Below are 144,179 nucleotides of genomic sequence, written 5' to 3' on the forward strand. Positions count from 1 at the left end.
AGGCGAAAAAATAGCGACGGGGGACCCAGGAAGAAAAAAATTCTCCTGCGCCTGACATAGGAATCCCTTGAGCACCCAGCCTACCTGCTGCAGCCTTTTAGTGCACCACTTGTGCTCTTCTGCCTTGCTGTTTTGTTTTTTTTAAAATAAACTTTACCGGAGGAAACAGGCTGCAGGCTCACAAGTCCCTCTCAGGGTGAGTGATCCGGGATTCCCGGTATCAAACCTGACTTGCTGATAGGGGTAGAGCAGGTGAAGGTCCCCAACCCTCTGCTCAAATGCCTCGAATACCAGAGGGGATGGCCCCACCTAACAACCCCCTCTTCTTCTTTCCTGCAATTTGGTAATCTTTTTTCCTTAAGTCAGACTGCAGGTTTTGCACCTCCACCATCTGCTGGAGACAGAGAAATACTGATGGACTGCAGGTGGCACCTCATGGTATAGGATAGTGTCAGTCAAAACTTCTGTCTCCATCTGCCAGACAGGAGGCAAAACCCAGGAGTCTGGACTGATCAGAGTTCATACAGGGAAACGGCAATACCCTGAGACACAGACCTTATAGGAGTATAAATACAGCATGGACTGCTGGAGAGAGATTTCAGGGGAAAGACAGCAGCAACTTGACTGAGGGTATGAATATAGCATGAGCAGCTCAAAAGAAGGGAAAGAGGAGAGGGACAGTAGATTTAATAAAAATGCATCTAAAATGGAAAGGTAAAACAACTTGGCAGGAAGAAGAGCAAGAGAGACGACTGCTGGCATTAACAAGAGCCAAGCTCAGAATCATAGAGTGTTCGGCAGCACGGTTCCTCTCTAGGAAACGGTGGCTGTATAGGCAGTCCCAGTTCTATTCATATGCACACACTGATCTCTGTTCGCGTGGGTGCTGATGGCTCAGTGGTTTTTTTTTTTCCCCCACTGTCTTCTCCAGCTCTCTCAGGACGAGTTTAGTTGTCCATCGCCCAAGGGCACTGTATATTTGTGCACATGCCACATAGGGTCCAAAGCCTCTGCTTACTGGTGGCTGTGGGAGTCCAAGGAAGTGGCCAGCTTAAGCCCAAGGGCCATGGTCACTTGCTTGCTGCCATTATCTTCAGGTACTGAAGGGCATTGTGAGCAGCATTGGCACGAGCAGCGTCTCTGGTGGTGGCAGATCCGTGGCACACTGTGGTGGGCTGCGTGGACAGTTCCACCAGACACTGGTACAACCCGCTGAGGCTCCGCTCGTCTGCAATGGAAAATGGGTTAAGGGGGGAAGTGGTTTATAGGCAACTTCACATGTGTTCCCCGCCTTCAAGGTTCCTAGATCCTACTGCTGCAGCCATCACCAGCATCCTACAATCCTAAGCTGAAGCAAGACCCACCTCGGGAGGGAGCAGATTCTGCCCACCTTAAACACACCCCAGCAGCTATACTGGAACACTGCTCATGACTCCCATCCTCCCCACATGCTCACCCCTTTCTTTTTTTGTTCCTCCTCTTCAGCTTTGCTCTTCCCCATTTTTGTGCTTTCCAACATACGGAAAGTTGAGAAAAATTATGTAAAAGGAATCAAATGTTCCTATGATGGATGGACAGAGGCACAATAGCTCTCCAAAAAAAATGGATGAAAATTTAACACAATTTCTTCCTGCATCCCCAATTTGAATAACTCTGACAAGTTCAAAAACCAGAAATATCAGATCAGAGAACAGAGCCTCCAAAAATAAATCTCCATTGCTTTCTTTCTATGGGAAACTGTTTGAACAACTTCTAACAGTTCTAATGCTGAACATAGAATAGAGCGTGTTCCCTTACTGGATGCCATGGTGATCTTGTATGGGCAGAAATTGTAGAATTACAGATCACCAAGGCATCCCCCATAAGGGAACACATTCTATGCGCAGGATCCAACACTGTGGAAGACACTACTGCTATGCATTAAAGAAAAATGTTTTGCTAAGATTCAGGAAGATGTTAAAGGCATTTCTATTTCAACAAAGTTTTTAATTTATGATTATATGCTTACCTAGTGAATGTGAGCAGGTTTTGAACTGCTTTCTCAGTTTAGTTTTTACTCTGGTTAGGATGTTATTTTGGATTTTATTTTTTATTGATTTTTTAGTTGGGGGGGGGGGGGGATTACTGTTTTTAGGTAAATGTTTTATGTAATTTATGTATTAGTACAGTCTCTTATTTTATTCCTTGTTATTTAATTTATGTATGGAACTATGTTAATTGCCTAGGAATGTTAATAGGTAGTCTATAAATTTTAAAAATAAATGTTTCTCCCTTCACCAAATTCACCTCAAGATCTTTTAAATAGCTAAACTCGTCACATCTCCAAAGGGTAACTTGTTCCACAAGTTGGATGCTGCCACAGAAATGGCTCTAACTTTAATTTGCAACCCCCACACCATTTTAAACGATGGAATTTTAAGACATCAATTCTACCTGGAATGCAGATTTCTACAAAGTTGATACCACTCCACTTTATAACAAAACTAACCTAGGCCCGCACCTCTCAATACAGCATAAGCATTTTAAACTGAGCCCGAGCACCCACTGGAAGCCAATGCAAAGTTCTCACCATCCCCTTTACTGAATTTCTCTTGCAACCACATTTTGGGCTGTTTGCAACCCTATGAATAAAACATTTTGGCAGTCCTAGCAGTAACCCACTGCAATAGTCTAAATGAGACACTTCAAACCAATGAATTACCAATTGAATTAATTCATTCCTATAAAAAGGCATCAATGTTCTAAACTGGATTATGTTAGACAGCTGAGCTTCTCCTTCTGTGAATCTAGCATTACTCCCAAATTTCTCACCTTCTCTACAACATATCTTCACAGATTCTACTTCAATATCCAAAACCGAGGCCTATAAATATTTGGCTTGCTTATTCTATTTTAAAGAGTTCAAAACTCATTCTTTTCAGCCAATCCACTATCGCCACCAATTTCCCCATGAACTTCTAGGGACAATCTCTGTATATAATCTGGTAAATATCATATTATATCCAAGGCTCTAATAATACCCCTGGACAGGCTGCAAAAAGACACTGAATAATAAAGGTGAAAGGGACAACCCCATGCAGGCTTTTAGCTGGGTTAAGGGCGGTAGTTAGCCAGGCCAGTTTATCTGGGGAAATCATTATGAAGTTGTGAATCCTGGATCAGATCACCCAGTATCGTGGGATATATTTCATCTCTGAAATGGTTATGTTGTGTGATGGGCTCCCCAAATGGCCCTTTGTCACTAGTGGTGGCTGAGAAGGGTGATTTGTTCTGGGAAGTATAAACAAGTCAATGGTTTGAAAAAGGAAAGGTTAGTCAAGTGTGTAATTATAGTGAGCTACCATTAGATGGCAGAGTGCATGAACAAGAGGGCACGATTACAATCATCCCCTGAAGTTTATTGGAGATGTTTCTAAAAAAGGTTAATACTGGGTTCTAATTTGGTTGAGCCTTTTAAGAGAACTGGGAAGAGATCCTCTTTGAGGGAGGGGTTGTGAGATTATACATTCTGGGTTAATGTTTGCCAGAAGGGAGAATCCACCATGGTGTAGGGGTGAACAGGAACAGCCAACTTGGCTGGTGGAGCCCAGGGACTCCTCCACAAGGAGAGGGCCCTGCAGGGGCTTTCCACCTCGATGAAAAGACCTCAGGAAGAGGGGACATTTTCCTTAGGTTTCCCAGGAATTACCAAGGGATCAGCTAGAGTTACCTGAAGGCAAAATATACCTGGGACACTGGGGAGGTGCAGGAATACCAGAGGAGATTGAGGTGTCAGGAGCCACAGAAGGAAGTGAGCTGATGGTCCACGTGTGAGTTCTTGAAGCTTGGAAGAGCTAAGCTTGGAATTTGGGGGAAAGAGGGAGTTCCCTTATCCTATGGGGGGAGATGGAAAAATGTTCAACATGTGGTAAGGATATGGCCAGAAGTGTGGTAAGGTAGTATAATTCAGGTCCCTGGCCTATGGGCTTATATTGGTGAGGGGACTGAGCAGTGCATGGACAATGATTACTATTGGAATGCTACACTGAGCCTCATGAGGAATGCACTCACAATCTGCTGGCAGTCCCCTGCTATAAGCAAAAGGACACAGTAAACACAAAAAATGTGTTACTACCACAACTAGTATCTCTTCAGCACCACGAATTACAGGATTAAACTTGAGAAAGATTCCTTCCTCCCTCTTCAATCAGGCTGACATTGTTAAGCAGACACCAGAGGTCACAACTTGATACAGCAAATCAGAACTCTGACTAATTCAGGAAGCAAGATTTTGAAGTTCAGCCAATGTGCAGCCAGAAAGAGGTGCAATTTGTCTTCCTCCCTGGGTGGGTGGAATTTTGTGAACCATTGGGAGACAGATCTGACTGAGGAGAAAGGGGCTGGCAGATTTGTTAAGTCCTGTGAGAGAACTGAAGGGAAGAGAGAGAGGCCAGAGCTATGGAAGAACAGGAGAGAGACTATAGCTAGCAAACCCTAGCCCCCAAGCTGGCTGGCGTGATCTGCAGGCTATATAACTAAAGCTAAGCACATCCTCAGTTTCACATCAAAGCTAAATCCAGGAACAAATGACCCTTCATTACAAGGGAGAGAGGAGTTTTTCTCTCTCATTCCCCTGTATCTTCATGGCTGAGATGACCCAGGCTTAGACTTGTATCCATTTACAAGACTGCCCTTCTGTGAAGAACAAGCAGTATGGATGCTGGCTTTCTGGGACAGGATGACTTGGGCTACTACCCACCTCAGAGGAAAAGAGGAAAACTTGAGCCAGCACAGGGAGTGTGCCATCTCTCACATTGTAAAAACCACCAGATTGTGTGTGTGTGTGTGTGGGGGGGGGGGGGGGGGGGGGGGGGGTTATCTTGCACTTCCTGGTCTCCTGCTAATCTTCCCTTCCTCTCCTTCAACCCAGCGAGATGCACACAATTTGACAAACACTGCTGTTCTTCCTGCAAGGGCCATTAGCACATTCGAGCCCAGAGAAGAATGGCAGCAGTGTTCGTGGAAGCCGGCAACAGCACCATGGCCTTTTCTTCTTCTTCCCTCCCCAGCGGTTCGGAAAAGGAAGTGATGTTCAGCAGGGCACACGGGAAGAAGAGAGGGCCATGCTGCTGCAGAGATCGAGTGCCCCAAGGCTCCCTCCACCTCCTGCAATCACAGGAGAAATTCCTGCTCCGCCACAGACTGGGGCAGCTGATCGCCAGATTTCCCCGACAGCCGTGAGGCAAGAAATCCCTGCGGCTGCATTCTCAGCTGACTACCCCTCTGCTCTACACCAAGATGATCACAGCACAGGAAAACAGCAGAGTGCTACCTTCTTAGCACTGGAGGGCAAAGTGAGTCACTCTTGCTGCCCTTCTCAGTCGCCCAGTGCAGATCTGTGATGCCTGGTGCTGCAGCTGCCATGTGCGGGGGGGGGGGGTTACATGAGCTAGCATGTGTATAAGTAAGAGGGAGAAGGCTTGTGTGACAGAGAGAGAAGTTGGTCAGGGATATCGAGAGAGATCGATGACTGGTGAGAGCGAGACAAGAGACTTGTGAGCCTTAAGGAAGCGAAATGTAAGGACAGAGCTTCAGCAGCCATTAACTGCTTCTTGATTTACTGGAGAAATTTTATAGGTATTTAATGATTGGATGTTATTTTATTTAGCAGTTTTGAAACATGTATTCTATTAGTATGGCTTTAGAATTATTTTATATTGCTTAAGGAATGTATAAATATAAGTGTGCAGACAAAAACTGAACAGAAAACAGCAAGAAGCCATACTCCGTATGCAGTGCAACAATATAAAAACAAAAAACATTAACGGACATACATTTTATTCTGTATTTGGTGAGGGTCTGTGTTTTGCATTTGTGTAGTGATCCATAGCAGCTTGGCTTGTTCTGTTTTCCTAACAGGAGGTGTATTGGAAAAATTCTGATAATTTGGTTTTCCTAGCATGTAGCCAGGACCAATAGGTTATGCTCCCCTGCCAGCAGATGGAGTCAGATTTCAAAGCTGACGTCACCCTAGATACACCCCTGCAGTGACTTCAGCCCTTCAGTATTCTCTTCAAAAGCCACTGGACATACTATTTAAAAAAAAAAACAAAAAAAAAACCCACCAAAACAAGACTTTTATTTAAAAGATTAAAAACGGATAACCATAACAGTACTCAACCAATCATAAAACACTGAACCCAAGTAAGATTACAGATACCCTGATCTAGGAACTGGATGACTGCTTTCCCGTAATCTCTTGGAATAGATATCCACTCCACGGGTGAATCCTTGACTCCATTCTTGGGCAGATGTAGCGGGATGCTAAGTCCATCTGTCTACCTTAGGCAAAATGAAAATCTGAGTCTACCTTAGGCAAGAAGGATGGAATGGTACAAAGCTGTAACGCTCCTGGAGTCATCTGGAGGAACAGTTCCTGATATGACAAAGCCTGTTCAGAGATGTGACGTGCCAAGCATTCAGCCACCAGAACACTATTTTCAAGGTTAATAAAACACAAGGAAATACTGCGCAGCAGCTGAAATGAGGGCCCTGCCAAAAATTCTAATACTAGATTAAGATTCCACAAGGGAACCAGCCACAGTAGGAGAGAGCCGCTATTTTGACCTTCAAGGAGTTAAGGGTCAAACCTTTATTTAAGCCATTCTACAAAAATTCCACAATTAGTGGGATTTTGACCGCACGGAAGACACTATGCCTCATACCAGACCTCAAATACTCTTCAGACCCACATATACGCTAGGGACGTAGAGAAATTCCGTGCGCAGAGTAAGGTGGCAAGAACTGACGCAGGATATCCTCACTTCATCAGGCGTGCCCTCACAAGGGCCAGACAGAATAGAGTTGGAGCCTCATAAAGGACTGGTCCCTACTGTAGCAGGTCCCTGCGTGGTGGGAGGCATGGAGGCTCCTCCAGGAGTCTCCAAATGTCTTCATGCCACAGACGCCTGGGCCAATCTGGAGCTACTAGTACAACTAATCCCCTGTGATGCTAGATTCTGCAAATGACCCTGCGCAGTAGGGGGCCACAGAGGGAAGACATATAGCAACTCCTCTTCCGGCTAGGTCTGAACGAGAGCAGCGATCCCCAGGGACCATTGAAGAATCAGGGAACCTTTGCATTGTGAGACACAGCCAGCAGGTTGATGGATGGGAGACCCCAGCGGTCTATCTGCTGAAAGGCTTTGGCTGACAACGCCCACTCTCCTGGATCCAAAATCTTTCCCTGCTTTGAAAATATGCTCTGATGTTGACTTTTCCTGCAATGTGGGAGGTTGGGATCATCTTCAGATGGATTTCTGCCCATTCCATAATATCTATCTATCTCCTGTGACACTTGCTGGCTCTTGGTTCCACCCTGGTGGTTTATGTACACTACCATCGTTGAGTTATGCAACATTACACGGACCGCTTGACCCTGGAGTCTGTGGCTGAATTGTAGACATGCCAATTTGACTGCCCAGGCTTCCAGACTGTTGAGTTCCAGAGGGCCTCTTCCTCGGTCCAACGTCCCTGGGCCATCAGTTCCTGACAGGGAGCTCCCCAGCCCTGGAGGCTTGCATCTGTTGTGAGAACTAGCCTGTTCCAAGAGGACAGGGGTACACCCCTGCTCAGATGAGCTTCCCATAGCCACCACTAGAACAGAGTGAGCATACACCCATTGGTAAGTAGAGGCAAATCAAATAGTCTTGAGACTGCGGGTTCCAACGTGACAGTAGTGAGCGCTGTGGTCGCATGTGTGCCCTCACCCATGGCACTACCTCCAGAGAGTTGCCGCCCTCAAAACTAAGAACTTGGAGATGAGCACAATACATTTGACGGTGTAGCACTATCAGCTGACTGACTTGGGACATCAACTTCCTTATCCACGTGGTCGGAAGGAAGACCTTGCTTTGCTTGGTGTCAAACCGGACTCCCAGATATTCCAAGGACTGGGAGGGCTTAAGACTGCTTTTGCCCAGGCTTACGACCCCACCAAGATCCTGAAGCAAGGAGGTCATCCTGTTGGTCACCTGAAGACTCTCTTCCATGGACTTGGCCCGGATCAACCAGTTGATCAAGATATGGGATACAAGAGTACCCTATGTTCAGTTTTGTACCTGCTGGGATTATTTCTTTAATATTGGATCCCTTATTGAGGAATTATGGAAATGAAGAATAATATGTATTTCCTTTTGTGTTTGTTTATACTGTGATATTTATTTTCTTTCTTCCTTTTTTTCATTTTCAAGATTTTCTTGAATGTACTAGAAAATGCATAAATAAAAATTAACACAAAACAAAACAAAAAAGTTGTCCCAAGTTCGGGTGCACCAGGATTCCCTCTTTTCTCATTGTTGCCACTACAACTACTATAACCTTGGAAAATGTTCTGGGAGTGGTGGCTAGGCCAAAGGGCAATGCCCACAACTGATAATGGCAACACAGTACTGCAAAGCATAGGAAATGTTGGTGTTCTTGACGATTTGGAATATGTAGGTAGGCCTTGGATAGGTCCAGGGAGGTTAAGAACTCTCCCGATTGTACAGCCATTATCACGGCGTGTAGGGTTTCCATGCGGAAATGATTCACTTGCAGATGTCTGTAGATGCTCTTGAGGTCCAAGATGGGGCGAAAGGAACCTTTCTTCTTGGGTACAATGAAATAGATGGAATAACACCCCGTATTTTCCTGGGGCGGAGGTACTGGGATTATAGCATCCTCAGGAGCCTTAAAAGAGTAGTCTCCACTGTCTGCTTGTTGTGCTGGGAGTGGCAAGGAGACATCATGAATACGTCCCGAGGAATGGTGAGAAATTCTAGTGCACATTCTTCTCGTATGACCTCCAGTACCTATTCATCCGAAGTGATCTCAACACACCTCTGGTAGAAGAGAGCCAGTCTACCCGCCTCTCTCCTCATTCCGAGGGTGGGTCAGGACGCACCTGAACCAGAGCCTACCCCTCTCTTGGACTGTAAACTACAAGAGGACTGAGACTTCCCAAAGGGCAGAGACCTCTGACATGTCGAGTTTCTGTAGAGGTGAAAGTGTGGGAGCCTCCGGATCAACTCCTCATAGGTGAGGGGCGCTTTAACTGCTTTCTCTTATCTTCGGGTAGCCGGCGAACTGGAGACTCCCCCCATTAACTGGCCAGCTTTTCCAATTTGCTTCTGAAAAGGAGTGATCCTTTAAAAGGGCATCTTTGTAAGATTTGCCTTGGAGGTTGCATCTGCTGACCAGTTTCGCAGCATAGGCTGAAGTACAGACTAGACATGAGCCAACGCCAGCTAAGGTGGCAGCGGATTCCATAACTGCTCTGGATACTTCCAGTTAAGGTTGTGACTAACACATCCTCTGAATGTGAGAAGCTGAGCTTAGCCAAGTCTGGGGAGGCCAACTCTCCTTAGGCTTCCTCACAGTGCTGACATAAGTTGGAATCCAGGTCAGACTGAGAAGCCCTAATATGACAAGCAGTACAGAGAGAAAGGTGCGTATGTTTCTTGGCTGCCGGAGCCACTGGTGGCAGTAACTGTGTTCCGTCGGCACACGCTTAAGATTTTATATGCACAGATTTCGGGTGCGTAGACAGGACATGGCAAGGTGCATGCACAGCCCATGTATCTGGGTTTACCTGTATTCTGCACTTAGTATGTTGTGCGTGTATGTACACATGCGACATTATGTGCACAGCGTGTGCTCACAGCAGACACACTGTGTGTACCGACGCTCTATGGAGGGTAATATGGCACGCACAAAGATGTGCGCAAGATGGTGCCGCCGCTGCGGCCTGCCATGTGATGTGCCAACCAAGCATAAAGCAGGGCCTAGCCCACTGAGGGGCTGCTCAGAAGCCCACTTCCCCTTACCCCAAAGAGATCGGGAAAGACATTGGTACAGCGTGCCAAACAAGGAGACCAGAGGAAGTCTTGGCAAAACCCCTCCAAATGTCTGATTTGGAAGGTACATTTTTTTTTTTTCCACACTTAGCCGGTAAGCACTGAGCCCAGGTGAGCACAACCTTGTCTCTGGCTGCAGGGGTGGGGGGAGAAGAGGGCTTTGGCAGTCACTGCCGTACTCTGCTTCCTGCATCCACTGCCTTTCAGCTGTTAAAGCAGTGAAGTCCACACTGGGAACCGGCTACTGGACCAAGGGATCTCTGAAATCGCCTCAGGAATTCTTAACTGGAGGAGGGACCCTTAGGCATCACTGCAGGAGATCAGGACTCAATTTTTTTCTCCTATTTAAATGTAGAATTTCTCCTTCCAAAAAATACAGAAATCCAAGGTATGTCCACCATCTGCCGGAGATGGAGAATTACTGAAGGGCTGAGGTCACTGCATGGGTGTATCTAGGGTGATGTCAGCTTTGAAATCGGACCGACTCCATCTGCTGTCAGGGGAGCCTAACCCACTGGTCCTCAGTCCATCTGGCTACACACTAGGAAATGTTTAGGGCCTGGTTAAATATCTGTAGTGTTGCGTTTTCATAGGTAGGGCTGTTACTGTTTGAGTGTGTTCCATAATGCAGGTGTAACTTTGTGCGCATTATTGCAGATCCTGGAAGTATGTTAGGTGCTATATTTCTCTTTCCATTTCTCCAGGTTCGCTTTTTTGGATTTCCATTCCAGTTTCTGTCTCCATATTTGTAGTCTCTGTTCTTGAAGATCAGTTCTGTGTGTATTACCGAGGTGAGGTACTTTACTAGCATGTATGCATTTGTATCAGTCTTATTTATTATGTTCTCATTAGAACGTGCAATGGTGGTAAACTGCTGTTTTATTTTTGTTTTTTTTAAGTAGGGCTATTGCGCCTGGTAGTAGGGAGAGTTTAAGTAGCTGTTACTGAGATGATACCAGAAATACTGTTTTTGTATGGTGGATTGTACAGGTAATGTCCTAATTCTAAGTTGGGGGCAGGGGGGTGGTGGGAGATGCAGAGCGTATGTTTACATTTAGCCCTGTGATAGACATATGTTCAGTGTGTCACACGTGTGAAAACCATCTGTCAGGTGTGTCCCCAACCGAAAAAAAGATTGAGAACCACTGTTCTAGAGTATTGACAGATCTGCGTAATAGATCATCATCTCGTTATATGGATATTTACCATATTTGTGCCCTTTTGGATGTCATGCATGCATTCTGTCATATGGTTTAACTACATTATATTTTCACTAACGTATGTTTAATATTTATTCACTACCAAATAACAGTTCACAGTTTTTCCTGTGTGTGGTGATTCTTGCCAGTAGTGATCTACTATACAGAACAGGGGATGTGAAGAGGACAGCGTACATAGGAGGCACAGGACTTTTCTTCTAGATGCTATATAGTATTCCTGCAAGCCCCCCACCCTGTCCGCTCACACTCACGAGCCTAAGTGTGTGTGCGGGGGTCTTCTGTGCAGCTATCTCCCCCTTGGCAGCCATGTACACTTATACCCTAAAAGAGAAGTGCTACATAGAAGCAAGCCATTACAGAGCCTTTTTCTGGATACCATAGCTTTACATCAAAGCACCATACTCCCCAACCCCTATACACACTCTTCCCACCCACACCCTCCAACTAGACACTGCCACATACACGATGCTACCTAACACACATGTCCCACCTATACCCCCCCCTTCAACACACCAACTTTCTCCATTTCCCCACAAACATGCCCCCATCACAGCCACACCCCGTTCTACGCTGGAAAGCCTTTCTGAAGCTCTGCCTCCATTCCCAGCTTGTTTTCCTGTGCTTCACCTTCATGCCCTTCAACCCTCTTCTCTTATTCTCTCTCCTTGTCACTTTCAACCCGCTCCCCAACCCCCTCCCCCCCACCTTTTCTCCTCACCATCCCTGCCTACCACCCATTTCCCCATCATTCTCCCTCTCCTCACCTATATCCATGTAGCTGATGTGAAAGCACTGCTCCTCTGACAGCTCTTGCAAAAGGCTGCAAAAACTGGAATTCAGGATCCCCAGTGGGTGGTTCCGGAGGTGCAAGATCTTCTCTCCCACAGAGTTCCTCAGGGTGTCCCAGGTGCAGCTGAAGTTTTTTCCTTTCATGCCATCCAGTCGGTTAGTGAGGGCCTGTTAAGCGTGAGGGAAAAGAATCAACAGACCTTGCAAAAATGGGAGGGTATTTCCATAACAGGGAAAGAGCTCTGCACAAGGCCACCGTCATGGCACAGGGGCACTGAGAATTAAAAAAAAAAAAAAAAAAGTCTGCGGCTTTCACTACTCTGAAAGGAAAATCTGTAGACCTCCAACTTTTCTGAATGAGACACAAGAATTTTACTTGGTCCTCATTTAAATTATATTCCAGAACATACTGGGATTTGTGGTTCTGATTTTCCTTACCAAGAGCAGGCAGAGTCTGTGCCAAGATTCTTGTCTATCCCCCCCCCCCACCAAGCAGTCCACGTTAACCAATATATGTCTCAACTACTGGGGGAAGGGGGCACTTTTACTGCACTCCATGGTGTTATAAAAAAGGCAAATATATATATATATATATATGAAATTAAATTCATAGTTAAGTTCCTCCCCTGTATTACACTTTGCAACAGATGAGATGGGAGGCAGTGTCCTGTTGTGGGGACTGGGAACTGGATAAAAGGCCAGAAACCAAGGGTAGGATGGTCAGTTTTCCAAATGGAGAAAGGCTATTAGCAGAGTAACACAAGGATCTGTACTGGGACCTGTGCTGTTTAACATATTCATAAATGCTCTGGAAAAAAGGAACAACCAGTGAGGTGATCTAGTCTGCAGATGACAAAATTATCAAAAGTTGTTAAAACAGCAACATATTGTGGGGAAGTGCAGGAGGACCTTGTGAGACTAGGAGACTGGGCAACTGAATTGCAGATTAAATTTAAGGTGGAAAACTAAAAAAGGATGCACACAAGGAAAAATAATCTCAACTATTAGGTACAAAGCTAGGTTCTGTATTAGGAGTCACCATCCAGGAAAAGGGACCTTAGAGTCTGTGTGAACTATACATTGAAATCCTCACTACATGACAACAGCAGTCATGGAGAAGTCCATTACCTGCTATTAAGTTGACTTAGAAAATAGCCACTGCCAACATGGAATAGACTTAGTTTTTGGGTACTTGCCAGGTTCTTATGGCCTGGATTGGCCACTGTTGGAAACAGGATGCTGGGCTTGATGGACCCTTGGTCTGACCCAGTATGGCATTTTCTTATGTTCTTAAAGTAGAAATTTGGTTTTTACCTGTTAATTTCGTTTCCTCAAGTTCTGCTACAATGTCCAGATGCGGGGGTTATCACCCTCCACTAATAGATAGACAAAGGACACACCTTTTTCAGTTCACATCACTTGATATACAGGCTGGTGCAGCACCAGCAAAGCCAGTATCCTTATGATAAAGCATTGGGGAGGGAATATCAATTGCCCCATCATTAGAAACAGTAAATCTTATAAAACGGAAGGAATCCCCAAAGCTAGCATTACCTCTCCAAACTCCTGCCAGGATAAAAGAGGCACAGTATGTTTGCCCTGTCAAGAAGGTGAACTCCATTGAGCATTTATTGCCATACAGCAAGGTGCACGCCAAACAGCACCACAGGAGGGATTATCAGTTTGGATGAATGAGAAATAAAGGCAGCCTCTATCAAAGTGAGATCAAAATTTCTGCTAAACAAAAGGTCTATTGTGTAAGAAAACAAATGCAGGATCTGACTTTTTGGGTGGCCCTGGACTGGTACAGCAAGACTCAAGGAACGGAAGTTACAGATAAGCCAAATTCCTCCCTTATCCTGCTACACTAGTCTAGATGTATAGGATGAACCCAAGCTTATATAACCAAGGGTGGGGAAAAAGCCAGGGCCTGTTTGAGGTCGCTGCCCTGAAAACTGCACTTTTTCTTGAGCTGTAGATATACGCTGCAGTGTTTTATGAAGGAATGCAAGAAAGACCCTGTGGTTGCCCTACTAACTTCTCTGGAGTGAAAAGCCATAGCCTCTGCCAAGAGGAAGCCCAAGCACAAGACTTGGAAGCTATCGCACCCCAAGGAGGCATTCCAAATAAGTCTGACGATCTAACAGACTCGTGGAATTAAATAGTCCATTACCCTGACTTTTTCTATATGAAAGGCCAGGAGATAAATCTTATTTCAATGAAACAAAAACAATCTTAGGCAAAAATCGATAGATACATCTGATGGACCCAAGGACCCCCAGAAAATATATACTTTAAGGATGATGCCTTCAAGGAGGCCAGCTTTGATTCAAAAGGAGAGCCACCAGCACAACTAAATCAAGAACCGTCTTGTGGAACCAGTGTCTTAAAAGGCAGTAAGATATACTGAGGTGTGAAGTCTCAACATACTCCTTGGATCTCAGACTGCAACCAGATACAGGTTCAGTCAGACCTTCACAGATTTTAAAGCTAATCCCTTATCCAAACAAGTTAAATGGAGAGCATATCCTTTTACCAGGGCAAAGACACTTCCTTCCTGCGGTAATCCTCAAATAAAGCTCATACACAAATGTGAGCCCATAAAATAGAAGGTAGCTTTTCCTGCATAATTGCATCTTTTCCAAAAGCCAGGATGCAGGAAATAATTACGTTAGATTTTCCATGAATATTGGACCTTGCTAAAATAGGCTTTAAGCGCCATTAAAAGTAATGGAGAAATTACTTACCTGATACTTTTGTTTTCCTTAGTGTAGACAGATGGACTCAGGACCAATGGATATTGTGCTCTGATAGCAGATGGGAGACAAGAGTCAGATTTCAAAGCCGCCGTCACCCTACATATACCCGTGCAGTAAGCTCAGCTCTTCAGTATTCTCTTTGAAAAGCCAGTGTGGATATATGTTGCTTAATACTTGATTAACCTTGAACTGATTCAACTGACTTTTTTTTTTTTTTTTTTTTTTTTAACTGGAGACCGCCAGTGTACTCAACCAATTAACGCTGACTGACAATAACCATGTCAGATTTTCCATGAATATTGGACAGAGCCTGCAATTCAAAATTCAACGCGCCGAGCAAATGGCCACCAAGAACAGTCTTCAAGGTTAGATCTTTCAGGGAAGCGGTGCATAGAGGTTCGAAAAGAGCGCCACAGAGCACACGCAATACAAGATTTAAACTCCAATCTGGATACACCGCACGGACGGAAGGTCGTACATGTTTGACCCCCTTGAGAAATCGAACAATGTCAGGGTGTGCTGCAAGTGAACTACCGGCAAACTTTCCCCGCAAGGCTCCCAAGGCCGCTACCTGGACCCGAAGAGAATTGAACGCCAAACCCTTCTTGAGCCCCTGTTGCAGAAAATCCAGTACCAGAGAGACAGACCGTTAAAGGATCGCAAGAGCGCTGATGACACCAGGTCTCAAAGAGCCTCACATAGGCCAGGGAAATGGACGGACGTTTTGCCTGCAATAGAGTGGAAATAACTTGTTCAGAATAACCACTCATTTGTAAACGTCGCCTCTCAAAAGCCAAGCCGTGAGAGAGAAGCGATCCTCCCGATCCGAAAAGATGGGACCTTGACGAAGTAGATTCGGTAGATGAGCCAGCTGCAAAGGACCTTCTAGGGTCAAGCGAATCAGATCCGTGAACCATGGGCCGCGTGGCCACTTTGGAGCCACCAGCACCACCCTTCCGGGGTGGAGTTCTATGCAACGGAGAAGCCGACCGATGAGAGGCCAGGGGGGAAAGGTATACAACAGAATCCCCGTTGGCCAGGGGCACACCAGAGCGTCGAGACCGACTGAGCCTTGTTCTTTGACGGCTGAAGAAGCGTTCTGTCTTCGCATTCTCCCGCGTTGCCATCAGATCCAACTGTGGGACCCCCTATCTGGAACAAATGCGGTTCCATGCTTCGGAAGACAGTTCCCACTCTCCCGGTTAGAGTTGTCGCCTACTGAGAAAATCCGCCTGCACGTTTGTCCACGCCTGCAACATGCGACACGGCAATTCACCCGAGATGACGCTCCGCCCAAGCGAACAGAAGACTTGCTTCGAGCACCACTGCGGGACTTCTTGTCCCGCCCTATCGGTTGATGTAGGCCACAGTCATCGCATTTTCGGAGAACACTTGAACCATGCGTCCCTGAATCCAGGGTAGAAACGCTTGTAGGGCAAGATGTACCGCTCTTGTCGCGAGACGATTGATGGACTACAAGCTCTGTTGGAGATCAAAGCCCTTGTGCGGATCTGGTGTCGCACTCAGCTCCCCAACCTGACAGACTCGCATCGGTGGAGACTGTATCAGCCAATTCGGTGGGTTCAAATCCACCCCCTTCTCAAGAATGCCGCTCAAAAGCCACCATGACAGACTGGCTTTGGATTCTGGAAGCAGAGACAAAAGGTAGGTGGAACTGCTCCGACACCGGACTCCACTGTGACAACAGCGCACGCTGTAGCGGACGCAAGTGGGCGAACGCCCACGGAATCAAGTCTAAGGTGGACGCCATGGATCCCAGCACTTGCAGATGATGCCACACAGTGGGTTTGTCTGAGAAGAAGCGCCTGTATCTGGCTCTGCAACCTGGCTACCCGGTCCGACGCCAGAAAGACTCTGCCTCGCAAGGTATCGAAACGGGCTCCCAAATAGGTCAGCTGTTGGGTGGGTTCCAGGTGACTCTTCTGAAGACTGATGACCCATCCGAGCGATCTCAAGGTGAACATCACCATGCGAACCAATCTTTCGCAGTCCTCCCTGGTCTTGGCGCGAATCAGCCAGTCGTCCAGGTAGGGATGGACCAGGATCCCCTGCTTGCGAAGGAAGGCTGCTACCACCACCATGACTTTGGTGAAAGTTCGAGGAGCCGTCACCAGACCAAATGGAAGGGTCTGAAACTTGAAGTGTTGTCCTAAGACCTTGAAGCGTAGAAACTTCTGGTGAAATAGCCGTATCGGAATATGCAGATAAGCCTCCATAAGATCAAGGGATGCAAGGAACTCCCCTGTCCAAACAGCAGCCAGTACCATCTGCAGAGTTTCCATGCGAAAACGAGAGATTCGGAGACAACGGTTCGCCTTCTGTAGGTCTAGGATGGGACGAAACGTGCCCTCCTTTTTGGGAATCATAAAGTAAACCGAGTAACGTCCCCGACCCTCTTCTGCCTCCGGAACAATGGCCTGTAGCTGGATCAGGCGCTGCAGGGTCTCCCGTACCGCTTCCTGCGCCAGGCCCCATGGGACTCCACGAACACCTCCTGCACGGGACGTGAAAACTCTAGAGCATAGTCTTCTTTGATCACCTCCAGGACCCAACAGTCTGAGGTGATCCTTGCCCTTTCCGTGTAAAAGCTGGACAATCTGCCCCCGACAGCTTCAACGACGGAATGGGGACTCGTGGCTTCATTGGGAGGGTTTACTACCTCCTGTCCCGAGGTGTCCAGAATCCCGGCCGGGGGGGACGACCTCCTCGAAATGACTGTTGCCGTCCTGAGGTCTGCTTACACATGGAAGGCAAGGAATACCTGCCGGAACGAAATCGGCGTGAATCCCGAAAACGCGGCCGCGAAGGAAACACCTTTCTGGTCAGCCTTTCATCTTAAGAACATAAGAATATGCCATACTGGGTCAGACCAAGGGTCCATCAAGCCCAGCATACTGTTTCCAAAAGTGGCCAATCCAGGCCATAAGAACCTGGCAAGTACCCCAAAACTAAGTCTATTCCATGTTACTGTTGCTAATGGCAGTGGCTATTCTCTAGGTGAACTTAATAGCAGGTAATGGACTTCTCCTCCAAGAACTTATCCAATCCTTTTTTAAACACAGCTATACTAACTGCACTAACCACATTCGCTGGCAACAAATTCCAGAGTTTAATTGTTCGTTGAGTAAAAAAGAACTTTGTCCGATTAGTTTTAAATGTGCCCCATGCTAACTTCATGGAGTGCCCCCTAGTCTTTCTACTATCCGAAAGAGTAAATAACCGATTCACATCTACCCGTTCTGGACCTCTCATGATTTTAAACACCTCTATCATATCCCCCCTCAGCCGTCTCTTCTCCAAGCTGAAAAGTCCTAACCTCTTTAGTCTTTCCTCATAGGGGAGCTGTTCCATTCCCCTTATTTTGTACCTTCTCTGTACCTTCTCCATCGCAACTATATCTTTTTTGAGATGCAGTGACCAGAATTGTACACAGTATTCAAGTTGCGATCTCATCATGGAAAGATACAGAGGCATTATGACATTTTCCGTTTTGTTCACCATTCCCTTTCTAATAATTCCCAACTTTGTTTGCTTTTTTGACTGCCGCAGCACACTGAACCGACGATTTCAATGTGTTATCCACTATGACACCTAGATCTCTTTCTTGGGTTGTAGCACCTAATATGGAACCCAACATTGTGTAATTATAGCATGGGTTATTTTTCCCTATATGCATCACCTTGCACTTATCCACATTAAATTTCATCTGCCATTTGGATGCCCGATTTTCCAGTCTCACAAGGTCTTCCTACAATTTATCACAATCTGCTTGTGATTTAACTACTCTGAACAATTTTGTGTCATCTGCAAATTTGATTATCTCACTCGTATTTCTTTCCAGATCATTTATAAATATATTAAAAAGTAAGGGTCCCAATACAGATCCCTGAAGCACTCCACTGACCACTCCCTTCAACTGAGAAAATTGTCCATTTAATCCTACTCTCTCTGTTTCCTGTCTTTTAGCCAGGCAACTTATGCCCCTTAGATTCTCCGAGTAGCTTTACCAACTACTACAGTTCCTCACCGAACAGGTTACACAGCTGAGATTTTGAAGACAATCCGCTGCGCAGCCACAGCAGTTGGTGCACAGCCATTACAGAAGCCATGCTGCGAGCTGACGTTCGCACTAGGTCGTAAAGCGCATCTGCTACATATGCGATGCCCGCCTCCAAACGAGTGCCCTCCAAGGTGGCACCACTGCCAGCTCCAGTAGTGATGTTTGAGGCCTGACCCCAGCACAAACATGCACTCTGCATGAGGCTGGAGCAGATTGTGGCCTGAAGACTCAATGCAGCCACTTCAAAGACTCAACTGGATCTCCAGCTTACGGTCCTGCATATCTTTTAAAGCGGCAGCACCCGCTACCGGAATAATGGTCTTCTTTGTCACAGCCGAAACCACTGCATCCACCTTTGGAATTTTCAGAAGATCCAAGACATCTGTTGAAAGAGGATAGAGCTTGGCCATAGCTCTGCCCACCTTGAGCCCGCGTCTGGTGCATCCCACTCGCAGGTCACCAGCTTGCAAACCTTTTTAAGTAGTGGAAAGGACAAAGTGGGCCCCCGTATATTAACCACATCATATCTGATTCTTCCTGAGAGATCTTAAGCCCCAGAACTTCCAACACCTAGGGAATATGGGGTCGTAGTTCCTCCTGCTTAAAAAGGAGGACCACGCTGGGATCATCCCCTACTGTGGGTGGCAAATCATCATCTGCAGCATCTTGATCAGGGTCCCCAAGATCAGGAACCAAATACAGAACCTGAGCCGAACCCGGAACTCCGGAGGGTGGGGGAGGGGTCTGCGGCCCCTGGGGACCATCACTTCCCCCGCGGGCCTGCTGTTCCTCGAGTCGACCCTTCTTGAACGGCGGCTCAGAAAGACCCCTGACTGAATTTGCCTCCTGAAGCCTGCCTGCTTTCTGGCCAGGAAAGCCTGGTGCATTAACAAGACAAACTCCGGCGAAAACCCCTCCGGGTCTCCATCTGCCGGAATGGGATCCTGAGGAGCTGGTTCACCCAGTCCCCCAGCACTGTCCTCCACCACAAGGGCTAAGACTGGAGGGGATCCCTCCTCCCTTGAGCTTCAGCATGAAGTTCCCCCCATCCAGGGGGGAAGGGCTCAGGGCCCGACGAACTCTCCATCCCTAGGAAGGATAAGGGAGGGAAAAAAAACCTAAATTCTGCCTTCGCGCCCACATGCCTGACAGAACGCGGAGCGAAAGCAAGGGCCCCTTGAAAAAAACCACACAGCCATGCAGCCCAGGAGCTGAGGGGAGGAATAGAAAAAAAAAGAAAAAAAAAATGCCGACAAGCCCGTTGCAATGGGTTGCACTGCAGAGCGCAGTGAGCCGCACCAAAAACTGGCCGGCGAAGAAAACACTTACCCCGTCCCTTCAGAGCAACCCGGAGCCCTGAGAGTAGAGGGAAAGGGGGCCGAAGGGCTGCCAAGCACCCCGGAGTGCCTGCAAGGCTGGCTGTCCCAACCCAACTCGAAACCACAGAGGAAGTCTCACTCAGTTACTTTTTTTTGTTTTTAAAGACTTTACTGAGTCCTCTAGAGCAGAGAGGGTCAAAGGAGCAGCCACAGAAGTGAGTAACCAGGAGGCCTTGGTCTTCACACTCTGAGTGGTGATGGACGAAACCCAGACGGAGGTAACCAACCCCCCCCCCCAAAGACGTCCGGCTTAGACTGAAGGATGGCCCACGAAGGTGCCTAACACCTCAGGAAGCAATCCTGAAGAAAAAAAACTTGGAGAAAAAAAAAATCTAACTAAACTGAAAAATTAACTAAGACTGCAGGTGCCTGTCTTCCAGCTGCTGGAGTCAGAGAAATACTGAGTGACTGCAGGTGGCACTCTCGTTATGTAGCAGTGCCCAAAGTTCTAATTGTTCTGACTCCACCTGCTGGTAGGGATACACAACCCACTTCTCTAGACTGATCCTTGTATGTATAGGGAACTTTAGATACCTCAGTAATGCATGTCTGCCATCTAAGAGCCTAAGCTTCTGTGTGTGAGATGTAGAGGAATCCAAATCCAGAAAAGCTGGAAGCTCCACTGTCTAAGATGTAATATCGAGACTCCCTCAAGCAGAAAAGAAGACACCATGCAACAAGATACCCTCAAATCAGACATCTGTAGGAAGGATCTCAACATGACAGCACCTGCAGCTCTGAAATTCTCTTGGCTGAACAAAGCCACCAAGAAAACCACTTTGCTAAGCAAAGTCCGCCTGCACCTTCAGTGCGTTTAGACCTGGATCCGTTCAACAACCAGCATCAAAGATCACCAAAGGCCTGAAGAGCTTCTCAACAGCTCAGGCCTCTTGACTGGCCAAGAATCCATGGAGACTGGGGCAGAGAGCCAGCATCCCCCGCAGCTTGTTCAACTAAACAAGCTTTGAGCATAAGCACATTAAAACCAGCAGACCACCTCTTATCGTAAGCAGAGACGACTCCGGAGGTGCAAGTGCCTCTGCAGGACAGAGAACTGCTGGCAATAGTTGAGGAGGGGATTCCCCTGCTGCTCTCACCAAGACTGCTAGGGAATTGAAAATGGCTGCAGTTTCTGCAATGATTGGGAAAGCCTCAGTGCTAGACCCCGTCACCTGCGAGGCTTGTTCTACCATTGCGGCCATGCTAGACGCAGAATGCGAACGCCACTTTTGCGGCATGGACACTGTTCCTCCCTGCACCTGCGACACCACCAGCACCTCAATGGCAAGCAGGGGACCACAGAGCCAAGACCTGGTCTCCTCTGCAGCCAGAGAAGCTACTGAAGAACTCCATTGCTGAGCTCCCCGAGCTACTAAGGTAGCTTCCCCCCCTGGAACCCTGCTGTTCTTCTAACTAGTTCCTTGTTCTTGTTTTTTTTTTTGTTTTAACTGAGAACAAATAAAGATAAAGACCAATACTTTCCTTTGGTGCAGATGTTCAAGTTCCAGGAGCACAGGCTACATGGCAGATCAGACAAAAGAGCCAGACTACTGGCTATATCAGTTTCCTTTTGCCAAAACTTTAGCGACCCAGCCCAAGACAAACCATATAAATGGGACACTTCCCTGCTCTCCACTGGGCTTTGCAGTGCAAAACTGCCAGTAGATTCCACTGCTGTCTCATGGGGGGGGGGGGAAGAGAATTAGGATTTGGACCACCAGATGTTCACCCCATGGACCTCTGGTCAGAGGCAACAGAAGGGTCACCAACCCCTGCTCATCTGCCTCAAACGAGGGGGGAGTGGCCCCACCAGGACCTCACAACCCCTTACAAAGATTCAGAAATTGTCTTTTAATCTTTTTTTCTCTCCCTAGACTGCAGGTTTTACACCATCTACCATCTGCTGGAGACAGAAATACTGAGGGACTGCAAGTGGCACACTGGGCTATGCAGAGTGTCAGTGAAACTATGTCTCCATCTGTTGGCAGGGAGGTAAAACCCAGAAGTCTGGACTGATCTGGGTACGTACTGGGAATAGAAGTTTATAAAATCATGAGTGGGGTGGAATGGGTAAAGGACTGGTATTTACTCTTTCGAATAATACCAAAACAAGGGGACATTCCATGAAGCTCACCATCAGATTTAAACAAATCATAGAAAGTACTTTTTCTCTCAGTGCACTATCAAGCTGTGGAATCTGTTGTTGGAAGATGTGGTTAAAGCAACTGGCATCACAAGGTTTGGTTGGATGAGCTCCTGGAGGAAAGTCCATAACACATTAGCCAGGAAGACTAAAGAAAGCTATTGCTATGCCTAGTGGCAGGGAACAAGAAACAGATCTACCTTTTTGAGATCTGCCTGGTTCGTATGACCTGGTCCGGCCACTGCTACAGATAAGATTCTGAACTAGATAGGCTTTGGTCAGACCAGTTTGGCATATTCTTAAAGCCTCTGAAACATTCTCCAACTATTACAGACTTAAATTAAGGGAGGGGCACTGCTGTGCTGATAATCAGCACAGCATGCAGGTATTACACAGATAAGAAAATTGGTTCTTACCTGCTAATTTTCGTTCCTGTGGTACCACAGATCAGTCCAGACTGTAGGTTATGCCTCCCTTCCAGCAGATGGAGACAGAAAAACTTGAAGGGCACCCTCTTAACCTGGTGTGCCACCTGCATCCCTTCAGTATATAGATTATCAAAGCAGAATAACTTAACCAGAACGAGGCAAGCAATAACAGAACTTTAACTATAGAAGTAAAAAATTGAAAACAGCCTGTAGCATTTCTGAGTTGTTTGCCTTAAAAACAGAATATGAGCGTGGACTCTTAAAATACCTACTCCCCGGGCGGGTGTCTGGACTGATCCGTGGTACTACAAGAATGAAAATTAGCAGGTAAGAACCAGTTTTCTTTTCCCTGTACGTACCTGGATCAGTCCAGACTGTGGGATGTACCAAAGCTTCCCTATACTGGGTGGGTGGGTGCAGCAACAGCACTTCTCCACCCCTCACTCATGGTATTTCTAGGTCTCTGGGCAGAATCTCAGACAGATTGCTCACCATTGGGAAATGCTCCTCCTCAGTTTCTCCACTCTCTCGCTGATCCATCGGCACATTCTGAATCTGCACCAGCATCTTGGCTGCCGCATTGCGCTTCGCCAGTTTCTTTGATGTACCATTTCCTGTAAAGGAAGGGAAAAGGGAGGAGAAGAATGTAATACCCGGAAGTGACAGTGAATTGGGAACAATAGGAAATACGATGGAGAAAAAAATAAAGAGTATCCCACCTATGACCTTAAGAGAAATTTGTGCTTCTGCCCTCAGTTTATGGTCACACACAACCAAGATGAGAGGCAGAGAGATGCTCAGAGTAGGTTTGGTCTATCCCTAACCAAAGATTCAGAGGATCAGGAGGCACCTGCCAGGGATATCCGAGACTGGCACTGACCCTGCTCAGCACGAGTGAGGAGAGCCAGGCTAGGGATGCTGAGGCTGGCATCATTGCTTCGATACAGTCTTACTGAACTAAGGAGGTCTGACACCATCCTGCATACTCTCAGATATAAAGACGCCACTATGTAACATAGAAAGAAAAGTATACCAATCTCCATAAATCTCTCCACACGGCAGGTCATTGTGAACTCCTTCCTGTGGGCAGGGCCAGATTCCTGGGTCACCGTGTATTCTGGGAGACGCCATCCTTTCTGTACCACCAGCTCCTGCAACAGAGTGAAAAGGCAGGTGAGGGGGGGGGGGAATATAAGTAAGGCAGACAACACCAGGGATAAAAGAAGAAAAAAAAAAAAAAAAAAAAAAAGTATAAGCGTGACAGAGGGTGAATGCACTACAGAAGGTCTAATCCTTGGACTAGAAGAGAACAGTTCAGTTAAGTATTTACCTGCTAATCATCTTTCCTTGAGTTTTGTTAGACCAGTCCAGACAAAGGAAAATTGAATTCTTACCTGCTAATTTTCATACCTGCTAATTTTCATACCTGCAGTACCACAGATCAGTCCAGACTCCTGCGTTTTGTCTCCCCTCCAGGAGATGGAGACAAAAAAGTTTTGACTGAGCTGCCCTATATCCTGAGGTGCCACCTGCAATCCGTCAGTATTGAACTGTTCCCAAGCCAGATGAACACCTTAGCCAAAAACAGTAACTGTAAATAATTTGGTCCCCCACACGAGCAGAGGGAAGAAAAACCATGCAAACTCAACAACTCTGTCCACCCTAGGTGGGACTGGAGCTGCACTGCTTCTTCAGAGAATATAAAAGTATTTAGTCGAGCGTTCCGAAACTGGGTGGGACTCTGGACTGACCCATGGTACTACAGGAACGAAAATTTGGTTATTACCTCCTATTTTCTTTTCCCTGTACGTACCTGGATCGGTCCAGACTCCTGGGATGAACCAAAGCTCCCCTACACTGGGTGGGACTCAGAATGCCACTCATAGCACCCTCGCGCCAAAGCCCCCTGGTTTCTGGACATCCAGGCAGTAGTGCCTGGCAAACGTGCGCAAAGACTTGCAAGTAGCCATCCTACAGATCTTTGTGGCGAAACCTGCTGACACTCAGCCCAAGAGGCCGCGTTGAGCACCAAGCCCAACTGGCACCGGTCGATCTTTAGCAATGTATGCAGCGTCGATGGCCTCCTTCAACCACAGAGCAATAGTGGCCCTAGAAGCCTTACGACTTCTCCGTGGGCCGCTCCATAGCATAAAAAAGGTCTGACAAACTGTTGGCAACCTCCAAGGAACATAATAGGGCCCACCTCACATCGAATCTGTGCAAATCCCTGGAAAGAAGGTATCTCCACAGACTGATTCAAATGAAAGGATACCACCTTGGGCAGAAAGGAGGGAACTGTTCAAGGACACTCCTGTCTGTGATCCTCAAGAAAGGTTCCCTACAGGATAAGGCCTGAAGCTCTGACACCCAAGCTGAGGCTATCGCCACTAGAAAAATTGCTTTCAAAGTAAGATCCTTTAGTGTTGCGTGCTTCAAAGGCCCAAACAGTAACGCATGCATGGCCTTCAAAACCAGGTTGAGTCTCCAGGAAGGGCAAGGATTCTGTATGGGAGGAGAAGACCGAAGCATAAAACTACTACAGACTGCCACCTGAATGCCAATACAGACACCTCTTAAATCCGTTTAAGATGCAACTCCAGCTTATCTTGCACATACGTCAGGGCCGTGGCCCCCACCACTAGGATGGTCGTCCTCTTTGTGACTGAAGCATCCACCTTCAGAACCCGAAGCTACTCCAAAGTGTCCACGGACAGCCGGTATAACTTGTCCATAGCTCTGCTCACCTTCAGGCCCGTCACTGGAGTATCCCACTCCTGGACCACCAACTGCTGCACTGACTTGTGGAAAGGAAAAAAAAAAAATGTCTTGGCCCCGAAACGACTGGGTCCACATCTACATGGGGAGCCGCTATGCCCCATTCCGCCAGGACCTGCAGGACTCCGCTCAGGATCAGTGTCTGAGGTGCCAACTTTCGGCAGCACTTCCCGTCAGATACATCGGAGGAAGCCCCCTCCAAATTTCCAGGTTTTGGAGACCCCTGGCCCTAACAAATCCTCGGGGCATCCGCACCCAGGGTCCTCAACAGCTTAGACCTCTTCACCTTCAGAGGATCGGTAGTCTGGCGCTCACAACAGGGCCGCCCCACAGCCTCATGGGCAGTGAAAGCTTCGTGCCTTAAGAGCACAAACTCTGGCGAAAAGGGGGGGGGGGGGGGAAGTAATAGGAAAATTTGGTTCTTACCTGATAATTTTCATTCCTGTGGTACCATGGATCAGCCCAGACTCCTGGGTTTATTCATCTGTGACTGAGGTAATCTGCTTGCACATTTTTGACTCCTGCGATATGAGACGCCGTTATTTGAACTAAGTGCTGCTCCGCCCAAAGGATCAGCTCCTGAACTTCCAGAGACACTGCATAGCTTTGTGCCTCCTTGTCTGTTGATGTACTCTACTGCTGTCTAACTGTCTGAAAGAACTCGCACCGAACGCCCCTGAACTAAAGGCTGAAAGGCAAGCAGAGCCAGACACACCGCCCTGGCTTCCAAGTGATTGATAGACCAAAGGTTTTGGCCACCTCTGCAGGGCGCAAAGCCCTCCTGTTGTGCCAAAAATGCTTTGTGCATAAGCAGCACAAATTCTGGTGAAAACGGAGCCAGGGCCCATACACTGTCCGCATCCACAGAAAGAGAGCCCTCCTGTCCCCCAATAGGGCCTGGATGAACTGGGGAAAGGACTGGAGGTAAATCCCCCTCAGACCCCAAAAGCATGGGCCCGACCACTGGGGGATCCAAAATGGCTGCCGTTCCCACACCGGGCAGCTGCAAACGGACTGAACCGCTCAGAGCTGCAGAAGGAGGAAAGGATGCAACCTTCCTCAGTTTGGCAAGCACTGGGAGCTCAGTTATCAAAGCAGAACGACAGAACCCCCCCCCCCACTAAACTAGCTAACCAACTTCATTGGGACCACAGTCCCCCTGCGAGGAGAATTTCAAAATTACAAGCTCTGTCATGTTGAGATCCTTTTCTTAAAATATCTGACGTGGGGGTATCTTTGCGAACAATGCCATCCTTTTTCCCGAAAATGGTGTCCACCTACCATGTTAATCAGTCTATTGAGTTATCAGCCTTTCCGGATTTGGTAGCCTCTAGTCTAATGCTCGTCAGCTTAGGCTATTGGACATCCATAGAGCATTACTTCACTGTCCTAAAGTCACATGGTTTTAGACAGTCTGATCATCTTTGTTCTGTGGAGTGGTCCGAAGGGATCTCAAGTTTCCAAAACTACCATTGCCAGATGGCTTAAGGAGGCTATTAGCTCCGCAGTACAACCCTTTAACCAAGCTGGCTTGTAGGAAAGACAAAATATTGGAGACTGAAGCCTGCATAGGATCTAACTGGTGTTCCACATACCAAGACTCAAAAACACTCCACACCCTGACATACGCCAGGGATGTGGAAGGCTTATGGGAATGCAAAAAAAGAGTAGCCACTACCATGTCTGAATAACCCTTGTTCTTTAGCCCGCGCCTCTCAAAAGCCATGCCACTAGACAAAAGCGCTCCACCTCTTCTAAACAAATGGGACCCTGACAGAGAAGGTATGACAGATCCTGAAACCGTAAGGGGCCATCCACCACCAGACTGACCAGATCTGCAAGCCACGGACGATGTGACCACTCCGGTGCCACTAGAATGACCTCTGCCTGGTGAGCCTCTATGTGTCACAATACTTTGCTTTTTTTTTTTTTTTTTTTAAACACAAAACTACCAGACTGCAGGATTTTGCACCTCCACCATCTGCAGAAGACAGAGAAATACTGCCCTATATCCTGCAGGTGGCACCTCAGGATATAGGGCAGAGTCAGTCAAAGCTTTCTCTGTCTCCATCTGCTGGAGGGGAGGCAAAACCCAGGAGCCTGGACTGATCCTGGTACATATATTTAAACTTTATAAGAAAAAAAAAAAAAAAAAAAGACAGCTTAGCTGAAGAATGGCAGAGGGATCCTCCTCTGGCTCCTGGAGGTCAGGGAACTGGACCACCAGTTTTCACCTCCACTAGGTCACCAAGAGCAGATTAGGGTGCCCAACCCCTGCTTGTTCGGCCCTACGACCAGGAGGAATGGTCCCACCAGGACCTGACAACTTCCTGGGAGGGGATCTGCTGTCAGTACCTAAGTCGCAGACTTTGTCCACCTTTTTTGAGCATCTGGCTCTGATGACTTCAGAAGTGCCCTCCCCACAGGGGAAGCACCTGGAACAGAGGCCGGCGCTTGAATGATGTGTGTGCGTGTCACTGCACATGCCACATCACGCGGCATTGGAGAAGCAGGGAAAATGCAAGAAACTGTGGGGAGAATAAAGAGAAAAGCGGGGGAGCAGGGAGAGTCGAAATCCTCGCCTACCTGAAAGATGGGCCGCTCCCTGTGTGCTTTTTGGGGTGTTTTTTTTGGTTTTGTTTTTTTAAACAAAACTTTGTTGTCTATCACCAAATGAAAACCTGGTTCTGAAGGGTCTCTGGTCCCCCCCCCCCCCACCCCAGGGAGAGTGAGCCAGGACCCTCTGTATCACCATGGGTGCAGAACGTACAGGGTCCCTGACCCTCTGCTCGGCTGCCGCAAATACCAGGGGTGATGGTCCCACCAGGACCTGACAACCCCCTGGGAGGCTAGAAGTCTAATTTAGTAACTTGCTCATCTCTTTTGTAACTAAGACTGCAGAATTTTGCACCTCCACCATCTGCTAGAGACAGAAATTCTGAGGCACTGCAGGTGGCACCTCAGGATAGAGGGCAGCTCAGTCAAAACTTGTCTCCACCTGCTGCAGGGGAGGCAAACCCAGGTGATCCGAGTACATACAGGGAAGTAGGATTTGTCCTCCCCTACTAGCAGATGGAGGCATTGAGCAAGCTGATCCGACTTCCCTTTCTATATATATCCTGGTACAGCAGGGAAGGTGTCAATAGTCTCTTGCCCAAGCTGAATAGTTAGGCTCCTCAAACTAAAAAAAAAAAAAAAAAAAGAAGAAGATTACCAAATAGGGATGGGAAGAAATTAAGTCTCAATAACAAAAAGGAGACCAACAAAAAATAGCAAGGGATTGTGCATCAACCCTGCTCTCTTTTCCCTGTGTTGCATTTCTTGGGAAAAGGTTCTACGTATCCACATGTCCCTTTTTTTATTTTGAGTGCTTCACCTATTGCCATTATTTAGGAATCATACTTGAGTTAAATATGAAAAAAACCTCAATACAAAAATTAAAGACTATAACAAACTACATATATTAAAGACTGTTAAAACCCCTGCTCCATCAGGAGCACTTTAAAACAGTCCTCCAAACCATTGTTTTCTAGCCTTTATTATGGTAATGCACTGCTACTAGGCTTCCCAATAGGTACTCTAAGGGCCCTACAACTATTAGAAGACGCAACCACTAGATTAACAGGAACAAGCAAATTTGACCATATAATGCCAATATTGTGCTCATTACACTGGTTACCCATCAAAGCAAGGATAGAATTTAAGATCCTATGTTTACTGCAAAAGTCTTTGAAGAAAGAAAAAGACAGTGACTGAATGCTATTATTCACTCCACAGAGAAGCTTAAGATCAGCTAATCAGGGTTTGCTTGTAATTCCATTAATATGCACAGCACACCCAACAGAGGTCAGAGAGAGCGATATCAGTAGCTGGACCAAAATTGTGGAACAATTCCTACAGAATTAAGAGCACCAATGGACTATCTAGTTTTTTGAAAACAATTAAAAACATGGTTATTTGAGAAGGCATTTAAAGATGTTATTTTAAATTGACATTTTATGTCAGCGGCTGAAAGATTACTCTAGGAAGTTTTGAAGGCATTTAACTTAAAAGAAAAGTAAAATGAGTTTTTGATTAGTGATTCTGTTTTTAATATTCAATTATATTAATTTTTAGAGTTAACTTGTGTAATTATCTTAGAGTTCTTATTATTTATGTTTATGAATTGGAATGTTAAGTTATTATTTCAATTCTACTTTAATCATGTAAACAATTATGACTGACTGTTAGAATAACTGAATATAACAGTTTCTACATAAATTACTGGATATATAGTTTTACTGTAATTTACCTTGAAGTCTTATGTCAGTAAGGTGAGGAATCAAGTATGAGAACTCAAACATGGCAGAAGAGATCAGATTCAGGGAAGGGGGATGGAAGAGAACAGGACAGAACATCAGAACAGAAAAAAGTGAGATGCAGAGACACTTCCTACCTGTAAAGCTCCAACAGGATTACACTCCGATTGCTGCACTGTGATAGGAGGCTTCATTTCCACTTGGCAACTTCTAAAGGGAGAGAAACTGATCAAATCTACACCAGGGAGAGTGGCTCCACCTCTCTCAGACATCTCTCTCTTCCTAGGTCTCCGCATTCCTCTCCTTCTCCCAGGAGATGCTGGGTTGTTTCTAAGGATTTTCTGTGTAAATGATGCGTAGTGATCAGACTGAATTAAAGGAAAATTGGTTCTTACCTACTAATTTTCATTCCTGTTGTAATCCAGATCAGTCCAGACTCCTGGGTTTTGCATACCTTCCAGCACAGAGAGAGAAAGTTTCACAGGCACCGTACCTCTTAACCCGGTGGGCCACCTACAGCTCCCTCAGTATTACCAAGTACCCAAACATATATAATGAAAAGTTTCTAAAACTCAACTCTTTAATATTCGATGGAACGAGTAGAGGAAAGAGGAAAAATATTTGCAATCCAATTTGAAAACTGTACTGAAAGGATTGAGAAAACTTGTGCCATTCTTCCAGAAGTATCCCTGGGAGGGACTCTGGCCTGATCTGTGGTACTACAGAAATGAAACTTAGCAGGTAAGAACCAAATTTTCCTTTCCCTGTACGTACCCAGATCTGTCCAGACTCCTGGGATGTACCAAAGCTTTCCTAACCAGGGTGGGACTGAGTCCCACTCAAAGAACACTTTCACCAAACCATGCCAGCTTCCAAGCAGCTGCCCTGTAAATCTCCTGTGGTGACACCAGTTGGCACTCCGCCCAGAAGGCCACCTGGAATGGGCAGAATGAGCCCTTAACCCCTCCAGGATAGGACTGTGACAGATATATGCAGACCCAATAGCCTCCTTCAACCACCATACAATCGTGGCTTTTGAATGCTTTCTGTTCCTTTTCTGCACCACTCCAAAAGTACAAAAAGGTGATCTGACAACCAGAAACTTAGTGACATCTAGATATTGCAACAAAGCCCTCCTGACATCCAAATTTGGAAAGGCCGGAAGCTCCACTGATTAACTAAAGTGGAATGTTGAAACTACCTTCGGCAGAAAAAGAGAACTGTCCTCAGAGAGACCCCCAGACTCAGAAATCCGTAAAAGGGGTTCTCTACATAAGAACATGCCATACTGGGTCAGACCAAGGGTAATCAAGCCCAGCATCCTGTTTCCAACAGTGGCCAATCCAGGCCATAAGAACCTGGCAAGTACCCAAAAACTAAGTCTATTCCATGTTACCATTGCTAGTAATAGCGGTGGTTATTATCTAAGTCAACTTAATTAATAGCAGGTAATGGACTTCTCCAAGAACTTATCCAATCCCTTTTTAAATACAGCTATACTAACTGCACTAACCACATCTTCTGGCAACAAATGCCAGCATTTAATTGTGCGTTGAGTGAAAAAGAACTTTCTCCGATTAGTTTTAAATGTGCCACATGCTAACTTCATGGCATGCCCCCTAGTCTATTATCCGAAAGAGTAAAAAACCAATTCACATCTACCTGTTCTAGACCTCTCATGATTTTAAACACCTCTAACATATCCCCCCTCAGCCGTCTCTTCTCCAAGCTGAAGAGTCCTAACCTCTTTAGTCTTTCCTCATAGGGGAGCTGTTCCATTCCCCTTATCATTTTGGTAGCCCTTCTCTGTACCTTCTCCATCGCAATTATATCTTTTTTGGGATGCGGCGACCAGAATTGTACACAGTATTCAAGGTGTGGTCTTCACCATGGAGCGATATAGAGGCATTATGACATTTTCCGTTTTATTCACCATTCCCTTCCTAATAATTCCTAACATTGTTTGCTTTTTTGACTGCCACAGCACACTGAACCGACAATTTCAATGTGTTATCCACTATGATGCCTAGATCTCTTTCTTGGGTAGTAGAGGGCTCGAAGATCAGACACCCTCCTGGCTGACCAAATTGCCACCAAAAAACTTTGAGTCAGATCTTTTATGGTGGCCCTCTTTAGAGGCTCAAATGACACTTCACACATGCCCTTGAGGATCGAATTAAGGCTCCAAAGGCACACCTGATGAACAGGGGGGGGGGGGGGGGGTGCGCAGATGTTTCACCCCTCAGAGGAAACTAACCACATCCAGATGTGTAGCAAGGGTTGTTCCATGAAGCTTGCCCTGCAAGCAGCACCTGCACACTCAGGGAACCAAAAAACAAAACCTTTGACAGACCCTTCTGCAAAAAGGCCAGAATCTGTGCCAAAGCTTGCTGAATGTCAACCCCCTGCTCTGTTCACCAAGCCTCAAAACCTTTCCAAAACTCTGACATACACCAAGGAAGTAGGTGGTGTTCTAGCCTGCAACAGAATAGAAACATCCTCAGGATTTACTTTTTCCTTAATTGCCTCCTTTCAAAAGCCAAGCTGCTAGACAAAAGTGATCAATTTGATTTGAAAATATAGGGCCCTGACAAAAGAGATCTGGCAGATAGCCCAGCCTCAAGGGGCCATTCACTGCCAGATTGACCAGATCTGCAAACCAAGGCCTTTATGGCCACTCTGGAGCCACGAGAATCACCTTTCCTGGGTGGACCTCTATTCTTCTTACAACCATTCCTACCAGGGGCCACGATGGAAACATGAAGATCAGGTCATGTGGCCAAGGAAGCACCAGGACATTGGCCCCTTCCGCTCCATGCTCTCTTCTCCAACTGAAGAAGCACGGAGCCTTGGTATTCCTCTGAGTTGCCATGAGACATGCCCCATCTGCGAGAAATTAGTGACATTGCCTTCTCCGAGAGTTCCCATGCTCCTGGGTCAGAAAAACTGTCTTCTGAGAAAATCCACTTGCACATTGTTGGATCTCACTATGTACAAGGCCAGATGCTTCTCTGCTTCCAGAGCAACTGCTCACTCCTGGTACCCCCTCTGGTGGTTGATGTAGGCACTGCAGCCACATTGTTAGGACTGACTGCATGGTTGTGCAGAAAAGGAAGAAACTCCTGCAGAGCCAACCGTACCATTCTAGTCTAGTGATTGATGGATCAAGCTGCTTCCTCATCTGACCATTGGCCTTGCACTGACTGGGACTGACACACAGCTCCCCAACCAGGAAGACTAGAGTCTAGTCATTACCATCCACTGGACAAAAAGAGTTCCTTCCTTTTTTGGCACCACAAAATAAATGGAATAATGCCCCATCCCGGGGGATGGGAACAATGGCCCCCAGCTTCCACAGGCATTGATTAGTCTGCAGGACAATCAGCTTCTTCTCTTCTGAAGCACAGGAAGACACCGTAAACAGGCTTCTGAGCAGCCGAGCAAATTCTAAAGTGTAGCCTTGATCTATTATGCTTAGAACCCAATGGTCCGATGTGATTTTGACCCACTCCACTGAGCAGTGCGCTGGCCTTGCCTCATTGTGCAGGATTTGCTTCACTACTGCCTTGGCCAGAGCGGTCTTGGCCCAGGACAGTGACTTCCGCGGCCTGTCTTTGACCAGCTCCCGGAGTCCGGAAATGCTTGTGCACCTTATCTCCCAGCTGTTCCAAGTCTTCCCTGAACAGAAGCTTGCCCTTAAAATGTAATGCTTCCAGCTGAGCCTCTGTCGAAATGTCTGCTGACCAGTTTCTTAACTAAAGCAACCTCCTGGCCAATACTGCAGACATCATGGTCCTGGAAGACATGCGAATGAGGTCATACAAAGCATCTGTCCTATAAGCCACCACAGCCTTTGTTTGGACTCCTGGGAGCGATATCTCTCTGGCACTCTGTAACTGCTGCATCCATCTCAAAATAGCCTGGAGCATAAAGCTGCTGCACATAGCAGTGCAGATGACCAGGGCAGACACCTCGAAAATCTTCTTAAGATGCACTTGAGCTATCTTTCGCACCAGATTCTGGAATGGTGGTCCTCTTTGTAACAACTGAGACCGAAGCATCCACCTTTGGCATCCTCAAGAGCTCCAAAGTGTCTTCAGGCAAAGGATAAAGCCTATCCACAGCCCTACTAACCTTAAGGCCAGTCTCTGGAGTATCCCCACTCCCTGGCCACCAGCTCCTTAACAGACCTGTGAAATGGGAAAGTATTGGCTGTAGCCCTCAAGCCAGCCATAACCGGATCCACTTCCTCCAGGTCTGCCTGCTAATTCTGCCAGGACTGGTGGGATGAGGAGAGCATGCGCCACCCCCCCCCCCCCCCCCCCGAGTTCCTCCCTCTGAAACAGGTGAACCACCTTCGGATCATCGCCTTCCATTGTTGGGATCTTCGGTGTCCCCTTCCAGATCTTGAGGTATGCAAGACAGATCAAGATCAGGAGAACCATCCCCAGATGGCAACCCCCATTCAGACTCCTCTGAGGAACCTTCCTCAGTGGCCCCAGATCCAGAAGGACCCAGGACCCTCCAAACCCTGGTGGCCTCCTGAAGCCACCGACTGCTCCCTGTGGGCCCCCCTAGGCCTCCTTGGAGCTGAACTCAGCCAGAGAAAGTTCAGGCAGGAGATCCCCTCGCTGCAGCCTTCTCCTCAGTAGCTAATATATTCAAAATGGCTGCTGTTCCCACACTCAGAGGGAACGGATCGCCGGTCCCTCATGATACAGCTTTCAGCTCCCCGGAGTCACGCTGCCTCAAAGTCGCCGCCCCCCCCCCTCCTGATGAGCCCTCTCTGCCAGAGAGGCAAACGGGAACAGCAGCTGGAACGAGAAAGGCATGTGGAGAGATGTTCCCACACGCAGCACCCCCTCGGAATGGCTTAGACCGCATGGCAGATGCCAGCAGGGAGAGCTGCCAAGAAGTTAAGCCAGAGCTGAGCTGACCCCACCACCACCGGCGACGGGGAAACTGAAGCAAAGGAAATGTACACGCTGCTTTTGAAAATCTAGCAGCCTAGTCTTTCCTTTTTAAACTTTAATAGAAAAACACACAGAACAGTCTTATCTGGAAAGTGGCAGGACTTCTCCCAATCCTTCTGGAGAGGAGGGAACTAGACCATCAAGAGAGCAGTCTCTTGCTCATCTGCTCCTATAACTAGGAGGGATGGTCCCACCAGGACCTGAAAACCTCCTGGGAGGGAAACGCTGCTCTTAGCCAATTTTTTTTTTAGGTACAGAACTGCAGTTTTTGCACCACCTCCCATCTTCTGGAGACAGAGAAATACTGAGGAGCTGCAGGTGGTACACCGGGTTAAGAGGCGGTGCCTATGAAACTGTCTCCTTCTGCTGGAAGGGAGGCAAAACCCAGGAGTCTGGACTGATCTGGGTCCGAACAGGGAATGGTAGCTTTGCATTCCTCAGAATTACTGCCACCCTTCACCTCTCCCTCACTTCTCATGGCCAGATCCTTAAATATTTAGCCAGTAGGGGCAAAAAGTTATACACCACATTTTTTTTTTTCCCAAAAAAAAAAAAAAAAAAAGTGTTTTTCCTGCCCAAAGACAGGAAATTAAAAAACTGTGCTCATACTGAATTTTCAAGTTTTGTCTCCTCTTGACCAAAACTTAAACCTAGCTGAAGTGATTTGTTCAGTCATACATCAACAGGCTGATGCAATAAAGTGCCCTCACCATAGCACACAGGTTTACGTGCATTTTGTATGCACTAGACTGGCACTCTATGCAATAAGGAGATTAGCGTGTCCAAAACGTGCACCCAAACACATAGCTAATAGCTCTCATCACATGTAAATTCCATGTAGATGAGGCTATCTATTACCTCAGATGTAAGGAAAAAAAGTCACTGTGTGCCCGATGCGCACTTTTTAAAGCAGCAAATTAAACTTCAGCCCCGAAACTGGCATTAAATCAGAGTCAAGGGCTCAGGAGAAAGAATAGGGTCCTGTGTGGTTCCTACCTTTATTCTTAACACTGCAAGCAGTAGGTGTTTAAGAATAAAAATATAATGTAACAGCTTGACCAAAAAAAAAAATAAATTCTGTATGCATAATATATATGCACAATACATGCTCCAGGCCGATTTCGCCCCTTGCTATTGTGCATGTACATTGGGTGTCCAGAAACAGACCTGAAGCAGGATAAAACAAACACTCTAATTGACAACCCATTACAATGGTGGGCGCACAGTCACATCTCCTGGATGCCCAATGCATTTGAGCACTAGGGCTGCATAATTCTTCCCCAACATGTACTTTTTAATGTAGCAGCTCATTAAAATATAGCATCAGGCGCCCAGGGGACATGACTGCGTGTGCATTAGGAGAATGGGAACTCAATATGAGCGCCTGTATTAAAACATGTATCTTATTGCATTGGCCCCCAAATGAGGGGTTTTCAGGTCACGGTTGTGGATTCTAATTCCACTACACCAGTTCAATGAATTTTATATGAAAGGCTGAAATACAGCAGAACTACTCCTGGCAGCCTCTCTCTTGATAATCTATGAATGACTTTCCAAACTGTCACTTCTGGCTCTATTTAGCACACGGTATCTAGTGATGACAAACACACACTTCCACTTTTTTGCTCAGTTGACTGTCCAGTTTTGCACAACCTCCAGACACTGGGAAACACCTCTAGCCCTGCAACTCTCTGCAGCAAGAAGTCATGATCAAACAAACAAAGCTTATATAGGGGTTCCAGTTTCTAATTGATGCTGCAGGAGATATTTGTGCTTAAAGTTTATGAAAGCTCCTCCTGCTTGGCTGGTCACAATACTATGAATGTAGCTAACAGGGTGCTACTTTACTGATCAGAACACCTCCTCCAGGCAGGCACCACACTGATACATGTAAAGCATGACTACAGTACAAAGAATAACAGGTTTACCTGATGAATATATATATATATATTCATTCTATCAGCACACCTTAAATTTTTTAACTGAACACAGCATCAGATCTTTTATGGGGTGCTTTTAGTACAATCTCAGGCTCTTGCCACACACAATGGGCTCCAGTGTCAGAAGACAGCACCAGTACTTAGTGATGTGAGAGGATTTTAAATAAATAGTGACATTTTCTACCAGTGGATGGTAAGAACATGCCATACTGGGTCAGACCAAAGGTCCATCAAGCCCAGCATCCTGTTTCCAACAGTGGCCAATCCAGGCCATAAGAACCTGGCAAGTACCCAAAAACTAAGTCTATTCCATGCTATTGTTGCTAGTAATAGCAGTGGCTATTTTCTAAGTCAACTTAATTAATAGCAGGTAATGGACTTCTCCAAGAACTTATCCAATCCTTTTTTAAACACAGCTATACTAACTGCACTAACCACATCCTCTGGCAACAAATTCCAGAGTTTAATTGTGCGTTGAGTAAAAGAACTTTCTCAGATTAGTTTTAAATGTCCCACATGCTAACTTCATGGAGTGCCCCCTAGTCTATTATCTGAAAGAGTAAATAACCGATTCAGCTAGCCACAATGTTTTGAAGTCTGCTGTGAAGCTGTTTGTGAGATGCGATATAAATGTGATACAAGTATGCATTAAAGGCAGCCATACATACTTAGATTGCACCTCACAAACAGCTTCACAGCAGACTATATATGTATATATACAAACTTATTGGTGTACCGTGTGTTTAAATTACATTGTATTTATTCAAGGTTAATTGAATCCTTGAGACAGGCATTTTCATGCTGAAACATGGGCCTAGGTTGGGCATCTGTATCAAGCACAATGTTTTTGAATCATTTTTCTGTAAGTGGACAGATTTCTTGAGCTAAGTGGTTTATATGTGCGTAACTTTGGCTTAATAATAGACTCAGAACTAAATCTTAAACACATCACTGAAAGTTAAAGAAGGATATGCTAAACTAATGGTACTAAGGAAGCTAAAACATTTACTGACACTACTGAACTTTTGCACAGTTCTACAAGCACAAATATTTGCTAGCACTGATTACTGCAATGCACTGCTACTAGGGTTACCTTATGCAACTACCGGTATAAGACCACTTCAAATATTACAGAACTCCACAGCAAGAATTCTCACAGGTAAAAGGAAAAGAGATCACATTACTGATACACTAGCAGAGCTATACTGGCTACCAATAGATTAAAGAGTACAATTTAAAGCACTATGCACAATACATAAACTGATTCATGATGAAAAAAAGTGGAATGGCTTAATACAGCACTAAGGGTACATGTACCACATAGAAATCTAAGATCAGCAAATAAAGCACTCAACTGTTCGTTGGTTAAAACAGCACGGCTAACCCAGGTCAGGGAGCGAGCATTGTCACTAGCTGGACCCATCTTATGGAATACAATGCCTCTTGAAATAAGATTACAGAGAAATTTCAAACTGTTCAAAGTAAGTCTGAAAACCTGGCTTTTCAAACAGGCTTTTTATAAAGAAAACAGAGAAAGTAAGTTAGGAAAAGCATGCATAATTAAATCCACACCCAGCATTTAGTTTTCCATGTGCTCACCTGTTAATTATTTTACTCCCACTGATAATCGCAGATAAAACTTGGAGTTGCAAGAATGAATTACATGTAATCCAACCATGAGACATGTATTAAAAGGACAATATGACATTCATCAAATAGTCTTTATATTTGGAATTATATGTTACTGGATATTTATTGGCACTTCTGTTAAGTATTAATGATTTTTTACTATATGTGCCTTTTTGTAAACTGTTATGATGGTAAATAACTTTATAACAGTATAGAAAAGATTTTAAATACAATTAAATATCAGTGGGAAGTGTTAAATACAGGATAGTACTGGAAAAATCTTTTGAACTAGCAAACAAGTGAGTATATGATGCTGTCTTCCGACACTATTTGCAGTTCATTGACTGGCAAGAGGCATTAGATTGTACTAAAAGCATCCCCATAAAAGATCTGATGCTGTGTTCCATTGTGTGAAAAATTTAAGGTTTGCTGATGGAATATATATATTCAATCTACAAATTCTATTAGGGGAACCTCCTATTTTTGTATTGTGGGATATTGAGGTTCTCACTCTTAAGCATGAATACAGCACAGAAATATAAAGTTACCTTGGGGAAGGAGAGCTTTATAAGCTAGGGATCTGGCCATAAAATAACAAAAAAAAAAAAGTTGTTTAAGACGACAGACAAAATATAAAATGTCAGGAGAACTAGGAAAAGGAACAAAAAAAAAAAAAAAGAAGAGGTACTAATAAAAGCCTAGCAAGAAGCAGCTTTTGAAAGACAGAATTTGGTGGGGCAGGTTAAGGTTAGTGCAAGTAACCTCTTAACACTCATTAGAAAACTTGTGATTTGTGTAATACCAGGTGATTTTATGGATGTTTATTTGTACCCCACCCTGAGCTCTGGAGGAAGGCAAGATAGAAGTTTCTTAAATTTGATCCCACTGCTTTCCATCCAATCCCTGGTGTGACTGTTCTTCCCTTGCAGCAACTGAGGTAAATTACTCTGGCACTAGAATAATTTCTAGAAAAAAGTTACCTTGGAGATGTGGGAGGTGACAGGGAAACAGCTGTGTGGGAAGGAGACTCCGGACAAACAGAGCTTCAGGAGACAAAAAGAAGAAACATAAGAGGTTATTTCATGTCTGCTGTCAGTCTATGGGGTGAACCTCCGTATGTCAGACAGCAACATCATTCAAGCATGCAATTGAACGGGAGGTGTCAGATGTGAGAGCTGCACCCCCATCTGTGTACAGCACAGGACAGATACACACAAGAGGTATCTGAGGAAGAAGCTGCATCCCATGAACTGTACAAGGCTCAGACGCACACAGGAGGTTTCAGAATTAACATACCAGCTCCCTTGTGTATTATGTGGCTTTGTGTACCCCGAGTGTATGATTCTGTGCTTCTTTTCATTAAATCTTAGTTGCCCAACTCTTAACCACTCAATCTTTTCACTGTTTCACATGGTGTTTTTGTCCTCTTTTCAGTACTCTGTGCATGTGTCATACCTCACCTTCTCCCACTGACCTATAGCTCACTGGCAGCCCCCTCCCTCCATCAGCCTGAAGAGCCCTGGCAGCCCCCCTCATCTTCCCCCCTGGCAGCCCCCTCCTCACCAGTCTGGGTCAGACTTGGGCTCCAGCATGTTCCCCTGTCTCAGCAAGTTTAGGGCTTCCTCAGCTGCCTTGTGCTTAGCTGCTTTCTTGCTGGGACCCTGACCTGGAAAGAGGGGGAAGGGACAAACAGTGTTACTATACAAGTCAGTACAAACCTGCTCCCAGTAATGGTACCTTCACAATCCACAGGACAACAACCAAGCCAGCAAAAAATAAAAAAAATTAATAAATTAAAAAAAAAATCACTTCAGCTAATAAGAAAGGACATATGGCTTGTTCCTTTACCCTCCAACTCCCCTCTTATTCCCCAGTTCTTTTCTTTTGGTTGCCCGATGCAGAGGTGAGGAGCTTGGAGCATATCTAACTTGTACTTGATCTGCAGACTTATGAAAGACTTCAGCCTCCAACTCTCCCGATCTTTTGTCCCTGCACTAAAATTGTTTAGAATAACGTTCCAGTTCATAAAGATCTAGAGAGCCAGACTGCTGGCACAGTCTGATACTGACCTGTACAGCTGGTGTCACCCACTGTGACTTGGAAAGTAAAGTTGGGCTGGTGAGCTTGTCCCTCAGCCTTCAGTAAATCGTACACTGGTGTCTTCCCTAGTCTTGTGCCATACTCTTGTAGAAGGCTGATGGGAGTCTTCCCAGGGTTGGAGGGCAGCATTTGCTCTACACTGTGTGGCAAAAAGGTAGTTTATAAATAGACAAACCATAAATAGGCACTGGACTTGGCCCTAAAGAGTTTACTGCTCCCATTTCAAAACAATGTACTTCCTTGCAACAGACTGTCTTGCATTTCAAAAAAATCTTAACAGTAAATGGACACAAGGCACAGCCATCCTCTAAGACTGGATGGCGCCAGGGATACAGAACCTCTCCCCTCTAGGACTGGACGGTCGACTCTAGGGAATGGTTTGGAATAGCACTAGAGAGCGGTTTGCTACTGCATCAGCTGACACTGCCCTTCTTATACGTTCTGCACTTACCTGGGGAACCCGCAGCACTTCTTCGTGCCACAGGCCGTCTCCTCACTCATTCCCTCCTTCCCCAAGAAAGGCAACTTAATAACAGCCCTCCTCCTCCTCTCCGGCGTGCACCTTACCAGCAACAATGGCTGAGGTAGTACATGCGGTCTGGGACAGGGTCGCTCACCTTCTACAGCCTGCAGGGACTTGTAGTTCTGGATCTTACCCCAGCCTAGCCAACAACAACCAAGACGGACTACACCACCTACAAGCCACCGCGATACTAAACAACACATGACTGTATCCTTTACCAATCAGCCCGAGGAGGCTTACTTTAAGTGCCCAAAACTGTATCCAATAGAAAGCAAAGAACCTTCATACTGCAACATAATTGGTTGGCTGAATATTAACGTTTCAGGGTAGTTCTAGATACCGCTCCTAATCTGCCCCGCCCCAATCTCTTATTTTGATACTGATTGGCTAGGAGCGCTGTCGCTCCGAGGAACCACGTGATTGGATACTAAGAGGCGTGGCCACCTTCTGACCGCTCTGATTGGGCCAGGGCGTTCTGCTAGCCGGTGCTTGCGATGGAGGGAGCGCTGCTGAAGTGGACAAATTACCTCTCAGGTATCGGAAAAGGGAAATGATTGAGTGATCGATGCTTGGGGAGGGGGTGTCATTTGTACCTGGTGGCGGGGTAAGAGTTAAAATGTCTTCAGGTGAACGCTTTTCAAGGGAAGAGGACCTCACCGTCTGGGCGCTTAAGGGCAATTGTAAAAGTACTCAAGAATGCAAAATATTTACCTTTAAGATAATCAAACACTTCATAAGAACATGCCATACTGGGTCAGACCAAGGGTCCATCAAGCCCAGCATCCTGTTTCCAACAGTGGCCAATCCAGTCCATAAGAATCTGGCAAGTACCCCAAAACTAAGTCTATCCCCTGTTGCTAGTAATTTATTTATTTAATATTTTTATAGACCGACGTTCTTTGGGAACATCATATCGGTTTACATTGAACGAGAATGTAGTGTAACAAGGGCTTTACAGGGAACTGAGTTTAAACCATATAATAGCTTGGAAAAGTAATATTAGATAACATTGCATAGGAATTTTTAAAGTAACAGGGTAACAGTAATATTAGATCACAATAATATTATGAACATTGCCTATGCAATAGCAGTGGCTATTTTCAAAGTCAACTTAATTAATAGCAGGTAATGGACTTCTCCTCCAAGAACTTATCCAATCCTTTTTTAAACACAGCTACACTAACTGCACTAACCACATCCTCTGGCAACAAATTCCAGAGTTTAATTGTGCGTTGAGTGAAAAAGAACTTTCTCCGATTAGTTTTAAATGTACCATATGCTAACTTCATGGAGTGCCCCCTAGTCTTTCTATTATCCAAAAGAGTAAATAACCGATTCACATTTACTTGTTCTAGACCTTTCATGATTTTAAATACCTCTATCATGTCCCCCCTCACCTGTCTCTTCTCCAAGCTGAAAAGTCCTAACCTCTTTAGTCTTTCCTCATAGGGGAGCTGTTCCATTCCCTTTATCATTTTAGTTGCCCTTCTCTGTACCTTCTCCATTGCAACTATATCTTTTTTGAGATGCGGCGACCAGAATTGTACACATTATTCAAGGTGCGGTCTCGCCATGGAGCCATACAGAAACATTATGACATTTTCTGTTTTTTTCACCATTCCCTTTCTAATAATTCCCAACATTGTTTGCTTTTTTGACTGCTGCAGCACACTGAACCGTCAATTTCAATGTGTTATCCCACTATGACGCCTAGATCTCTTTCTTGGGTGGTAGCTCCTAATATGGAACCCAACATTGTGTAACTATAGCATGGGTTATTTTTCCCTTTATGCATCACCTTGCACTTATCCACATTAAATTTCATCTGACATTTTGATGCCCAATTTTCCAGTCTCACAAGGTCTTCCTGCAATTTATCACAATCTGCTTGTGATTTAACTACTCTGAACAATTTTGTATCATCTACAAATTTGATTATCTCACTCGTTGTATTTCTTTCCAGATCATTTATAAATATATTGAAAAGTATGGGTCCCAATACAGTTCCCTGAGGCACTCCACTGCCCACTCCCTCCACTGAGAAAATTGTCCATTTAATCCTGCTCTCTGTTTCCTGTCTTTTAGCCAGTTTGTAATCCACGAAAGGACATCGCCACCTATCCCATGACTTTTTACTTTTCCTAGAAGTCTCCCGTGAGTAACTTTGTCAAACGCCTTCTGAAAATTCAAATACACTACATCTACTGGTTCACTTTTATCTACATGTTTATTAACGCCTTCAAAAAAGTAAAGCAGATTTGTGAGGCAAGACTTGCCTTGGGTAAAGCCATGCTGACTTTGTTCCATTAAACCATGTCTTTATATATGTTCTGTGATTTTGATACTTTCCATTATTTTTCCTGGTACTGAAGTCAGGCTAACCGGTCTGTAGTGTCCGGGATTGCCCCTGGAGCCCTTTTTAAATATTGGGATTACATTAGCCACCCTCCAGTCTTCAGGTACAATGGATGATTTTAATGATAGTTTACACATTTTTAATAATTTCATTTTTGAGTTCCTTCTGAACCCTGGGGTGTATATGATCCGGTCCAGGTGATTTACTACTCTTCAGTTTGTCAATCAGGCCTACCACATCTTCTAGGTTCACCGTGATTTGGTTCAGTCCATCAAAACAAGCACAAAAAGACGTAATAAGACCATTGGCTTTCTTACCCATTATAAGACGTAAGCCACCGTAGAACTATAAAGTGCTACTGTTCCCATATCCCATGTCAAAGCCCCACCTACTCCCATTTTTACTAAACTGTAATTGCACTAAAGCAGTCTGGTTGCCGTGGTAATCCTCTTGTATGCACAGAAATAAACACTCATCTACAGTGCATTTAGAAAGTATTCATATACCTTCACTTTTTCCACATTTTGTTATGTTAGAGCCTTATTCTAAAATGGATAATGCAATTTTCCCTCCTCAATCTACACACAATACCCTATAATGACAAAACAAAATCAGGTTTGTAGAAATTTGTGCAAATTAATTTAAAAAATGAAATATCACAGCCTATGTTGAAATTGACCAGGTGAAACAGCAAGCTTACTTACTTTTAATTTCCTTTAATGTATTTTTAGACTGTTAATGTATTAACCTAATATTTCTTTTATTATTGATCTTATTTGTATATTTATTTGGATCTATGTAAACAGTTGTGATGGAACCCTCCAAACGACGGTATATAAAATTTTATAAATAAAATAAATAAATAAACGTAAGTATTCAAACCCTTTTGTTATGCTTTGTGGGTTTGTTTATCCTTGGCCTGAGGTGCGAGTTGTTACAGCTTGTGGGGAGGAGCCCCACAGGTCCGCGCCGTCAGGAGGCGGGTTATCGGCACAGCGGTGAGCTCTAGGCAGAGCAATGGAGAGGTCCCAGGAACCAGTAACTAACACCTGCAGGATGGTAGACTGAAGGAGATTCTCCACTCACAGGTGGAGAGTCCAGTCTTAGCCTTAGCTGCTTGATGCAGGTAGAAGCCTGGAGGGCGGAGGTGATGCCAGAGACGAAGCTGTAGCTGACCGAGGAGTGGGGCAGTTGCCAGGCAAGGACAAGCTGGATTCCAACCTAGAGGAGCGGGGTAGGACAGGGTAGATCTCCGAAGTAATGGCATAGCCCGTGGAGCGGGCAGCGCTGTCGGTCAGACGAAGGTACAGGCACAGCCTCAGGGAGCGAGGAGGCCGAGCATAGAACACACTGATACTGCGATGATCCAGAGGAGACACTTGTAGCTGAAGCCAAGACAGGGTTGGACCCAAGAGGTGCAGAGCCAGTCCAAGGAGCGGGGTAGGCCAGGGGAGTACGTCCCCAACGAGCGCACACTTGCCCCCGAGGACTCTCTTCGGCGGGTCCCTGAGGCTGTACCTGTACCTGAGGCTGACTGACAGCGCTGCCCGCTCCGAGGGCCGCGCCGTTACTTCGGAGATCTACCCTGTCCTATCCCGCTCCGAGGGGTTGGAATCCAGCTTGTCCTTGCCTGGCAACTGCCCCGCTCCTCGGGTCAGCTACAGCTTCGTCTCTGGCATCACCTCCTCCCTCCAGACTTCTAGGTGCCAGACAGGATCCAAGGAACGGCAGCAGGTGACGTCTCAGGGATCCGCAGGAGCTCAGTGCAGGATGGAACTTGTTGCCAAGTTGGTTTTCTGGTGGCGCCATTGCGCTTATAAATGGAAGGCCAATGATGTCATCAGATTGGGATGCCCTCGAGGTTCCCGCCGAAGAAGCTTCATAGGTGGGGCCTGTGACGCGCGTGCCTAGGAGGGCCCATCATCAGAGCAGGGAGCAGCGGCGTCCATGCCGCCGAAGAGAGTCCCACGGAACACGGCATTGCAGGCAAGCCCATGCAGTGAGCAGCCCCAGGGAGGGCAGGAGAGCCGTGTAGGAAGTGAGCACTTGCAGTCGCAGCCGTCTGCGACTGGGCGTAGCACCTTTACTCAGTAGTTTGAGGAGGCACCTTTTGCAGTGATTACTGCCTCGTGTTCTTGGGTATGTCACTACAATCTTGGCACACCTGGATGTGGGGATTTTCTTCCATTCTTCTCTGCAGATCCTCTCAAGCTCTGTCAGGTTGGATGGGGAGAGTCAATGAACAGCTATTTTCAAGTTTCTCCAGAGATGTTTGATCGGATTCAAGTCCAGGCTCTGGCTGGGCCACTCAAGGACATTCACAGACTTGTCCCGTAACCACTCCTGTGTTGTCTTGGCTGTGTGCTTAGGATCGTTGTCCTGTTGGAAGGTGAATAGTCACCCTGGAATGAGGTTCAGAGCACTCTGAAGCAGATTTTCATCAAGGATCTCTCTGTACTGTGCTCCATTCATCTTTCCCTCGATCCTGACTAGCCTCCCAGTTCCTGCAGCTGAAAAACTTCCCTCGAGCATGATGCTTCCACCACCATGCTTCACCATAGGGATAGTATTTGCCAGGTGATGAGTAGTGCCTGGTTTCCTCCAGACATGACGCTTGGCATTCAGGCCAAAGAGTTCAATCTTTATTTAATCAGACCAGAGAATCCTGTTTCTCATGCTCTGAAAGTTCTTTAATTGCCTTTTGGCAAACTTCAAGCAGGCTGTCATGTGCCTTTTACTGAGGAGTGGCTTCCAACTGGCCACTCTACCATAAAGGCCTGATTGATGGAGTGCTGCAGAGATGGTCCTTCTGGAGGGATCTCCCATCTCCACAGTGAAATTCTGGAGCTCTGTTAGAATGACCATTGAGTTTTTGGTCACCTCCCTGACCAAAGGCCTTCTCCCTCGATTGCTCAGTTTGGTTGGGTGGCTAGCTCTAGGAAGAGTCCTTATCTTTCCAAATTTCTTCTACTTAAGAATGACTAGCCGTTAAGCCCGTAACAACCGGCTACATTTAAAAAAAAAGTTTCGGTCCATTTCCTTCCCCCCTCCCCTCCCCTCCCCTCACTCTCTCCTCCCTCCCCCCCCTCTCCTCAGTCACTCCCCCTCTCTCAATCCCCTCCCCTTTCAGCTCATCCACAACCCGCAGACAGAAGATCTCCGGGGGGGGGGGGGCCCTCCCTCCCTCCCTCGCGTGCGCCGCCGCCGCTACTGCTCCTCCCAGTGCCATTTTTTTTCAGGCACGCTTCGCTCTGACTGACGTGCTAGCCCGCGCATGCGCGATAGAGCTGCTCTCTACTGCACATTTGTGGGCCGTCGGTCAGAACCCATTTATAAGGTAGATGGAGGCAACTGTGTTTTTTGGGACCTTCAATGCTGCAGCAATTTTTTGTACCTTTCCTCAGATCATAAGAACATGCCATACTGGGTCAGACCAAGGGTCCGTCAAGCCCAGCATCCTGCTTCCAACAGTGGCCAATCCAGGCCATAAGAACCTGGCACGTTCCCAAAAACTAAGTCTATTCCATGCTACTGTTGCTAGTAATAGCAGTGCCTCAACACAATCCTGTCCCAGAGATCTACAGATAATTCCTTTGACTTCATGGCTATGATTTTGCTCTGACATGCACTCTCAACTGTGGGACCTTATATAGACAGGTGTGTGCCTTTCCAAATCACGTCCAATCAATTGAGTTTACCACAGGTGGACTCCTTGGAGAAACATCTCAAGGATGAACAATGGAAACAGGATGCACCTGAGCTCAACTTTGAGTGCAATAGCAAAGGGTCTGAATACTTACGTAAATGTGATATTTCAGTTTTGATTTGGGGTTTTTTTTTTAAATTAATTTGCACAAATTTATACAAACCTGATTTCGCTTAGTCATTATGGGGTATTGTGTGTAGATTGAGGAGGGAAAAATACATCTTATCCATTTTAGAATAAGGATGTAATGTAAAAAAAAATGTGGTCTGAATACTTTCTGAATCCACTGTATAAGGTGATACCTTTTTATTGTCCTAAAAAGACATTTCTTGACTAGCTTTCAGGAGTTAATATTCTCTTCCTCAGATCGGAATAGAATGAGCAAAGGATGACAATCATAAAATATGTGAATCAGAAAAGTATTCTAGTGATAGTGAGAGAGAGGGATTTGAGAATGTTCAGCAGATAATATATAATTGTATGACTCAAAATCAAATAAAAAAACCTAGTTGTCTGAGTTCTTGTTGGTTCCGAAGTGTGTTATCATTTTAACATTAAGAGTCTTACATTCCTGGATTGTTTTAAAATTTTCTTTAATTATTCTGCTCATTTTTTGAAAAGTGCTCTCCCATAGAAATGTCTCCTCTGTCCTCCCTGTGTGTTTGATCTTGAGTCTGTGTGAGTTAACTCTTTTTAATGTCTTGCCTCTCTCCCCAATGTAGCATGCTTCGTCATGTTTTCTGCATTGAATATCTAGTTCATTAGAGGAGCATTCTACTCATGTTCCATCCCCATTTAATATAGTGTAGAAAATATGAAGAAGCACGCTGTATTGGTGAGACAGCCTCTGCTGCTTTAACATTTTTGTTGCCTTTTTCTGCACCTGTTCTAGTTCTGCGTTATCTTTTTTGAGATGGGGTGACCAGAACTGCACATGTTACCTGAAGAGGAAGTCACACCAAGATTTATCATTTAACACCCTTTTTTTATAAGTATTCCCAGTTTTTTGTTTTCTATTCCTTTTTTTAATAGTTCCTAACATTCTGTTTGCTTTTTGACTGCTGTTGTCCACTTTGCTGAACATTTCAAAGTATTGTCCACAATGACTCCAAGATCCTTTTCCTGAGTGGTTACTTCTAATATGGAACCCAGTGCTATGAAGACCACATAGGTCCCTTTTTCAGATGTGAATAGCGTCTCTTAATTGAGCTGAAGAAAGGAACTCTGTGATTTCAAAAGCTCATGTACTGTATTTTTAGATAAATTTAAAATGCTGATCCAGTAAAAGGTTTCAGAATCTACCAATAATCCCATGACTAGAATGTAATTTTCAGTGTTGTATGTTCTATGTAAAATATCATTTTTATTACATAGCAAAAAGTGGTGAAAGTCTAAATTTTGTGAAAAATGAGTGCCTCATCAAATGGAGCAGAAATGGTGAGATCTCCTTGATAAGAAACTGGCAGAACATCACCGATGGTGTAAGAATCAGTCAGTGCAGGGTATCCATGTCATGTAATGAATGCCTCAGTGCTGCTCCTATCACCCACGCAGGGTTAACCCTGTGGCCACTCAGCTGGTCTGGCCAAGCACTACCCAAGCCCACCTGCACCTACACGTGTGCTCCTACACTGGCAACCTCCCAGCTACCAGCTGGGTCCCTGCTTGCCTCTGGATAAGTTCCCTGCCCACAACCTATCCTTTGGTGGTTTCTAGGGACACTGGGACCCCATGCAACTAAGAACATGCCATGCTGGGTCAGACCAAGGGTCCATCAAGCCCAGCATCCTTCCCCCCCCCCCCCCCCCAAACAGTGGCCAATCCAGGCCATAAGAACCTGGCAAGTACCCAAAAACTAAGTCTATTCCATGTTGCTGTTGCTAATAATAGTAGTGGCTATTTTCTAAGTCAACTTAATAGCAGGTAATGGACTTCTCCTCCAAGAACCAAGGATCACACAATTCCTAGAAATATACCCACAGACACAAAATGCTCAATACCAGGATCGTTAATCAGTCCACGACAGGCAGAGCTAACAAACTAATACGTTTTTATTAAACTGTAAGAACAGTAAACATAAAAAAGATGTAATCTTCAAACAGGAACAGATAAAACAAGGATAAACAGCAAAGGTTAGTGCTTTTCACTACTTAATTAGTGCTTGGGGAGGTCAAGAAAAAGGCTATTCACATAAGCTGAAAAGGTCGTAGCATAGAGATCTGCTCCCTCTGTACTCCCAGCTGAGACCAGAGAGTTCCAGCACCTTCAGGGCTAGTTCTCTATCTGATCAGTATACAAAGTGCTAACCATCACTCCCTGACCAATGGGCTTCTGGTTAGTAATAATATTCCAGCCAATGGCACTGCAGGATGTTTTGGTTTTATATTTCTTTAGGGGTGCTAGGATGTTATGCTGTCCAAGCCTCCTGAGTCAAGGCAGCATCCAAAGCCTCTGCTTGAACTACATTGCAGAGGTCAAATGCCACCTGCAGGCCAGCACAGAGGAAATGAGCTCTCTAAGGGAAAGTGTCACAGGACAGAACAACAAACCACAGAGCATGAAAAGCGTTGTTTTGCCATAATCCCCCTTGGTTCTTCCAGTGTGGCTTTATTTGAAAATATTTAATTTTTGCTTATATTAACTATGTCATGGTTGGTACTGATTGCTTAAATTGTCCTCATAAGGTCAGCAGGATCTCAGTAATACTAATGTCCTGTGTTTTTACAGGATTGTTCTGTGGGTGGGAGTGAAGCTGATTGTAATTGTCGAATTTAATTATCAAAATTTCAGGCGGAGACCATATGGGCTCACGTCCCATGAGCCTGTGCCCCGAGTCTAAGTACCTAGCAATGCTCTGGTCCGTAAGTGAAAAGTACCTGCAGACCTTGCAACTGAGCTGGCAGGATAAAAATTGCCTCTTTAAATACCTGAAAAGCAGTAAAAGAAGCAGTTGCAAAGGTTAAAAGTTTACATGAGGCATGGACATTGTTTAAAAATACCATCTTGGAAGCCTAGATAAAATGTATCTCATGCATTAAAAAAGGTCGAATGGAGACTAAATGATTGCCAGCATGATTTAATGGTGAAGTGAAAGAGGCAGTTAAAGCCAAAAGGGTCTCGTTCAAAAAATGGAACGCAGACCCAAGTGAAGAAAATAGGCAAGAGCATAAGAACTAACAAATTAGACATAAAATAGTAGAACGGTAGGCCAAGAGAACATTTGAGAAGCTTGCTACTGAGGCAAAATCTAATAATACAAACTTTTTCAAGTATATTCAAAGCAAAAAGCCTGTGAGGGAATCAGTTGTCCATTAGATGACCCAGGGGTAAAAGGGGTGCTCAGGTAGGACAAGGAAATAGCAGAAAAACCGAATTCTTTTCCTCAGTCTTTACTGAGGATATTGGGAACATAACAATGCCCGAAATATTCTTTAATATGGTGATTTTGAGCAACTAAAACACATTTCTGTACTATCAGAAGATGTAATAGATCAACATGATTGACTATAGAGTAACAAATAACCAGGACTGGATGGTATCCATGCCAGAGTCTTGAAAGAACTCAAACAAATTTTAAATCTATTACTATTTATTTATTTGGAGATTTTTATATACCGCGGTACGTAAAGGTCTACATCACCTCGGTTTACATTAAACAATAACTTAGCACAAGGCTTTACAAGTAACAGGTTATACAGTAAGTAAACAATAAATAGCAACAGGTTTTACATAAAACAGTTAATAGGAAAGTAAACAATTAACTTCAACAGAAGGTGACAACTTTATACAGCAAAACTGATTATTACTAGATTATTACTAGTAATCTATAGTCAATCATATAAACAGCCACAATACCTAAAGACTGGAGGTGATCCAAGAAACTATAGACCAGTGATCCAGACATTAGTGATGGACAAAATGATAGAAATTATTCTTAAAAACAAAATTACTGGCTGTATAGATAAACATTGCTTAATGGGGAAGAGTCAACATGGTTTTAGCAGCGGGAAGTTTTGCCTTACAGATCTATTAAGTATTTTTGAAAGTGTAGATAAACATGTAGATAAAGATGAGCTGGTTGATATAGTTTATTTGGATTTTCAGAAGGCATTTGACAGTCCCTCATGAGAAACTTCACTGAAAATTGAAAATTCATGGGATAAGAGGCAGATTGGTAACTGGTTAAAAGACAGGAGAGCAAAGTTAGGACTAAATGGTAAGTTTTCCAAATAGAGAAAGATTAATTGAGGATAACCACAGGCATCTGTACTGGGACCTGTGCTGTTTAACTTATTTATAAGTTATCTGGAAAAGGGATCAAGTGAGGTGATCAAATTTGCGGATGAGACAATCATTCAAAGTTGTTAAAACAGCAGCACAATGTGAGGAGCGGCAGAAGAACCTTATAAGACATATGGGGGGGGGGGGGGTGTCACTTTCAAAGGATTTATGCTCCTACCTTTTGGAGTTAGGCTCCTAAACAGGCCCCTTTTGGGTTCCTAAATTTAGGATCCTTGTTCCATTAGGAATACTAAATTCAGAATCCTGAAAAGTGGGGGGCAGAGTTAGGGTAAGTAAACAAAGTGAAGGGCTTAGCACTGATTTTCAGCACTAAACACCTAATTTAGGGACCTAAATCTAGGCAAATGAATGGCAAGCCTAAAATTAGGAGCGCAAATTTTAGAACTCTTAAATTTATGTGAATTTTCCATTGAAAACTTAGGGACCTAAGTTTGGCTGAAAATCGGCACCTAACATGCATATAATCTAGGAGCCAAAATTTAGAAGCTCGCCTCGTTCTAATATTGGTCTCTGGCAGGCCAGTCATCTGAATGCAGATGAAATTTAATATGGAAAAGGTCAAAATGATGCACGTGGAGGAAAAATAATCCCAACTGCAGGTACATGATGCTGGGTTCCACATTAGGAGCGGACACCCAGGGAAAGGAGCTTGGAGTCTACGGGGACAATGCATTGAAATCCTCAGCTCGGGGCATGGCAGCAGTCAAACAACGAAATAGAATGATCTAAAAATGAAGGGAGAATCAAACAGAAAATAATATTGATCCTTGGTGTGACAGCCCCTTGAGTCTTGTGTGCAGTTCTGGTCGCCTTCATTTCAAGAAAGACATAGAAAAGGTGCAGAGGAGGGTGACAAAAATGATAAAAGGGAATGGAACGATTCCCTCTGACGAGAGGCTGCGCAGGTTAGGGCTCTTCAGCTTGGAAAAGAGATGGCTGAGAAGGGGACACGATAGAAGTTTATAAAATCATGAGGGAGTCGGAACGGGTAAATAAAGGACAGTTATTTACCCTTTCAGATAATACTAAAACAAGGGCGCACAGTCCATGAAACTAGCAGTCAGCAGATTGAAAACAGATCACAGTAAGTACTTTTTCACTCAGTGCACCGTCAAGCTGTGGAGTCCGTTGCCGGAGGCGAGTAACATAGCGGGGTTTAGCAGAGGTTTAGACAAGTTCCTGGCACTGTTTCCGTTAAGCCATGCGTATGAGCGCACACCAAGGTCACGAACCCCGCATACATGGCAAAACGTTGGGTGCACAAGAATATTTTTGAGCTCGTAGCCTTTCAGAAATGAGCAGGAACCTTGGTTCTTGGAGGAAAAGTCCATAACCCATTATTAGCCAGGTAGACTAAAGAAAGCTATTGCTATCCCTGGGAATGAGTAACAGGAATTAGATCTACTTTATGGGATCTGCCAGGTACTTTTGACCCAGACTGACCATGGTTGGAGGCAGGATGCTGGCCTCGATGGACCTTTGTCTGACCCAGCGTGGCATTTCTTATGTTCTTAAGGAGGGCACGATGGGCAGTAACTGACCTTCTCTAAGTTACTATAAGTCAGTCATTCCCAGCCCTGTCCTGGAGGACCCCCCAGCCAATCAAGTTTTCAGGATATCCACAATGAATATGCATGAGATAAATTTGCATGCAGTGCTTCCATAGCATGCAAATTTTAATTGATAAATATTCATTGTGGATTTCCTGAAAACCTGATTGGCTGGGGATCCTCCAGGACAGAGTTGAAAATCTCTTCTATAGGTCAGTTTTGTAAAGCAGTTTCCGTGGGTCCCGAAAGTAGGCACCTTTAATTCTGATTTGAACTTCTTATTTTAACATGAAGCTCAAAAGATGGCTTAAATTCCAGAAATAGTGCTGAACACTGGAGAAAATCTAAAATGGTGAAACTTGTCAGAAGTTTGCATCTGGGGCCATGCCAGCTTCAGGTTCTATGAAGTGAGAGAGTGGGGGACACAGCTGACGTGAAGATATGAAGGATTTATGACCGTTGCCTTTTGTTTCTGCCCAGGTTGGCAACTTCGTTACTTTGTGCTCGAGAGTGGCATCTTGTCCTACTACGATTCTCGGCAGGATGTGGGTAAAGGCAGTAAGGGGAGCATGAAGATGGCAGTCTGTGAGATCAAAGGTCAGTGTCTGAAAGTTAGGCCCGGTTGCATCTAGTTTGTGAAGGGTCAGCACTCTTCTTTCGCCAATACTACAGCTTCATGGGTCCAACGCTCACAGAACCCTCTCCAGTACTTTACGCTCACTGGTCTCAGCCTTAGCCTTCCCGGGTACTACAGCCTCATGGCTCCAACACTCTCTGTCCCCAGTACTACAGTCTCATGAGGTCTCATGCTCACTGTCCCCTCAATCTGAGCGCTCCCCGGTACTACAGATGTCTACACTAGAGTTGTGACTTACTCCTATTTTGTCAGTGCTGCTGGCAGCCCTGCTCTGGGTGATTGCTGTCTGATTCTGTGTTTGGTGCACCTGCATGGATGGAAGTCCCCTTCGTGGCCGTACCTCTGGGTTCCACAGGAATGCTGCTGAACCAGTGTTGTGACTTGTATTAAGTGGAAATGAAAGTCCTCATACACAGCGGCTGCTTGTATTGGCTCCAAGTTCTGTGTGTTGTTAAATCTTTGCAGATCACAAAGATTGATCATTTTTTTCCCCTTTGCCAGGTTAATTTTGTTAAAGTATTCAGAATCTGAATAAAGTAAATTAATAACTCTCAAGTCAATTTAGTTTAGAAACTGGTTCCCAAAATACTTTAATCATAGTAGGACTGGAACATTCCCAGGCTGAATTGCACTTTTCTGCTTTCCCCTTACTTTTTTCACACCCGGGGGATCCTCTCTTTTTGTCTCAGGCTCTCTCTGTTACTGTTTTGTCTCTACCACCTCTGCTAATACAGGGCCGGCGCAAGAGTATTAGGCACTCTCTAGGCAAACCTTCTATGTTGCACCCACCTCGGTTGTGCTCGGCCCCGACTCCTACCTCATTCACGCACGCCGAGTGTGTGCTTCTCTGGGCCATGAACAGTTTGGGCACTGCTTGTGGCCCGCCGAATCTCTACTCCTCTTTGTCACGAGCGGGATAGGCTCCACTTGCGGCCCCCCTAATGGTTGGCACCATAGGTGACCGCCTAGCTTGCCTAATGGGACGCACCGGCCCTGGCTAGGAGGCCATTCCACGTATCCACCACCCCTTCTGTGAAGAAATATTTTCTGATGTTGCTTTGAGTCGAACCCTTGGAGACTCCCACTGTGTTCTCTTGTTCTAGAGCATTCTTTGCTATGGAAGAGGTTTGCTTCTTGTTCATTATTGATACCTTTTGAGGTATCTGAATGTCTCTATCCCATCCTCCTGTAGGGTATACATATGGAGGTCCTTCAGCCTCATCTGAGAGGGCTTTTGGTGTAGATCCTGCACTATTTGGCTATCCCTTCTCTGGATCCTGTGCACGATGTCCTTTCAGAAGTATGGCCTCCAGAACTGGCCAGGTCTCACCAATGACCTGAACAGAAGCACTGTTGCCTCCTTATTTCTGCATCATGTGTCTCCCTGTGCACCGCGGCAGCCCTTTTTTGGCTTTTTTTGCTGTTTCGCTACCTTGAATTCTCTTTGTTTTGCCCCCAGGTCTCTATCCTGGTTGACGAACATTTAGTATCTCACTTCCCATTGTGTTTTGTGCCCTCAAATTTCTACACTCCAAATGCATAATTCTGCATTTTTTGTGCATTAAATTTTAACTGCTAAGTACTCAAACCACTCCTTGAGCTTTCTTTTTTTTTTAATTTAATGTTTATTAACCATAACACATAACTTAGTGCTGTAGTTTAACATACAATTCTGTGACAGCAGATAATGCTGCATCACATTGTCATTAACATGTTACCTTGAAATAAACTTTCATACCACTGCTTCTGAGTGTTTTTATAATTATACCCCCACCCATGAGCCACCCTCCTTATCTAAAACTCAGAGGTGACTGAGTAAAGTCTCATAGTCTAAAGATAAGTATTGATACTAATATATGTGCTAGCAAACACATATGGCTCAAAAGAAGAGAAAAAAGAGAGGCTAAGCCAGTACCTTCATACATACCCCAAAAGAGGACAACAGGTTAAAACAGAGGCATCCAAGGAGACAATATCATACCACCCCCATATACCCTGACTTAAAGAAAATACCACCATAAATGTACACAATCATGTGGACCCCTTAGACATCCATTGTATATAGGGGCGCCAAACCTTCTCAAATCTGGTCACCCTATCATTGTGTATAGCAGTTAACTTTTCCATATAGAACACCCTATCTAACCTAACGCACATGTCACGCAGTGAAGGGACGGACGGCTTGCACCACCGATACGCAATTTCACATCTAGCTGCCGTGTCCACTTGCTGGACCCAATTCTGAAAAAGCTCTGGACCGACACAAGTTGGTAAATATAATAAACACGCTTTAAGGTCCTTAATTAAGGAACCTGGACACCACCCAACGAAATCAAACACGGCATCCCATAAGTTCCCTATGGCCGGGCATTCCCACCACAGGGTGCAAAAAAGGTGCCTCTGTCACCACAACCCTTCCAACACCTGTCGTCAGTCGAACAGGGCTAAGATACCACCTGTAGAGTACCTTCTACCCATTCCCCTGATTTCCTACTGCCTGCTAAAAAGCATTGATCCCAATCTTTATCCTCCAACCTACCTCCACGTCTCATTTCCAAGCAATTTGAAAAAACATTTTCTTTTGGGGGATCATGATTTAGTAATGCATATATATTAGAGATAGGATTGGTAAGTTTATCAGCTAGAGCACAATAATTTTCAAAGACAGACCTGCCCTTCTTAAGCTCCCAACCCACCTTCGTGGAAGTGAAAAAATGAGTAATCTGGTTATAAGCAAAAAGGTCCCATTTTGTAACCGGGTAAGACTGTTGCCAATCTGTGAGCAACAGCAACTTTTGACCATCCCATAATTTCTCCCATTTAAACAAAGCCTTTCCTCTCCAGCATTCTATTCCTCTCTGTTCATTCCCTGGAGGAAAGGATCTGTCGAAAAGAAAAGAGGTTAAGTGATTATGCCTGTTTGTCACCCACTAACATAGGTTTCCACTTGCCCCAAAGCTTATAAATTAAACTAGAGAAGGGGGAAAGACCAGAAAGATTAAACCGTCCCTTATGCTAAGCGCTAATGTGTAGCAGTGGGTCCCCAGCTCCCTGGGACACTATGCGGGCCCATGGTTTCAGCTCAACATCCTATGCCAGTGCAGGAACGCACTCAATTGAGATGCAGCAAAGTACCATTCCAGATGCGGTACTTGCAACCCCCTCTCAATTTGTCCAAAAACAAAACAGGTTTGGCAACTCTGGGAGGCCTACGCCTCCAGATGAAGTGGAGAAACTTACATTGCCATTGCTTCAACAGAGAAGCAGGTACAGGGATGGGAAGGGTTGGAAAGAAATAACAAAAACGTGGTAGCACATTCATTTTAATGATAGCTACCCTCCCCAACCAAGAGAAGGCCTTCCTATCACATCTGTCTAAATCATTTTGAATATTGGATAATAGAGGAGTATAGTTAAGTTCAAATAGCCCCTTTATATGCAGTCCAATTTTAATCCCTAGATATTTCACCCACCCTTTAACCACTCAAAAGGGGAGGTGAGATGCAATTCGAGAAAGCAATCGCTAGGTACTGAGATGTTTAACTCTAAAGCCTGAAACTCTACCAAAGGCACCGTAAATAAAAGGGATGGACCCAGAAAGCAGTGAGGAAGGCGATCGATAAAAGCCGTGAGGATTGAACAAAATGAAATAGATGCCAGATGTCCTTAGAAATGCTTTATTTTGATGGAGACTTATTAAAATGCCCGACTCTAGCTGAGTTTCGCCACCTTATAAGTGGCTGCCTCAGGGGCTACAATAAATAAACAATTAATTTTAAACCTAAAACGGTCATATAAACAATCATATACAACATTAAAAATGTTACTTACAAAAATTATATAAATTTAAGACTAAACTGACATCACAACACTCATTTTGATGATTCCTCATGTTTGGTACTCTATGGTTCAATATCCACATTTAAATGTTACCACTTTATATGTTATGATGTCAATTTAGTCTTAATTTATATAATTTTTGTAAGTAACATTTTTAATGTAGTATATGATGGTTTTAGAGACAAAGTGAATAACAGCGAGCGGGGACAACCTTGTCTAGTACCTCTTTTGACCTCAGAAGGCGAGGAATAAGCCCCATTGATTTTTAAACAGGCCCTGGGGCTCGCATAAAGACATTTAAGCCACCTAATAAAGTTGGGACCTAAATTCATTTTCTCGAAGACTATAAATAGAAATGGCCAATGTACCCTATTAGCATCCATAGCTAATAGTACCAAGGGAGTATGGTTATGCTCTGCTCACCAAATCAGTTTCAAGACCCTACGCACATTGTCTGAGGCTAGTCGCCCAGGTGCAAACCCTGACTGGTCTTCATGAATAAGAGAAGGAGCTATCAAACCCAACCATGTATCATAAATTTTGGCAAGGATTTTTAAATCAATTTTAATCAGGGATATTGGTCTATAGGACCTGCAGAGTATAGAATCCCTACCGCTTTTAGCTCAAAGAGTTATCCCAGCCAGATTAGAGTCCAGCGAGATCAAACCTCCACACCTAAGGGCATTAAACATATCCAACAAAGGTGGGATCACCACAGGGTGAAATGTTTTATAAAACTTGGCCGTGAAACCATTTAACCCTGGTGATTTCCCTAATTTTAGACTCTGAATAGTGTGGAAAACTTCAGCATGGGTAATTTCTTTATTCAATACCTCATGAGCCCTATCCGGCAAGGAGGGCAGCTCCACTCCCTGTAGATATGATTCAATGTCCTGTTCTCCCACTGTATCATCAGAAGCATAAAGCTCCTTGTAGAAAGCCATAAATTGCTTGCTTATATCCCCCGATTCATAAAGAAATGAATGAATGATAAATCCGTTATTTTAGTGATAAGAGATTGCGCAGCTCGCTCCTTTAATTTCTGGGCAAGCAACCGCTCCGCTTTATTGCTAAACTCGAAGTGCCTCTGTTTAAGCATGTCTAATGAACGCCATCTTGCCAGATCTAGTGCCTGTACTTCCCTCCTTGTGGCCTCCATTTCCACGTACTTCTACGTACAAAGTGCGCTTTCCGACAATGCCAATTTAGCAATATGCTGCATAAGGCGCATCCTATGGATGGCCCTTTCGTTCTTAAGGTAGGTGAGCTTACCCCTAACTACAGCTTTCAAACAGTCCCAAATCATACTAAGGGAAACATTCCTGGTCTGATTAAGATCTAAGTAGGCTTGTATATCATCAGAAAAGGAATCTGTACAAGATTTATCATCCAACAAGCTGTCATTCAGACGCCAGAAACGTTGTCCAGATGTGACATCATCCGGAGAGAATGGGCGCCTGAGCCTCCTTCTCCGCTCCCCTTCCCTGGCAAACTTGATATTTTTCCCCTCAAGAGTGATGTATTTAGATAGGTAGCACCAGAATTAGATACCTGAAAGCGGGGCAACATGACAAGCAAGAAAAAGCAGGTTGATTTAACTCATGTTTCGTTTGATGCGGGTGGATCAAGATTTTAGGCCTTGTCCAGTATGGTCGACGCTGCAGAGGCTGATGGCACAGCCTCAGCGAAAGAGCGTGCGTGCCTGGACTGCGCAGAGCGCCTGGGCACACTGACAAAGCAGGACTTTAATAATTGGTTCCAAGATATAAGACAAGATATTCGGACTTTAAGGGACGATTTTTGTGCGTCTATTGTGGATCTCCGGACAGATCTGAGAGATTTGGGCAAGAAAGTAGAGAACGCCGAGGCCTTGGTGGAAGAGCAGGGGAAAAGGCTCTTGGCGCTGGCAACTAGTATGGATGAATATCATCAGAAACAGGAGGAGATATCTCTAAAACTGGAAGATCTAGATAATAGATTGCGGCGATCAAACTTCAGGATAAGGGGTTTGCCTGAAACCCCGGAGCATACTAACGTCATGGAGGTGGCTCATCTGATTTGCTCTGCATTGCTGGCTGCCGTGGAAGAATCGGGAGCCGACCCAAGTCATTTGAGAGTTGTGATCGAGAGGGCGTATAGAGCGCTGGATAAGGCCCCGCGCAATGTCCCTAGAGACATAATAGTGTGTATGCACAACTTCCTGGTAAAGGAACGGATCATGAAAGGAGCTCGAAAAATTTAAGTGTGAAGAGCATGAACTCACTATATTCAATGATATCGCTCCAGCAATGCTAAAAAGACGGAGAGAGCTACACCCTTTAACAGCCACTCTGCAGAAAGAACGCATCTGGTATCTGTGGCTATATCCATGGGGCCTGTCATTTACTATTCAAGGGATAACATCTATAGTTAAAACCAACGAAGATGCCTTTACTATTTTGACGGCGGCTGGGATACAGACCCCGCCCATCGAGACTCCTCGGATCGGAGAGCCCATGCAGGTGGCTCCTAAGTGGAAGAGAGCCGGGTCTGGAGGGAGGTGCCTCACCAGGCATTCCGGAGGGCAGATCATACAGACCCGGGAGATACCGCCATGAGCGTAGAGACTCTCCTCCCTTGAACCGAGTAGGGGAGCAGAGCTTATTCAGAGGAAGCTGCAATGCTGGAAATGGTGACTTAATTACGGGTCACTTCAGACTGCGATTATAAATTTTCCTACTTTGGAAGTCTGGGACCGCAAGAGACATTATGGTGAAGCAATCGGGGGGGGGGGGGGGAGTTTCATTATGTTATGATTGGTTATCATGTCGGGGAGGGGAGCATCCGGATGGCTCCTTCCTTCTTGTAGGGGTCTACAGGTTTAGTGGACGTGGATTGTTTGGGGTTAGTGGAGGGGATGGAAGGGGGGAAGGGGAAGGCTCAGGTTGTAAGTTGGTGTCTCCTAGGGGTCTTTGGGCACTTTTTCACTAAAGGTAGGGTGGTCGGCTATATGGGGAAGAAGTAGGTGACCTGCTGACGGGAAGAGAGTGGAAAGGGAAGGCGAAGGGAGGGCAGCGAGATTTTGATCATGGGTAGTATAACATATGTGTCAATTAATGTTAAGGGCTTGAACTCCCCTTTCAAACACCAGATGCTGTTTAGGGAATTGATTCGCATGCATGCAACGGTGGCATTTATCCAGGAGACTCACTTGCATCGTAGAGATGAAATATTGTTGGCCTCCAGTAGATTTCCAGAGCAGTTAAGAACATAAGAACATGCCATACTGGGTCAGACCAAGGGTCCATCAAGCCCAGCATCCTGTTTCCAACAGTGGCCAATCCAGGCCAATCCAGGCCACAAGAACCTGGTAAGTACCCAAAAACTAAGTCTATTCCATGTTACTGTTGCTAGTAAAAGAAGTGGCTGTTTTCTTAGTCAACTTAATTATAGCAGGAAATGGACTTCTCCTCCAAGAACTTATCCAATCCTTTTGTAAACACAGCTATACTAACTGCACTAACCACATCCTCTGGCAACAAATACCAGAGTTTAATTGTGCGTTGAGTGAAAAAGAACTTTCTCCGATTAGTTTTAAATGTGTCACATGCTAACTTCATGGAGTGCCCCCTAGTTCTTCTATTATCCGAAAGAGTAAATAACTGATTTACATTAATCCATTCTAGACCTCACATGATTTTAAACACCTCTATCATATCCCCCCTCAGCCATCTCTTCTCCATGCTGAAAAGTCCTAACCTCTTTAGTCTTTCCTCATAGAGAAGCTGTTCCATTCCCCTTATCATTTTGGTCGCCCTTCTTTGTACCTTCTCCATCGCAATTATATCTTTTTTGAGATGCGGCGACCAGAATTGTACACAGTATTCAAGGTGCGGTCTCACCATGGAGCGATACAGAGGCATTATGACATTTTCTGTTTTATTCACCATTCCCTTTCTGTTTGCTTTTTTGACACCATTCCCTTTCTGTTTGCTTTTTTGACTGCCGCAGCACACTAAACCGATGATTTCAATGTGTTTATCCACTAGGACGCCTAGATCTTTCTTGGGTGGTAGCTCCTAATATGGAACCTAACATTGTGTAACTATAGCATGGGTTATTTTTCCTATATGCATCACCTTGCACTTATCCATATTAAATTTCATCTGCCATTTGGATGCCCAATTTTCCAGTCTCACAAGGTCTTCCTGCAATTTTTCATAATCTGCTTGTGATTTAACTACTCTGAACAATTTTGTATCATCTGCAAATTTGATTACCTCTTTTGTCGTATTTCTTGCCAGATCATTTATAAATATATTGAAAAGTACGGGTCCCAATACAGATCCCTGAGGCATTACACTGCCCACTCCCTTCCACTGAGAAAATTGTCCTTTTAATCCTTCTCTCTGTTTCCTGTCTTTTAGCCAGTTTGTAATCCACGAAATGACATCTCCATCTATCCCATGACTTTTGACTTTTCCTAGAAGCCTCTCATGAGGAACTTTGTCAAACACCTTCTGAAAATCCAAATATACTACATCTACCGGTTCACCTTTATCTACATGTTTGTTAACTCCTTCAAAAAAAGTGAAGCAGATTTGTGAGGCAAGACTTGCCTTGGGTAAAGCCAGGCTGACTTTGTTCCATTTAACCATGTCTTTCTAAATGTTCTATGATTTTGATATTTAGAACACTTTCCACTATTTTTCCTGGCACTGAAGGCAGGCAGTCTGTAGTGTCCCGGATCGCTCCGGAGCCCTTTTTAAATATTGGGATTACATTAGCCACCCTCCAGTCTTCAGGTACAATGGATGATTTTAATGATAGGTTACAAATTTTTACTAATAGGTCTGAAATTTCATTTTTGAGCTCCTGGAGTGTATACCATCCGGTCCAGGTGATTTACTACTCTTCAGTGTGTCAGTTAGGCCTACCACATCTTCTAGGTTCACCATGATTTGGTTCAGTCCATCTGAATCCTTACTTATGAAAACCTTCTCCGATACGGGTATCTCCCCAACATAGTCTTCAGTAAACACTGAAGCAAAAAAAATAATTTAATCTTTCCGCGATGGCCTTATCTTCTCTAATTGCTCCTTTAACCCCCTCGATCATCTAATGGTCCAACTGACTCCCTCACAGGCTTTCTGCTTCGGACATATTTTAAAATGTGTTTACTGTGAGGTTTTGCCTCCAGAGCCAACTTCTTTTCAAATTCTCTCTTAGCCTGTCTTGTCAATGTCTTACATTTAACTTGCCAATGCTTGTGCATTATCCTATTTTCTTCTGTTGGATCCTTCTTCCAATTTTTTAATGAAGATCTTTTGGCTAAAATAGCTTCTTTCACCTCCCCTTTTAACCATGCCGGTTATCGTTTTACCTTCTTTCCACCTTTCCTAATGTGTGGAATACATCTGGACTGTGCTTCTAGGATGGTATTTTTTAATAATGACCACGCCTCTTGCACACTTTTTACCTTTGTAGCTGCTCCTTTCAATTTTTTTCTAACTATTTTTCTCATTTTATCAAAGTTTCCCTTTTGAAAGTTTAGCACGAGAGCCATGGATTTGCTTACTGTCCCCCTTCCAGTCATTAATTCAAATTTGATCATATTATGATCACTATTGCCAAGCGGCCCCACCACCGTTACCTCTCTCACCAAATCCTGTGCTCCACTGAGAATTAGATCTAAAATTGCTCCCTCTCTTGTCGGTTCTTGAACCAATTGCTCCATAAAGCTGTCATTTATTCCATCCAGGAACTTTATCTCTCCAGCATGTCCCGATGATACGTTTACCCAGCCAATATTGGGGTAATTGAAATCTCCTGTTATTACCACACTACCAATTTTGGTTAGCTTCCCTAATTTCTCTTAGTATTTCACTGTCCGTCTCATCATCTTGACCAGGTGGACGGTAATATACTCTCCATCCAGCATCACTTTAAGATGCAATGCATCACTTTAAGAGCAATGTATCTGGCCTTGGCATCGCGTTTAATATCCATACCCTCTGCTACTAATGTTCTCACAAATAAAATACCCACTCCACAGTATTTCTTCTTTTTTTTTTTTAAGTTTTATTATGGACAGAGATAACAATAACAACCTGTACTCACCGATACAGCAAACCAATGTTTGTCAATAACATTTATAATGTGTTCCGTATTTTTACAATCATAGAATCCCAACTCCTTCTCCCTGTCCCTAGGTCATCCATCATCATTGTATAGTTTTACATCTCATCTCATCACTTTATATGTGGAAATCATACAAACCAAAATGAACAATAAAATATGGACATATCTATGCTTCTTTGTCTCTTGCGTCAAATTATCATTTAAAGAGAATTCAATACCCAATTGGATGAATAATCCTCAATTTCACCCCATAGTTTCACGCATTATTATTGTTTGCTGATAACCATTGTTCATACGGCATCCATGATTTATGAAATTTCTCCAACATATCGTGACGCGTGGCTGTCAGTTTATTGAGGTAGTGAACGTGAGCAATTTTCTGTAAAACATCTGCAAAACTCGGACACTCCACTTGTTTCCATGCTGTGGCGATAACCAATCGGGTGGTAATGATCACTTGAGTTATTAAAGTCTGTTGGTCTCTGTCAAAGTTCTGGTGCGGAAGCATGAGCAAGCAACATTTGATGTATTTAGAAACTGTGTGCCCCAGTTGGTCAGAAAGATACTGAAAAACAGAGTCTCAAAGTCTGACAACAGCGGGGTATGACCACCACATATGATGGAATGATCCATCTTGCCCACATTTTCTCCAGCATTTACTGCACACATTGGAGTTCATTTTATTTAATTTATAAGGTGTTAAATACCATCTATAGCGCAGCTTATATCCATTCTCCATGAGCATGGAAGACACTGAACTTTGCTTAATACTATAGCAAGAGACATCTCATTCTACGTCTTCTAATGGTTCCCCCAAATCCCTTTCCCATGCCCGGATGTGTTTAGGTTTCTTTTTCAAATTCCCCATCAGAAATCAATTTCTTAGGTTTCCCAACCATAAAGCATAGGCCTTCAAATAATGACCTTTCCAATGTCAGTTGAACCTTGACATTAGAAGAAAGGATATAATGTACTAATTGTAAATACATAAATTTGTCTGTGGGGGTAAATGGTATTTGTCCCAAAGTTGATCATAACTCATATGTCCCTGCTCCCATAAGTGTCCCAGAGTCCGTATACCTAATTGATACCAACGTTGAAACCTTTCTGGTGCTAATCCCAGTGGGAAGTTGTTATTGTCGCAAATGGGGATACCTTGAAATATTGACTGAACACCAATCAAGCAACCCTTCCATTTATCCCACAAATTGAAAGTAAATATGGAGTAGGGGGAAATAGTTTTCTCGATTATCATGCTATCTCTTGGAAGCCAAATTTTACCCGCTAATTTTATTCCGCCAGCTAGGTTTTGTTCTATAGCGACCCATTGTTTTATGGACTCCCCCAGATGCCACCCAACAATTGCTTTACTTGAGCTGCTAGAAAATATTTTTTGATGTCTGGTACACCCATCCCTCCTTGAACTTTTGGTTGATAGAGTACTCGTCTGGCTATTCGCGAAGGTCTTCTCCTCAATATAAAATAAAAAATAAGTTTCTGCAATGATTTCAGTAAACTGTTGGGAACCTCTATGGGAAGTGTTTGGAATAAGTATAACAGCCTAGGGAGTATATTCATTTTTGTCGTGGCAATTCTCCCTAACCAGGATAAACTCAAGCTGTGCCAAACTTCCAAATCATGCAGAATGTTTTGCACCAATGGCACAGTATTTCTTTTTAACCGTAGCAGAGGCCAAAAACTGCTGAGGGAAAAGCCTACCCCATAACAACCGTTCTGTGCGTTTAAGCAGATGGGTTTCCTGGCAGAAGATAACATTGACTTGTAAATCTCTAGTCTCCTGGAATAATAGTTTCCTCTTTAATGGGGTATTTAAACCCTTAGTGTTAATAGAAATTATGCATAGCCCTGCCATTTTGTAAAGAACTTATGACTATTGAACAACACCAACCCATACCCTGTACGTAACATCTCGGCCCACCCCGCCTAAAGATTTACCCAACTCCCTCAAAGAAATAGCTATTCAAATACCCAAACCTAATCCTCCAATACCTCCCTTTCCCCAGCCCCCCCAACACCCCTCCAATACAAATCTACCTCCCACTCTGGTAGAACACCTCCATGAGGAACGAAGACATTGTGCAACTAGCCACTCCACCCCCTCCCCTGACACAGCTATGGATAAAGGAGCATAGATTATTAAAGAATCCACCCTTTTAACTCAACTAAATTCTAAACAAATCCATTGGTATAACATCTGGAAAAATGCGGAAAATCAGAAACACTTAAGTCTCCATATGACTCAGTCAGCCTATGACTCAAAAGAACCAAACAATTCAAGTTGGAGGCTCCTTGGAAGGAAGTGAACCGCCAGAATGCCTCCAAGACATCTCCCTCCCCTGTACACTTGCTGGTATCTTGGAGTTTCATTACACAGTCGTCCACCTCCTGGTACGGGTGCGATGGTAGCCGAGGAAGTAACTTCCAGACCCACAGCTTGCAAGTTATCCACTGCCTCAGACACTGTGGTAACATGGGAGGCCACTCCAGCCAAACAAAAGCTCAAATCAAATGGGAACAGCCACCGGTACTTGACATTGTTCCTTTGAAGCATAGAGACAACCTCTCTGAAATATCTGTGCTTTTGTATGGTTGAAATCGCTAAGTCCTGATATATTTCCACCTTGTGGCTCTTCCATATTATGAACCTAGACTTCCGGGCCACTGCAGCAATGTCCTTTTTTAAGGAGAAACTATGAAAGCAGGCTATTATGTCGTGTGGTCGATTATTGCGTATAGCCCTAAAACACGATGTGCTGTCTCCAATTTCACTGCAGGTGTCTCTGATGTTTCCACACACGATTCTAGAACTTGCTCGTATATGCCAACAACTACTTTCTTGCAGTCAGCAAATTCAGGGCTCTCCTGTATCCCATGAAACTTTAGATTAATTCTTCTGACCTATTTTTCTGGTCCTCAGTACAATTCAGCAATTCCAGGTTAGTTTGCAAAAGTTTATCTTGGGCTGTCTTACATCCAGCCAACTCTGAGGCCTGATCTTCCAAGCGGACCTCAGTATCTTCCACCCACCTCTCAGCTTGTATTTCAGTTTTCAGGCTCGCCATAACCGATCTCAGGGCCTCGAACCAGCTCAGGTCGGCGCACTATCTCCCATCTCACCCTTGAGTGCTCCGCTGTCCTCTGATGCCACATGGTCGGCCAACTCACTCCCATCGGGGCCTGCATCCATCAGCACTGCAGCAGCATTCATAAAAGAGAACTTTTGTAAGTCCACTTCTTTTTATGCATAAGAACACGCCATACTGGGTAAGACCAAGGGTCCATCAAGCCCAGCATCCTGTTTCCAACAGTAGCTAATCCAGGCCATAAGAACCTGGCAAATACACAAAAACTAAGCCTATCCCACGCTACTGATGCTAGTAATAGCAGTGGCTATTTTCTAAGTCAATTTAATTAATAGGTAATGGACTTCTCCTCCAAGAACTTATCCAATCCTTTTTTATACCCAGCTATATTAACTGCACTAACCATATCCTTTGGAAACAAATTCCAGAGTTTAATTGTGCGTTGAGTAAAAAAGAACATTCTCTGATTAGTTTTAAATGTGCCCCATGCTAACTTCATGGAGTGCCCCCTAGTCTTTCTATTATCCAAAAGAGTAAATAACTGATTCACATTTACTTGTTCTAGACCTCTCATGATCTTAAAGACCTCTATCATATCCCCCCTCATCCGTCTTTTCTCCAAGCTGAAAAGTCCTAACCTCTTTAGACTTTCCTCATTTTATCTCCTTCTGGACTTGATATCCATTTGCTAATACTGTTCAATGGTTCAAATGTCTCTATACTACTACACATTTGTTAAGAATCTGTTTACTGTTCTTACTAATGCTCAGTTTCAAGATATGTATACTTTTGTAAACCGTTATGATGGCTCAACCGAATAACAGTATATAAAACTCATCAAATAAATAAATAAAATAAATAAATAAATAGGGGAGCTGTTCCATTCCCTTTATCATTTTGGTCGCCCTTCTCTGTACCTTCTCTATCGCAACTATATCTTTTTTGAGATGCGGTGACCAGAATTGTACACACTATTCAAGGTGGGGTCTTACCATGGAGCGATAGAGAGGCATTATGACGTCCTCTGTTTTATTCACCATTTCCTTCCTAATAATTCCTAACATTCAGTTTGCTTTTTTGACTTCAGCACACTGAGCCGATGATTGCAAAGTATTATCCACTATGATGCCTAGATCTTTTTCCTGGATGATAGCTCCTAATATGGAACCTAACATCATGTAACTATAGCATAGGTTATTTTTCCCTATATGCATCACTTTTGACTTATCCACATTAAATTTCATCTGCCATTTGGATGCCCAATTTTCCAGTCTCACAAGGTCTTCCTGCAATTTATCACAATCCGCTTGTGATTTAACTACTCTGAACAATTTTGTGTCATCTACAAATTTGATTAACTCGCTCATCGTATTCCTTTCCAGATCATTTATAAATATATTGAAAAGCACGGGTCCCAGTACAGATCCCTGAGGCACGACACTGCCCACTCTCCTCTACTGAGAAAATTGTCCATTTAATCCTACTCTCTGTTTCCTGTCTTTTAGCCAGTTTGTAATCCACGAAAGGACATCGCCACCTATCCCATGATTTTTTTACTTTTCTTAGAAGCCTCTCATTAGGAACTTTGTCAAATGTCTTCTGAAAATCCAAATTCACTACATCTACCGGTTCACCTTTATCCACATGTTTATTAACTCCTTCAAAAAAATGAAGCAGATTTGTGAGGCAAGACTTGGCTTGGGTAAAGCCATGCTGACTTTGTTCCATTAAATGCAATGTCATTCTACCACCGGAGAGGGTTGCAGGGGTGCTCGAAAAACGCAATCATGCCCCGTAGGAAGTCAATGCAGGAGGATTCAGTTAGAGTTGGGTCACGAGCTCCAGGCTTATGCAGCCGTTTTGGGGGTTGATGTCACTGCCTGCCCTCCTTGAGCTTTCTTAGATCACAAGTGTCACCTGCAAAAAGGCAAACTTTCTGATTCCTCCCTCTGCAATATTGCATACAAAGATATTGAGCAGAGCTGTCCCCAGGACCGATCCCTAAGGCAGTCCACCAGTTGCCTTTTTTTCCTTGGAGTGAATTCTCTTCACCACCACTCTCTATTATCTCACTCAAGCAGGGGTCCGTTCCTGGCTGATCAGCTTATATATGAAGTTTCTGGGAGAGACAGTATCAAAACCTTTGAGGGAATGCATGTACGCTATACCCAGTGCACGTCCCTGATCTAGTTCTTAGGCCCCTGGATCAAAGCAATCTATCAGATTTATCTGAAATTATCTCTCGTTTGTAAACACCTGCTGGCTCAGATCCTGCAGGCCACTAGAGTCAAGATATCGCTACCCTTTCCTTCAGAAGAGTTTCCCTTAATTTTCCCATCACCCATGTTGCACTAACTGGTCTGTAATATCCCAGCTCCTCCCTATTCCCATTCTTCTGAAGAGGGAAAACTTCCTTCCTGCTGGAGTCCCACAGAATCACTTCCATCTCCAAAGATCTATTGAACAGTCTTCCCACCAGAACCTCTCTGAGCTCCCTTAATATCCGAGGATGTGTCCCATCAGGACTTTTAGGTTTGTCCGTGTTATGTTTTGCTAGTTCCCTGCAGATGCTCTGTGTTTATAAATGGTGTGGCATCAACACCTCAACTATATGTGCCCCTTCCTACCAGAGGTGGCCCATCTCCAACCCCTTCTTTGAAGGCTGAACAAAAGGGTTGGTGTTGCATTTCTGCCCGAGGAGAAAGGGAGTATTCGCTCCCAAAAGCGAATCCACTAAAAAGGGTATCGCCTTGTATTTCTCTTTGTCAGCCTTTGATTTCCTTTTATTCAGGTGGACTAACACCTGCTTTTCCTTGCTCACCTTTCCCGTATCCCTCATGTTCTTCCCTGTCATACACGTCACTTCCCTGCCTCCCTCCACTTTTTCAGATAATTTTGGAGATCCCTTCTACCTTTTTGGATGCTCATCTTTCTTGCCCCTGCCTTTGAACACCATATCTGCCTCTCCTTTTCTTCTTTCTTGGTACTTTGGCTCACTTGTTGCATTACTGCTTCTGAAGAAGGGGGGAAGGCGTGATGACCAGTTTCACGCTGCAGCTTGCTCATGCCCGACCATCTCCCTTTACAGAGAATCTGGCCACTGTGTGAAAAGACAATAGGCCTTGTGTCATGAAGGGCCCCATTGTCTCTTGTTGGTTCACTTCTTGGCAGTTTCAGCACAAGAGCCAAAACCAAATGCACAGGAAGGCTAAATGACTTCCTTAATATTGCAGCACTTTAAGACAGAGATGAGACCCACTTCGGGAGTCATTTCAAAGAGACCTCTATAGGTAAAAACAGTCTTTTACTTGCAAAAGTGGCTTCCTTTAAAATTGCCTGCGCGGGTAAAATTGCATGCATATGTCATGTTCGCTTGTAAGTTTACAGGGACTGAATGGAGGCATTCCTGAGAGTGGAGATGGGAAGAGTTTTGGAATTGCAATCATACTTTGTAAAATCTTTGTCCATATGCTTGTAAACTTTGTGTGCATGAAATAGTAGATGTAACTGTGTGGGGTAGATTTGGGTGTGTGTGTGTGTTGCATTACTGCTACCTATGCTGTACCTGTTCTGTGGTGATGCAGAATGTGTATGAGGGAAGCTTGCACTGCTGCTACCTGTACTCTACCGTGTGTGTGTGAAACTTGTCCTGTTGATACCTATGGTGGGGCAGAGTGTGTGTGTGTGTGTGTGTGTGTGTGTGCTGTACCTTTTTGGTGGGTCAGTGGATATAAGGGAAGCTTGCATTACTGTTCTTTTGATTTGTGAATTGTTTGGTTTTCTAGCTCTCTGGGATTGGCACATATCTTTTAAAGAAATGTTAAATAGCCTGGTTTTCAGGTTATCCACACTGAATATGCATGAAATAAATTTGCATGTGGTGGAGGCAGCAAATGGAAATCTAGCTTGTGCATATTCACTTTGTACATTCTGAAAACCCAACTGCTGCCAGGAATGGGTTGAAACCCATGGAATCTGGATGTTTAGGCATCCCACTCGCTCTGGTGATACTCTGCACTTTGTCCATGTTATAAGGGGCTCCAAGCTACAGGCTGTGCTCAGAGTGGGGGCAATTTTCCGTAAGCTTACTGTATCTGTGGCTGGAGTCATGCAGGGAAAAGGGACACATGTACGGTTGAAAACTCTGCAAATGCAGCACGTTAACCGCCGCGAGCCAAAATGCCCACTAAAATCCTAAGGGTTTTGTGTAGGAGATTTTTAACATGTTAGTTATTGTTGCCACCTCATCCTAGATCAACTGAACAGGCTGATCCATGCAGCTGCCGTTCTGATTTCTTTAAGAAAAAGTGAGACTGCATCACCAGGCACGCCCTGGGGAGGGAGGGAGCCAGGCTCAATTCAACCTTGTTGAATGGCCCGGGTCGAGGTGAAAACCTGAGGTTTTCTAATACTTTACATAAATGGCTATTCAAACAGTACACATGAAATTGGGAGAGGAAAGGATTCTAGGCCACATGACAGTACTTGGCTGGATCAGCTCTCCTCTCACATAGCACTGTGCTGAAGAGGTGCCAAACCTCCACCCATTCCCCTGGCCCTTTTTGCCTATTGCATTCTGACTCATCTCTCTCTCTCTCTCCCGCAGTGCATCCATCAGATGACACCCGGATGGAGCTGGTTATTCCCGGGGAGCAATTGTACCTAAGGACCAGGGATGCAGCCGAGAGACAGAAGTGGCTGGTGGCACTGGGCAGCGCCAAGGCTTGCTTGGGGGACAGCCAGGCACAGAAGGAGAAAGGTGGGCATGGGAACCACAGAAGGACTGCTGCCTCTTCTGCATAGACAGTAACCCAGCACCCCCTCTCCCCAGGGCAGCCTACCCTTGCTTCCTGTTGTTTTACCCCTCTGGTCTCCTATTTTTCTCTCGGTGATACTAAGTCTTTCCTCCTTCCCTCATTACTCGAAGTTGGGGGAGGTTGCCCCATCCCAGCATCTAGTTCTAGCCCTCGCAGCCTGGATGATGAGAGGGCAGTTCTGCAACCTCTGAACCTGAGGATGAGTCTCGTATTTTTCTGGCTTCCAGAACGGGTTCCACAGGGAAATCCTATAGTTTGAAGTGGAGGAGGTTTGCCTTTTGGTGTGACGGAAAGGCCCTAGAACCTTTCTCCTGCTCTACCCAAAAACTGTTTGAGTACCATCTCCATCTCTTTCTTGTCTGAGGACTAACTTATGGGCCGATACAGTAAAGTGCACTCTGGTGGAGCGCACAGTTAGCCCGCGTTTGGCCGTGCGTTTTCAACGCGCTATTTTAACCCCTTATACAGTAAGGGGTAGTAGTGTGTCGAAAACGTGCGGCCAACCCCCCCGAAACTAATAGCGCCCGCAACATGCAAATGCATGTTGATGGCCCTATTAGGTATTCCCGCGCGACACAGAAAGTAACGCCTGCCCAAAGGCAGGCGCCAATTTCAGCCAGCACCAGGGAAGTGCACAGAAAAGCAGAAAAAACTGCTGTTCTGTACACCCGCCAACTTAAAATCTTGGCGATATTAAGTCTGAGGCCCAAAAAATTAAAAATTAAAAAAAATTAAATTAAAATGTGCCCGTGGATCGGAAGACTGACGCTCAGTTATGCTGGCGTCCGTTTTCCGAACCTGTGGCTCTCAGCGGGCTCGAGAACCAACACCGGAAAAATTGAGTGTCGGCTGTCAAACCCGCTGTCAAAAAGGAGGCGCTAGGGACGCGCTAGTGTCCCTAGCGCCTCCTTTTACCGCGGGCCCTCATTTGAATATTTTTTTTTTTTTTACTAAATCGTGTGCTCAGAAGAGTGGCCTGTGCGCGCGTCGGGAGAGCGGGTGCTCGCCCACTCTCCCGCACTTCTTTCTGTATCGGCCTGTTAGTGAGGGCTCCTCTAAGTGCATATATTAGGTAAACCCATCTCTCTGCAGGCTCTAGCTGTCCTTTGCAATTGCAGCCTCCCATCAAGCTTCCTGCTGTGCCATAAGCCCTTAATGTGATAGTAACATAGCTGATGAAAGCCCCACTTATGCCTCTGGGCTCCTGTAAGCTGAAGTACCTGACCTGGAAGGTCACATTTTTGGTGGCGGTCACTTTGGCATGCAGGGACAGTGAACGCCAGGCCCTAGTGACTTATTCACCTTTTACCAAGTTTTTTTTCCACAATAGGGTGGTTCTGTGCTCGCATCCTAAGTTTGTGCTTGAGGTAGTATCGAACTTCGAAAAAGAGCCTTTGCCTTCTGTCTGGAGCAGACTGAGGCCCTTAAAGTCCACGCAGTCTCTTGTTTCATTTGATCCTCAACAAACCTGGAATTGCTGTTGCCAAGTGCCCCCTTTCCAACTGACTAGTGGATTGTACCTCCTCCTGTTTTATGCCCAGGTAGGCCTGAATCTAGTTGGGCATGTCAAGGTTTACAGTGCCCGGAGTCGTGGCAGTGTCATTAGCCTCTCTAAAGCTGGCCTCCATGGAGCTCTGCAAGGCTGTGACGTAGAGTTCTCACCACACGTTCGCATCACATTTATTGCTTGGATAGGGATGCGACGCGACAGTAAGTTTGGTCAGTCTGTCCTGTAGAGCCTAACCCTTTCCCTCTTGGAGCCCAATATTTTGGTCCCAGGCTTTCCCCCGCAAAAAAAAGTATAGACGATAAATGGTCCATTGGCAGCAAAAGTCAAGTTTTACCTATTGCCACTGTCTCTGGTTATTGTCCCCTTTTTTGTTTAGGGTAAAATACTATAACTAAGTATTCCCCCCCATGCGAGGACTTCCATCTTGCTAGTCCTCTGAGAAAGCAGATTTGCTTACCTGTAACAAGTGTTCTCCAAGGACAGCGGGATGTCAGTCCTGGCAAAACCTGTCCATGTCCCTGCACAGTCTGTTCTCCAGTTCCTTAGCTATAGTCTGGACTGAAGGGGCTCTGCATGGGCCCGGTGACACGGATCGTGCTGCACATGCCCAGCTGGGCGTGCTCAGAGCTTCTGTGTAGGGCTCTACCTGATGATGTCACCCACGGCTGAGACTGACATCCTTTTGTCCTCTGAGATTGCCTGTTACAGGTAAGCAACTCTGCTTTCTCTGTATCTCTCTAGTAATTGGTTTGCTTTCTATTTTTTTTTGTTGGAACAGCTTGCAATTTGCTCTTATTCTGGGTGTAATTGTGAGGGAAGGGGGCTCTTTTCTCTTTCTCTTCTGCATTGCCCTTTTTCAGTTGCCTTCATCCCTGTTTGTGGATCTCCGAGGTTATTATGTATTTAGCTTTAGTCAGGCCTCTTCACTGGTAATTCCAGGCGAGTTACATTCAGGTACAGTATGTATGTATGTGATTTAAAAAAAAAATTGTGTTGATCAGCTTATTATTAATGTGTGGAACTCCTTGTAATATGTTTGTGTGAGCCTTATTATATAGCTTTAAAAATGTAATAAATAGAGAGTAAACAAATGTACTGCATGGCAGGCACTCAGTGAGAAGCTAAGACTGGGGTGCATTGGCTGAGCCGTCTCTCTGGGTCTCCGTAGCAGGAGGTTCTGCAGGGTGAGACTGAGGAGCACTGGAAGCCCTGTGTATTAGAAACCCGCTCTGCTCTGGCTGGTCTCCAGGGTTATTGTGGTGACTGTGTGCATTTAGGGATTGGGAGATAAGAGGTTGAATAGTCACTTAACTGCTCACACTGCTGGATAACTTTTCCCTTGCTCCTCTCAGTAAATGTTGGTGCATGTAGGTGTCCTCTTGGAGATCAGTGCAAGTGATGGAGACCCTGTGTGTCGTCGTCCCCCAGTGAAACTGTTTGCACTCTCCTCTCTGCTGCATGGCATCACATTGCCCTACCGTGGCATGCACTCTGTTCTCCAGCTGGAATAAGAAAGCCAGCTACCCTCCCACTTAGCAAACCTGCCTGTTCACACCCTGAACGGGATTAGTCACAGCAGAAGGTGCGGTCCCAGGAGTTCTTGCTGCCTTTCATGTGGGAGTCTGTGCAGGAATATTCAAACCTGCTCTTCCATGACAAGCTTAAAATATTCCTTTTAAATATCAATGGGAAATGTAATGTACCATAGTACAACATTTCTGTAGGACTCTGTTTTAGCAAGGGAGAGGCAGCTGTATCTGTTGGCAGTAACCAGCGCACAGGAGAGGCTGAGAGTTAAATTGCAGCACATGAAGCAGAAAGGGCAACAGGTGTGCAGAAAATAAATCCAGGCATTAGTACCGGCTCCCTGCCTTTACTCAGTTTTCCTTCCCCTGCTCCCCCCCAACAATTGCAGATCCTGTTTCTTCATACAACTGTCCCCCCTCCTTTCTTTGTCTCCTTTTGTCTTTATGGGTTTTTAAAATCTGCTTTCCCAACAAAGCAATGAATAAAGGTTTGTTATCTCCCTCATACAGTTTACAGTGTGTGAGGGAAGCTTGCACTGCTGCTGTCTGTGCTGTTCCTGTTCTGTGGTGGGGCTGTGTGTGTGTGTGTGTGAGGGAAGCTTGCACTGCTGCTGTCTGTGCTGTTCCTGTTCTGTGGTGGGGCTGTGTGTGTGTGTGTGAGGGAAGCTTGCACTGCTGCTGTCTGTGCTGTTCCTGTTCTGTGGTGGGGCTCTGTGTGTGTGTGTGTGTCTGTGTGTCTGTGTCTGAGGGAAGCTTGCACTGCTGCTGTCTGTGCTGTACCTGTTCTGTGGTGGGGCAGTGTGTGGGTGAGGGAAGCTTGCACTGTTGCTGTCTGTGCTATACTTGTTCTGTGGTGGGGCAGTGTGTTAGTGTGTGTGTGTGTATGAGGGAAGCTTGCACTGCTGCTGTCTGTGCTGTACCTGTTCTGTGGTGGGGCAGTGTGTGTGTGTGAGTGAGGGAAGCTTGCACGGCTGCTGTCTGTGCTGAACCTGTTCTGTGGTGGGGCTGTGTGTGTATGTGTGTGAGGGAAGCTTGCACTGCTGCTGTCTGTGCTGTACCTGTTCTGTGGTGGGGCAGTGTGTGTGTGTGAGGGAAGCTTGCACTGCTGCTGTCTGTGCTGAACCTGTTCTGTGGTGGGGCTGTGTGTGTGTGTGAGTGAGGGAAGCTTGCACGGCTGCTGTCTGTGCTGAACCTGTTCTGTGGTGGGGCTGTGTGTGTGTGTGTGTGTGTGTGAGGGAAGCTTGCACTGCTGCTGTCTGTGCTGTACCTGTTCTGTGATGGGGCAGTGTGTGTGTGTGTGTGTGTGTATGTGTGTGAGGGAAGCTTGCACGGCTGCTGTCTGTGCTGAACCTGTTCTGTGGTGGGGCTGTGTGTGTGTGTGAGTGAGGGAAGCTTGCACGGCTGCTGTCTGTGCTGAACCTGTTCTGTGGTGGGGCTGTGTGTGTGTGTGTGTGAGGGAAGCTTGCACGGCTGCTGTCTGTGCTGAACCTGTTCTGTGGTGGGGCTGTGTGTGTGTGTGAGTGAGGGAAGCTTGCACGGCTGCTGTCTGTGCTGAACCTGTTCTGTGGTGGGGCTGTGTGTGTGTGTGTGTGAGGGAAGCTTGCACTGCTGCTGTCTGTGCTGTACCTGTTCTGTGATGGGGCAGTGTGTGTGTGTGTGTGTGTGTATGTGTGTGAGGGAAGCTTGCACGGCTGCTGTCTGTGCTGAACCTGTTCTGTGGTGGGGCTGTGTGTGTATGTGTGTGAGGGAAGCTTGCACTACTGCTGTCTGTGCTGTCCCTGTTCTGTGATGGGGAAGTGTGTGTGAGGGAAGCTTGCACTGCTGCTGTCTGTGCTGTACCTGCTCTGTGGTGGGGGCAGTATGTGTGTGTGTGTGTGTGTGTGTGTGTGGGAAGTTTGCACTGCTGCTGCTGTCTGTGCTGAACCTGTTCTCTGGTGGGGCTGTGTGTGTGTGTGTGTGTGTGTGGGAAGCTTGCACTGCTGCTGTCTGTGCTGTACCTGTTCTGTGGTGGGGCAGTGTGTGTGTGTGTGTGTGGGAAGCTTGCACTGCTGCTGTCTATGCTGTACCTGTTCTGTGGTGGAACAGTGTGTAGGTGTGTGAGGGAATCTTGTACTGCCGCTGTCCATGCTATATCTGTCCTGTGGTGGGGCAGTGTATGAAACTTGTATTGCTGCTGTAAATTTTCTATTGATTTCCAGGGCTTTTACTTTGACACCTTTTTCTGTCTTTGAATCCTTCATGAAATTACAGTCTTTTATGTTTGCAGCTCTTCCTTTCCACAGAGATCGTCCTGGGTAGGGAATCCGTGAGCAGAAAGATCTCGGAGCTTCGGCTGTACTGTGATCTGCTGACTCGGCAAGTTTTTGATGTACAGGAAGCTGCCTGCCCCCGGGAGGATGGCAGCCTATCTGACATAGAGGTATGCTACAAACCTGCAGTTATCAGCCTGAATGGCTCAGGTGAGGGGTAAGGTGTAAGGTTGCTGTTGGAGGCCAACATGCGAGTTGGGCAGGGATCAGAGCTGCCTCTTAAGGGTTCAGGTGTCCAGTTTCAAGCTGAGTTCATTTTATAGCACAGAAATAGCAAGTAACAGGAAGATATACTAGTCCTTTCACCACTGCAATACACAGTGCATGGAGCCAAGGTAATTCTTAGTCTCTCTAGTATAGAATCGGCCAGTATCAGTCTGGACTGAGCAGGGGTTAAACAAGTAACAAGTCCATGTCACAGTTCCAGTAGTGCAGATCACATTATTCAGGTTCAGCTGCATGACTAGGCAGCCCACAAGTTGTTTGGGAACACTTCCTTCTTCTCAGTGATTCCTGTTCAAGATCCATTTCCTCTGGGGCATGATTACTGGTTCTCGAATCAAGCTCTATTGGGATGGTCCTTGCTTTGCCACAGTACCCACCTGCTCAGGTGGCAGGGCCCTTACTCCTCAGCCAAGCAGGTCCCTGGTTCAAGACCAGCCCTGCCATCAGGCAGGTGGGGTGGCAGGGGCCAGGCTGCCTATGAGAGGACAGGGGTGCCGGGGCTTATAGTGAGCCTGGTGGCAAAGAATCTTTCATAGCTTCTTTTTGTTCTTGTGTGTTGTGAACATAGATTTTTAGTTCATCTTTTATTTTCTCACGATTTAATTAATGTTCTTTGAAGACCAGCAATTCACCTTAGTCACAAATATGGATGATGTCATTCTGATGGTGCCAGCACCATACGTTTTCCAGAGCTTTCTCGGAAATTCTTAGAGATCCTAATGGACATGCGCAGCGGTTCCACGATCACATAGTGGGCCTTAGAGATCTATTTACCAAGGTGTAGTATTTTCCCCGCAGGTTTATGAATCCCATGTTCCAGGACGTACCCAGATCAGTCCAGACTCCTGGGTTTTGCCTCCCTGCCAGCAGATGGAGACGGAGAAAGTTTTACTGACACTGCTACATAATCGAGTGTGCCACCTGCAGTCCCTCAGTATTTCTCTGTCACCAGGGGATGGTATATGGTGCAAAACCTTGCCGTCTGGGAAGAGAAATTAAAGAAAAAGAAGACAGGAATTTTGAGATTTATATCCTCCCAGGGGTTGTCAGGTCCTGGTGGGGCCATCCTCCCTGTTTTGAGGCAGACGAGCAGGGGGTTGGTGACCCTTCTCTGAGCTCAGTCTGGAGGCCATGGGGTGGACATCTGGTGGTCCAGATCCCTCATCCCCCTTGAGGCAGTGTTGGAATCCTGCTGACAACTCTGCAAGTGGAGCCTGGAGAGCCAGGGAAGTATATATCTTTCTTCTGGGCCAGGGCTGCTTGAGTAAAGTTAAAAAAAAAAAAAAAAAAAAAAAAAGAGTGGTCTCTTTATTTATTTTTGTTTGCAGTGGTTGGATGCTCTACCGATCGGGTGTGCGGGGCTATTGTTCACAGGTCTCTCCTGTATCAGGCAGGTCTCCCAAGGCGAGTAGCAGCCAATGGCTCAGGAGCTCATGCGCAGTTGGGAAGGAATGGCGTGCGACGGTGCATGCTGTGCTCGAGGGGGCTTGCGGTGCAGGAGAAATCAGCAGGGTTTATGTCCCGTTTGTGTCTCGGGAGGAGAAGGCTCGTCCGGCATGTTAGAATTTGTTTGTCCCTTTCCAGATGCTTACATCATGCCCCCTTCTGCCCCTCTTACCAAGCATGCAGCTGTTCAGGGGATGGTATACCACTTAAGGCAACTGGGAGCTATAGTGCCAGTCCCGCGAGAGGAGCAGTGAATGGGATGGTATTCCATCTATTTCGTGATTCCAAAGAAAGAAGGCTCACTTTGCCCAATTCTAGACTTGGAAAAGGTAAATGCAGCCCTCAAGGTTCCGCATTTTCGTATGGAGATTCTGAGGACAGTTATCATGGCAGTGCGCAAAGACGTTTCTGGCATTGTTAGATCTAAGAGAAGCCTATCTGCATATCGCCATCAGACAGGAGCAGCAGCGTTTTCTGAGGTTCAAGGTTCTAGGAGAACATTTTCAGTTTCAGGCCCTTCTGTTTGGTTTAGCATCAGCTCTGCGCACATTCACCAAGGTGATGGTGGTAGTAGTGATGGCAGCCCTACGACGGGAGGGTGTGCTGGTGCATCTGTACCTTTACAACTGGCTCATCCAGGTGAAGTTGAAGGATCTGTGTAGGCAATTGGTGCAGAAAGTGATGCAACATTTTCAGTCTTTAGGCTGGGTGGTGAATCTTGTGAAGAGCCATCTTATTCCCTACCAGCATTTGGATTATCTGAGGGCTTTATTTGATATGCAGAAGGGGAGAGAATTCCTCACAGAAGAGAGGATGTTGAGGTTAGAGGGTCAGGTGCGTCACCTGTTGGAGCTTTCAGTGCCCAGGGTGTGGAACTGTTTACAAGTCCTGGGTTCCATGGCTTCAGCTTTGGTCTTGGTGCCTTGGACATTTGCTCATATGTGCCCTCTTCAGAGGGTTTCTTCTCTCCTGGTGGAATCTGTTGTGGGAGGAGTTTCATCTTCCCCTTCCACTTGAGGGGGAAGGCAGAAACAGTCTTTCGTGGTGGCTTCTTAGAGCCAGTCAGGAATATGATGTGTAATTGGAGGCTCCAGATTGGGTGATAATTACCACCAATGCCAGCCTTTTGGGCTGGGGAGCAGTGTGTCAGGATCAGTCAGTGCAGAGCCAGTGGTCGAAAAAAGAGGCTTCTTGGTCTATCAGTCGGTTAGAGACGAGAGTGGTGCAGTACACTTTGCTTGCTTTTCTGCCACGGTTGTATGGTCTTCCGTGAGAGTCCTATCAGAAAATGCGACAACGGTGGCCTATGTCAACCGACAGAGTGGTACCAAGAGTCGTGCGGAGGCTCAAGCATTGATTCTTTGGGCAGAGCAGCACTTGGAGAGAATAGCAGCATCTCACATCGCCAGGGTAGACAATGTTCAGGCAGACTTTCTGAGTTGAAGGACATTGGACCTAGGAGAGTGATAGCTGTTGGAAATGGTGATGTCTTATTCGCAAGAGATGGGACTCTCCACATATGGATATAATGGTGACCAGATAAAACACCAAAGTGTCTCGTTTTTACAGCTGTTGAAAAGAGCACGGAGCAGGGGGGCATCAATGCACTGGTTCTACCATGGTCTCCTGGGTGTTCTGCTGTATGTCTTTCCTCCATGGACACTGGTGGGAAAGGAGTTACGGAGGATAGAGAAGCATCCAGGTGATGTGATCCTGGTGGCTCCGGAGTGGCCATGCAGATCTTGTCAACATGGCTGTAGAAGACCACTGAGGTTCAGCAATCTGTCATATCTTTCCACCAAGGTCCAATATTTTTAGACCAGGCAGCTTGCTTTTGTCTCACAACCTGGCTTTTGAGAAGAGATGGCTGAGACAGAGGGGATATCCCGAAGATGTTATTACCACCTTGTTGCAGGCCAGGCGAACTTCCACATCTTTAGCATATGTGTGAGTGTAGAAGGTCTTCGAGTCCTGGTATATCACTAATGGGGTGTAGGCTCTTCAGGAGGGTTTAGTCAAGGATCTGGCCTTTAACTCTCTCAGGGTACAGGTAGCAGCTTTGAGCTTTCTTCAAGGTAAGGTGCAAGGTTATTCTCTGTCTGCGCACCTGGATGTCCTACGTTTTCTTTGGAGAGCAAAGAATTTGCGTTTTCTGGTGAGGAAGGCTTGTCTGTCTTGGAATCTTAATTTGGTGCTTAAAGGATTGGGTGAGGCTGTGTTCGAACCTCTGAGGAGGGTAACCTTAAAGGACTTGACTCTTAAGGTTGTTTTCCTAGTGGCTATTTGTTCAGCCAGGAGGATTTCGGAGCTCCATGCTTTGTTGTGCTGAGGCCCATTTTTGTAGATTTCTGAGTAGGGGGTGTCGTTAAGCACGTGCCCTTTTTTTTTTTGCCTGAGGTGGTTTCAGCATTCCATGTTAATCAGATTGTGGAACTTCCGGCCTTTCCAGATTTGGATTCCTCCATGCCCCAATCAAGAGAACTTAGGCTCTTGGAAGTGGGTTTTACAGTTCTGACGTTACAAGGAATTAACAACCAGCAGAGTTGGTGGCAGCAAAAGTAGGTAAGAAGTGCTGCTTTCATTCTTCCTGCCAGCCAGAAGTGATCTGGGGCGGGGAGCAGTGGCAATAATTATGTTGGATGGGCGCATAAAGTGGAAGATTGGCCTAGGACATCTGATGCCCTTGCAGCAGCCCTGACTAGAACACCAATACACCTCCTATTGGGAGGTGCATATTAGAAAACAGGACAAGCTGGACTACTGAAGTGGCTATACCTGGAGGAGGGCTCTACTTCCCTTCCTGGGCACTCGATTTATCAATCTCCTGAGGTCCAGCTTTTGGCATCCCTCAAGACTCTTTGAAGAGGATCAGTGCTCCTGTGGACCTCATTGACTCATCAGGGTAGTTGCTCAGCACATGAAGAGTTCCAAGCAGCTGGAGTTGACTGCACTTGAAACATGGAGTGATCCACCTACTACTCTTTCTTCTATGGAGCCAAGCATTTTAGCACTAACATTGAGCTTCAGGTATTAAGGATCAGTGTCTGCACCAAGCCTGAGCCAAAGAATCTTGGAGAGGAAAGCCTCCCCAGACTCTTGGAGATGATCAGCTCCTTGGCTGTGAGAGCTCAACCAGTGCCAAAAATCAGTCAATTCAAGGACTGGCACAGACTTAGATGCCATATCTAAGCACCACCTATTCCCCCATGCATGTGGATTTTGGGGCTTTTACTGTATGTATATATATATATATATATATATATATATATATACAGTAAAAGCCCCAAAATCCACATGCATGGGGGAATAGGTGGTGCTAGTTAATGTAATATGCTGGTTATCTAAGAGCCCACTGCATCCTACTCCAGGCAGCAGCAAGCAGAGAACAGAAGAAGAGGAGAGCGATGCTGGAGTGTGCAGAACAGAGAGAAGCTACTGTCATTCTATCCCCACTCCACTGAGTTCCTGGATGAAATGACATACTAGTTGGTTGAGCATTCCAGATAGTTGAGCGCTGGGTAGTGGGGCTTTCTCTGTATTGAGAGTGACTTTGAGCAGTCATGGGAATCCCCTTATGAGTCAGAGCTATTTTCAAATAGGAATTTTCACCTTCTTAAAAAGCATATTATTTGCTTGCGATTCCATGCTTTTGAAACAGTATTAAGGGCCTTTGATGAACAAAGACACCCATGGCTGTGAGCATCTGACCTCCATGAGGATGTAAAGGAAAGGCTTACCAGTGTGCCTTGTACAGGAAGGAAACTCTTTTTGGAGATACGGTCAAGGAGGTTGTGGATTTTCTGAAGGACCATTATTCAGACCCTCTCCTCTATTACAAACTCTGCCAACTTTTTCTTTTTCAGGAGGTTCCAGAATTAGAAACCTGGAAAGCACCTCCAGAGTCTGGCTTGCCCTGAAGGCGTACCTTGCCATCGTGAAGGCAGAAGCTCTAAGCCCCATGTGACTACCCAATCAAAACCAGGGATGGGTTTTTGACTAAACCCGGAGACTATAGCCAGCACTCCAGGCTTCCTTTTGGTGGGAGGTTGAGGATTTACATAAGTCATTTGTATAGTTTCTGAGGGCTACCGATTATACCTTTCGGAATTACCTCCAAATCGTCCACCAAAGGGAGCACCTGGAACAGCTCAGGTTAGAAACCTCCGCCCTCTTAAAGACTAAGGCAGTAAAACGCGTACCACCGCAGGAGAGAAGGAAAAGATTTTATTCTGGGTACTTCGTGGTCTTCCGAAAAAAAAAACTGGGGGATCCCGTCCCATCCTAGACCTAAGGGCCTCGAACATCTTATGGGCATCTTATGTCAGAAAGTTTCGAGATGGTTACCGGGGGCACCCTAATAATACTGGCCATGTTCTTTGGGTTTGGAAAAAATGTACACGCATATAAAGGTACCTTAGTGTCACAGAAAGCATCTCAGATTTTTTGGCAAGGAAGCAACACCTCTAGTGCCACCTACCGCCTCTTCGCCTAGCATCGGCTCCATGGGTATTCATACACAGGGCCACTTTCCAGTGCCATGGGGATATTGTACTCCTGTGAGTACAAGACTGCAAGCATATTTTCAAAGAGAAATGCCTTAACAGAAGGCTGTGTCTACCTTTCCAGGAGCTTAGACAGCACCAAGAGCTTGAGCATGTGACTTATGAATTGCTGGCTTCAGAGGCCATCTGTTACAGGTAAACAACTTTGCTTTACCTTTGTTTATCATTTCTAAAGCACTACCCAGACATATGCAGCACTGAACAGATACACATTAGACAGTCTTTACTTCATGGAGCTTGCAATCTAGTCAGAACAAAACATACATGACAGACGAGTCTGTGGGAAGGGCATTTATTGTAGAGAAGAACTTCAGATTTAAAAGCAGCCTCAGAAAGATGAGGTACATGGGGTTCCATTTTCTCGCTTGTTTTATGTTCAATAATTTATTTTTTTTTGTCTTGACTTAGAAAATGAGCAACGCCTCTTCTCTGCTTCAAACCACCTGCAGCCAATTTCTGTCTACACTAGATGAGTGCATGAAGGTAGCCAGTGCCCAGCTGGCACCAAGCCTTCACCAGCCTTCTCCAGCCCCCTCGACCCCTGATCTTGTGGGTGCCAAACTCTCTCGTGCTCACAGAGTAAGATTCCATCAAAGGTTTCTCTCGTCTGTCTTTTTTTTTTGTGCTGTGCTAGGTTTCGCTTATTTCCATGCCCTGCTGATTTGGGGCTATTTGGCACATCTGGACATGCTTTCCTTCCAGTGCTGACACCACAGGGCAGCACTAGGGAGATGCTGTCCTTGTGCGCCTAAATCCAGACGTAGCGGTGATTTGTGTTCGAAAAATTGTGCATCTAAAAATTATGCACCTAAAAAGTGAGTTAAAAGCACATCATTTGTGCTCTTGAGGTCATATGCAGAAATCCTAAGTGCAAGACCCCAACACCTCGAACTGCAGGTTCAGCCCCATAGATTAACACCAGCACTAGAAACTTTACTCCATCTCGGACCAGGAGTTAATTTCCAGCATTAAGGAAAACCTGAGTTAAGTCTATGTACTTCTGTGCATTGGGGGGGCAATAGCTAATGCCTTCATTTACTTGCAGGCACATGTAAATTTGTGCTCCCATGTTTTGCTCATTAGTGGTGTGCGCATTTTTTTTGCGCTAATTGCCCTGCTGCATCAGGCGAAAAGTTCTAGACCCCAAAATGTGCCTTGAGCCATGCACAGACGTGTGAGGACAGCCTAACACACCCCTTTTTATATGGGGGTGTGGGCAAGGTGAGATCAATGCCAGCAGCACCTGACCAGTCTGCGACTCTGCTGCTTCCCCAGTCTGACATTCTTCTTACGTAGATGCATAGAAGGTATCAGCAGATAAGGACCATTTAGTCCATCCGGTCTGCTCATGGATGCCTGCCTATTGTGCTTAGGTCTCACTCGTTCTCTGGTTACTTTTTCATTGGTAGCTCAAAGCAAGATACATTCAAGTTACAGTAGGGTGTCTTCATTGTCCTAGAGGGCTTACTTCACCCAAGGTCACAAGGAGCGTCAGTAAATGACACAGGATTTGAGCCCAAGTGTCCCTGATTCTCAGCCTGTGCTATCCATTAACGCTACTCTTTTCTCCCTCCTCCACTGCTTAAGGTCCCTTTTGCATCTGTCTCATGCAGGCTTGAATTCTGTCACTGGTTTTCCTCCGCCGGAAGTCTGTTCCAAGTGTCACCCACCACCCTCTCTGTGACAGTGTGTATAATCTTGTATTCTCTTTGAGCTTCCCTTCCTTCAGCTTCATGTGATGACCCCTTACCCTTTAAGCTATGCTTCTTTCTGATACTTGATTGAAGCCCGTGCTTTTATAAACCAAAACAATAATAATCATCTCCCCTTTCCCTTCTTTCTTCTGGAGAGTCCATCTTTAGCTCCTTCAGTCTTTCTGTTTGTGACTTATAGTGCAGAGCATATATCATTTTGGTGGCCCTGACCTTGTCAATGTCCTTGTTGGGGGATGAACTGAACACTGTTCTCAGGCTGAGCTCTTTAGAGAGGTGCTTTAGAATCGCAGGGGTGAGCAGTGTTTCCTTGTGCTCCTGCTGTTAGACGGGCTGGATTCCAGAAGCAGGGCAGTGCCACGGCAGGAGAGTTCTAGGCAGCCAAAGACTTCGCCACCATTGTTCCAGACACTTCAGGAAGGTAACAACACATTAGGCTGGTACTTTGTGAGTGGCTGCATTCCTGTTTTCCTGTTTCTTCCACTCAGTTTCCTGCACCGTTGCAGTCCATGTTTGTTTGGGTATGGGGGGTTCGTGCCGCTGCAGTGCTTGTTGACATCCGCAGTTAGACCAGTTGATTAGATGTTCATGGTTTCCACTACGCAGCTCTTTCACCATGCTGAAGCTGGGAGTCACAATGCTGCATAACTGCTCCTGGATCGGCTTAACTTAGACCTTAGGACTGACCAAGACAGCTCAGTTTTGTGCTGCATGTGTTGTGATCTGCTATGCTGATGGGAGGAGCTAGCAGGTGAGAGTAGCAATCTGATAGAATCTATTCCCCCAGGGAGGAGGAGTTAGCAATCTGTTGTGAACTGGCTAAGGAGTTGAGAATCTGTTATGATATAGACTGCTGAGTTGGCAATCTGTACCAGCGGAGTACTAGAGAGGGTGCTCAGCTGACAGGAAGGTAAATTGGTGAATTCTTGGGCCGATGGCAGATGACAGCGCCCCCAGGAGGATATCCTGAGAGGGACCACCGGCTAGGCTTGAGTATGGAGACAGACACAGATAGTTCTTTTATTAGACAGGTAGTAGAACCATTAGAGGTGGCAGTAGTGAGCTGATATGTCCGGCAGGGCTGAAGTCCCTCATATGCTGGAACTGCGATCCGGGTTGCTGAGCTGTAAAGAGACTGTAGATAGTGAATAGACAGGCTATATATATATATATATATATTCCAAGGATGCAGAGTTGCGTAGAGGGAAGCGGGTCCAAGGAATCCCCGCAATCAATTCTTTGGTTGCAGAGTTGCTTGGACAGCCGAAGCGAGTCCTTGCTAACTCAATCTGTTAGCAAAAGTTGGAAGTGGATGACGTCAATACATGGGAACACCCCTGAGGTTCGCGCCCTTGCTGGTACATACTTTGGAGCGCGCACGTGCCCTACGTCATCAGGAACATGGCTGATCCGCAGCGTCGAGCCGGCCCGGGGATGCCGGGGAGAAGTGGCATGGAGACGCCGCAGCAGCAAGCTGTCCATCAGGCCCGGAGGGAGTCTCCACACAGGTAGAGAGGGTGGAGTGAGGGCGAAAGCAGGCACGAACGCAACAGCATGTTTGTTTGTGAGCACTTTTATCTGACAGGTAGGATTGCCACTTGGCTTCATGTTATAAGAAAAAGGCTAATCCAGTCCTGTTTTTACTCTGTTACATGCAGGGACTTGTAGTTTTGACTGTCCCATTGATTTACCTAAGGAAATCAGAATTAAAAGTCCCTGCATGCAATAGGGAAACAAACATTATTGGATTAGCGTGTTCTTACGACATGAAGCCAGGTGGCAACCCTACTGACAGGTTACTCAGCGGACAATTTTGTTTGACAGGAATTGTCCAGATCCTCCAATTTTAATTTTGGCCCGGCTCAATCAGAACCCTTTTTTTTTGCGCTATGGGACTATGATCCTTCACTCACAGGTAGCAGGTGTTCCTCCCCTCTCTGCCCCACACATTTTATGTCATCCTTCTAGCTTGCCTTGCCCAGTCATTACAGCAGCAGTCCTTGGCTGGAGGCCATATACCAGGTGATCTCCTTCCAGAGCCCAAATCTGATCACTAAGTTTCTCTGCAGCATATTTTTTGTCCCCTGCCTCTCTCCTTCTGGGCTCTGAATGCTGCTGGCTCAGGAGTTAAACGCAGGTCCTTCCCATGGCAGCGAGTAGCACTTACCACTGGCCCGCTCCTCAAACCCACTATGTTGAAGGCAGCAGACTAGTGTAGGATCTATGTTTTAACGTGGAAAACCGCTCTCTTGTGCCTGCCTATGCTTGTTTATTTCTTTTTATTCTTTGGCTCTTGAGTGGCGGTATGCCCCTGTGTTGATGGAAATAAGTGTGAATAGATGATTAGAGAAAACATTGTTTGGAAGAACAACACAGAGCGTCTCCTGTTCCACATCACAACCACCTCTATGTGAAACACCTTTTTCTTGTGCAAGAGAGCACTGAATATGTCTGTTATCTCAAGAGGCTGAGGTTTTTCCCCCAAGGACACTACTTTCTGGAGACAACCCTTTTTCCTCTGCCCCAGCCCACATAGTTGACATTGGATTTGCAGTAGCAGCAGCTTAATCAAAGGTAACCAAAAAGAGCAAGGCAGTATCCAGAAGCTGTTACTGCACCCTCTGCAGGGTGGCATCATTGCAGCGGTTACTACCATTAACAGAAGGCAGGGATGGGGTAACCTGCACGATGCGGCAGTTATTACCATAAGCCACTTGTTGGGCAGACTGGTCTTGATCTGTATTCATTACTAGGTTCTGTGTCTTCATTGTGTCTGCTTTGTGAAGAGGAGGAGGACACTGATTACTCTATTCCGGTTTTGCTCCCTCAGCTGTTACCCTCTGGTTTAGAGATGGGTCCCTTTTTTTCTTTTAACATACTTTTTTTTTTTTTATTGATACAAATTTAGTAATAACAAACAGAAGTAGCCGACACAGTTTCCCCATTTTCTCCCCATAATATTCATACAAACGTAACAAGAATATATTAATGTAATCCGATAAATGATGACAAACATGTAGTTTCAGGCTGCATGCTATAATTGTCCCAGTCTTATTCTCCTATGTGGGGCAGATTGAATAATCCAGTTGGTCTAGAATCTAGACTGTTGCTGAATCTCTACCAACAAATTCGTATATACGGAGCCCAATACCACAAAAGGTCTCTTTTGACGTTGGTGTTCTCCACAATCCCAAGTCAGACGGTTCCTTGCAGAGCCATTTAAGTAAAATGTATCTTTTAGCATTTATACAAGATTAATCAATAGCAATTTGTGCAACCTTCCCTCTAGTACTCTGTCTCCCACCAACCCCAACATACAGAATATGCATGACATTGATATGGATTTCTTGGTCACAATGGCCAGTTCTCGTATACTTGCTTCCCATTAAAATTAATCAGCATTCCCAAAGACAATGAAGCAGAATGGCATCGTATACTTGATATTTCAAGCAATTACTTGAGCTGGTCAGTCCCACTTTGTGGGCACGCAAGGGAGAGAAGATAGTTCTCTGGAATACTCTCAGTTGCATCTCCAAAGTACCATATTATCAGTACAACTGTAAATTAAGTCATTTACATATTTAAAGTACTTATATCCCACCTATCATCTGCAATTCTAAATACATTACAACTTTACATCCATAAATAAACATCAAACAGTAAACATAAAATCAAACATAAAACAATACATAAAATGTCACATTTCAGAGCACTCGTCACTGATGTGTCATTGCAAGGACAAATCCCTCCTCATTCAGTTCAAATCCCAATCTCACAAAGCTAGATTCCCTAGCCCTGCCTATTCATGACAGGATTTCAGGTTCTCTACATGAAGAGTGCTCTGTACATCTTTCCACCATACCTCAGCCAAAACCTTAAATACTGTATAATCTTACAATTATTAAAAAATGTATAAAGCTAAGACAGAGAACATTTTATGTAAGGAATTCAATTAAATTAAATTTTGGAGAAGCGATAGGTAAATCTATATTATTTAATATCTTGAAAATTTAAGTTTGAATTTGGAGGTACATAAGTCCTTATTCCTATAGCCTAAATGTTTGCAATAATCAAAAGAATGTATATGCTGTGTACCTTTGTCAATAAAATCAACCTCTATCCACAACTTGCCTTGTCTCAGTCGTTTATGTAAAGAAGTCTCATTCCCAGGGGAAAATTTTGGATTCCCAGAAAGAGGTAAATATGGCAACACATGTCTGTCCAGGGACATCAAACTCCTCACAAAATTCCATGTCCCTCTCGTTGATCTCATGGTCAATGACATAACACATCCCTGCGGGCGTGAAGGACACATTTTAGATTCATGGGGGCACAGATTGTCTGTTCAAAGGTTACATCTGTGTAAGTATTCCGATTTAATAGCCAATCTCCTAAGAAACGTAAATGACAAGCTACATTATACAGCTTAAAGTTAGGTAAACCCATAACCCCTCTCTTCCTTCAGTATCATCAATTTCTGAAGAGGGATCTTCTCTCTTTTTCCATTCCAAAGAAATTATTAAAAATCTTTTTAAGGAGTTTGATGTCCTTCACTAATACTTACTGGGAGTATCTGGAATATATACAGTAACTTTGGGGATAAAATCATTTTCACTTGCATAATTTTCCCCTGCAATGAAACTGGAAACTCCATCCAACTTTCCACTTAAAATCTGAAATGAAAGGATAAATATTAAGGGAATACATCAATTTTGGGTTCTTATGGATTTGCTGACCCAGGCAGTTAGATTGTAAATTACCCAGAACATTTGGAGTGTCTTGTCCCAACTGAGTTTAAAACCAGAGAAATTCCCATAGTCCGCAAAGATCTTTAAAGCTAAAAAAAAGTTTTCTTAATCTTTGGTAACAGCAGCAAAATATCATCAGCAAACAGGAGAGTTCAATTGCTGATGTCCCTCCTGAATATCCTTGATACCACTATCCCCCTTTAATTTACAGATTAAAGATTCCAAGATTAATATGAATAAAAGGGACTTTGTCAAACGCCTTCTGAAAATCCAAATACACTACATCTACCGGTTCACCTTTATCCACATTTATTAACCCCTTCAAAAAAATGAAGCAGATTTGTGAGGCAAGACTTGATGGAAATGGATTGCATACATGCTATCAAAGGGATATTTGTTGGGTCTTTCCTTGGACGTCAAGAACCTATTTGAGCTCAGTTTAGAGAAGATTGATAAGGACTTGGTAGAAAATAAAAATTCCTTTCGTTTATAGACTTGACCTAAGGCAACACAGTTGTCCTTTGTTGTTCAATATCAGAGGTTCTTTAGGGGTGGTTCAGCTAATATGTTTAAACAAACCACAGGCTGCTGTGCAGAATCCTTCCAGCATGGAACAAGAGAGCAGAAGATCTCTCCAGTCACTGAACAGTTCAATAAGTAGAATTCCCGACCTACCAATCCTTTGCCAGGGACTATAAGCAATGTTCTTTCTAATTTTTGAAAGCCTACATATGAAAACTTTTTCTTTTGTACAACTTTTTATAAGCTGAATTACACTGGATCATAGTGCACACATTTTAATGCAAATATTGGGATTTCTTGTGTGCCCTATGGTTTGCTATTATTGCAGCATTCACGACTTGTGTGCACATGCATGCAGCTTAGAGGGAACAGTGACCACAAGCTTGAAGACAGGTTTCAGTATTTTTAGGACAATTAGGATCTGTCAACCTAGCACAAACAACATCCAGGAGGTTATATAGAATTTCTTTCCCTGTTAGTTATCTTGCATCTTGTTCTGAATAGGGTGTGATCTTGCTTCAGACAGTGTCTGTGAAATGTAAGTGCCATCAAAAAAGTTTCTGGATCAATAAAGATTAAAAGGAATGTACATTATTCCATCATCCCAAAATCTTGGGTCTAAAGATAAGAGTCTTAGTAACAGAGGGAGCTATTTCTGGCATATCTTTACCCTGGGATTATTTGTCCCAATGTGGGGACTAGATGATTTGGGGTAATGGTCACAGCATTACAAAGTCTTTTTGTTACGCCCCTCACCTCCTGATCTGAAGTGACTCTGGCAGCATGGTGTTCCCAGGACCCAGGATAGAGTTTCCTGTAAATCTGGACTTCCTTTTATAGGTCCTTTTGGCCGGGACTTCCTGTAGTACTGGCTGATGACATCATACCTCCTATCGGCATATAAGGAAATCCTTTGCAACCAGCCAGCACCTTGGCAGCAGGTCTCCTGCTGTCCTTATGCTCCAATGTGTGTTGCTATCTGTGTCTTGCTCCTTTTTTCACTCCTTGCTTTGTCTTGGTCTTCTCTATGCCCTGTTTCTTGTATGGCCTATGCCTTGCCTTCACCTTGTTTGCACGCTAGCTCTTGTGTCCTCTGTCTGGTCATCTGTCTCCTTGTTCCCTATGGCTTGACTCCCTGGTTCTGACTAACTTGGACCTTGTCTCTGCTGCCTGCCCTGACCCTTGGCCTGAACTCTGTCTATTCTAGCCTGCTGCCTAGATCTGATCCCTTGCTTGGATCTGACCATTCTTGCTAGCTATTCGCCCTGATCCTAGCATGTCTTGGATTCTTGACTTGTTCTCTGTCATTGCGCCCTGCCTAAGAGTTGCCAGAACCCAAGGACTCAACCCAAGGGTGAAGTTCCAGTCTGGCCCGCTACCATGTCTGTTTGCCAGCTGCTGACGTAGCTCTTGTGGTGTGTTAACTATGTCGCAGCACCAAGGATTCATGCTGATTCTTACAGATTGCTGCGGCTATGAGCTCCCCGAACTCAGCTCAGGCCTCTGCCATAGCCAGGATAACCCACCAGTTATAGCAGCAGCAAACTCAACTGGATAAAATCACCAACTTCCTGCAGGGTATGACTGCTCCTTCACGTCCCATGATTCCAGCTCTAACACCACCAGTCCAGCCGTTTACTCCCATGCTCCACCTGCCTCTGCCTCTGAGATATGAGGGTGATCTTACCAAGTGTAGAGGCTTTTTAAACCAATGTTTGATGCAATTTGAATTGCAGGCATCCCTCTTCCCTTTGGACCGTGCCAAGATTACCTTGTCCTTACTAGAGGCGGGTCCAACCTGGCATGGGCCTTTCCCATCTCGGAAAGAGAGTAACTTCTCCTAGTAGATTGAATAGATTCGTGCATGAATTCCACTATTTGATGAGCCAGGCCACTCCAATTCTGTGGCTACAGAACTTTTTCAAATCTGGCAAGGTTCCTGCTCCATTGGAAATATGCTGTGCATTTCCGAACCCTAGCTTCTGAACTACAATGAGGCAAAGATAGTCTGGTAGCCATCTTCAGACAAAGACTTTCAGACCATATTAGGTAGATGCCTGACAACTATCATCCCTTGACACCTTAGACAGGCTAATCAGTTTAACTATACGATTGGGTCTCAGATTCCTAGAAAGATCTTAAGAAAAGGGCTCGGTTTGCTGAACTACTTGTCTGGTACCTGAATCCCAGTATGTTGTGGGACCCATACTGGCTCTAGAATCTGCTAGCATTCAAGAAGAACCTATGCAAGAAGATTGCATCAAGTTATTAGTAGAAGAGAAGCAAAGGCACCGTTGACTCCAATTGTGTTTGTACTGTGGGGTATATGGGCATTTCGCTGACCGTTGTCCTGTCAAGTCAGGAAAACCCATGAATCTTGATGTAGTATGAGGGGCCACCCTAGCCCACCCCTGCACATCACACCAACTTATTGTACCTGTGTGTCTCTTGTTCAGAGACACCCACATTGACACTCAAGCCTTTTTTGACACTGGAGCTGGAGGGAATTTTATTCATGAGTCTCTGGTACAGCATTATGGGATTCCGACAGTTCCCCTAGATCCAACCATTAAAATTTAATTTGTCCATGGAGAACCTTTACCTGGACATATCATGAAGTCTACAGTTCCCCTCTCCTTGCAGACTGGCATCCTGCATGGGGAACAGATCTCTCTGTATGTGCTGCCTGCCTATAGCAATTAATATCATCATCCTAGGCATACCTTGGCTCAATCAACATCAGCCTGAGGTTGACTGGCAAACTCTACAAATTTCTGCTTGGGTCCTTCACTGCCAAGAACAGTATCTGCCCAAAGCTTAGCCTGCAGTCTTCCTTGGCAAGAACCGTGGTCTCTGACTCGCTTGCTCCACCCACCGTCCCTGCGGTCACTGCTAATTTTTGTATTTATACTGTATTCACACTATATTTACTCTATCTCTTTTATATTTAGTTTCTATATAATATTTATTACTATATTACTATGTTTAATTGGTTATCTATTCTATTTGTTCCATCATTATTGTTATTGTTCTATTATTTGTTTTATTGTTCTATGTAAAGCCCCTACTCTTTTTGGGCATTTAAAAGTTATATGTAAACCGGATTGATTTGTAGTTCCTACAAGAACTTCGGTCTATAAAAATTAAAAATAAATAAATAAATAAATTACCAACACACAGATGCCTCTACAGCGCTTACAGGAAAAGGTGGGTTAGTACTTCTAACAAACCCTGACCCTGTGTGCTCAGACCTTCCCACTACTGATGGCGGAGATTCTCTGTCTGTTGCCTATGCATGGGTCTTTGTCCTCTTTATCTTAGGACTTATGGGTACTCTTATCCTTCACTTTCACCGTGATCCAATCAAAGCTGAGAGAGCCTTTGAAGGGTGTAACTCTGGGAAGCCAACACCAAATCTACAGGCTCCTCAATTGGGCTTGGCAAACACAGAAGATACCCTAGGAAGCTCAAGCCCAGAGATGGGGGAGGGGCTTTCGGAAGGGGGTACTGTTAGCATCCAAGGCATGGTGTTCCCAGGACCTGGGATAGAACTTTCTATAGCTCTGGACTTTCTTTTATAGATCCCATAGCTGGGACTTCCTGTGGCATTGGCTGATGACATCATGCCCCCATCAGTATATAAGAAAGTCCTTTGCAACCAGCCAGTGCTTTAGCAACAAGTCTCCTGGTGTCCTTGTGCTCCAGTGCGTGCTGCTATCTGTGTCTTGATCCTTGTTTCACTCCTTATTTTGTCTTAGTCTTCTCTGTGCCCTGTTCCTTGTCCTGTTCCTAGTCTGGCTCATTCCTTGCCTTCACCTTGTTTGCACCCTAATCCTTGTCTCTTCTGTCTGATCCTCTGACTCCCTGTTCCCTTTGGCTTGAATTCCTGGTTCTGACTCTAGCTTGGATCTTGTCTCTGCTGCCTGCCCTGACCCTTAGCCTGAATTCTGTCTATTCTAACCTGGATCTGATCCCTTGCTTGGACCTGATCATTCTTGCTAGCTGCCTGCCCTGACCCCAACATGTCTTGAACTCTCATCTTGTTCTCTGTCGTAGGGCCCCATCTAAGTCCTGCTGGCTGTCAGAACATAAGATCTCAAGTCAAGGGGGAGGCAGCTGGTATAGGTGAAGCTCCAGTCTGGCCTGCTATCAAGTCCGTTCACCAGCTGCCTGCATCAACTACGTTGCAGCACCAAGGGCTCACGCTAATCCTTACATGTTTATTTATAGGCCATCAATTCAAATAAGATGACGGTCTTAGGGGCCATAGCAGAAGGATTCACATTGCATTTCCTGTGAGATTCCTATGAAGCTGTGAATTCTGCTGCATACCTTGTCACTGACTTGTGACAAGGATATGGCGAGAGAGACTTGTTTCAATACCAGTTATTTTACTGAAGTAAATGGTAGCTTAGAAACAATGAGTCCCAAAAATCGTGTGCTTTGTCTCACATTAGGTTTATAAATAATTATAAAATAAAAAGCAATACTTGTGAAAATTTGTTCTCTAGCACCAAAGAAGTTCTGTGTTTTGATCATAAATTGCTAGTCACTTGCTTCTGTATAGGAGAGCTTTGCTTCTGTTTCCTTATTGATAGATTCCCTCTTCCTTGTTAATGGATTCTCCCTCTAGCTTGATGGATTTCCTCATCTTTCTTTTAATGAATTCCTTCCTTCTTTGTCTTTGTTTTCGTGATTGTAAGATTCTTATAGGCAAGTTTACATCAGAGGTTGACCACCTTGTCGATTGGCCATTCCTATATACCAAGCATTTGTATATACTCTCATTGGTGCATCTGTTGATTTATCAGATGCCTAACATTTACTCTAAATCTTGACATAGATACATAGAAATGACAGCAGAAAAGGACCAAACTGTCCAGTCTGCACAACAAGCTTATGGTAGTATCTACAGTGCCATACAAGTCACCCCCATATTTATCAGTTTCCCAGACCATCAATACATTGCCCTTGTTGCTTGCTGTTTGAGTCCAATTTCCCCATCACCTCTTGCCACTGAAGCAGAGAGCTATGTTGGAGTTGCAGCAAAAGTTTCAGGCTTATTGGTTAAGGGTAGTAACAGCCACATCAGCAAATTACCCCCATACTTATTTGTTTTCCCAGACCGTAAAATTCAATGTCCTTGTTGGTTGCTGCCTGAATCTTAATTCCTCTTTTCTCCCTGCTGTTGAAGCAGAGAGCAATGATGGAGTAGCATCAACAGTATAAAGGCTTATTGGTTAAGGGTAGTAACCACCACATCAGCACGTTACCCCATGCACTCTTTTTTTTTTTCTTCATTTCTATCTTCCAGCCTTTAGGGATCCACAGTGTTTATCCCATGCCTCTTTGAAATCTTTACCTGTTATTGTCTTCACCACCTCTTCCGGAAGGGCATTCCAGGCATCCACCACCCTCTCCCTGAAGAAATATTTCCTGACGTTGGTTCTGAGTCATCCTCCCTGAAGTTTCATTTTGTGACCCCTAGTTCTACTGATTATTTTCCAATGGAAAAGGTTTGTTGTTGATTGTACATCATTAAAACCTTTCAGGTATCTGAAGGTCTGTATTTTATCTTCCCTGTACCTCCTCTCCTCCAGGGTATACATATTTAGGTCCTTCAACCTCTCCTCATAAGTCATTTGATGGAGAACCTCACCATTTTGGTTGCCCTTCTCTGGACCACCTCCATCCTGTCTCTGTCCCTTTTGAGATATGGTCTCCAGAACTGAACACAGTATTCCAGGTAAGGCCTCATCAAGGACCTGTAAAAGGGGATTATCACCTCCTTTTTCTTACAGGTTATTCCTCTCTCTATGCAGCCCAGCATTATTCTGGCTCTAGCTATCGCCTTGTCACATTGCTTTGCCATCTTCAGATCGGTAGACACTATCACCCCAAGGTCCCTCTCTTGCTCTGTGCACAACAGACCTTCACCCCCCATCACATACAGTTATTTTGGGTTCCCACACCCCAGATGCATGATTCTGCACTTCTTGGCATTGAATCCCAGCTGCCATATCTTTGACCCACAGTTCAAGCTTCCTTAAATCACATCTCATTCTCTCTATGCCACTCTGTTGCAGATCTTAGTATCATACGCAAATAGACAAACTTTAGCTTCTATCCCTTCTGCAGTGTTCTCTCACAAAGATACTGAACAGAACCGGTCCCAACGCTGAGTATGAACAGGAAAAATGTGATATTACCAAATTTTTCCTGTTCATACTTTTGTGACAAGTCTTTCATTTTCTCTCTTAGCAAAGAAATATAATCTCTTGGGGTACATGAAACCTGGAATTTATCTTCAAGGAAAAGTCACCACATTGGCTTGAAAATCTGAAGAAATGTAGGTGAAGCTGACACCACTTTTAGCTCATGTATTCTCCCAGTTAAATATACTGCAACTAAGAACACTACATACAAAGATTATATGCTCAATGACTCAAAGAGAGGTCCCACGACAGCATGAAGGACCCAGTTCAAATCCCAACTCATGCAAGATTTGATAAAACTCAGCAAAAGCAACTTGGCTGCTTATAAAAATAAATCATCATCCGAGTTGAAACAACTCCTTCCATGCTACCAACACACTAATTTGTGGGCAAAAACCTAGTCCAAGCTGAAGGTCCTACAGCAAAACTTCCAAAATTAGGCCCACAGACTTTTGTTAGGGTCAACTTGACAATCTCTGCACCAGCAGGCACAAGCCCCTGTCCAAATGGAATACACCATATCATTTGAGCTGCTTCTGGATTTCACCAGTAACTCCATTAACTGAGGGGGGAGCATCCCTTTCTTTGTAACCCAGACCTTTCAACTTCCATGCTGCCTATTTATCTGGATCTCTATCAGAACTCAGAAGCCCTTCCAACAGTGATAGATGTAGTGGCTGTGTTACTGCCAGGTTCTGTGAGCTCTAAAGCCATGGCCTCCTTGGCCAAAATGGTGTTATTAGGACCTCTGGACTGTGGTTTTGCACTTTAAAGAGCAGTCTTAACTTTATGCTATAGGGTGGAAATACACAAAGCTGTATCCCAGGCTTACAGCAGGATTTTGGTAGCCACCGCTTGGGAATCTGGGCTCCTGCTATAAAAATGCTGCAGTTTTCTGTTGGGGGGAGAGATGCCATTATGTTCATGCAGGGCATTTCCTGTTGTTCACAAATCCAGACAAAAAAATCTGTTATCAAGCTCTCATTCCTAGTTCCAGACTTTCCTACTCAGCTAATTCTTCAAAAATATCTATGCCCAAGATAAATAGCAGCTACAGCAGAAAAATATATTGTACCCTGACACTAGGACAAAAACAATGTGGACCAGCAGCACAACCTGGGAAGTGTTGTAATTTTGTTTACTATTGTTATTATGGGGTTTTTTGTTTTCTGTATTTTAACAATTTTATGGGGGTAGGAGGAGGAATGGGGAGAGAGACAGAGAGGGGTTCAGGGTGAAAATATACTTAGAAAACTTAGGGACCAGATAAACATTTTAGGAACTGGGGAAATTTCTTTAAATTTTTTCTCACATTTTCACTTTTCTATTTGTTGATATTTTATTGGGCTTCTTTCTTTATTCTCTTATTTAGTTTTATGTTTTATATTTTTCTCTTTTCCTTTCCCTTTATTTTTTGCTTTTCTGAATTTTAGGCACCAAGGTAACCAAGCTTCCGGGAGTTTTCCAGCCCGGGGGGGGGGGAGGGGGGTGTGTAGAAGGATAGGTGAGAAGGAGGAAGTAGTGAAGGAGAGAGGGTGGGATAGGGAGGAGGTAGGCAAGAGGGGATAGAAGGGAGAAAGGATAATAGGGAGAGGGTGGGGGGAAGGAGAGTAGGAGGGGAGGGAGATTTCAGGAGGAAAAGAGCATACGCCCCACCCCACCCCTCATGCCCTAATCCCTACAATTCTTCAAATGCCTAGTGGTCTCCAATATGCTTCCTTTCCTCAAGCAGTGGGAGAGTCACATAGAAAGAAAAAGGGACCCCCAATTCACCCATGTTCCTCAACAGTTTTCTCGGTCAGGCAGCTGTCAGCCAGTGAATCTTTTCTTTGGCTGGTCAAACAAATTGCCACCTCTATGGAGCCTTTCTTGGCTTCTCTCTTTCTGCTTTTCCACTTGTGCCTCCCCCCTGCCTCTGTGGGGTGGGGGTGGCGGGGTCTGCCACCATTGGTCCACTCTTCTTGCTGCCTCTGAGAAGGAGGAGACCTTGCCACAAATGGCCTGCTCTTCCTCCCGTAGTGAGGGAGTGCCTTGCCACCATCACTGCCTTGGGAGAGGAGGGTATATCCTAGCTGCAATTGGCCTGCTGTTGCTCCTGCCCCAAGAGGAGGAGGGGGCCCTTATCCTGCCTTTGGGTGGAAGCGGGGGGGGGGAGGGGCTGTCTTTGTTGCAATTGGCCTGCTCTTAGCAGCCCCTCACTTGCACATGGAAATTTATGGATTGGCCCTGGGAGATTAGCAGAACCAAGCCGTGAGTTTTTACAAAATGCTTGACTGTGCTGAGAGCTAGCCATTTGACTTCAGTGATTGGCGGGTCGCACTGAAACATTTGGGAGCCACATTCTGGTTCTTGGGCCATAGCTTGGACTAGCTGGTTTTATAGGGATATCCTCTCAGCTGGAGTGGTTACTCTAAGTTTAGCATAGTCCCACCTCTGCTTCCTTGGTTGCCTCTCTCACAGAGATACAATGCTCTCTAAATAAGCCCTTCATTTGCCTTATCCAGGCCCACCAATTAGTGTTACTTCTCCCTACCATTAGTTCACTCTTCCTGCCTAGCTTTGGGTTATGTGTCCCTGGGGTATAACTCCCAGTTGCTGAACCTCTCTTTCTTAAACTGGCATTGCTTCTTTTTTCTACTCCATCACAATGTGGTGGTTAAAGTAATTCTTTGTATTTCCTACTATATTTGTACAAGTGCCCCTTCTTTTACCTTGTTGGCTGGTCCATCTCCTTGAAGACCTTTTCTCTTGTTTTGCAAATTCTGTTTCTTCTTTCCATCTGTGTGCTGGTGGGTTCTCACTCATGTTTTCTGTTCTTTGGAATACTTGTTCAAATTTGAGGATGGAAATTGTTTGTTTCGTACTTTAGCACTTTTGAACGTTTAGATCTGTTTGATGCTATAGCTGCATTTGTGCTCTTACTCCTAACCACCTCTCCTCTTTTACTTCACCCCTACTCCTCCGGAGTCTTATCTAATCACGTACCTTCCTTTGTTTCCATCCCGCCAAGCAAGTTCTCAGTTTTAGTGTCTTCCTGCTTAGAGTGTCACATAACCTGAAATAATATAGATACAGTAAGTTGTGGAAGTTCTTACGAAGGCTGGTCAGGTCGTGCTAGTCATGGCATCTCCTGATATCTTCAGTTTCCAGTATTGATCTCACCTTGTGGAGACAGAGAAATATCCTTGTGTCCAGACTGCTGTGGACAAATACTGTAATGGGAATGAACTGAGGTAAGCCAAAATGTTCATGGAGGACACACTAATATATGGAAAGTATGAATAATGCACAAAGTGCTGAAAAGTGGACTCGAGGATATGGGAGTGGCCATATGGAAAGTGTGCCGCTTATAGTCCCAATAGGGTAGAAAGAAGTAGATAGGCCAAAACTTTGCAATGATCCTTCATGATGCAAGATTTCCTACCCCTCTCCCTCATAATCTGCACATATCTTGACAGCTGGAGGTTTAACAGATCATGGTCTATCACTGTGTGATGATCAAAGCCCAGGACAGCAAGGAGAGAGTGGGTAAATGCCTAATGTGATTGGATAAATTCTGCATACTAGGACATAGTTTTAAAAGATCATAAAAGGGAAGGTGAATCACAACAATGACCTGGTGAAGAAGCAGCATGGCCAAGAATTAGTGTGGTACTTGTGCAAATGTTCTGTGAGCCTCCATGTTTGCTCTCGCTCCAGCTCCTCACCTCTGCTTCCTGTCTCTATTCCAGGTGAAGCACTCCCTCAGTCACCCTGGAGCCATGACCTCTGACAGGTGAGTTGTGGGGCAGGTGCACATGACCAAAGTGTGGCCAGAGAGAGATGCTTGGAAGTATATATTTAAAACAGAGGGTAATTAGTCCCATTGCAACCACTGCAAAATCTCTGGTGAAAATAAAACCAACCAAAATAGCTGAATGGAGACCATATCTTTCTAAGGCTAACATGTTGAAAGCACAACCTGATCAAGGGAGCTTGGGAGCCCCTAAAGCTGTATCATTAAGCATTCACTAGCCTCACCAAGAGATCTTCACGCATGACCCAATACTCGCTGTCCCCTCTTTTTAAAGTCCTTCCTACTAGCATACTTGTCTGGTTTACTGATTAGTAACAAACTTCATCTGTTGTACTTGGTGACATCATGGTGACAGCTGTACTGTGCTGAAACTGAAACAACTGGATATACAAGAAAAATGTATGCTCTAAAAACAGTGACTCATCAGTCAGACAAATGGGTGATGTTATTGCTCAGCTGATCAGACTTTTTCCAGAGCTTTCTGTGAAATGTCAAAAACACTTCTGAGCATGTATGAAGGTTCCCGCACAACCACGATCATGCACCGTGCCCGAGTTTGATTTTTCCTCTTGAGTAGTGTCTTGCTGTTGCAGTTAGCAGCATGCCTTAGGAATCTTTTTTTCTTCTTAGTTTTTCCTGCTAATAGAAGGTCTGTGATTGTAAATGAAGGATGCTTCTGATCTGGTATGATGGCAAGTCCCTAACCCGTTTTTCCTGTTCCACATGCAAACTGCTTGAATACTTTCTACATATTTCAGAATCTGGAATGTACTCTGTTATGGTACACTTTAGTGCAATTGGAACTTGCTGCCATTACTTAGAATAAGAATGGGCAAACATTTTGGCCTAAGAATCCATGAGTGGGCCTCTGCCTAACTGGTAATCCAGACTATCAGTTAGGGGGCAGGGGGAGTTTCCTTCAGCTCTCTGGTTGAGGAGTGGGTAGGAAGTTCTCTTTAGATCCATGAAGGGAGATTTATATTCTGACCTTGCCTGCAGCAGTGACATCACTTCTGCTGACCCACAGATGTCACTTCCTTCTGTTATACTAACAAATAAAAGAGACCCCCGGATTTACAGACAAGCAGTCACCAAGGGAAATATCCGGTAAATGTAAATTTGAAAAAATTGAGAATACAAGGGGAAATGTTTTGTAAAACAATGATCATATAACAGCATTAGCATATACTGAATGAAGGTTCACAATTTGAAACTCAAGAATACATTTTCAAATTAAAATTTAAAATGGAGGAAAAAGACTTCAGATGCCAATTCGCAGGCAACCACCTATGAATTGGTTAGATTGAGCAAAATCATCAGTCATAAATAAACCTCCGAGTTAAATGACAACATGACTCAGTCTTTATTCAAACTATGTAGTATTTTTTACTTTTGTTTTCTAATTTCTAATAATTTTCAATAATTTTTATCTTGTTGTTCTAACTTTATCAACTCTTCTTCAAGTGCTCCTTCAGACAGCCTCCATAAAGTCTCTGAAAAATGTTCCTTAAAGGTAAAATAATGCACTTAGCTTTTTTTTTCCAAAATCATTTTTTATTGTGAGGACATACAATATCCCAGTTACAGAAAAAACATAGCATTGAACAACACTATCAATACGGTAACCAGTTTAACAAAAAGGTTATGGAAGCCTTCTTTTCTTTATTTGTTTATGCAGCATCCCCCACCCCTGGATAGTACTAAGAATCCCAATCCAATCAGACCAACAAATTCCCAAACGCTCCAAGCACATCACTCGATACCCATTCAATCACCATTCGCACCACCCCCAATCATAACCACTTCCCTTCCCCCAATCCCGCCCAGCAACCCCAGAGCTCATAACCAAAAAGTGGGCGTGGATGAAAGCAAACGATATAATCGACTTAAATTGTAGAGCCAGAAGAAACATTAGAGTGCCAACATGTACGATAGTCAGTGAGCAAGTGACCTTGAAAAACAGGTGATAGGAGAGAATAGTATTGCGCCCAGCAGTCAGCGTATTGCTTATCAGTATTCTTAGGCGAAGTAGTAAAGTCCATCCTCTCCAGGAGCATCATGTCCATCATACGTATATGCCAGGCCGTAATAGATGGCCTCCATAAGGGATCAGTCCAGTCAGCCAATATCACTCGACAAGCTAACAAAAGCGCAATCCTACTGAAGCGATCTTGGGTCCCAGTGCATTTTGCAGGCAGCACCTGTAGTCCAGCCAGGAGGAGCGCTGCTGACAGTTTAAGAGGGAGCTGAAGACAGTTAGCAATACAGTCCATAACCTGATCCCAAAAAACTTGTAGAGTGGAGCAAAATATCAACTGATGGAGCAAAGTACCTTCCTCCTGGAGACATTTAATGCATAGTGGAGAGGAAAGGCGGCCCATTTGAAAACGCCGCACATCATCATCACAAATGGTATGGTGGATAATCCTAAAGTGCAAGTCACGCAGACCACCATCCTTCAGGCGCTTGTGAAGAGAAGTAAAACAGGAGTTGAGTGAGGTAACCACTATATCCATTACACACAATGGTTCCCAAAAGGTGGCTAAAAGATCAAGGTGCGTGGTGGGCAGTAGGCACTTTATCAGTCCACTCCAGCCTTCAAAAACTCTGCCGGCTGCCAATGAAAGGTCTGTAAATAATGTCGCGCTTGAAGATAAGCGAAAAAAAACTTAGGTCGTAACTGAAAATGTTTAACCATATTCTCATAGCTTAGCACTTCTCAAAGTAATGAAAAGCATACATTAGACCCTGGCGGGCCCACATTTGAAAAACCCCATTGGCACCCACGCCCGGCTGAAAATCACAGTTACCCACTAAAGGGGTGAGCAATGAGAAAGGGCTATATAGATGATAAAGATTGCGGATCCATCTCCAAGCCCGTCTACATGGTTGCAACAAGCATTTGGGCCTTCCCCCTAAAATGTGGGGTGCGTCAAGGATGCCCGCTCTCTCCTTTGCTATTAGTCTTGGCAATTGAGCCTTTAGCGGAAAAGCTTCGCCGTGCTGCCGAATTCTGGGGGCTTAGTTTGGGGGGGGGGGGGGGGCACCCCGTTACGCTAGCTTTGTTTGACGACATTTTATTATTTGTAGGCCGGCCCCGACAGAGTGTGCCGGTTATGCTTTCCATTTTCACACAGTTTCAGGAAATCGCGGGCCTTCATATTAATTTTTCCAAGTCAGAAGCTTTAGCCTTAAATTCCCACCTCCCCGCCTCTTGGTCTGGTTCCTTTCCCTTTACATGGGCCCCCGGGAAGTTGAAATATCTGGGGGTTTGGATCCCTAGAGAATTGGATCAACTATATGAGCTCAATATCCGGGAAGTTTTGGTTAACCTTAGGCAACAACTGCAGGCTTGGCAGTCTCTCTCTCTCACTTTTTCCGGGCGTTGTGCGTTACCAAAGAAGATGATTGTTCCTAAATTGCTATATAAGCTTCATATGCTTCCAATTTGGCTTACTGCCAGTGATCTTAAGAAATTACAAGTGGGGATGGTTAAATTTTTGTGGGTGGGTAAGCGAGCTCGGCTTAAATATCAAACTTTGACGTATCCTAAGACACAGGGAGGGATGGGACTGCCCGATTTTCGCATATACAATGTTGCCTGTCAGATGCACTTTATTGGAGAATGGATTATCGATAACTATACTTATTGTGAGGAGGGGTTGCTGACTCGCATGACTCAACCTTGGTCTCCCCTCTATTTAGTACAAGCGCCGGCGGCCAAGTTACAACAGCTGCTTAGCTTAACCAAACTTGCAGTCAACACAGGCTGTTGTTCTGACGCTCAGGGAAAATTGTCTGCTGCTCTTGTGCAACTGAAAAATAAAGGACACATGAACAGAAAAAATTCCTTTAAAAATCAAAAAAATGAACTTACTTAAAGCAAACTTTTTCATGATACCATACATTTATTGTGATGGCACTCGTCTAACAAGCTCAAAGAAAATGGCTGATAGCAATGCAAAAACAGTGTATCACTCTTTAAAATCACTGATGATATAATCACAGTGTACCATGTTTAACAATTTGATTGGCTCAAACTCAATCCATGGCAATACGTGATATCTTTTATGACCTGATACTAGGATTTAATCTTCCCAAAAATTGTCCCCACTCAATAACAGAATTCAAACCATCCAGTTCCAAGCTGTTTAATCTGTGGATCTAATGTTCAGTCTGCACAAACATTTTTTTGTCTGTCTCCGCCTCTGAGATTTTCCCATACCATATCAATAACAAAAAATCTCAATTGTTGGAGCTGATGGTCCTTAGATAAACAATGTTGTACAAGCGGTGCTTGAACCCTTTTGTATTTGTGACAACTACAATGTTCTGAAATTTGTGTCCTTAGACTTCTTGAAGTTTTGCTGATGTGAATCATGTTACATGGACACAAAACCACATAAACAATGTATGTAGATGAACAATCTGAATAATGATGTAATAAACTTGCTGATTGATAGGATGCATAAGTTCTTGAAGAGTAATCATAACACTGCAAGCATGACAAAAGTCACATTTTAAATGTCCAAGTTTCTTCAGTAAAAAAACATATCCAGATTCCCAATATTCTGGACTGATCGTCTCCTTCAAATTTTTGCCTCTTGTGAATGTGAACCATAAATTCTTGTCTTGAAAGAGCGGTTTGATCTTCAAAATCTCCCAGTACTTTCTACTCATACGACATATTTAAGAGGAAGAATTTGTATGGTGCATGACAAAGGTTATAACACCTTCCTCTTCTGGAATCCTTTGACTTTTTAATAACTCCTCACAGGAATGATATAAAGCTCTCTTGAATGCTTTATGCACCTCTGTATATGGATAACCCCTATCAAAAAATCTTTAACCATAATTTTGGATTGCTCCCTATTAAATGTTATAGAAGAATATATTTTTCTAATCCTTAGAAACTGAAAAATTGGTAAAATGTTTTTTGGGTGAGCGCTACTATAGTGTAAATATTTATTCTGATCTGTCAGTTTTGTGAACACTGTGTGGTCTTAAAATGTCTAGAGTCATCTAAAGTCACTGTGACATCCAAAAAAGAAATTGTCTTGAAATCATGCACCATCGAAAACTGAACATTATCACATGCGTTAAGCCAAAAATTAAACTTAAACCATTCTTGCACATTTCCCCTCCAAATTAAAAAAAAAAAAAAAAAAAGTCATCTATATATCTTTTCCAGATGACTATCTTTTAATAAAATGGAGAATTGTCAATCCATTGTTTTTCAAACTCAGACATGAATACATTCACTATGGATGGTGCTAACAAAGCACCTATAGCGGTCTCACTAGTTTATACATACAATTGCTTCTGAAAATGAAAACATTCTCTTTAAGTGCCAGTGATAAAAGATCCCTAATAAATGATGTTGGTACTACATGGGGGTCATAGTCGTTTCTTTATGTACATCGCAATGACCTGCAGTGCCTGCTTCTGCAAAATCACTGTATAAAGAGATTGTACATCGGGTGTCACTAAAATTAAATTTTCTTCCATGTATAAATCCAAATCCTCTATGATGGTTAAAAAAATGAGCCATATCCCATGTGTAGGTGGGCATCTCAGATTCAAATGGTTTCAAGAAAATATCAATATATACAGACAAGGAAGGTTTCCAGGAGCGAACCATTGGCTGAGACTAATGGTCTCCCAGGTGGTTGTGTTAAAACTTTGTGGAATTTTGGTAAAAAAAAAAAAATATATATATATAGTAGGTGTTTGTTGAATATTCAAATAAAGGAATTCCTTCTTTGTAAGAAATCCTTCATCCAGTGCATTTACTTTGAGACGTTTAATTCTGGATTGTAATTTCTTAGTAGGATCCAATAGAATCCTCCTATAAAATGAATCATCCAGCTGCCTCTGTGCTTCTTTAATATAAATCTACAGAATCCATTACAACCACCCCTCCCCCCTTATCTGCCTGTTTGATCACTATATTTCAGTCATTTTTCAAACTGTGACCTGCAAGCCAAGGGTCTTTCACTTGTAAGTAGGCAAATATATGACCCTTTTCAATTTTGTATAGATTTGGAATGTTTTGTCAGGAAAATTAATTTTCAGCTATTTTTCCAATCTCAAACTGTGTGTCCTTTGGCTCAATCAATAGTTAAAAAGAAAGCAAATTGGTGCCCGCCAGACCCCTTATATCCCGTTCTGCAAAAGTTTAAAGAATCCGTCATTAAGGACGTTTCATGTTTGGAAAGTGTTGACTGCAAGTTTGGTTAAGCTAAGTGCATTATTTTACCTTTAAGGAACATTTTTTCAGAGATTTTATGGAAGCTCTCTAAAAGGAGCACTTGAAGAGGAGTTGATAATCAAAGTTTGAATAACAAGATAAAAATTATTGAAAAATGATTAAGAAAATGAAAGTAAAAAAATATTAAATAGTTTGAATAAAGACTGAATCGTGTTGACATTTAAGTCGGAGCTTTTTATGACTAATGATTTTGCCCAGTCTAACCAATTCATCAGGCAGTTACCTGCAGATTGGCATATAAAGGCTTTTTCTCTATTTTAAATTTAAATTTCAAAATGTATTCTTGAGTTTCAAATTTTGAGCCTTTATTCAACATATGCTAATGCTGTTATATAGGAAATTTATGTTTATGGACATTATGTGATCATTGTTTTGCAAACTATTTTCGCGTGTATTCTCAATTTATTCAAATGTGCATTTACCGGATATTTCCCTTGATGACTTCCTTCTGTGAACCAGTAGAAGTGATGTTTCCATTGCAGGCTGGGACAGTCGGGCCAAATGTGACTATCGGGCTGTATTTTTCTCACTACTGATATAGAAAGGGAGACTAATTTCTACATAGCCTTCAGTTGTAAGATTCATGTGGAGTTTATTTTATTTGAAGTATCCCTCCACTCCACCTGCAGTGTGCTTTTAACACAGCCAATGGAAAACCCCTATGAATCTCTGGTTTCCTCTAGTTCAGTGTCTTCAAATGGGTTTTGTTTTACACATATCATAAGAATGAACCTCATTCTACAGCCAGGGTTTGTTGGTTATAATCTCAATTTCTCAGATTTACTGCTAGTGCTCTTTTTAATATTCTCATTGTGCCAAAGTGAGCACCTTCTGCTGAGCCTGGAAGCTCTATTTAACCAGGCCAATGGTGCCCAATGTCACTATTTCTGTATCTTTCTGTCATAGGTTGTGGTCTCCAGTTGCATCTCTTTATACTTGATACTTTATACTGTCCATAAATTGTATAGAAATAGTCATTCGTTACTGTTGCAAGTTTCTTGGGCTGGAGGCAGAAACCATGCGAACTCCAGCCTTTTCTTAACAGATTCTATGTTTATTTACACTTCTCAACATATAATCAATAGAAGACTGCCTACCTTCTAGCAGCAACAGTCACAGCTTTATTCAGGACAGAAATGTATTTAGGAGCTGCCTTCTCCTAGAGACTCAGGGGCCTCCTTATCCCAGCTGGGCTCTTCCTCTTAAGCTCTCCAGCTGGGTCTTGCCCACAGAGCTCTTTCCCTGGCACCTAGCCTGATCCCGCACAGAGTAAGGAGGGGTAGTAAGGCCTCTCCTTCCCATACCCTCCCCACTCAGCTTGAACCCGTTGGGGCAAGCTTCTTCTCTCACCCTGGATCCCATCCAGGGAAGTGGCTTCACTCCCCAGTGGACTTTTTGGCATCCTGCCATCTATATTCTTGATTGAGGCGATAGGATTGTACCCTCCCCTTTTCGCTGGGGTTACCCACCACTTCTTACCATCACTCACTGGGCCCTTTGCTTAGTGTTCACCCCCAGTCCTTCAACTGAGTCCCTTTGTTGCTCCAGGTTCCACTCTTTCCTAGGCTGGACTCTCTGGACTTTTTGTGAATTCCTGTGGTGCCTTCTTTTCTATTTGCTGCCTCACTCGCCTTACCTATGGTGTTTTCCCTGCGCCGTGTCCACCTGCAGCGCCTCCCTCTGGCCATTCTGCATTGGTTGTGTGTGGGCACGCTACAGCGCCTCCCTCTGGGGTCTAGGTAGTGCCTTCGTCTGCAGTTCCTGTAACGCACCTCTCTGGGGACTCTGCAACGGCGAACTCTTGCTCCTCCATGCTTCTTTAAGAACTCTTTATGTTGGCTTCCTCCGGACAATCTGTGTGGCTTCCAGCCGGCCACTGTACACTGCCTTCTTCAGGGCAATCTGTAAGGCCCTTCCCTAAGCTCTCTGGCACAACAGTCACCGCAGCTCCCGTCAGCTGACTCTCATTCTCTTTCCTGAGACTCTGCTGTGTCTGTCTTTGCAAGTCAAGCTTCTCTTCTGGTTCTCCTCCAGGCTTTCTTGTCACACCGTCCATAGGCTTTTCTCTGGCTTCAGCACCTTTTGCTTCTTTTATCTTCCCTTGCAGCTTTGTCCCTCTGAAGGGCAAAGTACCAGTCATGTGATTCAAGTGGCTGCTGTGCTTCCTAAGCTTCCAGGAACCCTGAGCGCTTGTCTGGCTTCATTTCTGGCAGGCTGGCAGCTTTGCTCAGTTCCTTCATTAACTGAGTGTTCTCTCTGGCAGGTTGCCTCCGCTCACTCTCCACTGCCTTCTCGGGCATCTCAGCCGTCAGTTGCATCCTTTCAGTTCTCTGAGCAGCCAGGACTTTGGGGAGGGGGTTTTCTGGTTCCACTACCTTAGCTGGCTTTTTCTAACGGCCATATCTCTTCCTTTAATTGAGCAATTTCTTCTGCATACTCCATCTTAGCTTGGCAGTCTCCTTTATTTCTACCTTTGGCTTCTCCACCAGCGGGTTCAGGTTTTTCTTCCCTGCTCCTCGGCTCTGTTACAGGAAGCCTTCACTGCATCCAGGCTTTCTTGTAATTTTGCCACCTGGGCTTGCAGCTTGTCACATGATGCCACAGTGCCACACCCAACACCCACTCGGGGGTCTTTCCAAGCACTGCCCAGGCCCACCTGCGCACATGCTTCTACACTGGTAACCTTCCACCCGCCAACTGGATTTCTGCTTGCCTATGGGCAAGTTCCCCACCCCCCAAGCTAGCCCCTGGTGCTTTCTAGGGACACTGAGACCCCTCACATCTGAGGGTCACACAGTTCCTAGAAATGCACCCACAGACCAAATATACACAATACCAGGATTGTTAGCTCTGCCTGTCTTGGGCAGACTAACAAAGCTAATAAGTTTATTAAGTAGGAACAGTGAATGGATACAAGATTTAAACAGAAACAGATAAAACAACAAAGATTATACAGCAAAAGTTAACTGAGCACTTTTCACTACTTAGTTGGTGCCTGGTGTCCACAGGAGCGGAACAGCCCAGAGAATATAATCCCTCCATACTCTCAGCCGAGACTGGAGAGTTGCAGAACCTTCAGGGCGCGTTCTCCTCCTGCAGGGCACAATGTCCGTCCCCCCCCCCCCCCCCCCCCCCAGGGCTACTCCTCTTGCGGGGGACATTGGGAGAGATGATCAATTGGCTATGTTCACACAAGAGGAGTTGCTTTTGGAATAAAGTGTTGAAAACTACCCAAACTGTAGAAGGACTTTTACTTGCTATTCTGATTGCTTATTGAGTGTGCTATTCAACTCCACTTATTTCCCTTTGTTAAGTCAGACCATGCCATCATTTTTGAGGTTTGCTCTCTCTCCATATTTTCCCCTCTGCTAATTAGCCATTCTCTCTTGTTCTGTAGGAGAGGCTCATCATTTTCTCCAGAATTCTTTTGTTTCAGTTTTGTTTGATGGTGTGGGAACTGCAATTTATACTTTTCCCTCCGTTTCCTGTAAATTTGTTGTGGGTTCTCTCTAAGCATTTTATTTTGATGTCTCATTTCTGTTTTCTTCACATTGTTGCAGTTTTTGTGCTTCTGCTGTGATTTTCAATTTATCTGAACATAGGAATTTGAGAATAACGTCTGTTGGTGCATCGTGTTTCAGCTTGATGTTTTGATGCAGGTTAAAATACTTGATCTGGAAGGGTCCCTTTTCTGGTGAGGTCATTTCAACCCACAATGAGCTTCAAGCTCTACAACTTATCTACTTTTGTACTCAATTTCATCATAAGAGTGGTTCAACACATGCATTCTAGTTTCCTGCCTAAGGCTGTGATGGATTTCCATCTTAATCAGTCAGTTTGTCCTACCAACTTTTATTCTCAAGGCCGCATTCCAAAAAAGATGAAAAATCTCTCCACGTGTTGGTTGGTAAGCAAGTGGTCCCCTTCTGACTGTGCAGACTAAAGACCTTAGAAGTCCACCCAGCTTTTTGTTTCTTTTTGCCCCAATAAGCCAGGATTTCGGTATCGAAGAGAATAGTATTTAATTGGCTAGAAAACCGCATATACTTCACTTGTGCCCAAGCTGGTTTGACATTAGAAGGACATGTGAAAGCCCATAATGTCAGAACTATGACTGTTTCGGTGATCCATCTCAGGTCAACCTCTGTTGAAGAGAGTGTGTAAATGTGTGGACTTGACTCCACATCAGAAGACTGCGATGTGGAGTCATGTCCACACATTTACATCCCCCATTACTGCTTAGATACAGAATACCAACATGACAGCTGGCTTGAGCAGTCTGTTCTCTCTCAAAGGTCTTTTTGAGTATTAGAGCTCAACTCCAGCCCTCCTCAAACCCATTTATGTAACGTGGGGTTGTCTCTGTAAAATTAAAATATAAAAGGAAAACAAAAAGGAGTTCAAAAACTCATAATTAAAAACTTTTTCAGGTACATTTAAAGCAGAAAGCCTGTGAGGGAATCAGTTGAACCACTGGATGATCAAATGATAAAAAGAGTCACTTAGGTAAGACCAGGCCATAACAAAGAGACTAAATGAATTCTTTGCTGCAGTCTTTACTGAGGGAGATATCCATGTCAAAAATGATATTTAAAGGTGACAATTCAGAAGAACTGAAACAAACTCAGTGAACCTGGAAGTTATAAGGCAAATTTGACAAGCTAGAGTAGCAAATCACCTGTTCAGATGGTATACATCCCAGAATCTTAAAAGAATTGAAACATAAAATTGCAGACATACTAAACAATGTTTAGATTCCTCTATGTTATCTGAAGACTTGGACGGTTGCCAACGTAATGCCAATTTTCAAAAAGGTGTCCAGGGGTGACCCAGGAAACCAGAGGCCAGTGAACTTGACGTCCGTGCCAGGCAAAATGGTAGAAACTATCATAATAAAATTACTAAACCATATAGTTAGACAGTTTAATGGGATAAAGTCAACATGGATTTAGCCAAGGGAAGTCTTGCCTTACCAGGCGGCTATATTTTTTGAAGGTTTAAATAAGCATATGGATAAAGGTGAGCCAGTTGATATAGTGTATCTGGATTGTCAGAATGCATTTGACAAAGTCACTCATGAGAGACTTCTAAGGAAGTTAAAAAGTAAAGGGATAGGATGCACTTCCTATTGTGGATTGAGAACTGATTAAAAGATAGAAATCAGAGAGTAGGGCTAAATGGGTTTTTTTTTCAGTGAAGAAAGGCAAATAGTAGTGTATGCCAGAGATCTCTTCTGGGACCACTGCTTTTTAACAATTATAAGTGACCTGGAAATGGGAACAGCGAGCGAGGTGATCAAATTTGCAGATGATTCAAAACCATTCAAAGTTGTTAATTCACAAGAGGATTGTAGAAATTGCAAAAGAACCTTGCAAGATTGGGAGACTAGGCAAGCAGATGGCATTTGGGATAGATTTTATAATGTGCGTGCGGGTGCGCGTCCATGTGCGTGCACTTCCTGGCACATACACATGGACGCGCTGATTTTATAACATGTGCATGCGAGTCTTCAGGACAGCGTTCAGTGGCGCTGGCCCGCCCCTTTGAAGAGGCCCGGCAGTTGTGCGCATACCAGGGTTTACGCACGTGGCCGGGCCTCTTTGAAAATTCACCCGGCATGCACAAGGTCCGGCCGCGTGCGTAAACCCCATGATTTATGCGCATAGGTCTCTGAAAATCTACTCGTTAATGTGGACAAGTGCAATGTAATATACAGAGAGAAGAGTAATCTAAAATATAGCTGTACAATGCAAGGTTCCACATTAGGAGTCACTACTCTGGAAAAGGATCTAGGCGACATCATGGATAATATGTTGAAATCTTTTGCTCTGTGTGCAGCAGCAGCAGCCAAGAAAACAATTAGAATGCTAGGAATTTTAGGAAAAGAATAAAGAATAAAACAGAGAATATCATATTGCCTCTGTATAGCTCCATGATGCAACCTCATCTTGAGAATTGTGTCAGTTTTGGTGACCGTATCTTGAACAAGATATAGCAGAATTAGAAAAGGTACAGAGAAGGGCAACCAAATTAATAAAAGATTTGATTTATTTATATAGGTGACAGAATGATTTCCCTATGAAGAAAGGCTAAAGAGATTAGGGCTCTTCAGCTTGGAAAAGAAACAGCTTAAGGGAGATATGATAGAGGTCTATAAAATAACGAGTGGAATGGAATGGAACGGTAAATGTAAGTTGTTTAGTCTTTCAAAAAGTACAAAGTCTAGGGACACACATTGACGTTACCAAGTAGTACATTTAAAAACAAATAGGAGAAATATTTTTTTTAGTCAACGCATAGTTAAGCTCTGAAATTCATTGCCAGAGGATGTGGTGAAAAGTGTTAGTGTAGCTGGGTTTAAAAAAGTTTTGGACAAGTCCATAAACCATTAAGTGGATTTGGGGAAATCCACTGCTTATCCCTGGGATAAGCATCATGGAATCTATTCACCTTTTGGGGTCCTGCCAGGTATTTGTGACCTGGATTGGCCGTTAGAAATAGGATACTGGGCTTGATGGACCATTGGTCTGACCTAGTATGGCAAATCTTATGTTCTTAAATCCACCAAAAACAAGTTTCCACTTGTTGGCAGAATTATATTGCTTTCTCCTTTTTTTTTTTTTTTTTTGCTGAAGGCAAGTGTTTAGTAGGGAGTCCCATCTGCGTGATTGGTGATTTACCTTGTCTTCAGAGAAAATGAAACTGCTTACCTGTGACAGGTGTTCTCTGAAGACAGGGAACTTGTTAGTCATATGATCCCTCTCTGCCTCCTCTCATTCTGGACTTGAACCCTTGAGCTAATGACAGAACTGAGGCCTGTGCTGTGATAGTCATGTAGTGTAAACTTCTCATGTGCCCAGAAGAATTTCTAAGCATTACCTAGACAGCTCTGACAAAAGTCTGATAGGTGACGTTGTCATTTCTCGGCACCAATCTGTGTGAGAGAGCACCACTATCACAGGTAAGCCACTTAGCTTTGTATAGTGCATCACCCTTGTGAAGTTAACATTTTATTATTTTTGAATATTTAGTTTAACAATTTTAATTCAGTGCTTAATGAAAATGCAGTAGCACTAACATTTCTTTGTATGCTCTTTGCCCCACAGCTCACAAAGGGGACTTTGCTGTTACCTGAAACTGTCACCCTTTCACACTGTTTACGCATCCCAGAGCAGGCTAACAGTGCGCTCCAGTGGAGCGCACTGTTAGCCTGCTCTGGGATGCGCGTTTTCCTTTACCCCTTATTCAGTAAGGGGAGGAAAATGCGCGTCCAAACCGCGGCACCTAATAGGGCCCTCAACATGCAAATGCATGTTGATGGCCCTATTAGGTATGTGTGCGGGATACAGAAAGTAAAATGTGCAGCCAAGCCGCACATTTTACTTTCAGAAATTAGTGCCAACCCAAAGGTCGGCGCTAATTTCTTCCAGTGCCGGGAAAGTGCACAGAAAAGCAGTAAAAACTGCGTTTCTGTGCACCCTCCGACTTAATATCATAGCGATATTAAGTCGGAGGTCCCGAAAAGTAAAAAAAGTAAAAAAAATATAAAATTTTGAATTCGGCCCGCAGCTGTCGGGCCGAAAACCGGACGCTCAATTTTGCCGGTTTCCGAGCCCCTGGCTGTCAGCGAGCTCAAGAACAGACACCGGCAAAATTGAGCGTCGGCTGTCAAACCTGCTGACAGCTGCCGCTCCTGTCAAAAAGGAGGCGCTAGCCCCTAGCGCCTCCTTTTACCTGGATCTACCATGTCACCTAATTTAAATAGAGAATCGCGCGCACCGGCAAAGGGCCGGTGCATGCACTGGGAGAGCGGGCGTTCGTCCGCTCTCCCGCGGACTTTACTGTATCGGCCCGTGAGTCTGAGCTGGCAGGGAAAATGGAGGAATAAGGGTTAGGAGGTTTGCAAGAGGCACTTCTGATTTGGAGGAAATGCTTTCTGGTCTTTTACCAGGAACCAGGAACCAATCTGTCCACCTGTGGCACAGCAGAAAGGCAGTGTCACTGTGCTGCGTAACCTGGAGGAGCTGGTGAAGTTCCGGTCTGAAAAATGGTACTTGCAGAAGGAGGCTGGGACCCAGAATGCAGACAGTACCAAGGACAAAGGTAGGAGCTATGGTATGACCACTAGGGGGAGCTCGAGTTCTGCCAACAAATTCTGTTATTGGGGAATCTATCATAGAATTGTGTTCTTACAAAGAATTTACCCAATTTTAATAACCCTATTACACTTAGTCCTCACATTGGCTACTTAAGAAGTAATGAGCTGTAAATCCAAAGTCTATGCAGATGCCATGGCAGACGTTACCGACCTTCTGGCTTTCTCACATAGAAGCTGTCATTGCTTGAGTGGCTAGAATACAGGACTAGGAATCAGGAACTATTCAGTTCAAATCCCAGGTCTGCCACAAGCTAGCTGTGATAAGCATATTACTGTTGTTCTTGCCCCTTCAGGAGCCATTGTGCAGTGTCCTTGTATTGACATTTTACTCCAGAAGTGCGCAAGTGCACATGGATTGTAAAGCACCTTGGGACCTTAACACGTGAACATAAAAGTTGGCGGATGATAACCTCCCAGTCTACCCAGTTGCTCCGCCCACTCTGTTGTTGTCAACTCTACTCAGTCTCCGGTCACCTTCCTCCTTACCACCACGCTCTGTATCTGCCTGAATTCTGTTGCTGTTTTGGTAGGAAATTCCGGGCATCCACAACTCCCCCCCCCTCAGTAAAGAAATATTTCCTCTCCGCCTCTCTCCAGCTTCAGATTGTGGCCACTTACTCTTGAGATTCCTTTTGTATAGAAAATGCTGCTTTCTTGTACTTTATCGAAGCGTACTAAATATTTATTTTATATCCCCAACCTGATTTCCTCCATAGAGGACTTCTGGGGGGGGGCCTAGCAGTTTCCTCCTCTGGTTTTGTACCTCCAGCTCTGTCCGTACTGAGGCTGCGATCTGGCACCCTGAGCTTTCATTGTAACTACCTGGGGGGGAGGTTTCTCCTCCCAACTCGCTCCACTCGTTGTAGTGACAATGATTGTTGAGGGTGTAAACAAACATGTGGACAAAGGGAAGCCGGGTGATTATAGCGTATTTGGAATTTCAGAAGGCATTTGCCCAACCCCCCCCCCCCTCAGGAATTTGGGAGGCCATGGAATCAGAGGCAGTGTCTTAGTGTGGACTGGGAACGGGTTAAGAGACAGGAAGCAGAGAGTTGGGGTATCGGGTCAGTTTTCCAAATGGAGAAAGAGTGTTAGTGGAATGTCCCACAGGTCAATATTGGGTCCTGTGCTATTCAGCATATTCATAAATGACCTGGAGGAAGGAATGATAAGTGAGGTTACCAAAATTTGCAGATGACACAAAACTGTTTCAAGTCCTTAAAACAGCAGCAGATCGTGAAGAACTGCAGAAGGACCTCGTGAGACGAGGAGACCGGGTTTCTAAATGGCAGGTGCAATTTAATGTGGACAAGTGCAAAGCAATGCACGTAGGGAAAAATGATCCCAACTTACAGGTCCACGATGCTGGGTTCCATGTTAACAGCCACCACCCAGGAAAAAGGACTGGTTTTAAAATGCGGAGTTAGGTGCACAAGTGTTGGCCCTGCCCTGGACAGACCATGCCTCCTCCCTTTTCCGCCCCCCCCCCCCCCCCCTTATATTTCACACGAGCACAGGTAGATGGGCGTGTAATTTGCAGCTTTTTTTTTTAAATCCACGTTGCTCGCGCATGGCCCACATACATGCGTATGTGGCCATTTTTGTGAAAGCCACACTTTAAAAATCAACCTCTTAGTCTGTGAGCTCTTTGAGACTGGGACTTATTGCTAACGCTGTAAGCCACCTTGAGCATTATTATTATTATTATTCCCATCACTAACATCTCTTTCTTTCTTTCTTCTATCAGATGTCTTACTGCCGGCACAGGCGCTCTCTGTAAAAACAATGTCGCATGAAGAGCAGAAGTAACTTATTTGCCGCAAGCACCATGTGCCCACAAGCCATCAAGGCATAACAACTAACTTGGACTTTACCATAAGGGGACAGATATCGTCTGTGTTCTCCTTCTCCCCTCACAGCCCTTTTCAAGAGTTGGCACTATCCTGCTCTCAGTTATGAAGGTGAAGCATGAACCGTGCAGGGGCTCCATCTCTCTCCTGCGAGCACCCAGTATTTCCTGTCACGTAAGGGAGGAATTTCTTCCTGGCTGCAGCCTGCTTTGTTTGTCACTTTGACCAGTCAGTCAGCTGGAGGCAGAAGCTATAGTTTTAGAGGTAAGGGAAGCAGTCGTCTTCCACTGTTTGGACAGAGGGAACGAGGCCCCTTCCAGGATGGTGGGACAGAAGGGAAATCTGCGGGAGAGAGAGAGGGAGGGAGACATCGCCCTCTCAGTGTGGGACAGTGAGAGGAGCTTTGGCTGGAGGGGAGAGGCAGTTGGTATGGAGACACAGCCCTAATTGTCTGCAGCAAGAGGGACGAAAAAGAAGTTGTCTCTTCCCGTTGAATCCTGGTCTTTAGCTTGCAGAAATTCCTGCTGCTTTTTCACTTTGATCACTTCCCGTATCTGTTGCACAGTAAGACAGTGACAATGCCAGAAGTGCCTCTTCCCTATTAATGCTGCACCTGTAGAGAAACACTGAGCCTGTGAGAGCACACTCCATGGATGAAATCCACTTCTGTGCTAATTAAGGATTCAGGTACACTCCCTTTTTCTTGTGTCTTTTGATGAAATGTATAGTTTGAGCATGCTTGAAAAGCCAGCCAAAGATCTGCTTTCATAGCAATTTAGAATAAAGAACTAACTGGGGATGGGGTAGTGTTGTCAGGCCTGGATTTCGGGATAGGTTACTGCCGCCGATACCAAAGGTTTCATTAGCACGGGAGCATCACAGCTGCCTTGCTTCTACCTGGGCCTGTTCCCACCACTGTGCCATTCCCGCAGCAGCCACTTGAAAACATTTCAGCTCGGGGCCCGGGACCCCAGCAGTGCCCTACTCTTTGCATGGGTTTCCAAGGTAACAGGAAACCTGTACAAGAGGAGAGGGCAGGCCACCACTGGGCCTGTTGGCATAGGAGGGCTTCCAGGCCCCGTGCTGACATATTTTTTGAGTAGCTGCTGCTGTAGATCTTGCTCCACCCACCGGTGTCTACGGACACTGCATTATGAAATCCAACCGTGGGTGCCATGCCATTATCTCTGCACAAAATGGCTCCTTGAACAGTGAGCTTCAGAACAGCCTGCAATGTTTCTCCTATTTCTGACCCCACCAAAACATCAGACAGTTGCCTCAAGTCAGGGATCAAACTGCAGATCAAGGATGAAGCCAAAAAAAGAACCTTTGGGCCTTTTTAAGCTGACTTTTACAAATTGGAGTTAAAGATGTCAGACTGCAGCATGTGGCCTCTCCATTCAGTTCAGGAGCTGCCCCCTTGGACACAGAAGAGATGCCGAACTTGGACAGGGGCTCCAGCCACACAAGTGAATCTGTCCGAGTCGCTGAAGGATTTAAAGCCAGAGGTGAAGCAAGGAATACTGCAGCCTACGGTGACTGTAGATAACCTCCGGGAGCCGGTGCTGAGATGGAGCAAAAAAGAGGCTAATGCTGATACAGAGATGATGAAAACATATTCAGGCTGGATAAAAAAAAAATATACACCTTAAGCTGAGACCAAATCTCACAGAAATAACATCTGGATCAAAGGAGTCCTCAAGGCACAAGAGGAGGAGGATATGTTTGGATTTGTGCTGTCTTGTAACTGAAAGTAAAACTGGGGGCCTAAGCTTTCAGTGAGAAACGCATCCAGAGATTTTGTGGTCGCAGTGAAAACTGCAATTCTCAGGAATTGAGTACATTTCCTTTTTGAGGACTGTAAGGTGGAAATACACAATGACGCATCAGTTTGAGCCTTCAGTAAAAGGCGGGCACGGAAGATTGAAATATGAAGCTGAAAAGAGAAGATATGCCATGCAGAGGGTGATCCTGCTTTTGCCTGATCTTTGCTGTTAGCAAGACAACGGTTGGTGCAGAAGATGCTCAGGAAATTTGGAAAGCACTAGCTAGAACAGGAGTTGGGCTGCTCCTGAAATTCAAAGAAAGGAGCAATGCACCGGCAAACATCGCAGCTGTCTGGCACAGCTTGCAACTGAGGCTGAACAAGAATCGTCCAAGGAAGCAATTGAGCATCCAGGTCAAGAAACAGGAAAGAGCATCTACGAGCAATAGATAGAAAACCATTGTCTCAGATCACTTGGATGACTTATAGTATGGGATTATGAACTATTGTTAAGTCTGTCGTAAATGTTGGGATGAGAATGAAGGGGGAGGGGATAAGAAATGGAGATGTGGGATCATAAGAATTAAGCAAACTTGAAAATATGCCCTGGAATATTAAAGCTTGAGAAGCAAAGACCCAAGTCATTGAGAAATGTTAAATTAAGGAGAAGATACGTTTGCTGGACTTCACTTTTAAAATGTGGAATCTCTTAATGGGGTAAAAAAAGGAAACGACCATTGAAGTTCTCCCGCTGATGACTGTGGTGAATAAATCTGTTATTTCCCCCTGGAATGTCAACAAAAATTTCAAAGACTGGAAGGTGAAGCTAGGTCAATTTATTAAGCATGGAAAAAGCATTTCTCCATGTTGAAAAAGTGAATATAGATTGAGGGGGTTGTTTGCTAACTTGCAGTGTTTTATTGCAAATTATTTACTAGCGTTGCTGCAGGCTGGCAACAAAGCACAATGACGGCCCTGGCCAGTGATTGTTAAAGGGTCGTGAAGGTTTGTAGATGGCCTGCCACCAAATGAATACCTCGCTCTAGCCTCGCCGGTGCTGAAGTTCAAAAGGGCACAGGTGGGGCAAAGGGCAGCCACAGGTCAGCAGATGCCATTGAACTTTGATGCCGGTGAAGCAGGAACAACTGGGCCTCACTCCTGCTCCAGAAGGCCTGCACCTTCCTATTGGGTAGGGGGCAGGGTGGGACAGGATTTTGCATACATTGTGTGAAGGCAGGGCTTCACCTTTATTCTTGGAAGATGAGGGCTAAGATGGACCTGATGGAGCAGGAGGCAATGACAGGGTTTGGAAGGGGTGCCTAGGCTCTCTGTTAGCCTTCCAGTGCTCACGAGGGAAAGAGCTAAAAGCTATTGGCATGGCAGTGAGCTGCTTTGCATGCACTGTAGCTCATAATTTTTCTTTTTTTGTTCTGATTGCTCCTGATTGAAGCTGCAATAAGGCAAAAAAGCATGCAAAAATTGCAGGATTATGCAAATTAGTTTACTGATGTACATTAGTTGCCTTACTGTAGATTAATAAATAGGCTCCTGAGTGAGAATGACTACTATGCCTATTTACAAGTTATCCATTTTGTCACCAAGAAATTTATCAAAATTCAATTTACAACACACAAATTCTTTTGCAAATATTTTATTAAATAAGCAATCAACTAAAGGTTTATTTTCTTCTGTCTAGCAACTGCCCTTGCATATAAACACAAGATTGTTGCCAGAAATGGACACGGGAAGGTGGCACTGGTTTGCATAAATTACACCAATTTTCAAATAAGTTCTCTTTGAAAATGATTTGAAATAATGGGCACATACTCGCCCGCACAAAGTTAGGCCTGCTGTTTGCAGGGTATATCTTCTGCATTTTAATTTTCACCCATGCTTTTTAAAAATCAAAAGCATTGTGCATAAAGCTAGACTCTGCCCCCAACTCTTCCCCAGAGCACCTCATTTTTGTGCACATAAAATTATGCATGAAATTAGGTTCTCCATTGACAAGGCATGTATTAGCAATGACACATAGGTGACATTATCCAACAGGCCAACATGGAACCAGTTCTCAAAGCTCAGTAAAAATCTTACTGAGCATGCGTGGCAGTTCCCATGTATGCACACTACCTTGTGAGTCCCTCAGTCTTTGTCTGAGCTACCGCACCGACATATTCCCAGTCTCTCTCTCAAAATGTTTTTTCATTTTTTACCTTATGACCTTATCTTGCATGTTGTTTTTTCTATTTTATTCTGCCTTGGCAGCCCCTCAAACAGAACTTTTCAGTTCTTTAAAAAAAGGAAAAAAAAAAAAAAAGCCTTAGGCCAAGACAGCTGGGGTTGATGGTTTCAAGGCCTGAACTTGTGGGTGCTGGATGCCTATTAGAATATGTATTCTATCTGCTATCATTGCCTGGGCCCAGACCATGACTATTCTAATAGCTACAGCTCTGGTTGGATGTCTCTGAGAAATGCAGCAATACCATGCCTGGAAGATGGAGGGACTGAGGAAGGCGCCTGTGGGTAAGAGCCTGAAGCCCCAGTAAGGGGTTGAGTAGCAGAGCTGCTTCTCTTCTAGGAGCAAAGCATTGTTTGGACTTTTGCTGCAAAAGTTTGAGGTGGGATTCTTCTCCATCTCATTCCCACAAACATGAGCACCTCCCTTCCCCTGCACCACAGGTTCCTGCATCCATCACAGATCAGGGGTCAAGCACAGTGCAGAAGATAGTGGCTGTGCCAAGAAGATCACTAAAATGGCATGAGGGATCCCCTCAGAGCAGGGCCAGTGCTTCCATTAGGTAAACCTAAGTGGTTGCCTAGAGCACCAACATTTTGGGGGCAGCAAAATTCTGCAAGCATCCCATAGGGTTAACAAGCCAGAGCCACTACTGCCAAAGAAGGGAGGGGTGTGCTGGATCCACTGCTGCTGGTAGGAGGGAGCACTGTATTGAAACTGCCACCAATAAGTAAATAGAGGAGGGGGTGAATTACCAAAGGTTCACTTAGGGTGGCAAATAGTTATGCACTGGTCTTGCCTCAGAGGCTCTCTCACTCGGCATTGAAGAGAAGATCAGAGCTATCTGCGCAGAGCTCAGCTGGAGTGGCCCCTTCATCAATGCCGAGGTGGGAGATAGCCTCATTGGCAAGGCTGCCATTGGCTTCATAACATAAGATTATCTTGGTGCCAAGCCACCTTTTTTAGCCAGATGTGGTGCTAACCAGAGTACTGTTGGTTTCATCAGCGAGGAGCATGACTCAACATGTCAAACTAAGGTGCCATTTATTTTGTCAGAGTAGAGCACTCTGACACATAAGCCCCACTGTCCTGCTGCTGAAATTATGGTGAAGGAGGTTTTGCTGGCACTGGTTAGGAAATATGGTGCTGTTTGGGCATTGGCGCATTTGATGCACAGTATTGGTCGTTTCTACAGCACCTACAGCTGCTATCGCACCTACCGTATATACTAGTCTATAAGTCTATCCCATGTATAAGTCGATAGGTGATTTTTGAGACCAAAATCCATTGACCAGTGTATAAGTTGATGTTTAAAATGAGAAGATAAGAATTCAAGAAAAGGAATTTAAAAAATGTCACACGGCACACTAACTTTAGGACAGGTCCGCGGCATGAATATCGGAGCCACTTAACTTATTTAGCTTACGCCACTTCGTTTCAACGGTTCTTTATAGCATGCAAGGAAAAACGGATAGTATGTGTGCATATTGGCTTTTTTGGGCCTATTTTTCAGCATATGTTTCTTGAATTATACATGAGTATATACGGTAGTTCCTCAGCTCTTCCAGCAACCCTTAATGAGGATGAGCCCATCTGGGTTTCTGAAGAGGATATCTTTCCTCCAACTCCAGCACCGAGGGTCCCTGAGTCAGTGGGAGACCAGCTGTCAGAGCTAATGAAGAATTTCTTTGCCTTTTTAAGCCCTGTAGACTAAAGAAGGCGGTTAAAACCTCTTCCGTCCAAGATGGAGGAATATTTCTTCTATAGTGGTACTGTCCAACATCCCACCCACGAGCATGTGCCCCTTCAGAGGCTCCCAACATTGGCAGTAAATTCTCATTCTGAGCAGGTTTTCCTCCACCACTATGAGAGTCCCTATAGGAATTGGAAGGGGAAGAAGTGGGATTGGCTTATTCTGAATTCCTGCTAGATGTCCTCCCCCCATCCCCCAGACCAGCAGATGTCTCTTCCTCAGTCGCCCTCATCATTGTTGGTTTCATGGATCAGTATTGCCCTATCAGGGGAAGAGGAGAGAGGATTCTATGGGAATTCCTTTGGATCCCCTACTGGAATTGCCTTAACATATCTCTTCTCCAGAAGATCTCTGCTACTCACAGTTTTTAGCAAAGACACTGTTTATCAGTGACAGAAAGAAAAAAGACCTAACAAAAGATGTGGCTTCTTCAGTTTCTTCAAATTATTGCAGACTCTGTGGTCATTTTACTATGAACCTACAGCTGAGAATGTGGTAGATACTAATATCACTGCCTTCTGGAGGCCTAGAAGCGTGACCTAAAGTATAGGGCCCAGGTTTCCCATGGCTTTGGGGTAGTCCAACTGCCGTACCACTCTGTGGTTGTAGAGTTAAGATTGCAGGGCGCCGGGCACACTCATGATCACTCTAACATACCTTCTGGGAAGGATGTAAAAGCACTGGATGTGTTTGGGGAGAAGGTCTTCCAAGGCTTCATGCTTAGCGCCCAGATTGCGGCCCATCAGCCTTAAATGGTGCAGTATTTGCACAAAAGTGGGCAGAAGCAGACACCTCTGGCATCATCAGACGTAGGACAGGGGTATTTCCATTGGGCATTGGAGGACATGGAAAAGTGTGAGAAGCATCTACTCTGCTCTGTGTACGAAGCTTTTGATTTTGTGGCCATGACTTACTACTTCCATAGGAGCTCAAAAGTTCATGTGCTTATGAGTAAGTGGCCTTCAAGAAGATGGGCACGATCATCTTGTAGATGTACCCTGTACAAGAAACAACTTGCTTGAAGACAAAGTACAGGAAACAAATCCCACATTATAGTCCTTAGCAGCAGCAGTGGGGCCAGCCTTCTCCAGCCAGACGAGTACTTTTCCTACACATTTCCATTCTTCTAAAGACATCCCTTTTCTTTTCAATGTCATCAAGGTCCTCCTACTCTTCTTCAGCAGCAGCTGCCTGCTAAAGGTCGACAGAGTAAGAGGCATTAGCTAAAGACCCAGCAACAGTCACAGCCTAAGCCCAAGACCAATGTTGACACCTTTCAGACCTGCCTCCTCTGGTGGGGGCCAGGGTGTAGTTTTTCCTTCTAGAATGGATCTCTGTCTCCAGGGTCTGGTGGATCCCAAAAATTGTGGCATATGGCTGCTGCTTCCAAATAGCCTTGTGGTAGTGGATGCACAATTTTGTTGGTTGGGAGTTTTGTGTATTCCCATTCCTGGGTGATTGGTTAGTGATGGGTCCATTTGAGATAGGAGTTCTGGAGTCCCTCGAGATGACCACAAATCTTCTCTAGCTCCTGGGTTTCCTGGTCAGCTTTGCTAAGTCAAATCTGGTTCTGGCAAAAAGAATTAAGTTCATAGGAGCTTGGCTAGACTTGCTTCAGGAAAAAGTGTTTTTCCCCATTGAAAGAGCGGCTGTGCTGAGGAGCCTAGTACAGTCTTTTTTTCTTCACCAGGATTAAGCATTGGCAAGATCGGTCCTGGTCTTTCTCGGACACAGGGCTGCTGCATATATACGGTTCCTCTTACTCGTCTGCCTATGCACGGCCTTCAGTGGGGACTCCATAGCCAGTGGGATAAGCTCTAGCAACCATTATCCTACCAAATCTCCCAACCCCCAGAGGTTCTCTGAATGTTACTTGCCTTCAGTTACCAATGAAAAGATGTGAACTAAAAATAAATAAAGTGGGTTTCTTGTTACATGTCCCACTACATCAAGTGACTCTGCCTACTGCCACCTTCACAAAGGGATGGGGGTGCACACTGCTGCGGCATAGACATAAGGATCACGATTCCTAGTGGAGAATAATTTGTAAATTGACGTTCTGGAGCTGTGAGAGCCTTAGCTCTGCTCTAAAAGCTAGATTTTAAAAGGGGAGCGCGTACATCCATGTGCACGCGACAATTTTATAACATGCGCGCGTCACCGTACGCATGTTATAAAATACAATTCCTGTGCTCCCAAGCATGCTGGATTTTAATATCCGCATGCGGGCGGGCGGCCTCTCATGCACGCAAGGGGGAGATTTTGAAAAACAACACGCAGCGATGCGAGAAGGCCTTTCCCAGTTCCCTCCATTCCAATTAGGAAAGTTCCCTCCCAGTCCGCTCCTTATCCCCTACCTAGCCTTCCTCACTTTTCCACCTCTCCTCCCCGATCCCTAAACCCACCCTAACTACCCTAAATTTTTTTGTTTTATTACTTCCGTGCTCTAAGGATCAGATGCAAGTTGTGCACGCTTCCCCGGGACAGCACAAAATGGCGCGGACCCGGCCAGCCCTGGCCCATCCCTTTTTGATAGCCCGGCACTTCTGCACGTACCGGGAGATACGCGCGTGGCCAGGCCATTTTTAAAATGTGTTTGGCACGCACACAGCCCAGCCACGTACGTATCTCCTGGTTTTTGCACGTGCAACCTTTTGAAAATTTGGGCTTAAGGGTTTTCTCTTGCCTTTTTTCAGGAAAGAACCACACAGATAACCAAGTGGCCATGTTCTGCATAAACAAGGAGGGAGGTATGGGCTCTTGTGCCCGCTGCTGGGAGGCCCTCTGAATCTGGTTATGAGCAGGACATCACAACACCCGTCTCTAGGAAGTCTACCTTCCAGGACTCTAGAATACATTGGCAGACTTCCTCAGCAGAATGCTACAACCATGCCAGTGCTCTTTGAATCAATGGTTCATAGAATTATATTATTTTATTTATTTTAGTTTCTTATAACCCACTTATCACAATAAAAACCATTCTAATTAAGGAACACAATACATAAACATAATTCAAACAAATAAACAAACAAATATAAAACAGCAAAATCACAGTCAAAACTGATTAACCAAAAGTCTGTATGAATAAATATTTCAGTTTTTTACAGAACTCTTTTACATCCAAAGTAGGATGTAATTCTGATGGAAGACTATTCCATGATGTGAGCCCTATTTTCTTGTCGAGACCAATTTTGCTTCATTTATTCAAGAGGAGCACCAAAAGACACTGACATGGCACACGTCTCGAGGTAAAACCATTGCTTCAGGGCAGTGTTAGATTTCATGGAGTAAATTCTTCTGGCAATACTCTCAAGATCGCTGTTTTACAGCAAAATGTGTGCCACGTCGGCGTCTTTTGGTGCTTCCTCCCTTTGAATCTCTTAAGTCACTGGACTTGAAGTTTCTCACCTGGAAAGTTTTGTTCCTCATGGCTGTTACTTTAGCACAGAGAGTAAGAAAACTTTCAAGTCTGGTTTAGTATTCTCCAAACGTGCAGTTTTTTTTAACAATAGGGTAGTTCGCCCTAAGTTCCTCCCAAAAATGGTATCTGTGTTCAACATTAATCAAGCTATTATGCTTTCTTTCTAAGACAGCACACAAAGAAGAATGGGCTCTTCACTCAATGGGCTGCAAGAGAGCCCTTACATATTATTTAAAGAGGATTTAACCTCACTGTGAAGCATCTTAACTGTTCATGTCCTTTGATCCTAATTCATTGGTAAGGGGGGATTTGCCAAACAAACTCTAATTGGCTAGCGGACTATATAATGCACTGTTACGAGCTGGATGGTTTACTGATTACAGATTCTGTCAAGGTTTTTTAGTGCGAGTTATGGCAATGTCAGTAGCTCATCTCTGGGCCACTTCTATTTGCAAATTTGCTACTTTGGTCATCTGTTCATACCTTCATATCTCATTACTATCTACACATCATGTCCCAGGAGACAGTAACTTTGGACAAGCAATTCTGCACAGCCTGTTCACCCAGTAGTCCACTCTCCACCTGCTAGGACTCGGTTGTCTTTTAAGTATTGCTCTGCATTGCAATCCCCCTCAACTTGGGCCTTCCCATGTGTATTGGCTAAATCATGCCTACTTGTCAACAGAGAAAGCAAGTTTGCTTACCTGTAAACAAAGTTCTCTGCAGGCATGAATAAGCAATACTTAAAACCTACCCTGTTCCCTGGAGCATCTACTACTTTGCTTGAGCTCTGGAAGAGGTGAGGGGTTCACAAGGCAGCATGTGCTATGTCCATACTCAGTAAGGCTTTTACTGAGCTCTGAGAGCTGGGTTCATGTTAGCACCATTGGATGACATCACCCATGCATTATGGCTAAAATTCATCCTGCTCTCTTTGGCAAACCCTGTTTCAGGTAAGCAGACTTGCTTAACACCCAAATGTTTTTGCACACAAACTCTAGGCCGTTTCATATCAAGACATTCACATACTTAAACTTGTGTTTTATGTGCCTGTCTGGCTTTAAAATTTCTTACCTTGAAGGGGTAGAATTAGCACACATTTAAAACTTGTGGGCAGGGCCACCAATTGTCAAAACGTCGGTCCCAGCTATTGTCCATTAGTGCATCTTTTGCATACATTCCTAATTCAGTCATCAGACTTTACTGTAAATTTGTTTTTAAAGTGAGAGTACATTCACCTCCCCTGGTTTGGGTCAAAAAGGGCTGGGCATTCTACTTGCGAACTCTTAAGAACTTTCCTTAGGAAAATGAAAGGGATGACCATATAACCCTCAATTAGTGCTGGAACCAGTGTGGTCAAGCAGCCACCTATGTAAGTGGTGGTGGCGGCGGCCGTGACAGCAGCCATTGTGTCTGGTACTTTGGGAATTCTGATCTGCAGTTGAAAAGAAGATTGGAAAAATCTCATCTCAGGAATTGCCATTGCCCCCAGAGGACTAGCCGGGAAAGGAGTTTTCATCCTCAAGAACTAGTTGATTACTTATGGTGGTGGTGATAGTAAGGACAACACAGAAATGTATTTTTGTCTCTCTATTTTGAATTGCTCATTTAGAGGTGACTTTTCAAAAGGATTTGCACATGTAAATGTAACTACTATTATAGCAATTTTCAAAAGCTATTTACCTGCGTAAAGGGCATTTACACGTAAATCCTATGGACAATTCATTGACATATTGTAGCAATTTTCAAAAACCCACTTACATGAGTAAAGTGCAGTTCCAATTGTAAAATCCATTGTTAAGCATGTAAATGCTTTTGAAAATCAGGCCCTTAGTTATATGTATTATTCTCTCCCATGAAGTAAATGACTGTGGGGGGAAAGAAAACATGAACCCTCATTATCTTTCCGGCATTTCACTGAAGGCAAAAATTGTATTCTTGTCAGGCCTGCCCTATATTATGTATGCTGCTGATAGGGATTGCAACAAAAAAGTGTGCCAGATTTGTGTTTGATGGATGGATATATGGGGAAAGGGGCTAAGGCAGCAAGTCTGTTATCCTGCGTATTCTGTGCACAGACGGAGGATAAGGCAACATTTGCAACTAACTGTCCTGATCGTGTGGAAATTATTGAAGGTGATTTTTATCTTCCTTATCTCTTGTCTTTTCACGGGAGCTATCCCACACAGCCTCTCTCCTTCCCAGCTAGCTCCTAGCTGGGAATCCGTCCCACATGGCTTTTCTTCTTCCTAAATGGCTCTCATCTTGCATGATTATGGCATTTATTAATGTAGAAATTACTTACCTGATAATTTCATTTTCCTTAGTGTAGACAGATGGACTCAGGACCAATGGATATCGTGTGCTCCTGATAGCAGCTGGAGACAAAGTCAGATTTCAATCTGACGTCAGCACTACATATACCCGTGCACGAGGCTTTGCTCTCCAGTTTTCTCCTCAAAAAGCAATTATGGATATATGTGTGTTTGGATAATTTTGATTCACTTTGTTAACTTGATACTTGATTACTCGGATTGGTTGATGTGGTTTCTAGCTGGAGACCGCCAGGGCACTCAACCGAGAAGCGCCGACAACTGGTAATATGGGTGTCTGAACTAGAGATAAGGGTTGGCTTACCCGTGCTTGTGTTGCACTTGGGGGGAGGTTCCCCTGAGGATTCTTGATTACGAGGCAGCCATGGGCGGGGTGCTGAGTCCATCTGTCTACACTAAGGAAAATGAAATTATCAGGTAAGTAATTTCTACATTTCCTACCGTGTAGCAGATGGACTCAAGACCAATGGGATGTACAAAAGCTACTCCCGAACCGGGTGGGAGGCTGCCCATGGCTCATTTAGTACTGCCCTTGCGAATGCTGTGTCCTCCTTGGCCTGAACATCCAGGCAATAGAATCTTGAGAAGGTGTGGATGGAGGACAACTTTGCCGTCCAACAGATCTCTGCGGGTGACAGCATCTTAGTTTCTGCCCAGGCTACTGCCTGGGCCCTTGTGGAATGGGCCTTGACTTGTAGAGGTGGAAGCTTGCCTCCCTCTACGTAGGCTGCCTTGATTACTTCTTTGATCCAGCGGGCTATGGTTGCCTGCAAGGCTGCTTCCCCCTTGCTTCTTCCCGCTGTGAAGAACGAACAGATGGTCCGTCTTTTGTACAGGTTCCGATCTTTCCAGGTATCGGACTAGGAGTCTGCCGACATTCAGGTGACAAAGAAGGCGTGAGTCCTTATGCTCGTCTGGAGATGGCAACGAGATGGTTTGGTTTAGATGGAAGTGAGAAACCACCTTTGGCAGGAAGGAGGGTACAGTGCGCAGCTGTATGGATCCCGGCGTGAATCTGAGGAATGGCTCCTGGCATGATAGTGCTTGAAGTTCGGAGATTCAACGGGCTGAGCAGATTGCCACGAGGGACACAGTCATCAAGGTCAGGAACTGTAGGGACAGACCGCGAGTTGGTCTGAACGAAGCCCCCGCTAGGAAGTCTAACACTAGATTGAGATTCCATATGGGTATTGGCCACTTCAGAGGTGGCCGAAAGTGCTTGACCCCTTTTAAGAAGCGGGAGATGTCTGGGTGGGCCGCTAGGCTGGTGCTGTACACCCTGGGTCTGAAGCTGGCTAGGGCAGCCAGTTGCACCTTGATGGAGTTGAAGGACAACCCTTTGTTCACGCCGTCCTGCAGAAATTCCAGGATCATGGGGATTTTGACTGTCCGTGTAAGGATGTTGTGGTCCTCACACCAGGCTTCGAACATTCTCCCTACTCCTATATATGTTAAGGAGGTGGAGAACTTGCGCGCGCGGAGCAGTGTGTCAATCACTGGTCCTGAGTATCCACTCTTTTTCAGGCGAGACCTCTCAATGTCCAGACTGTAAGTGAGAATCTCGTTGGGTCTTTGTGGAGGATCGGTCCTTGCTGGAGTAGATCCCTGTATGGAGGTAGGTGTAGAGGGTTTCCCGCCAGAAGTCTTCGCATGTCTGCATACCACGGTCTGCTTGGCCAGTCCGGGGCCACTAGAAGTACCAGCCCTCTGTGGTGTTCTATCTTGCGGATGATTCCACCCAGTAGTGGCCATGGAGGGAAGGCATACAGTAGGTCTTCCTGTGGCCAGGTCTGGACGAGGGCGTCAATTCCCTGGGACAGTGGTTCCCGTCTTCGGCTGAAGAACTTGGGAACCCGGGTGTTGGACCCGGTTGCCAGAAGATCCATGGCTGGGGTTCCCCAGTGGTTTACTATCCGCTGGAAGGCTGCTGTAGACAGTGTCCATTCCCCTGAATCCAGACTCTCTGCTGAGGTAGTCTGCAGTGACATTGTCTTTTCCTGCGATGTGGACGGCTGATATCCCTTGTAGGTTTGATTCTGCCCACATCATTAGGGGCTCTATTTCCAGAGACACCTGCTGGCTTCTGGTTCCCCCCTGGCGGTTGATGTAGGCCACTGTTGTGGCATTGTCCGACATGACTCTGCCCCGGAGACTGTGACTGAACCGTAGGCAGGGTAGTCTGACTGCTCGGGCTTCCAGTCGGTGTATGTTCCATGCCGACTCTTCTTTGTCCCATTGCCCTTGAACCGTTAGCTGCTGGCAGTGGGCTCCCCATCCCCGCAGGCTTGCATCCGTGGTGAGCAAGGTCCATTCCGGTGGGGATAGGCTTGTTCCCTTGCTCAGATGGTCTTGTAGCCACCATTGTAGCTGGTTCCGAACCTTCGCCGATAGCCGGAGGGGGGGGGGGGGCAGAGTAGTTTTGAGACATCGGGTTCCACCGTGACATTAGGGAATGTTGTAGGGGCCACATGTGGGCCCTTGCCCACTGGACGACTTCTATGGTTAATGCCATGAGTCTGACGACTTGGAGATAGTCCCATGCCGTGGGAAGAGTGGAGTTCAACAATGCTCATAGTTGTTCCATCAATCTCCTTCTCCTTGTAGGGGGAAGGGTGACTGTTCCATTTGGTGTCAAACTGGACTCCCAGGTACTCTAGGGATTGGGAGAGCTGCAGGTGCCTTTTGGGTGTGTTGACGACCCACCCAAGGCTCTGCAGCAGTTCCTTGACTCTGGTGGTTGCTTGATGGCTTTCCTCTGGCAATTTCGCTCTGATCAGCTAATCGTCCAGGTATGGGTACACGAGGATTCCTTCTTTCCTCAGTGTCGCCACTACTACCACTATGATCTTGGTGAACGTTCGGGGAGCCGTAGCTAGCCCGAATGGTAGGGACTGGAACTGGTAGTGATGACCCAATATCGCGAAGCGTAGGAAATTCTGATGGATGCGGTGGATTGGTATGTGGAGATAGGCTTCTGACAGATCCAGGGAGGTCAGGAATTCTCTCAGTTTTACCGCCTTTATGACAGAACACAGGGTTTCCATGCAGAAGCAGGGTACCTTCAGGTAGCGATTGACTGTCTTGAGGTCCAGTATGGACCGGAATGTTCCCTCTTTCTTGGGCACGATGAAGTAGATGGAATAGTGCCCAGAATTTTGTTGGTGCATGGGTACCGGTGTTATTGCCTTTAGGGCGAGGAGTTTTGATAGTGTGGTTTCCACTGCCTTCCTCTTGGAGGGGTCGTGGCATGGAGAAAATCACAAACTTGTCCGGGGGGTGCTGTGGAAGTCCAGGTAGTATCCCTCTCGGATGATGGATAGGACCCAATTGTCCGAAGTTATTTCGACCCATCTTTGGTATAATAGGGCGAGTCTGCCCCCTATGATCTCTTCCTGTAGATGGGTCTGCTGATTCTCATTGCGTGTTGTGGCTGGGGCCTGGTCCCAAGCCGGCTCCTCTTTTGTTGTGTCTATTCCGAAAGGACTGTCCCCTGCCGGCGGGGCGCGAGGCTTGGTAAGTGTTTTTGTATGGTCTAAAACGCTGGGATCCTCTGCCCTTGGGTGCCCGGGGAGAGGGGCATTGGGATGGAGGATGGATTCCTGCCGGCTGTCATTGGCATCCTTGAGTGAAGCTCTTCCCTCGACTGGTATGGTAGTGTGCTTTGTGGTGGCGCTATTGCATTCGTGCCTGTTCTCGCCCTCGCTCCACCTCTCTACCTTGTGGCGACTCCCTTCGGGTCTGATGGACAGAAGCTTCCGCGGCTTCTTCTTGCCATTTTCTTCCTGGAATCCCTGGGCTGGCCTGACGCTACGGATCCGCCATGTTCCTGATGACGTAAGGGCACGCGCGCTCCAGACTTGTACCAGCAAGGGCTCGCCCTCCCTTAAAGGTGGCCTCTGGAGCGTCCCATTCCAGGCCGATCAATTATTGTACAGCCTGTAGTGTAGGAAAATGGCCTGAGGTCTGGCTGAGCCTGGCCAGGAAGGGGCTTGCCTTGGACTCTGCTGTGTTGCAGGTGTCCGGGATGGCCAATGCCTTCAGACTCGTGGCTGATAATTCATCTTTTCGAAAGAAACGCATCATGGTTCGATACGGTTCCGTTCCTGGCGGGATTTCCCCCTCTTCCAGGGTTTCTGATTCCTCCTCAGAGTCATCTGTGTCCCCTAAGGGGAGGTATTTGTCCAGGGGAGGCTCATCTGGTGGAGGCCGGGAGGGGCCTGGGAGGTTCTGGACCACGGGCAGGGGTTGTGGTTGTGCCTCTGGTGGCCCTGTCTGTGCATGGATGTAGGATTGCAGCTCAGCGAAGAATCCCGCCCAGGTGAAGTTGCCTGGGACCGCATTGGGTCCAACAGCACTCCCCGAGGGCCCCCACTATGGAGGGGCCGAGTCGGGAATAGAGAGGTCCGGGGTAGTCTTGCTAGTGGATCTGGAGTCCACTACAGGCTGAGGGGGATCTTGTCTCTGTTCCTCCCCAAGCTTCTTCACATAGCAGGCACAGGGCGGAAGTCACCTCAGGCCGCGCCGCTCTCAGGTGGCATGCCGGACAGAGGGCTTGACCTTTAGCTGTCTTGGACGGCGGTGCCATGATTTGCGCGTGTATCCTGTACAGGTGCACGTGCCGGGAGGCCTGGTTATGCGCAGGGGCAGAAGATGCGCGCGTGGCTGTGCGCATGTGCCTAGCTGTGCGCTCGGCACCCTTGAGCGTGCTGCTGTGCGCCCGGCCCCAATGTGCGCATCGCTGTGCGCCCATCGCAGATGCGCACGCCGCTATATGCACAAGTACTTTGTGCGCCCAGCTGGCCACTGGGCACACGGCTCAGTTGTGCGGATGATGCGGCGACCAAGGGGGGAGAAAGGCGCCGGCGACCACGCGGTAAGATGGCGGCCCCCTCAGGGGGTCTCCACGTGGGAGGACCCTCTTGCCGGATGGGGGTCTAGCCCGGACGGGGTTGCTCAACCCGATTGTACAGACGCCGAGGGACGATCTGTGCGGCTGTCTGAGCCTTGGAGACCGGAGACTTAGAGAGAGTTTTCTACCCTACCTTGTCTCGGTGCTTCCCGGTCCTCTGCGGGGTGGTCTCCGGCTGGGGGGGGGGAGAGGGAATTACCTTCACCGCCACGCTCTGTTCTGCACCCGCTGCTTCTCAGCCGCTCCCTTTTCAGGGGGCTAAGTCCACGCCAGGTCGGCTACCGGACCGAGGCTGGCTCTCTGCCGCTGCCTTTCCCGGGGGGGCTAATTCCACGCCGGGACTGAGGCTCACTTCTGAGGGATCTCGGAAATCACCTCAGGAAATCTCAACCGGGGGAGGGACCCTTAGGTATCACCGCAGGAGAACGGGGCTCGTTTTGGAGGTAAGGTTTTCTTTGTTTCTTCTTTAAATTTGGAGTTTGGTTTTCTAACACTGTGCAAGCTTGTGTGAAGTCCCGAACTGCTATGGAGACGGAAAAAACTGGAGAGCAAAGCCTCATGCACGGGTATATGTAGTGCTGATGTCAGATTGAAATCTGACTCCGTCTCCAACTGCTATCAGGAGCACACTATACTCCTTGGTCCCGAGTCCATCTGCTACACGCTAAAATGTCAGAAACAATGCTGGTCCATTTTGTGGGAGAACTGTTTGGCTTCTTATTGCCACGTTGTTCCCTTTGCTAATGAGGAATAATAGGATTGGCCAGGAGTACCTACTGTCCTTTATCCTTCAAGCTTAAACTGTTGTTGTTGGAGGAGGAGGAGGGAAAGCAAACTGTTTTTAATCTCATGGAGAATGCTCCTCCCCCCGCACACCCCGCCCTCAAACCTTTCTGTTGAAAATTCAGCAGGCAGAGTGGGGCATACTGTAACCAGTTATATTTCCTGTATACAGTTTATTATATTGCACAGAAGGGTAGGCCCGGTGCTACAATTACTGCAATGCCCCCTCCTCATTCTGGTTTTTTTTCTTTAAAACTTAATTTGGATTCTTTTACCAATCAGGGCCAGTGCAAGGGTCTTACCCTAAGTGAACCTTAACAGCTTTGTGCTCAGCCCTCTCCCCACACAATGAAAAATTACATGTTTATCACAAAAGATTTTACATGAAAAAGGATACTCAAAAGTACAGTCTTGAGATAAAAACATCACAGCAGCGCATATATTATATTCACATGCACTGCTGTAGTGCCAACCAGCAAACCCTGCAAAAAATCCAAAAAGACATTTGGAATACAGATGGTATTGGGACTATTGTAATGCATGTTGGGTGCGGGCTTGGTCCTCAGAAAGCCATGAGCAAACTAAATCACAATTACAATATAATAAACCTCTCATACCAAAACAGCGCTAACCACCCGTACTCAAACAGTTACAATCCTATGAAAAGGTGACCCTGCAAACATTACACCAGGCCGTAATACACCAATGCACCTCTTAGAGATCCCTACCAAGAAACTACATACTAACAGCATACTTTCACCTGTCATATAAGGAGAATACAGACAGATCCTCACCAAATACAGAATAAAGTGACCATAAAGTATACATAGAAAAACACAGACAAAAACTGAACTGGAAGCCACAAGACACTAGATACTATGCAGTTCAGCAGTGGAAAAACAGAAACCATTCCTCATAAAACTTCAAACAATAAAATCAAGAAATATAAAGCATCAATCATAATAGTAAAAACCATACTAATAAAACAATAAATATTTCAAAACAGCTGAAAAATAGAACATCCAATAATTAAAAACTCAATATTTTTTTTAATTTCCCAAACACCACATTCAAAATAGCATACACAACAAATAACACCTAATTAAAACCAATAAGGATATTTTTTTTAAATCACTCTCCATACCTGGAAACGTTTGACTTCTGGTCACCCTGAGATTGTCATGGATTAGTGGGAAGGGCCGAGAGATGCACAAACTTTCTCCGCTCTCATATGCACACACACACACATTCATCCTCACACACACACACTCCCCCTTTCAAACTCACCCTCACTCACAAACACAAAAATGCTCCCTCTGAGGCACTCACGCTCACACACACATGATCTCTTTCTCAGACACACAATCTCTCTTTCAAGAGGCACACATGAACACACACACTCCCGCTCTCAAACATGTTCACACACATATGCTCCCTCTGTCACACACAAACATGCTTCATCTCTCTAATGCACATATGCTCACAGACATAGCCTCCCTATTTCTCATGCACACATGGCTCACTCACACACATAGTTTCCCTCTCTCATACACAGACCTCTTTCATGCACTCACACACAGGCCCTCATACACACACATATATGCTCTCATGGGTCACTTTGTGGCTGCAAAGCCTCTTCTTAAGTGGGCCGCCAGGCAGGATTCGATGCCTTGGTAGTCGCAGGGCCTCTTCCATTTCGGCCACTGGGCAGGACACAGCTCCTCAGGGGCTGCAGGGCCTCCTCCAGTTCGACTGTCAGGCAAGAAGGGATCCCCCAATGGCTGCGAGGCTTCCTCCACTTGAACCGCTGGGTGAGATGTGATTCCCTGGAAGCTGTGGGTACGTTTCTTAATTTGAACCATGGGGCTTCTTCTTGGGCCACTCTGGATGGGATCTCCCTTCCCCTGTGGGATGAGACCCTCAGTGGCTGCGGATTCTCTTTGGTTGATTCACTGCAGCCTCTGGCAAGACAGACTCAGCAGTAGCCCCCAAGCTGCCCCCCTGTGTGATTTTCAGGCACAGATTGCACAGTGGGTGGGGCCGGGCCTGTATTTTTGGGCCACGTTTGCTCTGAAGTTTACCTTTTCCTTCTCTGTGCGTTTCTGATTTTTAAAAAATCTAGGAAAGTTCAAGTAGAAAAAAAATTCAGATGTTTTGGAAATACAGGGTTGGTTGTAGACACCCCAGGGCTCAATGCAGAAACTAAGGAGCAGGCCTAGCCTGCTCCATGCACCCAGACATCACACTCAGCTTTGCCAAGGGAACTATGGGTGGTGCTGGGGCCATGGATAATTGCTCTGCTTGTGTCTTCCCCCCCGTCTGTTCAAATTGTCCCTGCAGAAGTATTGAGCACAGCTCATTGCGGTGTGCATCACACACTGAGTTACAGGAATGCAGCTCTGGCTCTATTGGGTAATTCTCTTTTCTCCAGGGCCCATACTGGGTTTAGATCAACTCTGCCCATACTCCAGGGATCTGCCATTCTCCTATCTGTGGGATTCTTCTGCTTTGCTGAACCCTGCCTGTGAGGAAATCCCTGGAAAAGAGTGGGTGTTGGAATCAGGATTTCTAGTCTCAGCTCTACCGTTAAGCAGGACCTGTCACTTCAGGTCTAAGGCACTTAATTTAGTCACACCAAAGGAAGCAAGAAACTCTTTGTGTTAGACTAAGTAAAGCTAGGAAAATGTCGTCTACTAATGGAGCTTTTTACTAAGCCATTCAACATTCATGGCTATCCAGGTCCTTTTTTTTTTTTTTAATATCCACCTCAGTACTGCAATGTCCTTTTCTCCTTACAGCTGAAGCCCCATGTGGAATCTCACAAGTGCATGGCTATTGCCACGCCGGGCAAGTTCGCAGAGTGATGAAGAGCTATCAGCACCTAAGTGTCCATCTCAGAAGCCAGCCCCTTCGATGGCCATCGTCCAGCTGCAATCTCAGAGTGCACAGGAGGGAATTTCTGGCCTGCTCTGTCTGTTCTTGTATTCTTCCCTCTCCTTGCTGAAACCGGAGTGTAATTTCCTCTCTGCTCTCGGGCTCTCTCACCACTGTGGTGTTCTCTTTCTGCTGCTGTGCATTGATTAATGGATTTTTTTTTTCTTTATAGTCTCCCCCATTCCCACACTGGACCTCATCAAAAACTCATCTCCACTCTGTGCTCCGTCTTTACACATTTATTTATTGGATTTGATATTCCACCTTCAAAGTGGATTATATTCAGTTGCTGTGGCTAGTTCCCTGTCCCAGAGGGCTCAAGCTCTAAGTTTGTACCTGAGGCAATGGAGGCTAAAGTGACTTGCCCAAGGTCACCAAGAGCAGCAGTGGGATTTGAACTCTGGTTTGTAGCCTGATGCTCCAACCACTAGGCTACTCCTCCACTCCCACGTTCTGCTGCTTTGTTTTCTAGCTCTCGGGATTTTCAGGTCAGCTGGACTCTGACACCTTACACCCCCCCCCCCCCCCCTCATCATCTAACTCGGTTACTGCAGCATCGGTCTTCTGAATGCGAGGCACAGATTCTAGCTCCCTTCAGAACCCATATCTACCCTTCAGCCAGGCCATTGCTGTGGCAGGAGGGCTTGGCCTTCTTCCTAGAGTGAACCCCGAGCAGAAGCCATGTGTAAAAAAAAAAAAAAAAAAAAAAGATCTAGCCTGGGTCTCTCACATGGCAGCTCTGTCACCGGGCAGTCCAACCACTCCCTTTCTTGTTTAAATGGCTCCTAGAGGTGCCCCAGTCTCTTGCGATTCTACTCCTTGCAATGGAATTTCCTATTCCCTGTAAAAATGCTATGGGAGCAGGGATGAAGTGGAAGCAGGGTGAGCCTGTGTGTGTCTCTCTACCCCATGCTGATCCTGCCACCAATCTGGACTTGGAGGGGGGGGGGGGGGGGGGGGCAGTGCCTTGGGCCATTTTCCTCTTTTTCTGCTGCCCAGAGCTGAAGAGTCCCAGTTTAAACCTTGCAGTTCAAAGCACAACCAAGCCTGGTGTTAGGGCAGGAACTAAAGAATGGGCCCGGCTAGTGTCACCCTAAACCTCTGCTTTGGTGATGACATTCAACTTTGCCAAGGGGGCTACAGGAAATTGCCCTGCTTGTGTGAGTGAGTCAGGGATGGGGGGGGGGGGGTGAGTGTGAGATAGGGGGATGTGGTGTGTGAGATAGGGAATTGGAGGGAGTGTAGGAGCCATTAGAGGTGTGGGGGGGGGGGGGGGGTGAATGAGAGAAGGAATAGGTGTGAGGAAGAGCAGAGGTGCCAAAGGGAAGCAATTTTTGGAATGGAAATTTTCAGAAATAGGCCATGGTATAGTGTGGCACCCCCACCCCACACCTTCTAGAAAAATACCTTCTCTACACTGCTGATAACAGGGATGACTGAGGACAGGTTACAGCCATTTCCCCTACCACTGGGAGTCCCCATACCTTACACTAGCTACCTAAAGGAAATATAAAGGCAGGAAATCTTTGTCAAATTAAAATAATTGTCCAAACTATGTGTCTTCAGTTTGATTTCTTCTTATCTCTGCTTGTTCTCCATCTTTCCTCAGTTCCATCTCTACCTCCTCCTCCTTCTTTCTAGTGTTCTCCCTTTCAGTTTCTGTTCTCTCATCCTTCTTTATCTCTTTCCTTCTCCGTGGATATTATAATACTTTTCCTTCTCTGACTTCTCCTTTCCTCTCCTATCTCATCTCTCTGCAGGCCCTCATTTCCCCATTCCTCCTCCCGCTACGCTGTGTCTCCTCCAGTTCTCATTTCCTTCCTGGATTCCTTCTCCCCCCCATAAACTCCAGGGTCTTCTCTTTTTCAGCCTCTATTCCCAGCCCTCCCCCTCTGCCCCATCCAATATTCTCTCTCCTTTCCATCAGTTTTTTTTCTCCCTCCATCCTCTGTACTCTTCCCTCCCTTCCCATTTCTCTTCTCTGCTTCCATCTTTCTTCCCTTCATTGTCATCTCTTTTCATTTCATAGTTTTTCTTACATCTGTCAGCTCTCTCACCTACTCCTTCCTCTCTGTTTTCTTCCTTTCTACACTTTAATCTCCCATCCTCTCTACCACCACCACCACCTCCATCTCCACACCATTCCTTATACTAGCCCTCCATTTTCCTTCTGCCTGAGTATTTGCTCCGTGCCTCTTCCCCTCCCTTTCACCGTATCTGCCCATACCTCCCCTCTCCCTTGTGACGGTGGAGAGGCTCTTTCCATATCCCCCTCACCTCTGGAAAGCTGGTTCCACAATCCCTAGCCTTCCCATCCGTGCTTCATACTGCTTCAGCTTGCTGTGTGTGTGGGCCCAGTCTCAGGGCAGGAGGAGGCACAAGCTCTATGAAACTGGCCCTCTGTGCAGAGCACTGAAGCTGCCCTGGATGTGCCTTGCTAGCTCGCAGCCATCGCCTGCAGGTGCTATGTTATCCCTGACTCTTCCCAGGGTGAGAAGCCACCTGGGAGCTGCCAACAGCCTCCTCCCTCGGTCTGTGGCCATGGTCTGAAAGCCTGCACCGGGAGGAAAGGAGCAGGCAAGAGCAATGAATCTTTGTTTCCCAGCCGACCCCCTCCCTCCCTGCTCGCTCACTGACCCTCTGTGCCTTCATGTTGCACGCTCTCCCTGGGACACAGCCTAAGACCATACTCAGGGCCTGAGCAGGGGCAGGAGTTTCTCGCTCTCTGGCCGGAGACTGACTCCCGTCCGGAAGTGGGAGATTTCTGCACAGTGCGGGAGACTTTGCAGCTCTGCCTCGCTCCTAAACCCAGATCCCTCCCTCCTTAATGCAGGATCCCCCCCCCCCCTTTCCATTCCTCCGGCTTTCAGTTCCCCTATATTCCCCTCATCCTTGATTCTTTCTACCTTCCGACCTCCTAGCCCTCTACCCTTTTCCCAAGATCCCTTCACGCTTTGCTCCTCTACAACCACAGATCCCCCTCCCCTATCTGTATCCTTTATAATTATCCCTTCTTCCTTCCCAGCACCAATCACTAAGATCCCCCCCTCCACCCCGAAATGTCAGAAAACGACTTTTTATATATAAAGTACAAATTTACATTTAATATGCAAATCTTTGCCAACGGGCCAGACAAGTGCAGAACATTTGCTGCCGATTTAATTATTGCCACAGAATCTACCTTTTGAACTGTGTTCTCCTCTGTGCTCGATTCCGCTTTCTCATCCTCACTCAGGTGCCCTGTATATAGCGCTGTTTAGTCTTCCTCCCTACCAGGTGCCACTTCAGGTCCTGCCTAAAATCGGTTTTCTGTTCCCTCTTGGCGATTTTCATACCCCAAATGAACTGCCCGCGAGAGGAAGCACCGCTACTACTGACCTCTGCTGGCGGATTCGGCGGGAGTGGGGCACAGTCCAGACCTCCCCCCCCCCCACGAGGCTGCCCTGACCGCTCTGTTCTGTTTTGGAGCAGGTTTAAGGGGAAAGGTTTCGGTTTTGAACTTTTAAAAAATCTGCAAAAGTTAAGAACTGAAATGTCAACATAGTGAAATGCAGCTCACAGGGCGTCCTGGCGAGGTTATGCAGTTGTGCCCTGGATAATTGGTCAGTGTTGTCACTGTGCCGCTGCTGAATGCTGCAGGAACGGGTAGTACGTGTGAATTGCCCGGGCTTGGATGCAAGGCGCTGCTGCTTTCCCTGCTGCCTCCCCATACTCCAGCGAGAAGGGTGTGTGTGTGTCTCTTTAAGGGGCTGGAGCTGCTCCTGCCGGTGCTGTGCCGCCGAGCTCAGGGCGTGCCTGTCCCTAGGGGGTACAGGGGAGGGGGGAGGGGAGGAAGAGCACAGCCTAAGCTTGACTTTTACATCCCGAGCGCGGGAGGGACCAGGGAGAAGCGAAAAAGGCAAGGAATCGGAGCCACGGCAGGTGAGGCCCCGGCCGGAAAGGTGAGGGGGAGAGCCGGGGGATGCGGTGGGCCCACAAATGCTCCCGGGCTGGGATCAGAGATGCTGCTGCTGCTGCTGGCTCAGGGATGCTCTGCAGCTGAGGAGGGAGGATGCACCAGGATACTACGGGCCGAGGATGCTCCAGGGCGGGGGATGGGGGGATGTTGTGGAGTTGTGGATGCTCCGGTGCAGAGGATGGGGGGATGTAATGATGCTGTGCATACTCTGGGGCAGGAAATGAGAGATGTGATGGAGCTACCGATGCTTAGGAGCAGGAGATGGTGAATGTGATGGGGCTAATAAGGATGCTCGAGGGCCGAAGACAGGGATGTGGTAGATCCATGGATGCTCAGGGGATGGGGATGTGATTGAGCTGTGGATACGCTGGCAAAGGATGGGGATGTGATGAAGCTGTGGATGCTCCAGGGGTGGGGGATGTGATGGACCTGTGGATACTCGGGGGCAAGGTTTGGAGATGTGATGGAGCTGTGGATGTTCGGGAGCAGGAGATGGAGATGTTGCAAATCTGTGGATGCTCAGGACCAGAGGATTAAGGATAGGGAGGAACTGCAAATGCTAAGGACCACAGGTTGGGGTATGTGGTGGGTGCTGAGGAGCTGAGAATGGGGGATATGATGGGGTCCTGGATGGGGAATATTGAGCTGAATATGGAATGGTTCAGGGCAAAGAAAAGGGGATATGGTGGAGCTATGGATGCCCCAGGACAGGAGAGTGGAGATTTATTGTAAATGCTTCTTGCACATTTCCCTTGGCTGAAGGTTTATGGGTGCTGCAATGGCCAGAGCTGCCTTGGAGGGACACTGGGCAGAGGTACTTAAGCTTACAGAGAGCTTGGAAAGGCCCCAGCCAGTGTGTGCAGGAAGGAGGCATGCAGTAGCAGCCAGGATCCTGGGGGGAGGGGGGCTGGCCTAGCACTGAGATCTAGTGGTACAAACTTACTGTATCAGCCCCCAGAGAAGCTGTGTGTGCAAACCTGCCTCTACTGGAGATTGGGAGGTGCAGAAGCAGACCAAGAAAAAGATAGAGGAATTCCTCTCAGGGGCCATGGAAAGATCATGATAGGATAATGAAGGTCTGACCCAGAAACGGAGAAGGGAAAGTGTAAAGAGGAGAGATGGAGGCAAAATACAGAGAAGAGAAGCAGAGAGAGAGAGAGAGGGATTCAGGAAGGAGATGTAAAGTTAGAGGATACAGGGGAGAAAATACAGAGAAGGGTAAGTGGATACAGAAGAGAGATGCAGACAGATCAGGGGATACAAAACGAGGCACGGGGGATTCAGAGAGTGGGGGAGTTAGAGATGAGGTGAAGAGGGAGATTATGGCGAGATTCAGAAGGATGATGGAGGTAGAAACAGAGGGGAGATACAGAGGGAAGACAGAGAGTGAGGAGGTGGATACAAGCGTGAGATAGAGAGAGGAGGAGTGGTTATAGAGGAGAGATGCAGATAGATGAAGAGTATTGGATAGAGAGGAGAGACATGGGAGGTGCAGAACAGAAAGATACAGAGGTGAGAAGCAGAAAGAGGGAAGATGCAGAGAGAAGGAGTGGAGCAAAGAGAGCTGTGCTAAAATCCCCTGCTGACCAAGGGCTGTAAGGGCAGCCAGACCCTTCAGTCTCCTAGTTTCCAGCTTGTGCACCTTGAGACCTTCATCTCCTGTGTGTGAGAAATGCAATCAAGCCCTTTCTCTTTACTTGACAGAAATGGACACCTGGCAGTCTTGTGTCAGCAGCCAGTGAGATAATGCGCTGGGCCAGAGTCGGGAAAGGGTTTTCTGTGGGCACGGGGTGGGCAATATCCTGCCACGTCACTGCCATTCTGCTGGTGTAACAGGAGGGAAAAATGAGGAATCAGTTTTCCAAGGTGCAAAGCTCAGGTCACTGGCCTGCTTCTGACAGGAGTAAGCCAAGTTATCTGTACCCGCCGGCCGCTTTCATAAACATGTCGCCCTTCTGTCCGACGTTGGGTATGGTTTGGCCTCCACCCAGTTCTGAACCCTTTGACCCCCCTCAATTCAGTGTGCGACCTGCGCTTGTTAGCTGGCATTATTATTATTCAGGAGTGACAGGGTCACCTGGCGCAGGCCCGCATTTAGGCATAGGCAACTGCCTAGGGCACCAGGTTTCGAAGGCACCAAGCACCCAGGCAAAAGTGGAACCTGCTGCTGCTGCTGCTTGCTATAGGGCCATGTGCCAGCACAGCTTCAATAGGGGGCGCTGCCTGCCTGCCCCACATTCTTACATCCGGTCCTGGCCTCGTGTCTTCCCGGGTGATTGTTCTCCCCACCCACTGCACTCCTGTTTATGCCCTTTTGCTTGCCACCAGGAAACCCCAAAATTCAAATATCAGGGAGCAGGTGGCTTCTCAGCTGGGGCACAGCTTGCTGATGTGTGATGTCTTAAATCCATTGCACTGAATATTTAGAAATTGTCATGCCGGATAAAGCCTCTGCTCTGTCTAAAACAGAGGTAGCAACATTTATTTATCTTTTTAGACATTTTATTTATCGTCGTGCCATATACAGATCACAATGGTTTACAAAGTGACATTCATAATTGTAGCTCAACAAACAATGATTTGTGACATTGGTGTTAATCATAGACAGGCATTAATATTTATCATGTGAAATTTCTGGAACGTATTAATAATAGATCTGGTACTTAAGGCAAAAAGTATTTAATAATATACATTGAATCAAAATGATAGTTTTCACATCTTATTCTGTGGGTTGTTTTGAGAATCTTGCATTCTCTGGTTTGATTTATTCTTCATGATTTGATTATTGCCTTGTGTCCTTCCATTGTGGCTCTGTATATTCAGAAGTTTTTAAGTTAATTTATATGCATTTTTGAATAGCCATGTTTTTAGCAGGAGAAGGGTTTCCACCACAGTTATATGGTACACAGGACATATATGGTTGCACAATGCATAGGACGTACATGATAGACAGGACATATGTGGTACACAAGACCTAAATATGTATACCCTAGAAGAAATGAGAGATGGGGGATATGATTTTATGGATTACACATTCCAGTAGTTGTATCGGCATGTCAAGTTTACATGTGGTGCCAAAGTAATATATAGAAACCAGCAATAATAACAAAACCGAAGCTATTACTAAGTATAATCAGAATGATTAAAATAGGTAGGAAAACATTATAACATGGTAATAAGTCAAGTAAAGGTAGAGGTTACAGGAAGTACAGCATCGGGGGCCATGTGCCCAGATTTGGTGCCGGTCCGTATTGTTCTGGTCAGGTTTCATTTCTGACCTGGTGGCAGGGTTACCAAATATTTTGGTGCTATAGCCACTGTCTCTTCTTTTCCCCCCAGGATTAAAAAGAGATTTTTCTGCTCAGTCTTTTATGGGAAGCCTTTGATTTTCTCTGTCAGTTTTGGTAAATGTGCATCATCTCTGATCTCTTCGTATTTTGCACGGCACAGGAGGGAATGTGTTTTTGTTTCTCCAGTGTTGCGTTGCATGCAGAGTCTGGCGTTGTGGGATCTCAGGTTCAGTTTTGGGCTGCACTTTTCTATTTCTAGTCTATGATCATTTATTCTGTATTTGGCGAGGGTCTGTCTGTTTTTTTGTGTGAGGTATTCTGCTAGCGTTTTTTTTTCCTGTGTAGGGATCCGTTGCAGTCCAGCTTGTTGTGTTTTCCAATTTGCTCCTCCCAGTAGGCGGCACATGTACAAATTGTCATGCCAATAACATTTTCTGAATTTGATAGACATTTAAATATCTCAAAGATATAAATTGTGCACAAGAAGTGTTTTTTTTTCTGTGGAAATGGATTTACTGAATACAAGAAATTGTGATTATAAGGTTCAAAGGGGATAGAGCAAGTATAGGCAACTCCAGTCCTGGAATGCCACAAATGTAAAGA

At 45.3% G+C, this 144,179-nt stretch overlaps 2 protein-coding genes across 3 annotated transcripts; one reads left to right on the forward strand and one right to left on the reverse strand.

Annotated features, from left to right (window-relative positions):
• Nucleotides 1-670: 670 nt before the first annotated feature.
• TARBP2 (TARBP2 subunit of RISC loading complex) lies at nt 671-41,146 on the reverse strand. Of its 2 annotated transcripts, none has more exons than XM_029595202.1 (9): nt 41,007-41,146; nt 40,359-40,528; nt 39,853-39,955; nt 39,270-39,332; nt 29,885-29,957; nt 23,708-23,825; nt 23,167-23,288; nt 11,860-12,052; nt 671-1,228 (listed from the first exon to the last, which is right to left on the reverse strand). In XM_029595202.1, the coding sequence occupies exons 2-9, from the start codon at nt 40,516-40,518 to the stop codon at nt 1,071-1,073; spliced, it is 990 nt and encodes a 329-aa protein (XP_029451062.1). In that variant the 5' UTR covers nt 40,519-40,528; nt 41,007-41,146; the 3' UTR covers nt 671-1,070. The 2 variants fall into 2 exon arrangements, with proteins under 2 accessions (XP_029451062.1, XP_029451060.1); XM_029595200.1 differs by lacking the exon at nt 41,007-41,146 and adding an exon at nt 40,841-40,965.
• A 209-nt stretch (nt 41,147-41,355) lies between these two features.
• Nucleotides 41,356-119,628, forward strand: LOC115087708 (pleckstrin homology domain-containing family A member 3-like). The gene is made up of 8 exons (XM_029595203.1): nt 41,356-41,446; nt 53,307-53,423; nt 71,134-71,286; nt 76,663-76,799; nt 83,331-83,501; nt 99,851-99,894; nt 114,138-114,289; nt 116,092-119,628. The coding sequence occupies exons 1-8, from the start codon at nt 41,407-41,409 to the stop codon at nt 116,151-116,153; spliced, it is 876 nt and encodes a 291-aa protein (XP_029451063.1). The 5' UTR covers nt 41,356-41,406; the 3' UTR covers nt 116,154-119,628.
• Nucleotides 119,629-144,179: the final 24,551 nt, after the last annotated feature.

This window comes from Rhinatrema bivittatum, chromosome 3, assembly GCF_901001135.1.
Source record: "Rhinatrema bivittatum chromosome 3, aRhiBiv1.1, whole genome shotgun sequence".
Taxonomy (NCBI): Eukaryota; Metazoa; Chordata; class Amphibia; order Gymnophiona; family Rhinatrematidae; genus Rhinatrema; species Rhinatrema bivittatum.

What these genes read in the sequence shown, in the direction of transcription:
- LOC115087708 (XM_029595203.1), top strand. Translation starts at nt 41,407, where the DNA reads ATGGAGGGAGCGCTGCTGAAGTGGACAAATTACCTCTCAG. An exon ending in GGCAGTCTGTGAGATCAAAG is followed by an intron (nt 53,424 to 71,133) that starts GTCAGTGTCTGA and finishes TCTCTCCCGCAG; the next exon opens with TGCATCCATCAGATGACACC. An exon ending in AGACAGTACCAAGGACAAAG is followed by an intron (nt 114,290 to 116,091) that starts GTAGGAGCTATG and finishes TTCTTCTATCAG; the next exon opens with ATGTCTTACTGCCGGCACAG.
- TARBP2 (XM_029595200.1), bottom strand. Translation starts at nt 40,890, where the DNA reads ATGAGTGAGGAGACGGCCTGTGGCACGAAGAAGTGCTGCGGGTTCCCC. An exon ending in GGGTGACACCAGCTGTACAG is followed by an intron (nt 39,956 to 40,358) that starts GTCAGTATCAGA and finishes CCCTCTTTCCAG; the next exon opens with GTCAGGGTCCCAGCAAGAAA. An exon ending in CCCAAGTCTGACCCAGACTG is followed by an intron (nt 39,333 to 39,852) that starts GTGAGGAGGGGG and finishes TGTCTCCTGAAG; the next exon opens with CTCTGTTTGTCCGGAGTCTC.